The 144179-nt window shown below is 44.5% G+C and overlaps 1 protein-coding gene across 2 annotated transcripts; it reads left to right on the top strand.

Moving 5' to 3' along the window:
* The first annotated feature begins 15295 nt into the window (after nt 1–15295).
* On the top strand, nt 15296–117894 carry LOC147433125 (SMAD/FHA domain-containing protein). Of its 2 annotated transcripts, XM_086492809.1 has the most exons (6): nt 70534–70641; nt 71142–71232; nt 71419–71483; nt 71575–71635; nt 71744–71890; nt 72033–72073. In XM_086492809.1, the coding sequence occupies exons 1-6, from the start codon at nt 70534–70536 to the stop codon at nt 72071–72073; spliced, it is 513 nt and encodes a 170-aa protein (XP_086348935.1). The 2 variants fall into 2 exon arrangements, with proteins under 2 accessions (XP_086348934.1, XP_086348935.1); XM_086492808.1 differs by lacking the exons at nt 70534–70641; nt 71142–71232; nt 72033–72073 and adding exons at nt 15296–15656; nt 117581–117894.
* Nucleotides 117895–144179: the final 26285 nt, after the last annotated feature.

A 144179-nucleotide genomic window follows, 5' to 3' on the forward strand; every position in this document is an offset into this window, starting at 1 on the left:
GTGAATGGGATTTGATAGGTACGCTAGCATGTGAGAGGAATTTCGAGGAGTTAAAATGGCTGATACGTCTTTTGACCACGACTGATCCATACTTAGTAGAGAGTGTATCTCCCATTGCACAAGCCTACCCTTTTGAGCAAGATGACTATAGGCATCTAGTGACCTTCTTAGTAAACATGGGTACCTATGATGAAGAAGAAGATTTACATGACTACACGGATGGCACATATGGTCTCATGGTTGATGATTTTGTTTATCTCGACGATGAGGATAGGGGTTTAACCTTAGGGTTTCCCCCCAATCTCTACAATATCCTATTCCCTTGACTCTCTAGGGGGAGTGCAAATAATTAGGTTAGGGTTCCTTATGTTTTTTTGTTGTGTTCAATAAGTGTTGGTACCTTTTCCCACGAATGTGCCTCCTAGAGGTATTCTTTGTGTTTCCTAGTGTGTACAGGAGAGTGTTGCTATTGTTAGGATTTGGACCTTCATGGAATCTTTATCTCGACTCACTCTTCAAATCAAGTGCAATTATCAACGCAAACATGTGTTTCTTGTCCATTAGCATTGCCCCTTATCTGTTTTGCATCCATGTTAGTCTGATTTGATTGTGATTGGTAGCATAATATTCAGTGCCTTTGTTTAGGATCAAACATTAAATTCAATGTAATTTTTGTCATAATCACTTGTCTAGGTTTAAAAATCAAGCACTCTGACTAAGCTAGTTTGACCAAGCTAGGCGTTAGATATCTTCTCTTAATACCATGGAGAATGCCTTCCTAATAATCAATGGTTACTTAGGTTCTTAATCCGATTTAGGCAGCATTGTGTGAAATGTACTAGGGCTTTCTAGTGGGCTTAGTCCCTATTGACCTTTAGCTTAAGTATTATAAAGGGAGTTTACTAGTGTGATGAGCCTGAGGAGGGTAACAATGTTATATGACCCCCCAAAGTTACAAAATTAAAATGCTGAAAACAAACAAACAAAAAATCAAAGTACCACAATGTAAAATCTTAAGCTGGAAGAGAAACCTCAGCTTGATTTGATACTTCACTCACATGTATCACTATGGTACTAGAGCCCTAGAGGTTCCCAATGTGGGCGCTTTTCCTTGAAAAGCAAAAAATCCAAGGCATACAAAGTAAGCACACACATCAAAATTGAATCACTGTGAAAAGACTTTGGGCGCTCAAAGAAAAGGTAATCAGTTAGGCAATGATTTCATGAGAAATTCCTTTTATCGTAGCTTAACTACAAGTTCTTCTAGGTATAGCCTCTAGTCAGCCCTCGAACATGAAATACTTGGCTCTCGCAATTAAACAACTTGATTGACCAGAGAAAATTAAGAAGCTTACCCATGGTATTAATAGTCGATATTTAGTGCCTTTCAATCGTTAAATTAGCGACCTCGGACTTGTTTAATTTATCTTTACAACTGTTTATGCGTTTGATTATATTGCAATTTAATGTTTATTGCTGACAAATGGTTTAAAATTCTGTCACCAATCAAATTGTCTGCCTACAAGTGCATATGCTGTTTAATTGCTTATGAGAATGCAACTAATGTGCCAATGTTGTTTGATTTTGCAGTGACTGAAGGAGGCTAAGGAAATTCATCTCAAAAGCTGTTCTACCTCGACGAACGAGCTTCAACTCAATAGCTTCCGAGGACGGAATCTACATCAGGAAGGGGGGCATGTTAACCCTCACACACATTCCTATCACCTACGACGGACATTGTATTATTTATTTGGTAGAGTTAGGTACCGGGCTTGTCGGTCCAATAGGAAAAGGGTAAGAGTGATCGTTGATGAGAGGTGCACTCTAACTGGAACATTCAAGGGATTAGTTGGCTAAGCATGGGCGCCCAAGTGTGAATGGGGCGAGCTCATATAAAAGTCAACAAAACCTAAAATTCACTCATTCTCTAATTTGTGCAATTGAAGAGTGCTCTTGCTCCATCTCCATCTTCTTCTTCTTCATCTCTTGTGTGTGTGTATATGCGTGAGAGAGAGAGAGATAGTGCGATCGAGCATTGCGGCGGCACAACGACGGCGAGGTGGTTGAGCGCGGCGTAGCGGCGTCTCCCTCTTCTTCGCGGCGAGGAATCCTCCACGACAGGAAGCGTAGAGTGGTGAGTGACACACCAATGCCATCTTTGAGCTTACTAGTTTAGGCTTGTTGTATGCTTCGAGCCATTTGTGGCTCGCACACAGTGTATCGGCAAGTTCCTTGCATTGACACATGCGACATACGAGCACACCTTAGTCATTAGTCAATCTTGCTTAGCGGGTAGATGATCCCTTTTTACCCTACGACATCTTTCCAAGATGGATGACTAATCCATTCGGTGCTTGGGAGACATAGCTGCTACAAGCATGTTTGCTCTTTAGTCCATTTCATTCTTCCAAGTAGAGTGATGAGTTCTACTTGGTGTTTGAGAGACGTTGTCATCACAAACATGATTCTAAGTATGCATATTACTTAAATTTGTGCACAATAAAAAGAGAGAACTAGTCTTATAAGACAAAAACATTGATCATTCAAAAAATAATTTGTACATTCACTTACTTTAATGTAGCATTGTAAGCATTGACAAGGTTCATACTATCCTTAAGTTGTATTCCTTGCATCCATCTAGCATCTTCAAAAGGATAATTTTTGAACTTAATAAGATACCGTCAGATAATCTTACCATGTCGTAGTACCTTGTCTTCATGCCGAAGGATAGCTTTGGGTTGTAGCACCTCTTCTTGATCTTCAATTTCGGGAGGGGCTTCAATAATTGGTTCACTTGGTGGCTCTCCTTTGTAGGGCTTAAGTAGGCTCACATGAAAAGCATTGTGTATGAGCCGATGGTTGGGCAACTTGAGTTGATAAGCCATCTCATTGATGGGCTTCAACATTTGGAAAGGACCATAGTATCTTTGTGCTAGCTTAGCATAATACTTTTGATGGCTCATAGGATTTTTGCATGTCGTTTGTCTCAGTTGAGCCTTGGGAAACTTAAATAAGACCCAATCATTTTCTTTGAATGTTAAGGCCCTTCTGTGCTTGTCAGCAGTAGCTTTTTGCCTTTGTTGAGAGATGGATATAGTCTCCTTAATCTTTTGAGAAGATTCTTGTAGGTCACGGCTATACTCATCAGCAGCATTCCCTCAATGATTTCGGAAGGTGCTTTTTTCATAGAAGTATGTACAGTATTATTGTACGCATACTCTACAAGACATAAGTACTTTTTCCATTGTGAGCGTTGATCTACTTCAGTAACATAAGCCTTTAGTAGATCGAGTATCGTAAGATTGGCTATCTCACTTTGGCCATCCGTTTGTGGGTGATAGGTTGAAGAGAAATTCAATCTTGTTTCTAGATTTTCAAAGAGACCTTTCCAAAAATTACTTGTCATTCTAGGATCTCTATCTGACATGATGGATGTTGGCAATCCATGGTGTTTGAAAATCTGTGATATGAAGAGAGTTGCCATTTGATGTGCCTTAATAGTCTCTTTGACAGGAATAAAGTGTGCTTGCTTGCTAGACCTGTCGACTATTGTCCATATTCCCGTATTCCCATGGATAGACTTGGGTAATCCAAAGATAAAATCCATGGATATACTCTCCCATGGTGAATTTGGGATAGGCAATGGCTGGAGTAATCCAGGTTGCTTCCCTCTATCATACTTGGTCTTTTAGCATACCACACATTTTGAAACATAATCTTGTATGTCCACTTTCATGGTAGGCCAATAGAAATACGTCTCTACTCCTCGAAGAGTAGGTTGAATGCCTCTATGCCCCGCATAGGGAGGAGCATGGGATTCATACATGACTTTCTCACAACTTCTTGAACGATTTTTGCATATTTAGGATTCATTGGGTAGGGTCGTTGCTAAACTGGTTTAGCCATGCTATTCATGGGGATTGTGTGTTGCACCACGGAAGGTGGAACATCTTTCATATCATGATATGTCTAGGCAAATATATCCCTAAATACCTTGAGAAGTTCTTTAAGTACACACTCCTCAGTCTCTGTCAGATCTTGGGCAATGAAAACAGGTTTAGACTCTTCTCCTGGGTCTGCTAACTCTTTTTCCTTAACTGTCGATGGACCGTCATAGACTCCATTGCTCCCATAGATAGTCAGGTGCAGGGTGTAAGTCTGTGGGGTCCTGTTGTTCTGTGAACTGTGATTTCACTTCCGATTCCTTTTGTTGTTGAGCTAACTCTCGATTTTGTTGTCTCCTTATAGTACGGCTCAACTTTGGTTTCTCTGTAGCGTCTAGTTATGCCATGTCAATGGGTTGTGGACTACACCACATAACGCTTTGAAGGTATTCACCCCAGTTATCTACCAACTTTCGATGAGCATCACATGCCCCTATATAATTAAGCCATTATGCGGTAGATTTCTTTTCATTTATTCTAGCACGCACATTTGCTCGATATCGTCGCCTCTTATATCTCTTACTCTTCTTGTTTAATTCTCGATTACGCCCGACTTAGTGAAGAGTCACTAGATGAATCGCTTCTTGTGTCTCTTGCTCGCTTGGATAGATTGTCATCTAGGGTACCACTGGCCCCTGAATGGTTTGTCATCTAGGGTACCACTGGCCCCTGAATGGTTTGTCCCCACATTTGTACTAAGATTTAACTCAGATTCCTCGTCCTCAGAGTCAATTTCAATTGATGATTCTCATCCCAAATCGTGTGGGCTATAGTCTTGTGAGGCGCTACTGGTTCCAATGCCAGTCAAACTTTCATCTTGTAGGTTATCAAAAGCTATATGCATTGCTTCTAGCATATTTAAGGGTACAAGTGGTGATATTTCATCCCCCTCAGGTGTTACCTAGTTCGTCCCCCTATTTTCCCAAGTGTCTATGGTTGCTGCTAGGTGGACCGAATCCATATTGTCCGACTCAGTCATCCCAGGTAGTACATCCATATAAGGAGAATCTTTCCCAACATCAGTGTCCGCTTTACATGTGTAACAATACTGCAATGGGGCTGAGTGAACTGTGGTGTCAGATCTATGATCAATTATAAACGTGTTTCCTAGAGGATGTGCTCGACCAGTCACAAGATCCACTCAAATGACAAAATCTTGGAACTGCAAGTAGACATGGTTTTTAGACCAGTCATGCACCATTTTTGCTTCCCTCATGAAAGGACGTTCTAAGATTATCTCTGATGCCATAGTGTGTTTGGAGAAATCCATAACAATGAAGGTAATTCTTATTTTATGTCCAAAGACCTTGATCTTGAGATCTTCTAGCATCCCAATAGGTTTAACAATAGACCCATTGGCCATCTTCACTACTATGGTTGTGGTCGCAAGGTGAGGTCTTCCCATAGTTTCCCAACAACTTTTAGTCACAATGCGAACCCCAGCACCATCATCAAGGATTTCCCTCACAATTAATCCCTTAGTAGTGATTGGTATGGTCGCATTGGATTCATCACCCTCAAAGTATTGTCCCAACTTGTTAACAGCTATTTCTATAACAAGGTTCTCGTCTAGGTTGGGTTGTGAATCTAAGTGTTCCTCCTCTATTGGCATCTCCCTAGCTCCATCCATCTGTGCAAATTGTGGTAGCCCAAACTTCAGTTCTCCATTGAGGAAGGCTCAAAGAGCTGAGACTAGCTCAGGGTCTTTATATAGTTTGGACATGATGGTGGTTCTAACTTCTGAAGACATGAAATCCGTCAATTTGGTAATGTTTAACAGCACCTTTTGGACTTCAGTCCCTTGACGTGAGGAAGATGGGATCTCCATTTCTTCAATAGGATCAAGTAGTCCCTCTGTAAACATTCTTTCCATCAAGAAGTGAGTACGCCCACTTTCCCATGACTTTAAGTCACTTTCTTCTTGGATGACACTAGGTATGGCTAAAGGTCTATGGACTTGGTGAGGTTGTCGTTGCGTAGGGAACACGGTGTCTGTAATCTGGATCTGCCTAGGTGCTGGTTCTAGATCCCTTTGGGTATCTTCTACCAAACTCCTTAATTGCTTGACTCGCTCGATCTCCTCTGTAGGGTTTGGATAAGTTTCTATCTTCTTCTTGGATTCGTGCCATTGTGGCTCATGAAGATCTTCCTTGTTGGTTTCTATCTTAGTGGTTGTTTTGGTCTCCGTGGTTTCACCTGAATCAAAATATTCTTCAGCGTCGTTCATATATACGGGGTCGTCACCAGTCCCTATGTTGGTCTTTGAACTGGGGTCTGAGTTCGCTGCTTTTTGCGGTCTCTTCCTTCGTGTTTTCTTCTTTTTCTGAGATTGGGCAATTGATGATGTGTCTCTTTCCTCAAGAATATAATTTTGTTTTTGGAGGATCGATCGTGTGAGTACGTTTACTGGTACCACAGGTGTACTTGGTGATGGCTTCTCGGTAACTTCAATCAAGTTTAATGGCGTGATCTTCGGTGCATTTGGATTATTTGGACATTGGGCAATCAAATGATCTATGCCACATCGATTACACATGAGTATCGGCATTGTAGACGTGCTCGCTTGATTGGTTTGCATTAGTGTGGCATTCTTTTGTAGCGTAATAGGACACTCGGCTACACAATGTGGACCTCCACACTCATAGCATTGAAGAGGTGGTCTCTTAGTAGTGTAATTGATATTTTGGCCTCTTGCCACAAGAGCAGCTACTTGATATACAGGTTTGACTTGTCCCCAATAGTCCTCCATGTAGTATTGTGGAATTTCTTCAAGCACATCCATCCCATAGGCAATATTAGGATCTATATCTTCCTCACAGCCTTCCAAACAAGCAATAGATGACTCACAACCCACTTGATTCACAGAAGTGATTCTCGGATGTGGTGGTTGCGGTCCTAGCACTGGAGGTGGTAAGGGTGTTGTTTGAATAACATTTTGGGCTCTAGGGACCATGTGTTGTGATGTTTGTTCAAGAGGTGGGGCTGGCATCAATGTAGGCACTCGAGATGTGTATGTCCATGCTAAGGTTGGTCTATTGGCCATCGCACGCTTAAATATTATACAATCCTTAGCTTAATGACCATACCTTCCACATGCATTGCAATTCCCATTGAATTTTACTCTAAAAGTAGGGCATTCATGTAGACATGTAGTAGTGTTAGTGTGTATACGCGCTTCACCAGGGGCACTTTTCTCCCACTGGGTTTTTCCCCCTGGACATCCGGTGTGAAAGGACACCTTATCTCTTAGGGTTTCATATAAGCTTTGTAGCTCTGAGTTTGTATACACTATTATTCTAATAGAGAGAGAGAGACTACAGAGATCTTGTACACAAGCTCTGTGTCTTCTCCTTCTCCATCTTCTTCCTACTCTGAGTTGCTGTCTTCCTTCTGTTTCCTGTTTCATCATCTTCAACAATTCACTGGTACTATGTGGTCCATAGCATACTGAGCACCATTGTTGCTCCCTTCTTGGATACATATGATTGTTTTGTGGAGCACGATTGTCTCTAAGACTCTCTTGAATAGCCTTGGTGAGATCTGCTAAAGTCGTCTCAGATATCTTTGGCTCCTTAGCAATAGGCTTTAGGGTCATTGGCTGATGCCTTGATGCTTGCGAGCTAGTAGATTTAGGCTCAACAGACACTCTTTCTCCTTGAATCATTAAATTATCCTCCAATTGGATCGCATTGGTGGTGACTGCTTCCCAAGTGGTGATACCTCTAATGACTAGGCCATTGTAGATATCCTCATGTCGTAATCCCCTAATGATTCTATCAAGCAATTGATTATTGTTGAAGCGCTCATTTGGATTACAACGAGAATTCAAATGCTTCAAGCGACTAATAAAGTCTCTCACCGACTCTCCTTCCTCTCGTTGGGCTTTCTGGAGCTGAGAGGCTACACCCCAAAGTACTCCCTCTCATATGTATTCTTTCAAGGACAGTCTCCTAAGAGTAGGGTAAATCGTTTTTTCTTCCACCCTTAGGCTTCTATACCAATCCCCAGCCTTTCCACTTAAGGTTAGGCTTAAAGCATTACTCTTATGCAGGTCATTGTGTTCTCCTAGAGAATCGCATGTTTGTTCAAACAATTCGATATGCTTTCTCACATCCCCATCTCCACTAAATTTTTGTGTGAGCTTGGCTATTTGTACTGCCTTACTTCTAGGTTCTCTATGAGGCATGTTACGCATATTCTCAGCAATAGATCGACCAATAGCTTAAGTAAATGTTGCCAAGTCACCTAAGTGAGCAGGAACCGTGGGTGGAGGTGCTCCAGAGACTACATGTGGAGTAGGTATTGGCATCGGGCTTGGCGCATAGGAAGCCCTGGGGTTCCACGTTGGGTACGATGTTATGCCATGTGGTGGTCCATAGCTCATATGTGTGGCCCTAGGCATAGCAGACGTCGGATGTGACATGCTAATGCTAGCCGGTATAGTCCCATGGAAATAAGAGCTTGGGTGTTGTGGTGAAGCATAGGGAGTTGAAACAATGGGAGGGGTAGGAACTACATGAGTGCGAGGACCCATGGGTGTATACGATTGGTACACACTTGTAAGTAGTGCCTACAAACATTGAGCTACCATGTAGTGGTGCTTTACTAACAGATGAGGTCCATGGCGTGTTTCTCGGCATGCCCATCATTGGGGTAGGCATGGTAGCCGTGGTACCATCAAGGGAAAGATGAGCTAGACTTGGAAAGATAAAGCTATCACTTGTGGGCTCAGATTGCACCGAGACCCCTGGCGAAACAACGTATGGGGGATCCATCTGACTTACCGAGGGAGACTCCATTTGCGATAAGGTCGGTTGTTTAGCCTTTCTTGTATCCAAGAATCTCATGAGACCCGTTGAAGGCATGTTGATCCCCTTGTTCTGTCTCTCTAACTCAATGACCCTATGGATGACCTCACAAACTCTTTGTTGTTGATCCTCCATACTAGTAGCACCCATTGTGGATTGTAGGACATCTAACCAACCCACGTGATAGGTGTGACCTGTGTATAGGTCGGTCAAAGTTTTCGTTTGTAGTTCGTACTTCCAGTTCTCATTTAAGAACGCTCCATCTAGGATTGAGGTGCTAGGGGTGTCCTTTGAGCTAGATGCAATGTTGCTTTCTAGGGGTTGGCCTTAGCGGTTGCTAAGTCAGGAGCACTCGATTGCTCTCTTAGCAAGGATAGTGACATAAGGGCTTTTGCTTTTAACTCTCTTCGTTGCTCCGCCTTGCATAAGCTCTCGGCTTCCTTTTCCCTTGCCGCAATGATATATCGCTTTCTCTCTTAGCAAGGATAGTGACATAAGGGCTTTTTCTTTTAACTCTCTTCGTTGCTCCGCCTTGCATAAGCTCTCGGCTTCCTTTTCCCTAGCCGCAATGATATATCGCTCAACCTCTTGCACTTCGGCAAGGCTTCTACCATCGGGTAATATGACCTCGGAGGGGAATAGCTCTGAAGAGTCAAGAGGTGCAGTGAATGAAGTATTCACGTGCACATTCTCTAAGGGCATAGGGTCTATGTTGGTCATGAATGGAGAATTTACTTCCCCACCCCCCTCATACATCATTAGCTTCATGTTCGGAGCGAGTGGCTCTACTAAGGGTTTCTTTCAAGCGGCTAAGCACGCTAGACCCGGATCGTGGACCCATGGCATGCATGTCTTGACTTGAGCTATCGGGATTAGGCATTGGGAAACCCTCCATGACGTCGTAGTCAGAGGAAGAGTCACCAGCCACTATGTTCGGGTCTTGGTTTGAACTACCTTGGGTCCCCACTGAGGGCCCGGAACCTAAGGTAGGTGGCTATTGAGAACTCGCGTATTCGAAATTCTCTCTAGTTGCTCCGTCTCTAGCACACGACCAGAGCGCAGATGCATGTGCCTTTGGCACCCTACAAGTGTCGGCAAATAAAGGTTAACCGCTTACTTTTTTAGGAGTCCGTTTTCACTCGTTTTTTTAATAAGTTTTTAATGTTTTTTAATGATCGGATTTTTTGATTAAAGTGTGTGATAGCTCAAAACAAGCGTATCACTCAGAGTGTCGCGGTGTGCTTTACAGCACAACGTTCAGTCACCTGAAGCTCCGTTGGTCCTCAAAAAAGTCGATTTTTAGCTACGTGTGAAGCTAAAATTCGTAATTTTAAAGGGCGATGGATGCCTAAGCCTGAGCGTGAGCTTGGCCTTGGGTCTGGGCTTGGGCCTGGGAGATATTCCGATCCTGGTCCTACCTTTAAATTTTTTATTTTTTATTTTTTTAAAAAATTTAGTTTTTTATATTTTTTTTTGGATAAGGTCGCCGCCGCCTGCACGCGAGCACACACACACTCTACCTACCTACTTACAACTAATACACCTACTGTTACACACTAACACACTTCATTAGCTCTCACATATCTACTTCCTACTTACTATACATTACATTACACAAAACTAACAACCTTAATACTAACACCTTACATAGAGGAAACACAGTAACCTTTCAAAACTTCATTAACAAAAAAATACACAGTAGCAACACAAAATCCTTCTTCTCAACACACACACCTTCCTTCCCGACCTTTCCTACAATTGAAATTGCACCACAAAAGAAGCACAGAGTGCCATTTAAGCTTAGTGTATGGCATTCCCCGGCAACGGCGCCAAAAATGTGTGCGTATGTCGCATGTGTCAATGCAAAGAACTTGCCGATACACTGTGTGCGAGCCACAAATGGCTCCAAGCACACAACAAGCCTAAACTAGTAGGCTCAAAGATGGCGTTGGTGTGTCACTCACCGCTCTACGCTTCCTGTCATGGAGGATTCCTCGTCGCGAAGAAGAGGGAGATGCCGCTACGTCGTGCTCAACCACCTCGCTGCCGTCGTGCCGCCGCAATGCTCGATCGCACTCTCTCTCTCTCTCTCTCTCTCTCTCTCTCTCTCTCTCTCTCTTTCTCACGCATATACACACACACAAGAGATGAAGAAGAAGAAGATGGAGATGGAGCAAGACCACTCTTCAATTGCACAAATGAGAGAATGAGTGAATTTTAGGTTTAGTTGACTTTTATATGAGCTCGCCCTATTCACACTTGGGCGCCCATGCTTAGCCAACTAATCCCTTGAATGTTCCAGTTAGAGTGCGCCTCTCATCGGCGATCACTCTTACCCTTTTCCTATTGGATCGACAAGCCCGGTACCTGACTCTACCAAATAAACAATACAATGTCCGTCGTAGGTGATAGGAATGTGTGTGAGGGTTAACATAAGGCTTTATCTCTTCTACCTCATAGTCGAGGACGACTATGATTTCAAGAGAGAGGTAATGTCATAAAAATATAATATCTAACCAACCCAAATTATTTTCTCATATTAAACTGATCATTTAATGTAGGAGAATAGACGGGAGCAAGGGTTAGAATATAGACATGTGCTTTTGGGTCTATCTGGACACGGGGCCAATGGTAAAGGGGTCCAAATAAAAGATGATCTATGAAAGAGCAAGGTTAGCTAATGGAGCTTAAATATCTTAGGGTTAGCTTCATTAAAAACCTCCAAAGGTTGGTGTTAAAAGTCCTTTGACCTTAGGTAAGCTAGGGCTGACCTTGAGGTGGGAACCCAGCCCAAGCTTGAGGTGCTTGTCGTGCTTGATGACTAAGGTGCTTGAGGTGCTTGTCGTGCTTGATGACTAAGATGCTTGAGGTGATTGTCGTGCTTGCCAACTAGGGATCTTGAGGTGCTTGTCAGAACACGACCCAAGCTTGAGGTGCTTTGTCATGCTTGCTGACTAAGGTGCTTGAGGGTAATGTGTGAAAAAGTCAAATCCTATCCCTACAAGGAGGGGGCGAGCCCTACAAGAGGGGGGTAGAGAGAGAACACACCCACCCTCATACAAGGTAAGCTTGATACCAAGAAATCATTTGAGACACTTGTCAAGCTCCTCTTCATGTTGCCCTCATGGTGTGCCTAAAGCCTATTGGTTAGCCTCCCAAGGGGTCCAATGATAATTTAATAGATTTAATTAATTGTTTTTGCATTTCTCTCTCACAAAGGGGAAAGGGGGACACTTGTCCCAAGGCTAGCATGCTTGCTTGATATGCATTCTGCATGTGATTGGCCGGCAGGCTTGCGTGGGTCCAATGAGCTTCAAGCTTATGCTAGCAGAGGGGGTCGACCAAAGCAAGTAGGGGGACATGCTTGAGGGGTATACTCTCCCACACACACTCACACACAATCTCATTTGTGTGAAGTGCAAAGTGCAAGAGCTCCATCTCCTTCTCCAAGCTAGTAGAGAAGTTGAGAGCCTACACCAACACTCTTGCCTATGGAGTGCAAATCCAACCAAGAGCCATGCTTCAATGCATAAGCTTTCCATCTTCTCCATCTTCATTACAATGCTATTATGTATGCTAGCAAGAAGAGTGATGATAAGTGAGAAACTAATTCTTTCTCCTATGAAATGTTTCTTCTTCCTCTTCCCTACCCTCAGTACCTGCTAGCTCTCTCCACCTTTGAAGGTGTTTGAGGCTTGGGATAGTTAATGTTGTTTACAAAGTTCATGTTAGGCTCGTGCTATCTCTAATTTTCGCTACTCTCAAAGTTCATAGGCCATTTCCATTACATGTATGGCTACGTGTCAGACTAGGTGGGTGCTCGTTTGGTCAATCCGCTAACAACTGGCTATTGACTGCCAGCCATGTATGTGCTGATCGATTTTTGATCACTTTTCGGGCCAAATATATTTCGACAAAAAATAATATTCCAATTCCGATTAGTGTTTTTTCTCACGCACGATGGCTTCTCCTCATAAGAGGGTCCTTACAAATGTGAGTATCTAGAATAACATTACAAGGGTAAATCAGGCTCCATACTTAACATAGACTCACACTTGGATTTTTTAATGAGCCATCACACTCTTCTTAGAAATTTTTGTTGGGATTGGACCACTAGACGTCGTAACAGTGAGCACATCCTTGATTCGTTTTGTTTCAACCACCTTATTGGCTTGGGTGGCTGTCATCCTGTTTTTGGGCAAGGCTTGCTTTTGTGAATTGAAAGCCCACTTTGCCTACCACACATCCTTGACCAAATCTTCAACACTCTCAATCCCAAACTCCTCTAAATATGAATTATCAAATTTTAACCGAGCTTGACAACCAAATTCTGCTTTCTTAGTTTTCTACCAATCATGCCAGAATGCTGAAAATTTTCCAATGACAAACAAAACCTTTTTGCTTTGATGGTCTCTTCTTCAGGCAATTTGTTATAAGAAAAATATGGGATTGCTCTTGAATGATCCTTACCTTTGATAACACAATAGTCCTGATGTCTTCTTAACTTATGTCACCACGAGCCAAAAAAGATGGAGGTGACCTTTATAATTCACATTGGCATCCTAACTATCCATAAACCACTTAATATCAGCCTCATTCATCTACTTCATCTACACATTGATCCTAGGAGGAGTACTTTTTTCTCGAGGTATTCATCCAAGAGCTTTCAATGTAAATACTTGGCCTTGTGGTTGTGAAGTAGATGGTGTAGAATGAGTGTAGAATACACTTCCATTTCTTTTTTTAAAAAAACATGTTAGATCATTCTTGGAAAATACTCATAAGCAAAAAAATTATTTCAAAAAATCATGTATACAAAACATCATCTAGAGAACTATATGCTAGGTGTGATATTGATTAAGCCACACTAGGGAGTAGGCTCAAACTTAGTATATGGCCATGGGACTCTCCTCTTTCCTCACATGCGAGTACTTGCTAACCCGGCGGACTATTAATGCATGTGCCACACTAAGCATATGGCAATGAGGTGAGGTCTTTAGTGATGGCCAACTTGCATGATCCACACTAGGGAGTGGAGGCTAAAACTTAAAGTCGAGCCTAGTGCCCATCCCAATTTGTTAGCCTTCTCAAGGAGACATTCCCCCATGTGTGCTCTCTAGCTTGTGCTTCACTAGCACAATGGCAAGAGGCTAAGGGATAATTTTGAGCCTCTTTGCTCAGATACAAGTGCTTGCCACCCTAATGGAATATTTAAGCAAGTGCCACACCAAGCATATAATAGCGGGGGAAAGGTCTTAATTGATGGTTGCCCTATATGAGCCACACCAGGGAGTTGAGGCTCGAACTTAAGCTCGAGCTTGGTGTCCATCCCAATTGATGAGCCTTCTCAAAGAGACATGAGGTCCCCCCATGCGTGCTCTCTAGTATGTGCTTCACTAGCACACTGGTAGGGGATTGATGAGTTTGATCCTCTTTGCTCACATGCAAGTGCTTGCCACCTCGATGGAATAGTTATCAAAAGTGCCACACCAAGCATATAGCAGTGGGGTGAGGTCTTGATGAGGATCTTGATTGATGGCCACCTTGCATGAGCCACGCTAAGGAGCCGAGGCCCAAACTTAAGTTCAAACCTGGTGCCCATCCCACTTCATCAGCCTTCTTAAAGGGACATGAGATGAGATTCCCCATGTGTACTCTGCGACACATGCTTCACTAGGACTTTAGCAAGAGGCTAGGGGGCTCGCACATAAGTTCAAGCCTCTTTTCTCACATGTAAGTATTTGCCACCCTAGTGGACTATTTATGCAAGTGCCACACCAAACACACAACCTTTGGCATGAGGTCATAACTGATGCTCGAGTTGCACTGAAAGATTTCCCAAAGTGGTATAGCCATCTAGAGCCCAAAACCTTAAGGTGATGAAGGCCTATGGTGTATCCATTTTGAGTTTCTTACACGTTGGCAACATTGATCCATCATCCCCTCCTTGCTTGCCACTTTGCTAGCCAAGGAGTCTTACAACTTACAAATGCCAAGGCACTTTGCCAATAAAGTGCAAGGCATAATGCCTACCTCTAATTTTTGTAGAAAACCATGCAAGAATTCTAGCGGAAGACAATTCTTGAGAGTTCACCCATCCCAATACTATCATCATACATGTGCGCTTAATTAAAAGATCTAGCCATCTTGACTCTTGATATGTTTCACCTTGGACACACAACCTAAGTGGTGAATCCATACTTATGGGTCACTAATTAACTTGTATCTTTGCACTTTTGCAGCTATTAATTGTTTCGGTTATATATTCATATAGGTATCCAACATATTTGGGCATGTTCGTTGAATGTTGAGGAGTTGTGTATCTTACGCTTTACACACGTTTTCACATATGCAATGTTATCAGCCATGCTGTTGGGGTAGACCTTTAGCTTACAAAGAACAATCCCTAAAAAGCCAAGCATGCACCATGTCCACAATTGCTCCCAAGGGTTCCATGCTAGGCCAACAGCAGCATCAGCAACAATTACTCCTCTTGGAAAAAGTTGGACTAGCCTATATGTAACAAAAATGAGATCGCCATTTTAGCCGAGAGCCCTTGGCAATCCAAAGCTAAGGAGATTACTCCAAGTGGACTGACTATAGAGAAAGAGACGTTGATTCTGAGTAGCAGCAGCAGCAATGCAAGCCCTCTCTATGTCCTACGCTCCAGTTGCAGCTTTTGTAGTGCAACCAGCATCCCATGGCTGCGGAAGCTCTCCTGATGGAGTGTCCACATCTACCCTTGCCCTCGCAAGGCCTTCTGCTCTTCGTCTTCGCAGGACTCTGCCTTCGTCTAAGCAGTTAAACCCCATCAATGCTGTCTCTTACCGCAGTGCGTGTACGCTCCATGTCTTTGCAGCAGATGCTTCTATCAAGACAGAGAGATGGGTTCTCCAACCGATTGGTACGCTTGCTTCTCCACTCATTTTGATCATTTATTCAGCATTACCTTGCAGACAGACTAAATCCCTTCATTCAGTATACATTTGAGGGAAACACGTATAAAAAGAAGGAAATCAAAGCTTAGGATCCTTGAAACTGTTGAATTTTTTAGCAATACGTTGGGGTCACAATAAGATTCTTCTGAGCTCTTGGTTGTGGCAAGTAAACAAGTTTTATCTCACTCAGACCTTTGAACCATCTTGATGCAAAACATTTGTTAGAGATGACTGATTGATGAAACATTGTGTCTGAATTGGGATCATGCTGGTCAGACTCCATACAATTATATAACTGTATATTTTGCAGCACAGCTGTTGGGTGTACGTTAAAGCCTGTAAGATTTCATCATTCTTCTTGTCTTGACCTTGCAAGTTCTTTTGCTCTGGCATGGCAGGTTTGCTAGATAATGTTAGTTATTATGTTCAATAAGAGAAAAGACAAGAGTCAACAATTAAGCACCAACTTCAAATTGGAATATGATGATGGGAAGGTCTGCATAGGTTACAAAAGCAAGTTAGAGACAATAATCAGCTGTATATTTATTATTGATGATGCAGTTACGCAATATAAGTTTGTTGTAGGGAGAGGGTGCCCTAATTGAGGTATGAGTTGTGAGATTGAATAAAACCTGCCCTTTTTAAATGGGCAAGTGTGTGTAAGGTGCATAGCTTCTACAATTTAATTCCTCAGTCTAAGCCATTTTTGGGCTTTTATGTTTTCTGCACCAGTTACACATTTTTGCCCTACCTCAACCTAAGATTCTTTAAATAGAATGCTTAGGGTCTTGTAGTCATAGAGATTGTGTATTGAGAGCATCATTTGTAGAGCACTTGTGTTCTCTCTCTCTCTTGACAAAGACAGCCAAATTCTGAAAGTGCTCGAAACCGAAATCTATGAGTACCTATGCTTAGCTTATGTCACTACGATTCTAACGACTACTTGCAGGCAGAAAACAGACATCGTTTGATATACTTACGGCCATGAGTAGGGAGTAGCTCGTAGATGCGCGAGTGTGTATGCTTCGTTCCGCGAGGAATGCTTGGTGTTGTCGCATAGCTCTTGCCGAGGCTAGCGCGATGGTGCAGTTGGATCTACAATGTGATGAACGAGCGGGGAGTAGCGCCAGGATGAAGCTCACGCTCTCTCTCTTCCTCTCTCACACACAGTTGACGGCAGCTTAAAACTTATGATTATGATAAAGCCTGCAAACAGGAGACCAGATCGGATCATCGAGGACGGGGCTCAGGGGGAGTGGCAGTTCTATTTAGGGAGGAGTTGTAGCCACTTATACATATAGCACGCAAGGATGAACAGGCTAGGTACATGTGGGTGAGGCTCAGGGTAGATACCTCTACGTTGCTATTTGTTACTTTCCTCCTAGTAAGTCAGTATATGCATCACCTAAAGGACAATTCCCCTTTGCTATTTTGGATAATGACATATGGGAGTTTTCCAAGGATGGTGACATTATCATACTAGGGGATTTCAATATTAGGACTGCCTTCCACCAGACAATATGTTATGATACTTCCGAGGAGATGCTTAGGGAGCTGGACGTCACAGAGATGGGTCTATCCAGACTATCACAAGATGAGGAATACATTGAATATGGCAGACACCTTATAGATATGGGAACCGCACATAGATTGGTCATTGTGAATGGCTTACAAAGATTTTCGACAGCTGGAGGTTTTACTTGCTCTCCACACCGACATGGTGCCAGCACAGTGGATTATGTTATGGCCGAGCTAGGTCTCAATCCATTCTTTCAAGATTTCATGGTGGGTACTAGGCCAGTTGGAGTAGCAGTTGATCATGCTATCTTGTCTTTCACCCTGACCTTTCAGTTCAGCACAGCTCCATTAGGAAAGGTCCCCACATACACTCGGTATACCTTCATCAGGGAGACGGATTCTGTGTATATGGATGAGATATACAGGCAGCTATGCACCCAAGAGCTGGGACGGCCACTAGATGAACTCACTTAGATACTGACAGAGACGCTCCATGATGCAGCATCACAGGCATATCCATACAACCAGCCCACATGGAGACGATCTGGGAGCATGTCCCATAATAGTTGGTATAATGAGGAGTGTAGAGAGACGAGGATCAAATTACAGAGGGAAGTGCTCATGGGTATTATCACACATAGACAGTCACGGATTATTGTTCGCCGCCTAGTGCAATGAAAGAAAAGGGCTTATCTATCTCAGCTAGAGCGGGATCTGTATCAGTTATTTATAAGTAAGGACTTAGGCGAAGCATGGAGGCTATTCCACGAGCACTCCCCACCACTAGCGGTCACCCTCCACTGAGACATGGGGGGAATATGCCACATCTCTCTACACCGCATCAGGGCAACCACCTCTGCCGGACCCACTAGAGACATGCCCGGAGACATGTTCTTTCTTTACTGCCGAGTGGGTAAGGAAAGCCATTGACAGGATGAAGACAAGGAGAGTACATGATCATGATGGTCTGGTAGCAGAGCACTTCATCCATGCAAGGGATATGCTTGCAGAGCTCCTAGCTATGATGTTTAATCGAGCCATGTATGAAGGCTTCCCGGAGACTTGAAGTATGTCTATGATTGTGCCTATTTTCAAGTCAGGAGATCCCATGATTCTCGCGAATTATCGCACCATCATGGTTGGTCACACATTAGCTAGGTTATATGCATCCGTTCTTGAGCAGGAGCTGAGTAGATGGGCAAAGCGAGAGGGCATAAGAGCACCGGGGTAAGCAGGTTTTAGGAGAGGTTTCTCCACTCTTGACCAGATTCTGACACTCAGAGCTATTATTGAGGAGGGTAGACACCATGGCAAGAGGATTTATTGTAGCTTTGTGGATTTCCGCAAAGCTTTTGACACAGTGCCGAGAGCCAGACTTATACGCAAACTACAAGACATGGGTGTGTCTACAGAGCTGATATGGGGTATTTTGACTCTATATAGGACAGTGATGGGGTGGGTACGCACCACTGAGGGAATGTCTGACATGGTCCACTCCACTATTGGAGTAAAGCAGGGATGTCCCCTATCCCCGACTCTTTTTTGGAATGTATGTGGATGAGTTTTCGGACCATGTAGAGCGTCAGTGTAACATTTAATGGCCTAGTAACTTGTGTCTAGTGGAAAATAGCATGAACATAGTGAGCATTACATTAGAATAGATTCCTAATCAGAATAACAAGAGTGTTTGGGTGGAGAGAGCAACAAAAAGCATAACACCTAGTTAGATAGCATGAACAATACTTCAAAAGAGAGAAATTAAGCAATTGACAACAGTTGAGGACCGGATTTGCATGGAGCCGGTCCCCCCTCCAAAAGGCTTTGTCTTATGGTTTCTCCCATCAAGAGAGACATTTCACAATACAATTCTTTGTGTTCCTTCAATACTAGCTAGTGCAATGAAGATGGAAACTGCAAGCACTAAGCAAAACACTTATCAAACACAACATCAATTCCCTCACGGTCTCAGACCCAAGACCTCACACACCTTCGAAGATGGTGAGAGCTAGCGGGGTATGAGAGTAGATTGAGAGGAAGGAGTAGTGTTACGAGAAAGATGTACATCTCCTCACGTAATCACTCATATTAGCATAGCTTAGCTTAGTAATTAGCATGGTAGAGGAGATGAGCATGCATTGAAGCTTGGCTCTTGGTTGGATTTGCATCACAAAGCCAAGAGTTGTTGGCGTAGGCCTCCCTTCTCACAAGCTTGGAGTAGGTGATAAGCTTTCCATTAAATCTTGAGAAGGAGAGAGAGAGTCTTCTTACTCCACACAGACTAGTGTGAGTGTGTATGCAATAATGCCTTTGAAAAATTAGCCCCCTCTCTCTCTTGGTCGACCCCTCTTGCTATTTGCCCATGCTCACAAAATATTGATCCATGCCAGGCTTAGCCAATGAAATTTAAGCAGCATAAGTGATAGACTTTTGACGTGTGTCCCCCTTTCCCCTTTTGTGAGAGCTTTAGGTAACTAACTAATGCAACTAAACTCTCATTGGACCCCTTTGTCTCTTGGCCAATAGGAATCAGGCAAGCCATTGGGCTGCTGAATGCTCATTGGACCCCTTGGGAGACTGTCCAATAGTCTTGTAGAGAGCTTAATTCTTATTGTCTTTTTTATTAAGTGTTTTTAAATTAATTAAACTAGATTTACTCTAGCCTAATTCTCATTGGTCCACCTCCAAGGCCATCCAATAGGATTTGAGTACACCTTGTGGGCATCTGGGCTAGGGAGCTGACATGTGTCCCTCATTCCCTTTGTGTAAAGGGAGCTTGTGTGTGTGTGTGTGTGTCTCTCTCTCTCTCATCTCCTACAACTAGTGCTCGCCCCCTCCTATGTAGGATGCATGAAGACTTTTTGGGACACTCACAAAGCATCCAATTTCCCTAATGTTTGACCTTTGGACACATCCTTTGAATTTTGGAACCTTAACATTTTGGAAGTCTTAATGGGCTGAACCTTAGGGTCTTTTAAGCCCATTATTGTACATTGCTCTTTTGCAGATGGCCCCCCCTTTGGATCCCTATTTTCCCTCCTTTGGATCCCTACTGTGGCCGGTCTGTCAGCTTAACCAATATTCTAGCTTTTTCTCCCCTGGCACTCCCCATATTAAATGATTAGTTTAACATGAGAAAATCATTTAGGAGAATTAGATATTAGTTATTATGACATTAGTCCAGGTTCAACATTTTTTTTAAGTCACTTATAATAAAAGTGGGAAAACCCAAAACTCACTTATTGAGTTTTCCCAAAAAACGTGAGCTCTCTCTCTCTCTCTCTCTCTCTCTCTTTCTCTCTGCTTCGATCCCTAGCGCTTCCTCTCTGTTGCACTTCGCCTCCTGCTTCTTGCCCCACTCCTGCACTACATTGCGACGTGCACCTACCGGTACCTTCTGCTTTGCGCTTTCAATTGGTATAAGAGCCCTAGGGTTTCAAAACAGCTCTGCGCAGTTTGCTGGACAGCGAGTTAAAATTGCTCTCCCGCGATCAATTTCGCTTCCATCGCGAAGCCCCTTGCTTCCGAAGTTGAAAAGGTCACCAAAACAGCCCATAACAGCTCCAAACAGGCTGTTTTCAGGTCAAAACAGGTGATTTACAGGTTATAACAGGTCAAAACAGCCATACGCAGGTGTACCAAAGTTGTGGGATCACATGTATTGATGTTTGTCGCGACAAATTGAGTGAAAAGCTGAGTACAGGTGCTTGAAATTGCACTTTTCAGCTGAAATTTCAGATTTGGAAAGTTTCATGTAAAGAAATTGTGGTCTATCGTATGCAAAGTCTTGTGGTTGCTCCTATTTGCTGAAATTTTCAGCCTATTGCATCTCTCTTGTATACAAACTTGTGGTTGAATTAAAATGGCTTCTTCCTCTTCCACATCTGACACTAAAAGTTTGATGGAAATCAAACGGTTCAATGGTCAAGGCTTTGACCTCTGACAAGAACGTATGCAAGGTATCCTTTTCTTAAAGGATTGTGAAGATGCATTGGAAGAGAATAAGCCGCCAGGTTTGTTTGACGAAGAGTGGGCCAGGTTGAATAAGAAGGCTATGACCTACATCAAAATGGCTATCAATGATGACATTTTGGCAGACATCAAGCGTTTGGACTCTGCTTATGCAATATGGCAAAAGCTAAAGTCCAATTATGAAAACACTACACTTGTGAACCAGATGCATTTGATGCGAAAGTTGGTGAATATGCAGCTTGATGACTCGAAGTCAGCTTATGAGCATTTGAGTGCTTTTACAGGTGTGTTGAGTCAGTTGCAGGTCAATGGGCTTCAACAATTTGATGATAAGCTGAAAGCTTTTTTCTTGCTTGTGACATTGCCAGATACTTGGGAAACTTTGGTTGTCTCTTTGAGCAACAGTCTCACCCTCACGTATGACGGTGTGGGAGGGTTTATTCTCAATGAAGAGATTAGACACATGTCTAGTGGGGAAGGTGGCAGTTCTGCCTACTATGCAAGAGGTAGAAATCAAAAGCGTGATGCGGGCAACATAACTCAAAATAGAAGTAAGAGTAAGACAAAGGATAAGGATGTCACTTGTTATCAATGTGGCAAAAAGGGTCACAAGAAACCCGATTACAGGTATTTCAAGAAAGAGCAGGAAAGGAAGAAGGAAATGCAAGATAAGAAGAAGAAAGATGAGAAGAAAGGGGAAAAATCAGCAGGTGATTCCTCCAGGGATGTTGAGAATGCAAATGTATCCTCTAGTGTGGTCATTGAGGAGTTGTTAGACGTTGAGGAAATCTTGGTTGCGGCTTCATGCCCCTTAAATTTGGTGATAGCCAATGCAGAAGACATGCTTATCTCGAAGAAAGATGTCATTGAATGCATTGCTCAGTGCGAATGGCATTGCTCAGTGCTAATGATGGCCTATCCCAATCATGGATAGTGGATTCTGGTGCTTCATTCCATGTGACTCCATCTTTGGAGTGTTTTGCTACATATGTTGCAGGCAATTATGGCAAGGTGTACCTTGGTTATAATTTTGCTTGCAATATTGAGGGAATGGGTATTATGCGTTTGGCTCTTAACAATGGTCAAGAGCTTGTGTTGAATGATGTCAGGTTTGTACCAGGCATTAAGAAAAGATTGCTATCTGTTGGCCAGTTAGATGCACATGGTTATACTACCATCTTTGCTGGGGGTTCATGGAAGTTGCTTAAGGGCTCTATGCTTGTTGCAAAAGGATCTAAAAGAGGTACTTTGTATTATCTTCGATGCAAGGCTTTGCGTGGCAAGTTTCTTGCTGTTGCTGAAGTTGCTTCACACATGGAATTGTGGCATAAGAGACTTGGCCATATGAGCCAAAAGAGTATTGATGCGCTTTTCTCTCTGAAGAGAGTTGATGTAAAAGGCAAAAACTTAGATTTTTGTAACGATTGTCTTTATGGAAAGCAAAAGAAATCTTCTTATTACTCTGGTGTCTCTCGCAAAGCTAATCCTCTTGATCTTATTCACTCAGATGTATGCACTATGCCTGTTAAGTCTTATGGTGGTGCATTGTATTTTGTTACATTCATTGATGACTGTACTAGGAAAGGATGGGTACTTTGTTGAAAAGTAAGAGTGAGACTTTTAATGCTTTTAAGAAGTTTCATGCTTTTGTCACTACGCAAAAGAGTACTAAGCTTAAATGTCTCAGATCTGATAATGGAGGAGAGTATGTATCTGTTGAATTTCAGAGTTTTTGTGATGAAAATGGGATTAAAAGGGAGTTGACAGCCCCTTATAATCCGTCTTCTAATGGTGTGGCTGAGAGGATAATCGTACTTTATGCGAGAGAGTGCATTGCATGCTGTCCACCGCTAATGTTTCCCAAGAGTTTTGGGGGGAGGTATTGAAATCTGCAGTTCATATTTGCAATTGCTCTCCTAATGGTACGCTGAAAAATGACATTCCAGAGGAGGTTTGGTCTGGCAAACCTGCCTCTTATGATCATTTGAGAGTATTTGGCTGCGAAGCTTTTGTTCATGTACGCAATTACTTGAGAACAAAGCTTGATATGAAGTCCATTAAAGGAGTCTTCCTAGGTTATGGGGAAGAAGGTGAAATGGGCTATAGAGTGTGGTTACCACAGTTTAGAAATGTAATACGTAGCCGAGATGTAGTGTTCAATGAGGCAAAATTGTTTAAGAATGCTACAAAATCTGATGCTGATAAGAAAACAATTAGATTTCAGCCTTCTGTGCCACCCATTGATGTTGAAAAAGAGCCTCATGATGTATTACCGCAAGCTGAAATTGATAATCAGCCGATTAACCTTGAGCCATAAGAGGTAGGACATGATTTTGATGCTCCTAATGAGGATGGACAGCCACTTGAATTGGCTGAAAATGATTTTCAGCAGCATGATAGAGCTGAAAATGAGGTGTCTTATGATGTAGAACCGTTGCGTGAGAATGTAGATCATTGGGTATGCAGGTCAACTCGTTTGAGAAGGCAACTGCAGAGATTTAACCTCTCTTTGGATCATGTAATGTTGACAGATGAGGGTGAACCTCTGACATATAAAGAGACCAAATCATGTGAGTCAAGCAGTAAGTGTGGGAGCTTGCGATGCAGGAGGAAATGAAATCCTTGTATGCAAATGATACTTGGGATCTTGTGCCATTGCCTAAAGGGAGAAAGGCCCTTCCTAACAAATGGGTATACAAGATTAAGATAGTGGATGAAAAACCCAAGTACAAAGCAAGATTGGCTGCAAAAGGATATGCACAGGGAGAAAGGCTCTTCCTAACAAATGGGTATACAAGATTAAGATAGTGGATGAAAAACCCAAGTACAAAGCAAGATTGGTTGCAAAAGCATATGCACAGAAAGAAGGAATTGATTTTCAAGAATCTTTTCTCCTGTTGTAAAGCTTACAACTTTACGTGTCCTTTTTGCTCTCGTTGCGGTGCTTGATTTGGAATTGAATCAAATGGATGTAAAGACAACGTTTTTGCATGGTGACACTGAAGAGGACATATACATGAAACAACCTGAAGGTTTTGTAGTTCCTACACGTGAGGAACTTATATGCAAACTGAAAAGGGCTCTGTATGGTTTGAGACAATCATCACGACAGCGGTATAAGAAGTTTGACACTTTTATGCTGTCTCAAGGCTTTAAACGCAGCCGTGCAGATCATTGTTTGTATACGAAAAGGGATGAAGATGGTAATCCCGTCATACTTGTTCTCTATGTTGATGACATGCTGCTTGCCGGGAAACATAAGACTAGTCTTGATGCTCTGAAACGTAAGCTAAATTCAGCATTTGCTATGAAGGATTTGGGTGATGCAGAGCATATTTTCCGCATGCGTATTAAAAGAGATAGAAAGCTGAAATTGCTGTTTTTATCTCAAGAAAGGTACATTGCAAAAGTACTTGACAGATGTAATATGGCTGATGCTAAGTCTCTTGGGGTACCTTTATCACCATACACTGAGCTTAGCAAAACAGATTGCCCAAAGGATGAGGTGGCATTGAAAGCATGAAGGGAATCCCTTATGCATTTGGTTCTCTTATGTATGCTATGGTTGCCACTCGTCCCGACATTGCTTATGCAGTGGGCGATACATGTCGAATCCTGGCAAAGCGCATTGGAAAGCTGTCAAATGCATTCTGAGATATTTGAAAGGTACACAATCAAAGTGTCTCTGTTATGGCAAAAGTGACTTAAAGTTGCAGGGATATTGTGATGCAGACATGGCAGGTGACATGGATACCAGGAAATCTACCAGTGGATATGTATTTGCCATTGCTGGTGGTGCAGTCTCTTGGTGTTCTAGGTTACAGAAAATTGTGGCATTGAGTACTACTGAGGCTGAATATATTTCAGCCACACAGGCTTCAAAAGAGGCCATTTGGTTGGGCAGACTTGCAAAAGAACTTGGCATGCTTGCTCATACACCCGTGTTGGGTTGTGATAGTGAGAGTGCTGTCTATTTAGCCAAAAATGCCATGTTTCATGCGCGTACAAACACATAGATGTGTGGTAACTTCATACGGTATTGGAGGATTGTCTAAGATCCATACACAGGATAACCCTGCAGATGTTCTCACCAAGAGTCTTGCTAAGGCTCAACATAGCAGGGCAGCTTGCTGTTCACACCAATTTTGCACATAGAGATGCATAGATTTGAAGTTTTTGGTCTTCAGAACTTTTTTGTCTGCAAAAAATGCATATAATTTTTTAGGTTTGAAAGTATCCCTTTTGGAGTTTTGGTTTGGGAGATACAATATGTTTCTCGCAAAGTATTGATATGGTAGCTCGCAGTCAGTTTGGTGTAAAGTTGTGGAAGCTTGCTTGTTTGGTGGTGTATCTACACTTTAAAATTGTTGTTTTGAAGAATAATTTGGTGAATGGGGAAGCTCTTTTTCTCAAGTGCATTGGTTGGTGGGTGTCATCACTCCATGCCAGGGCAGGTGCTTCAAAGTTTCCATGGTGGTCTTTTGGGTGGGTGTGCTTGTAAATTCCCAAGGGATCACTTACCTTTGTGGTGTTATGGGAGTTTTTTTGATATAGCTTGTGGTGTGTCTTGATTGCTATTGGGAGACATTGCTATAAAGGTGTCCCTTGATCTTGTTTTCCCAGCAGTATTTTGGTGCCTGCCATGGAGGAATCACTTCAATTTACTTCAATTTATAGGTTTTTGAAGACATGGCATTTAGTTTTCCAAATTTTGATGAATAAGAATATGGAAGTGAAAAAGGTTTTATTGAGAAAATGGAGTTTTCTTGCCTTCTTACTAACAAGCAAGATCTAACGTTGGTGCTACAAATCTTCTACTTTTGTTTGAAGGGAGATGCTATGGAAGGCTAAAAAAGGAGTTGCAATTAGCCCAAAACCCTCAAGTTATGACCTATAAAATAGTAAGGCATGCTTTTCTTACACACTTTCAACATGTGAAAGACCCATAAATGATATGGCACCCCATTCAAAGCTTAGTACATGGTGAAAGCTAGACCATAGAAAACTTTGTGAAGGCATTCATTGCATTATGGACATAGTGGTGTACATATTTGGGAGCTAAAATTCCTCCAGCCATGTTAAAGAAGGACAGGTTTCTTGCAAGCTAGAGAAGAGGCCTATGCTTGAAGCTAGAGCTAAGGCAACCAAAGACCTTTGAAGAGGCGATTGAAATTGCAAAGCATAAAGAGTAGAAGGCAAAGTGTCTTAATTAACTTGGAATCAATGTGGAGCCAAAGGTTGAAGTGAAAGCTATAGAGAAACCAAGGGTCCTCATCAAGGAGCCGAGTTATGATCAAAACTTTCTCAAGATGTACAATGTTAGCGAGTTCGCCGCGACGGACGATGGAGCACAGCGAGAACACAGACCAACAAACTGTCAATCCGAGGACGTAGCTGACCCGATTAGGGCATGGAGGCAATCTCTGGGTTGTCAACCCTGAGCTAGACACAAACAACACTCTACAGTCACTAATCCTACCACAACACTACCATAAAGAAAAGAAACAAACAACGCATCCTACGAAACACTACAAGCTCGAAACAGTCTCAAATCATATGAGAATGACTCGAAATCGGAGGGCAAGACTCACAAGGACATATCCTATATGGCCAAACACCTAAACTCTAAAAACCATAACTGTAAGACCTCTTATCGCTGTCGCGATAGACTCAAAATAGCAATTTCCAAAGTGTCCGGAACTGATCTACAAAGACATCAACACGAAGAGCTTCTCGCGCTGATTCTAACGACTACTTGATCATTCAGATCGGATGTCGTTTGAGGTACTTACGACCAAATATAGCTCGTAGCAGGCGGGCTCGCGATGTGGTCCTCGGCTTGCATTGCTTGCGTTGACGTGGAGAGCTCCTCGATGCTAACACGCTCCTACTCTCATATCTGTAATGTGATTAGTGTGGGCGACGGTATGTGTGCGTGAAGCTCACTACTATGTGTTGCAGAACCCACGACTGTATATTATTTGAGATAACGTAATGTGTTTTTTACAAAGCCTTAGGTTTTAGCTTATATACCAAGCCTTCAAACCTAATGTCCGGTCAAATGACCTGAATTGTCCTTAGGCTTCTACAGAGCTTAATTACAAGAAACTAAGTTGGCTTTACTCATTATACAAGCATCTGCGGCCAAAATACAAGTGCCGATTTAAAATATGAGGTTTCCGTAAACATTACAACAGTGGCCGTAATGGCTCAAAATAATAATAACGGGATATTCGATGACGTCCATGAACTCGTATCTTCATGTTGCAGCATCCATCTTCATCTTCATTATTTCATCACCATCTTCATGTGGAATCTTTACAGAACCTTTGAGGAATCTCAATGGAATCTTTGTGGAAACGTTGTTGAAAGGGCGTCCTTTCAACACTCTCCCCCTCCGAATTCTTGTCGTCCCCGACAAGACCCTATGTCTTTGTTGGCCTTGACGAGTTCTTAATGTCTTGGTGTTGGTTGAAGTTGTTGTGGCAGACTCTTCTGTAGTTGGTCGCTTTGCGTGATGTTAAAGCTGCCTTGAAGTTATACCTGTAGTGTATTTGAAGCCTGGAACTCTCCCCCTCCGATTGGTTGTTGTATCTTGAATTGCATGAGGTTGTATCGACTTGTTGGTGCAATAGGTCGTTGTCATTGTAGCTCTAGTTTGCTTTTCCTGTGGTTGTTATCTGGAAGTCGTACCTGTAAGTTGACTTGAAGCTTTGTCAAGCTGTTTTTTTGCCTCTTCCTTTTGACTTGTCAGTAGATTTGTAATTAGTAGTGTGGGGATATCGTTGGTCTTCTTGTTTTTGTTGTTATAAAAAATAAAAGAGTAAAAGTAAAATGTAGCGTATGTACAAAATGAAGGTCTTAGATACCTGGATAAGACTAAAGGGAAAAACCCAGTGGGAAAAAATGTCTTTAGTCATAATTAAATGCGAGGCTATATGTACTTAGGTTCTGATGTTATAGAGTTATGCTGAGTTAAAGTACATATGGCCATATGGCTACTAGTATGGGCTTGATATACATGGATAAGTGTTAGTAGCTTGAAGTCAGAGTCATTGTTGTTGAGTAAAGGCTTATAAAACCTGTTTCTGCTTGGTCATCGTCATTTGTTTGTGTAAGTGCATGGGTGGAATAAAAAAGAGTGTGTAATGCATATGTCCAATGATGGGACATCTATATGCGTGCACAGAGTTATGCATGTTAAACAAGATGCGGTGCGAGAGAAGAGTATTGATGGGTTCTTCATGGAGTTAGTGTAGCGAGCAAAACATATAGCATGAGTGCTTCAAAAGCTTTCACTACTCACAAGACGGGTTTTTGCTGTCGAGGTTTCTCCACTCTTCCTCACTGTGTCAAGTGCGTGAGTGTGTTTTTTTTTTTTTGGGACTACTACGCCTTCTCCACCTTATATATTATATGGACTTTGACTCTTATGCTCACCTCTTCCAGCATGAGCGACATGACTTTATGTATGCTTAACTCTCCAGCTTGAGCTTATACTTATTAGCTAGACTCATAGACCACATAAAAATATTAACTTGAAGCTTGGGTCTGACACTTCGCTCATTTAGTGGCTCAGCTGCCCGACTCTAGACTCTTATGCCATGTAAGTTTAATGGCGACTTGGACTTACCTGATCGCGGCCTGAAATCCAATTCCATATGCCTTTGATGTTTAGGCCTTTCTCGTTAGTTTCTGTTTGAGATGCCATGTTGTCCAATACATTGGCATATATCTGCTCTTCATTCCTTGGTAGCAAATTGTGGTCGCTTGATGAGACAGGTATTGATGTTGAAGCAATGGTTGATGAAGTCTTCTTCTTCCAGAAAGTGTTATTCAAAACTGTGACCTCAGCATTTACCGTTGCTTTCTTTTTGTTGTTAAGAGGCTGTAAAGGAGTTGTGTATCTTTCTTGTTGTCGAGCCTCAATCGTGGATTTTGGAACCCACATTGTTCTTGTGCCTTGTGTGATCTCCTTTGCCACTTGCCTTGTTTCTTCTTTGACTTGATGGTACCTTGTCTTTAATTTCCAAATATGGCTGTTACTTTTGTAAAAGCTTTGCTCTTGTAGTAATTGACAAGGGATCCATCTATAGGTTGTAGTACTCTTGGGTGTAGCGGGTGGCTGCTCTTCATTTCTTGATGTTTTTTGCTTTTCCTTGGTGATTCCTTGATAAGCTACTACCTTAGGTAACCAGATTTGAAAGTTACCCTCATAGAATCCTTGTGCTTCGAGTAACTTGACTGGAATGAATCTTTGGATTTGCTTGGAGGTGATCTTCACTTGACTTTGTTGGGTAGTCTGGTAGAATTCTGATTTCATTACCCAGACTTGTCGTATGGTTTGTCCAGTGGAAGACCTTCTCTTTTGCTTTTTGTACCTGTCCTTTCTCTTGGTTGAGTTATGTGATTGACGTTGACGGCTTTGTTGATTCCTGACTGAGTGGTTGGCATGGGATGGATATCGCCAGGCTGTTATCTTGGGCTTGTTGACTCAAACATCTGAATTTCCTTTCTTGTAGCCTTGTGCAATAATTGACTCGCTTGATGTGATCCATCCTGTTACCTTTGCTTGTTGAGGTTGTTCCTGTGATGTATCCAAATTGGATCATTAACTTTAATCTGTGCCTTGGATACTAGCACTTGGTTGACCTGTTTTGACTTTCTTTGGAGACTTTCGGGCGATGGAAACTTCGGTTGATAGACTTTTTGCTTGGGTTTCCATTGTTTTATTGATGGTTTGGCTTTTGATGTAGAGGCTTTGTCTTGCACTTGCATTGGCTGTGCTAGAGACTGTGGGCTTACTTTAGCTTTTCCTTTTTCAATAGCCAAGAATCTTTGAACTGTTGTAGGCTTGCTTGTCGTGATGACCATTGTTGAAGATTCAGGCTCGTCTTCAAAGACTTGTGCCCATGGCTTGGACAAAATCAAGTGTGTTCCCATTTGTCGAGAATCTACCACCAAGAATTTTTCTTTGACATTCTGTGAGTGTAGCTGGAGAGTAGCTTCTGCAATCCCCATACTTATAACATCTACTTCAGGTGAGAGATTTACCTTTATCTGAATATCATAAAGCTTTGGCTTACCTAGAAGTAACCACATGTCATATGACATGACATTAGTCGTGGAATTTGTATCAATTTCTGTCATAAAATTCATCTTGACTCCGTCTTGTGCACTTAGCAAAAAGTTGATCTTCTTTGGTACTAGATTGCCTGTGTTCTCTTGAGTGACTTGAGCAATCTTTGGCGTGGACTCCTTGTCGTCTTCTTTATTGTTTGTTCACACTTGTGAGTTCATCTGTGTGTTCTAGCTCCTGCTTGACCACCATTTCCTCTGATATGTCTTTTGGAGAGACAAAATCAGCATTTGGTTCTTGTAGAGTCATAGGCTCTTCTTCCTCGACTTCAGTTGTTGAAATGTCACCAATAGTGTCTGAACTTCCTGTCACTTGCTGCACCTCTTCTTTGATTGATTCCAAGTCTTCATATTGCTCGTTTGTAGGCGCTGGACCTGAAGCATCTTCTTTGGATCTTAGCCCTTCTTCCTGCAACTTTGCTTTGTTGACTTGCGGCTCCTCCTTTATACTATGCATTCGAGTTGGACAGTTTGTAATCAAGTGTGTTATCGCACACTGATCGCAAAGAGCACCTATTTCTATATGACCAGTATTCGGGCTAGGTATCTGGTTTTGTGTTATCCCCATAGCTGATAACCCTGTTTTGAACTCATACTCAGATTCGTCATCTGTCTCACCCATAACCCTTAGCATGTAGTAGGGGACTATGTCATACCCATTCTCATCGCAAAATTTTGTTGGTGTGGTCTCATTAACAGAGACATCCAAAGTAGCCAATATCTGAGTCCACTCTAGCGGTTCTAACGCCTCTTCCGGAAAAGGTTCTCTTATGTAAGCATCATCTTCTAAGACCCTCTCTAAGGAATTCTCATTTCTTCCAAAGTCACTACACTCCGATGCTCCGCACATCCAGATTTCTTTCTTTTTGCCCATCCACGGATGGTCTGTTGATCCACTTTGTGTTGCAGAATCAAAATCTTCCACGGGCGTTCTAGTTACATCTTGGTAACTATGATTTCTCATATTTACACGTGTTGTGGTTTCAGCATGTCTCAAGTATAGATAATCATAACCCCAATCTTGTACCATCTTGAGTTGCCTCATGAATGGTCTTCCAAGGATGATTTCATAGTTATTTTTCTTGCCAAAGTCAACTATGGCAAAAGTATGCGCATACTCTATACCACAAGAAGACACCACTATCGCTTCTAGCAATCCCATGGGTCTTTCCACATGCCCATCAGCTAACTTCAATTTTATTCTGGTTGTTCTAAAGGCGGGGGCTTACCCCATTTCTCCCAAATTCGTTTTGTTGCTATGGCAATTCTTGCTTCGCTGTCAAGTATAGCTTTCGTTTCAATCCCATTGTACTCGACAGGCAAAGTGGCATTACCATCTTCTCCTTCACAATACTCTCCTACTTTGTTCAGAGGAACCGGTCTTACATTTGATCTAGGCTTCTCGATCTCATCTAGCTCTTTTTCCAGGAACCTTAACGGGCTTTTGATCCCAATTTTTTCCAAGCATTTTCCTATATCCGTCCACATACTTGGCCTGATTTTCAAAAGTTCTGCCAATGTAATTGTGCACTTCACTGGCGTGGATAGCAAGTCAGTCAAAATTTTTGTGTCCAATTCTTTTGTCCCTCCTAGCCTCTGTGATGGAACTCTCACAATTTCAGACTTTGACTCAAAATCTCCCATGTACTGTGGCAAAGTTCTTAACGGTGCAGGTCCACTGTCTTCGGAGGCTATCGATCCTACGTCACCATGATATGACCTCGTATCAACACTCATTTGTGGTCTATCTAATGTGATTTCAGGAAATGGTGCTGGTCAAGCATTCTCTTCTCTTTTTTGGGCATCTCGAACAGCCTTCCATAACTCCTCTGGCCACTGCTCCTCAACTATAGGAACATAGGGTGAGAAATACCTCATTGATTCATCTGTTGTATTTTGGACTACCCTCGAGTCTTGCGACCTTGGCAGTGATTCTTCCCTATGATCCACTTCTTCTCTAGGCAATTCGTCTACTTTAATGCTCTCGTCTGTGCACTGGGGAGGTGGTTCTAGCAATGCTTGAGCAGTTTCAATGAGCTGCTTACACATTTCTAGCCTCTGCTTCTCTAGTTCAGGATAAGGATGGGTCATCCATCTTTGTTCTAAGGTCTGTCTATTCGCCAATCTAGCCTCATAAGCCTGTAAAATCGCGTCTAAAGGATCATTCACTTTGTCCACTAGGACAGATCCTCCTGAACTAGCACTCTTGGGTGCTTCAGCTGGTTTAAGGGTTTTAGCTTCCCTTTGCTATGTCTGTTGCTCTTGAGTTGTTTCCAACTCAGTTGTAACAGCCTTTTCTTCTCCTTTTTTCCTTTCTAGTCTCGCTTTCATTCTAGTTCTTCTTGCTCGTCTAGAGTTTCTACGGCTTTTGGAACTCTTACTAGTCTCTCCATCTGTAGGCTTCTGCTCTTGCACTTTTGCTTGTGCTCTTGTGACAAGGTTTATTGGAGCAACTTGCTACTTTCATCTTCTTGTTGTTTAAGCACCTGTTCTTTTGCAATTGTTTCTTGCTCTGTTGTTATTGTCGTCTCTCCTTTTGTTGCGGCTCGTTCTTTCTCTGATTTGCTGGTAGAAGGAAAGGTAACATGTGGTTGCATTTTACCTTTCTTTCTTGGATGCTTAGGACAATCCAAAATCATATGTGTGATTGCACACTCATTACAATATACATTTATCATGATATCATGGTGTGGACAATCCTTAATCAAGTGATCACTACTACCACATCTGTCACATGGACGTATTGGTTGTTGTGGCAATACTTGATATTGACCTTGAAGTGGCCTCTGATCTACCACATATCTTTCTGTTTGAAGCTCATGACTCTCATATGCATTTCTAGTAGCTATGGGTCTTTCACTTAAGAACACTTGTTCCACTACAGGATGATATCTAGGAGGTTGAGACATAACATGCTCAAACCCTGGTGGAGTCTTAGGTCTATAGTCAGGACAATGTTGCGTCGGATGGTCCCCTCCACATGTCATGCACCTTTGTCGTTGAGGAATTCTATAGGTTGGTACTCTGTCAGAGTGGTTGATGCGTTGCATCACATTCTCTATGATTTGCTCCTCAACATTTACTTGGTTTTGTCCTAGATTCCCTCTTTGATCCTCAAGATCAGCAGTTTTCTTTTTCTCACTCGCATCATTCATCTTCTTCTGACCATCTTCATAGAATTTGCAATTGTCAACTAGGTCAACTGCCGCTTTGGTCACCTCCTCTAAGGTTTGGTATCTTTTCACGTATAGGTCCTTTTGGAGATTCTCATTCATAAGTCCTCTGATGAAGCATAGGATCTGACGTTCTGGCGTGGGTAATTCTTGGGTAGGACATCTAGCAACATATTGCTTGAAAGGCAGTATTGCATGTCGCAATGTTTCTGTTTCGCCTTGTTTAAATTCCTGAATCTTAAGAAGGGTGTTATGTTTTATGCCCCTCTTGGTGAATTCTTGAACAAATTCATCCAACATTTTCTCAATGGTTGTGAACTCTCTCCGGTTCAATAGTTCAAACCATGCTTGTGCATTGTCCTCCAATGTAAGTCCAAAACCCTCATACTGCGTGTGGAAGTCCTCTACTCGTTTTGCTCGTAGGACTTACTTGAAAGCCGAGACATGGGCGTATGGGTCTCCTATGCCATTGTACTTTCTATTTACCCATTTTCTTAGTTGAGATGGTCTTATACTTTGGGGTGCAAAGTATGGAACCATACTCCTCTCTGGTATCGTTTCATCTCTCGTTATCGCTCTAGGAGGAAATCCAGGTGGTGGTCCCCTCTTTGGAATTCTCTTAGAGGTTCCTGTGTTTGGTGGATGTATCTGAGGTCCTTCATTGACCAAATATCCACTCATCTCTAATTTGGTTCGCGGATTTGTGCTTTCTACAGCTCTATATTCTCGTCCATACTTGTCAACAAATAAAGATGTCCATTGTCGGTCGACCTCGTATGTATAGACATATAAGAGCTTGTACTCTGTCAGCTCATCTGGGTAAGGCTCTAAGCAACTGTAAAGGTTGAATTGATTTCCATTAATATACCTATATAGTCCTTCACTTTCATGGTTATACGTCCAAACTCTCTCCACAAAATTGGTCTTTATGTATTGTAGGTTTGGAAGATCTATTCTGAGCCGGTGCTCATCTATCCTTGCAATCTATGTGCTTGTATAAGCTGAGTTTGAGTCTGATGTAGACATGACTTCTAGGCTTAATAGCTCTAGCTTGCTGTAGTAATACCTCTCTCAGTGTGTTCAAGTGTTTTGGTCAAGGAAAATCCAAAACTATGTCCAAAACCGTGAGCGTTATCTCACAATTCTCTCAAATTGTCGGTTTTAGACACCCCTGACTTCCGGATGCATTTTGAGGCCTTAAACAACGTTTTTTCAAAACTGACCAAAATGTATGCCTTTGGCAACCATTTTGGTCAATTTACTCTTAAGATCTGTAGTGCTGCTCTCAAGCTACGTTTGATAAAAAAAGTTTTGGAATCGGAGTCTGTATGTGAAAGTTATGACCAAAACAGTGAGATATGATTTGGAAAGTTGCTCTATCTGATGTTTTTGCAAGTGGTCAGTTTGAGCCCAAAATTGGTGTGTGCACTCCTTAGGCAATGATAAACCCAGTGGTATACTTGGTTTCAAAAAATTTTCTCAAAATTTTTTCCTGACTTTTCTATCACGATAGGCTCACCAAGTATCCCTTGCAGATATCCAAATGCACTCAAACTTTGTGTACAAGGTATAATGGGCCTTCTGAACCCAAATATGAAGTCAGATTTGAATTTTGATTTTTCTACAGCGAATTTTTGAGTTTATCGCGATAGACTCACCAGAGTGTTACTTGGATACAATTGTTCAACTGTTTTTACAAATTTGAGTTCCCCCTTCTCTTGAGATACTACTCACCAAGTTTCAACCTATTTGGAATACTTTTCCTTTGTAACTTGCATCAAACAACAGTTTCTTTTCTGATCTTATAAAGTAATCCTCTTAGATGCACTTACAATACTCCAAATTTACTCAAAATTTAACCATAGGCTCACAACAACATGTAGAACAAGGCTCTAAGGCCAGTTTTCAAAAATTTCAATTTTTGTGAAAAAGCCTCAGTCTGTCGCGATAGACTCAGTAGATTCTTCAAGTTTGAAAATTTTCCAGATTTCTCTTCACCACTGTATTCCCTATATGCTATGGACACCTTGCTCACCAACTTTCACTTGTTTTGGACTTTTTCTTAGGTCTCTTAACTCCAACTCTAGAATTCTGAGTCTATCTGATCACTAGAAAATAGACTTAGGATGACTTCCCAATGTCCAAAATCCACCAAATTTTGTGTGTAACCTCCTGAGAGGCTAAACAAGCTATGCTCCAGAGGGTTTTGAAAGTTTCAATTTCTTTGGCCCTGCTTTGAGTCTATCGCGATAGACTCAGCAAGTACCCCTTTTATTGGTCAAACTTGAACTTTGACTATACCACTGTGTTCCAACACCTCTCCTTAGTCCTCCTACCAATTTTCAATTGGTTTGGACTTTTACTTTGTCAGTTAGACCAGATCTGGTGTTTTCTACAAGCTGAATCCTCTCAAATGGTCTTAGACCCACTTTCTGATGTCCAAATGACTTCAAAATTTTTATGTGTCCTTGATAGCACCTTTCCAAGCTATGCCACAGAGGTTTTTGAAAAATTAAGTTTCTATCACTGGGTTCTTAGTCTATCGCGATAGACTCACCCAGTATGCTAAAATGACATTTTTTTCAAATTTTCTCTTCACAGATGTGTTCCCTACCCTCTGTAGATCATGTATACCAAGTTTCACAAGGTTTGGAAATTTGGTCAAGTCTGATTCAAAACACCAGACTTGAGGTTTAGTGGTCAAGTAAGTGTCCAAGTACACTCAACTTTTGGGAGCAGCCTTGTATTGATGTGTTTTACCTGTGGTATGAGGGGTTTTGCCTGTTTGTGAGTCTATCTCCAATTCACCAGTCTATCGCGATAGACTGAGTAGAGAGCCACTGGGAAGTGATTTTTTTTCTCTGTTTTTGGACAGTTTGGTTCCCAATGCCCTTAGAAGCTTATCCCCAAAGTTTCATTCAATTTGGACTTCTTTTCCTTTGGATTCAAGCATTTCACAGTTCACTTCCTTACACTTAGAAAAAGCAAATTCCCACTTAGATGCACAAGCACTGATGCAAATGCTTTGAAATTTCACATACAAGCTCTAGAGCATATGCAAAACAAGGTCTTGAGGTCAAATCTTTTTTTTTGTTGAAAATTGCAGATTTGGTTTCAGTTTTTTTTTTTTGGTGGTTTTTTTTAGAGTTTTTTTTTTTTTTGGATTGGACCAAATCTGTGTTTTCCCCCTACCTTAAGGTCTCCAATGCAAAAACAAGCACTCAAATCGGCTTTCAAACGACCATTTTAGAGCACTTTTACCTTAATTAACACAATTCCGCCTTTTGTGTTTTCAAGCACATTTTCATGTCAAAATTGCTCTAGATTAACATCAGATGTCCTACACTACCTAAAGTCCTAATTTGGATGGTTGAATGGTTGTTTTTGCTTTCTGGTAAGCAAATAGCCTCCTGCTTACCTTTTGCGTTTTTCTTTGCGTTTTTTTTTTTTCTCTTTCAAGTTCTTCACAACCATAAGTCACAACCAAACACACCAACCATAAAACCTAATTTAAACACACAACAAAATAATATAACCTCCACCTCAACCTCATGGTGGACCACCTCGGCGAGACGCAGGCTCCCTGGCTATCCCTCAGTCAAGAGATCCGCTCTCTGACTTCCCACTAAGAAGGCAAATGGTGACAACACTTTAGAAAACTCTAGAGAAACGCTATACTATCAAACACGAGTGATGCGGTCTACTCTAGTTTAGGCGCTTTGTCCCTGGCAACGGCGCCAATGTTAGCGGGTTCACCGCGACGGACGATGGAGCACAGCGAGAACACAGACCAACAAACTGTCAATTTGAGGACGTAGCTGACCCGACTAGGGCATGGAGGCAATCTCTGGGTTGTCAACCCTGAGCTAGACACAAACAACACTCAACAGTCACTAATCCTACCACAACACTACCATAAAGCAAAGAAATAGACAACGCATCCTACAAAACACTACAAGCTCGAAACAGTCTCAAATCATATGAGAATGACTCGAAATCGGAGGGCAAGACTCACAAGGACATATCCTATATGGCGAAACACCTAAACTCTAAAAACCATAACTGTAAGACCTCTTATCGTTGTCGCGATAGACTCAAAACAGCAATTTCCAAAATGTCCGGAACTGATCTACAAAGACATCAACACGAAGAGCTTCTCGCCCTGATTCTAATGACTACTTGATCATTCAGATCGGATGTCGTTTGAGGTACTTACGACCAAATATAGCTCGTAGAGCAGGCGGGCTCGCGATGTGGTCCTCGGCTTGCATTGCTTGCGTTGACGTGGAGAGCTCCTCAATGCTAACACGCTCCTACTCTCATATCTGCAATGTGATTAGTGTGCGCGACGGTGTGTGTGCGTGAAGCTCACTACTGTGTGCTGCAGAACCCACGACTATATTATTTGAGATAACGTAATGTGTTTTTTACAAAGCCTTAGGTTTTAGCTTATATACCAAGCCTTCAAACCTAATGTCCGACCAAATGACCTGAATTGTCCCTAGGCTTCTACAGAGCTTAATTACAAGAAACTGAGTTGGCTTTACTCATTATACAAGCATCTGCGGCCAAAATACAAGTGCCGATTTAAAATATGAGGTTCCCGTAAACATTACAAAAGTGGCCGTAATGGCTCAAAATAATAATAACGGGATATTCGATGACGTCCATGAACTCGTATCTTCATGTTGCAGCATCCATCTTCATCTTCATTACTTCATCACCATCTTCATGTGGAATCTTTACACAATCTTTGAGGAATCTTAATAGAATCTTTGTTGAAACGTTGTTGAAAGGGCGTCCTTTCAACAATGTGAATGCTTTTTGCAAAGAGAAGCAAGAGGCTGTAGGTCTTATGAAGAATCTCATTATACATATGATGGGAGGTGGATGAGGTCAAAGGTGTGGCTATGGCAGTGGCTATGGAAGCAATGAGGGATTTACAAGTGGTAGAGGAAGAGACATAGCTAGAAGAGGAGATCTATGTTTCAATGTTACAATTATGGTGAATAGGGTCATAATATCCCTCAATGTGACAAACCAAAGAGAATGGTTGGTGATATGTTTCCTTTTCTTTCACATAATTCTTCTCGAGCTCAAGATTATGGTATTGAGATCAAAGGGAAATCAGGACTTAGTGGTTTTACAACTAACAAGAAGGGCAAGGGAAAGGTGGTAAGAAGGACAAGAACAAGGATGATTTAGGAGCTATGGTCCCCTATGGTCATGACTGTAGGTAAGAGGGTTACAAGATATCATGACATGAGTGATACAAGTCTAAACCATAAAAGAGGAAAACATGTTGAAATAGGCACAAGTAAAGAGAAGAAGAAGAGAAAACCCAAGCAACATTACAATACATCCAATTTTCCTTTGGGGATAAGGACAGCCAAATTATAGTTTAAGGGCTGATTTGGTGAGAAGAAAGGATGATGTAACATTTGGACAACTCGTGGATATGTGTCCTAAGTTAAAGAGGCAATGGAAATATGTGGTCAATCCTATGAAGACGGAACCTACTAGGGGGTTTGTGAGAGTCGTATGTTTGAATGAGCTAGATGATATGTGGATGCATAGCATAAGAGGAAGTGCAATGAAGAGGCTAATATTGATGGAGGTGCACAAAAAAAGTGTTATCACTAAAGCTTGTATATCAAAGTTGGGACTCAACATGGTAAATAATTCCGTATAAATCTTGCAAACCAATCAAGGGTGAAGGGTTTGGGAGTTATAAAGGACTTGGAGGTGGATGTATTTGATGTTGAAGTTCTGTTCAATTGTCATGTTATGCTGGTGTATTCCCTCTCATCCTTGGAAGACCATGGTTATAGGCAACAAAAGATGTATATGATTGGGGGCATGGTACCATCACTCTCTACAATAGAAGGGGTGATAAGAAGAGGTTTGACATTGCTAACAAGAAATCTTTGGATGCTAATTTTTGATTCGCTGCTGCTGTCTCGGTCCCATCCCCTGCGTTGCCTCGCCCCCCCCCCCCGCGCGCTGCATCCCCCTCGCTCCAGCCCCGCCCTGCGTTGCTTCTGCGCCCTCTCCCCTCCGCTCTAGCCCTTCCGCTAGCTGCCTCCTTGCCTGCCCGCCCACCCTCAGCCCTCGCTGCCCCCCCTTGCACTGCCGTTGTCCCTGTCCGCCCGCCCTCAGCCCCTGCTGCCCCTCAATCCACTGCCCGCTGCCCTCCCCCGCTGCCCCCTCCCCCGCTCGCTGTGCTGCCTATTTCGCCCTTTCGTTTTCTTTTTCGCACGCCGGGATTTCTCCTGTCGAGTGGCTCTGCAGTGCTAGTTCTTTGACAGTGCCTGCCGGGGTCCCTTTGCAGAAGATCTACTCTACCCACTCTCTCCCCGCCACAGCAGTAGACACAGATGGAGGCTCAAACTCCGCCACAGAAGGACTCCACTGAAGCCCCTTCGCCCGACCCCGCTGAGCCCACTATTCGACTTGCTCTAACACCTACAGAGCAAGCGAGCCTAGCCGCTGAGGTAGAGCCCCTGCAGGCGACTTCTGTCATCTGCAAGATCCTCGGTACCAGACCCAGCAGAGGAGAGCTGTGTGATCTTCTCCAGGCCTGCCTTCTCGCAGAGGTGGGCAAGATCTTGGACGTTCAAATCCTCGGACGAGGCTACTATCAGATCGAGTTCGAGACCCCCGAGATGGCGTCCAAGGTCATCGCCATGAGTCCATTGACCATCCGAGCAGCTCGAGCCCACTTCCGACAGTGGAGACATGGTTTTGACCCTGCTTCGGATGTTCTGGTAGATGAGGCAGACATCCCCATCTACGTCTGCTTTCCTGGTTTACGGAGGGAGTACCTACCACTTTTGTCCTGGAGACACCTTGCACGGTAGCCTCAGTAGCTGCCAAGGCGGCCGGCATTCCCTCAGTTCGTGTTCTGGTCAGGGACATTCACACTCTCTCGAAGGTCATTCTTCTGCCTTGAGTGAGTGGGGATTGGTTTCGACAGAGCGTGGAGTATTCGGGCCTCCCAAACCAGTGCTTCATTTGTCGATAGATGGGCCATCTTGCGAAGGCCTGTCCACGGAGGACATACACCACAGACTCAGCCCCAGCTTGCAAGGGCTGGCCAGCAACCACAGATAGAGACACAGAGCACACATGCAGAGCCACCTTCCGAGCCTGGGCCTCCAGCGAAGGAGGAATGGCAGCAGGTTCGTGGTCGACGACGGCAGGGGTCACAACGACAGCCTGGCACTTAGAGTGGTCCTCAGGCGCCTGCCCAGCAGCAGTGGGTTCCCACGGAGAACTGTTTCGGTCCTCTTGAGCAGGATGAGGTCCCTGCTCTAGCCCCCACCTCAGCTTCACCCTCGACAGGCCCTCCTCCCATAGAAACAGGGGACGGGGGGGGCACGGCCCATTTATGCGGGGACGGGACGGGGGACGCCAGGACGGAGACAGGGACCCATTTTTGGGACGTGGGGACGTCCTTCATAGGGGACGGGTCCCGAGACGCGGGTCCGTGGTGACACCGCCGGATGGGACGCAGGCAGGGGGTGGGATGCAGCCAACGGGGGGCGGGATATTCAAATTTCAAACATTGTTTAAGTGCCCACTTTTTGGGGGGTTTTTCAAATTTCAAAAGCACCCTTTTGGGAGGACTTTCAAATTTCAAAAATTCAAAGTTCAAACCCCCATTTTGGGGGGAGCTCTTTCTACTTAAGAGCACCCAACTTCCAAGCCTCAAGGCTCATAGCCTCATAGTATCTACTATCATACCCAAGCCTCAAGGCTCAAGGCCACTTCCTTGAAGTTCCCATTGAAGTTCCTCTCTCTCTCTCTCTCTCCCTCTGCCTCTCCCTCTCCCATCAAGCTTTTTCCTACTCCTCTTTCCTTCTCTTCAACCCTTCTCTAATATCTATCATCAATGGCATCTCAAGATGGATTCCAAGCTTCTCTAAGCCCTCCTCCTTCTCCTTCCTCCGGCCCCGCCACCGCTTCACAACCCCCTTCCTCCGCCGACTTCACATGGACATGGTGGAATGAGGTGATTGCTCCCAAGTCTGGTGTTGGAGGTGAAAGCAAGGCGTGGAAGTGCCGCCGTTGTGGCTACGAGCGCAATGGTTCCGTGAGGAAGTTGCGCGCTTCCTTCACGAAAAAGGACATCAAGTTCAATTTTGCCCGCAAACCAGCTCGGATGAGGAGAAGCAAAAGCTCCTAAACCTTGAGAAGACTCTTGTGGATATAAAAGAAGCCAAGAAGAATCGTACCAAGCGTCGCACGGTGAATCTGAGGGAGATGGCCACGGCGGCTTTCATCCGAGCATCGGCATCCCCTTCTTCGGCATCATTTTGTGCATCAACCGGCACCGACGGTGACTGCCCACCTCCACTCTCTACCAACCCTTCATCGTCATTTGTCCCTCATTTTCGTCCACCCAAGCGGCAAGCAACTCTTGGAGATAGTTGGAAACCGGCCTTGAAAGAGGAGGTAGATGTCGTTGTAGCAAGATTTTTCTACCACGACCATATTGCTTTCAATGCAGCGCGGTAAGCCAAGCCAAGCTTTAATCTTTAGTTTATACAATGTATATCACAAGTCTCATTTACACTTTTTTTTGACATAAAAGATCTCCATATTTTAAAGAAATGGCACGGAAGATCGGAGAGTTCGGACCCACATATGTCCCTCCCTCTTCGGAGAGCTTGCGCACCACTCTTCTTGACAGGGAGAAAATCATGGTGGAGGCGGCATGTGCATCCACAAGGGCTTCATGGAAGAAGAATGGGGTATCCCTCATTGTGGATGGGTGGAGTGATACCCGTCGCCGCTCCATTCATGGCGTGGTGGCATATTCTCGGGGGGAGATGTATTTCATTGACTCCCATGATGCATCGGGGACCGGGAAGAGTGCGCAAGTACTTGCATCGTAGTGGGCGCTTACCATTGAGAAGGTGGGAAAGCATGATGTCATTGCCATCGTCACCGATGGAGAAGATAGCAATCGTGCGCATCTCGCTTTGAGATGGGGAGTGCTCTTTGGTGGGAGGAGTTTGGGGCGGGATTGGGCGGTTTACAAGATTTGGCTATTTGCATTCTTAGCCAAGCATGCACTACGAGTTGCTTGGAGCAACTTTGGAGTGTGTATGCTCATGTAGCCTCAAAGAAGAGGAATCGTCTTGATGTGCAGAGAGCCAATGATCTCATATACGTCTCATCAAATTTGAAGATGCTTTCCAAGTCAGACCAAAGTGATGATTTCATGGAGTGGGCACTTGTTGAGGATGATCCTATCCTAGAGACACAGATAGATGTAGAGGTGCCAGAGGCAGAGATTGAGACAACACCACTTGAGGATGATTTTTTGGATCAAATGGACTATGCAGAGCCAGTTGACATTCAGTTGGCACTATGGGCCAACATGTAGAGTCTAGAGTCTAGACCTCTCGAGTCTCGAGTCTCGAGTCTTGACTCTTCACTCGAGTCCTTCCCTTTTTGACTCCCATTTATGCTAAACTCTACTTATCCACTCTTTACTTGTACATCATTATGTTTTGCCCCTTGGCGAGGATGATTGATGCTTGATCACCATGCCAATGGTGTACTGTGTCGCGCACGCCACACGCCCTTTGTTATATTTTGGTTTTATGTAATATGAATACAAAAACCACTTTTTCTTTGCAATCTTGTGCTCTCAGTGTTCACTATTGTCTCAGTATTAAATTTGCAAAGAATTAGTGTTTTTTAAAGCGCGTCCCCTGTCGCGTCCCCCGTTCCCTTTTTTTGCCACGTCCCCGTCCCCGGGACCCGCCACGTCCCCATGTGACTATGGCTCCTCCCCCAGAGTTCCCCTCCTCCTCATCATCCCCCCCCCCCGCCTCCTGCTCCCGCCGCCTCTCCCCCTCGCCCCTCTACCTCTGCCGCTCCCCCCTGCCCCTCTTCTCCCCCTTTTTCCCTTGCTCCTACACCCCCCCTCCCGCTCCAGTTTCACAGTCGACCCAGGGGGCAGGGCCATCTCCGGCTGCTAGGAGATCTCTTGGCAGCGCCTTTGCCACGAGTCGCTTGGCGAGAGAGGGACAGCCTTTCTTGCGACCCCCTCTACAGGTACAGACGTCTCCCTTTGCAGCAGTCTCTCGTGGTCTGACGAGCTTCGACATTCGGCGCCGATGGGACTTCTTTGACTACGATTTTACTCGTTTTCTCGACGACCCCTCAATAGAACATGAGGCAGCCTGCTTCAGGGTTCATGTTCTGTTCCTTGCAGCTAGGGGGATAGAGGCCCTGGACTCAGCGGTTGGCTTCTCTTTTCCCCTTTGCGGTAGAGACCAGACTGAGTGAACTCTCGACTCAGTGTTGAGTGGTTGCATACACAGGTCCTAGAGCTCTCTCACCACATGGGAGACCTAGGAGTCACTGCCATGCTCCAGACTTTGTGGCCATTGGCCAAGTTTGCGGTGACCCCTCCAGATACAACAGGATGTAGACACATTGTGGTTCACTTCTTTGCTGATACGTAGTGCTTGCCATGCTACGTACACATTCATGAGGACTCCTGGACAGAGGAGGCTGCTTTACGTACGGCTCGATCTACTTGGGCTTGGGCCAGGCATTCATTGCGGTCACGCCTATCTAGAGGACGCTCGGATGCGGATTACTCCCCATCCAAGCCAGCCTCGAAGATAGCACGTTTAGCTGCTGCAGCAGCATTTGTTCTCTCTCGCTCCCCATAAGGATCGTCTCATGGAACGTGTAGGGACTTGGTGGGCCCAGTTTCAGCGTCAAAGGGGCCGACTGCGTCAGGAGCTTCAGCGTTGCCTTGTGGGAGGAGAGATTGATATCCTTATGCTACAGGAGCATCATCTGTGTGAGAGCCGCATTAGACGTTGTGGTCAGCTCTTGCGTGGCCGATATGATACTTTTTGGTCAGCTGCTTTTAGACCTGGAGGCATCCAGGGTGGGGTATGTATGACTATTGCGGATTCTTTGCAGCAGGCCATTGTGGGTAGAGGGATTATTGTGCCAGGTAGGGCTTAGTGGATCACTATGTAGGTTCAGGGTTGCCGTGTGGGCTTCCTGATTATATATGCGCCCAATGTGGTGACTGCACGAGTAGAGTTTTGGTCTCAGATTGTTGAGTCTCTATCGTGGTGCATAGGGGGTGACTTCAACATGTTGGAGGATCCTTCTGACAGGATCCTTCTGACATGTTGGAGGATCCTTCTGACAGGATTGGTAGTAGCCATGCTACTGTGCACGGAGTTGAGGTGGCAGCTTGGGAGAGGTTTTGTATGACTCCGAGGGTCTCGGATGTGTGGCAGCACTCTGGTTTTGTGAGGCCACCAGACAGCCTGGCCTTCTCTCGTTCGGACCGCAGAGTGGGAGGAGTGAATCTATCGCGGATAGATCGCTTCTACACTAGTGACCATTTCAGTGACTTGGGTGGGACAGTTGGCATCCTGGCAGGGACTTCCTCCTCGGACCATGCACCAGTGATCCTGAAAGTGGCAGACAGACAGAGGAGGGGGAGCACGATGCTACGCATCCTTGAGAGGGTCTTGCTGGACTCTGCACTCAGAGAGCGAGTAGAGACTCTCTGGACAGAGAGCTTGGACATGCAGGATTCTCCTGTTGATAGAGTGGCCTCAGGAATAGCTTGTTTCTTTCTCTAGGAGTCTTTGGCATGCTTGGCTGCAGCGAGAGAGGAGCAGTAACGTCTCAGACGGGGCGTTGCTTCCTTGCAGAGGATGCAGGAGCAGCATCCAGGCAGTCCTTGGTTGGAGGAGCAGCTACAACAGGCACTCCAGGAGCTTGTTAGCACAGAGGAGCGACGCCATGAGGTTGCTTTCCATCGACAGGCATCTTAGTGGACTCAGATGGGTGACAGAGTGACTGGTGCTTTCTTCGAGGCAGTGGGACCTCGATATACGCATGCCAAGGTCAATCAGTTGAGGAGGCCCGACGGGTTAGCTGCTTCTGAGCTAGAGGACATGCGTGCAGTTGCTACAGACTTTTACGGTGAGTTATTGTCTGCAGAGCCTCAGTCAGAGCGTCAGGATGCATGCAGGGAGCATGTGTGGGCACAGATGCCTTGCCTTGTGATTGAGGAGATGCGTCAGAGGCTTGAGCTGCCACTTCAGCTTGAGGAGTTGCACACGGCTCTTAGTGCACTCCCCCGTGGTAGCTGTCTAGGTGAGGATGGCTTGACTCCCAGTTTTTTCATGGAGTACTGGGACTTACTTGGCCTAGATCTCTGTAGTGCTTTTCAGTAGATCTTGCACACAGGAGAGATGCCTGACAGCATGAGTGAGGGTCTGATCTACCTCATTCTCAAGGAGGGTGGCTCCTTGGATGAGATTCGACAGTGGCGCCCCATCACTATCCTCAACTCAGTCTACAAACTTCTTCCCAAGGCTCTGAGTTTGTGGCCACTTCCAAAGAGCCTCATACATGGGACTCAGACAAGTTTTGTCAAGGAGCGCAGTATCCTTGACAACATGTTTACTTTTTAGGAGGCTTCTGTCCTTGCGCGGCTCCGTGGTGAGGATCTGGTGATTCTTCTCGATTTTTAGAAGGCCTACAACAGAGTTGACTGGGACTTTCTAGAGGGCACTCTCGTAGGATGGGCTTCTCAGATGCTTGGATCAGAGGGGTGTTAGCTTTGTACAGACGGGCACACAGTCAAGTACTTTTGTCAGGAAGTAGAGGTGATCGTTTCATGCTCATACGTTCGGTCAGACAGGGCTGCCCTCTTGCCCCCTTCCTCTTTCTGTTCTATGTTGAGGCGATGAGCACATTTTTGGTGTCGCAGCAGGTTGGTTTACGGGGCTTAGCACTCCCTATTCGGGGGGATGAGCTACTGGACGCTGAGTTTGCTGACGACTCAGCCTTGTACTTGGATGGCCAGGAGGCCAACCTTCACAGGTGTGAGCAGGCTCTTGAGACCTTCTGTTGTGCATGTGGCGCACTGATCACTGATCATGTGGTGCATCTGTTGTGCATGTGCTTTCTCGGTTGGTAGTGCTCTTGTGCCCGATTGGATGCCAAGTGAGGGTTTCAGGTGGATTTCCCCCAGGGACTGCAGTTCGGTACTTGGGTTGTAGTTTGGACTTGTCTCCTGAGGAACAAATTGCTCCCCTCCTCCTGTCTATGAAGAGGAAGTTGTTACATTGGAGCTCCACACGATTTTCTTTGGCTGGCAGAGTTGTAGTGCCCGACTAGGTGCTGTTGGCTTCTATGTGGTACATTACTTCTTGCTGGATCTTCTCGAGTCTTGTATCAGCCAGGTAGAGCGGCTAATCAAGAATTTCCTTTGGTCAGGGCGAGACACACCGACAGCATGGGCCAAAGTGGCTTTGCAGTTCATCACTCTTCCTTGTTCACAGGGAGGGCTAGGGATCATAGACCCAGCATAGCAGAGCAGTCTGCAGAGCCCTTCTGGGAAAGTTCATCGTCCGAGGTATTCTTCTAGGTGAGGAGCCCTGGATGGAGTTCTTGTTACAACGGGTTCGTGCTAGGGTGCCTCAGGCAGGAGGCCCCTGGCTGCTGGAAACCTTCGACCAAATGGATCTTCACAGAGATGCGCAGAGTTGGTTTGAGCAGGAGACTGGAGGATCGCTTCACTGTGGGGTTGCTTCGATCTTGGGAGCACCTGCGGCGAGGCCTGGAGCAGCGTCAGCCTACTTGCATGGAGGAGCGCCCGCGATAGCCCCTTGTTTGGAACCCCATGGTTTGCACTCAGAGAGGTCACTTGGTTGGTAGTCGGCCTCATGTTTCCTGGGGTTCCATGGCAGTGGGTCCAGCACGCTCTTTAAGTGACTGGTTAGAGTTTCCAGGCTTGTCAGAGGAGCTACTGGGCTTTCAGCTTACAGGGCATAAAAGGGGTGTAGAGGATGTGCCAGGACATCTCAGAGGCAGTATCAGCTGAGTGGCTCACGCCTCTCGAGTCAGCAGCGCCCAGATGGATGGGAGCCTTCACGCGACTGGAGGTTCTCATCTCTGTTCGGGCTTGCTCAGAGACTGTTCCTTCCCTGTTTTTCAAGCTACATGGTGAGGGACGCTTACAGCGAGTTGCAGTAGAGGCCGCGCAGGTGGCAGAGTGTTGTTTTCAGAGGATCCAAGTGGTGGGTATGTGTGGGAGGACTTGTATCATCGATCCTGACCCAAACTGCTCTTGAGACTGGACATTTGAGACTGTGGGCTTGGGAGTGCTGTCCACTGGCACGAGTACAGTGGGATCCTAGAGAGTGGCTTTGGAGGGACCCCATCTCTTTTGCAGACCACCCAGGTGTCCCTTTCGACTGGGACGTCACATACTGGCAGAACAGAGAGAGGCTCGCCCTGTTGCAGCACCTCATTGGCAGGAGGAGGGTCTCACAGCTGAGTTCTTGGCAGCTTTTTGGGAGAGGTTGTGGGATTCCAGATAGCCGAGGCGAGTCATTTTGTTTTAGTGGCTGGTTGCACACAGAGGTACAGCAGTTGGGAGCTGGCTTGTGCATAGTGGTCTCTCGTCCGCATGCACAGCTTGTGACCATCTTGTGGAGAGTCAGCGTCACTGTCTTTGGGACTGTCCCTTGGCACAGCAGGTGTGGCTGCGTGTTCTTCGGCTGATGCCCGCTCTTTCCACGGCTCGGCAGTACACTTGGGGGGCAGCTGCTTGGTCCACTCTCACGGGCCCGGCACTTCAGTTTGAGCTATCATCCACCAGCAGGATGATAGTGATGCAGGGGGGGCGATCTACACTCCAGCTTTCCATAGAGCTTACTGCACAGGAGTGATGCAGTGAGAGAGAGGTGTGCTGGGAGCTCATCAGTGGCCTGACACTCTGGTCCATCTGGCGGGCCCGTTGCTTCCGCATCTTCGAGGCTCGCCCTGTACCACCAGCAGAGATTGTTCGGGACCTTTGGCTTGAGCTGATCCATACTCTCAGAGGACAGTTTGAGAGACTCCAGGGCAGTTCCAACCGCATGAGGGAGCGCAAAGAGGCTTTCCTTCAACTTTGGCGTCCTGGGCCATTTTTCACCATGGTCCAGGGTGTGCTCAGATGGCACTACCGTCCACCTGTGTGGCTCTTCCCCCCTCCCATCCCTTGATCTAGCGTCATTGTGCATATGTTGTTTTTTCATTGGGAGAGTCTCCCCAGCATGATTGTTGTAGTCTTCTCTTGTAGAGGAGGTTGTAGCCCCATGGGCAGTTTCATTAACTAATAGAAGGATCTTTTTCTTGGAAAAGAAAAAAACTTCAAAGCATACTCACAGCATCTTCTTCCTTGTGGCATATTGATTTAATCGTACCGTCTGCTTAAGACTTGCCATACTTCTCATTCACTAAATCTTCCCTGCATCGTCGTCCGGGTCACTCAGACAAGCGTCTTCTCTTAGAAGTGTTGAAGTTTGAAGAAAAACAGGATTATTCTTCAGACACTGAACCAGAGAGGGAAGATTGGGAAGCCGCGAAGCGGCTTTATTACAAGCTGCAAAGCAGCTTGTTGGAGGATGAAAGAGATTTCTACACTATTGCTTGTTGTCACAAAAATCGCAACAAATTAATCGACAACACATGCAAACCTCCATAAAAAATCCCTGAAGAAGTTATCACAGAATCAATCGACTACAATTGAAGAGAAGACTAGATAGAATCAATTTGGGATATGTCGAATGCCGAACACAGGTCAGGAATCAAAGATTATGGTAGTGTATTCGTCCAAGGAAATTGGGACCGATTCGTTTACTTATATGAAGAAGCTATCTACAATGGTCTCTAAGCAGAATCATTCCAGATAGTATTCCATCTCCTCTCAGTGCATATGAAAGTCCTTCAACCTTGAAGATGAACTAGAAATAGATGATTCTCAAATTGAAATCCCTCTGGTTTCATTGCAAATGAAAAAGGACGAGCCAATGGAAGAAGCATCCACAAGTGCCGCCCAAACTCCAGAAACTCTCCAATTTGTGCAAGGTATAAAAAAGCTAGGAGATATTACCTTCTACAACATAAGTAATCTAGATCTAGCATGATGAATCCTGGTTCTAGTATATATGCATAATTGGATTTATCAACAAATGTTATTTGGGCGGATGAGACAGCAGACTGCAGTAAATGGTTTTACTGGCATCCTCAAACGATGGTGGGAAATGTTCCCCCCCGAAGTCAAAAACTCTATTACGCGACCTGAAGGAAATGCCTCTCCTCTCTTGCTCCTAATTGAAAGTATCTATAAAGAGTTCATTGGGCATCGAGAAGATCAAGCAACATTGGCATTGCAGGCTTTTCATGAAGCTCAAATCTGTAATTTCTCCTCCATGTGGGATTTTTGTATTTATTGCAGAAATTTAATATATAAAGCAAGTAAATACAATTCAGGAGAAATCAAAGCAAAATTTGTTCATCATCCAATTGCTTAGGAAGGTTGGCTTCTTCAGAGATTTCTGATTTTGAATCAGAACGTGCATAGTTGACATAAAACCTCCTCCAGTGGTTCCATCTTGATGCTCTTTGTACTGCCACATTGGTGTTAATCCATTTGGCCTTATCTTTATCAGTTTGAGTTTTGAGAGGGTATTCTAAATCTAAAATAGTTTCTTTTTTTTTATAGGAATAATGGATAGAAGAGTTTACCTTTTCCTCTTAAGTAAGAAATGGTAGATCTTCTGCAGGAATACCATCAATATTGATAGCTGGAGATTCTAAGATATCTTGTCTCTTCTTTTACTGTAATAGAGACCTGTTTTTCGGTTTGAGACTCTTTACCTTTATTGGATGAAGAGCTTGGACATGATTCTCCTGACGAAGAAGTTGGATGTGATTACTTCATGAGAGGAGTTTTGCCAATTACCATGATATCCACCTTTGGTGGTTATTGCCAATTTAGCATTCGTTGGCCACCGGTAGTTGTGAAGACTCTCTACAAGATGGGTGGACCTTTTGTTGCTTAGACAGAGTTAAAATTCGTTAAGGCTCTGTATGTCTTCTTTGGATGGTAGATAACCTTTTGGTGTTGGTTCTTTAAATGTTTTTGGTGTTGTGCTTTTGGTAGCAAATTATCCCATGAAACTAGAGCAGGTGAGGTTGGAACTGGAGTTGGTGAGGCTAGTGGAGATAATGAGGTTGGTGGATATCTCTAAGCCCGCCGATAGAGAAAGCTTTCTCTCTTTCTTGTAGATCGGTTCCTATTGAAGTAGAGCTTGTTGCTTTTCAAGCAATTCTTCCCGTTGTCGTAATGATGTTTCTTTATGGATAAACTCTTTATATGATAGACCGGGGAGTTCTTGTGATGTGGAGGGAAGATCTTGGGGATATTCTATGGTTTCATCATTAGAACTAGGAGAGACTTCCGGGTGGTAGCTGATGGGTTGATCTGGCTTTGATTTTTCTTGAGACTAGATTGCTGATAAAGTGATGATCAAAGAATGGCTTATTCACCTGAATTTGTTTCATTTTCATTTTCTTGGCTAAAGCTAGAATAAGCATTCTTTCTAATGCCGGTGGCTTGGGTGTATTAGCTTCCTTCAGAGCAGCTTTTAATTGCTTCTGAAATGTAGTTACCTCATTGTAGCTTTTCTTAGAGAAGGCCTTTTTACCTTATCTTTCAGAGTCGGGGGAGAACTCTGAGTTGTTTGAATCTGAATCTTCAAACCTGTATTGTTGTTTCCTTTAGAAAACTTTTTTCATTGTTGAGGATTAAATGTAATAGGCATGAAATCTTCCAAGCTCATTACATTAAGGGCTATGGGACAATCCTTAAAACTTGAGTCTAAATTGTAGTTGCTGTTTGCTGATGAAGAAGACTTGCTTACAAACTGAGCAATGCTGAATTCGAAATCTGAGATATTTGAAGAGGATAGCTTTGAGTAGCTATAAACATCTTCTAGGATTATATTTTTAAATGCCACTGATTTTTTCTTCTTGGGACATTCAGAGGCCAAAGGACCTGTTTTGCCACAAATAAAGCATTTATTATTATTCTTTGAGGATGTGGATTTATTCGAAAAAATTGATGCTTGGGTCTTCGTTGAACTTCTCCTTTTTACTCTTCTTGGGATGCTTACACAAGCATTCCTTCTTTTTGTTGGCGCATCCAAAATCTTTGGAGTAGTAATTTTGTTTGTAGAACTTATTTGAAGGTTTTGAGTCCTTCAATTCCTTTTGTGCCTGCTTTTGAATACATAATTCCTTTATTACTATCTGTAAGGCTTGGATTATATCTCCAAGTGTAGTTGATTGGAGATCTAGATTTTGATTGTCCAATTTCTCAATAAGCAGCTTTGTAATGGCTTTTGTGCACAAATTCTGCTTTGATTTCTACAGAAGGGTATTTACCTACTTCATATATCAAATTTGTGCAGTAAATACCGAAATCCCAAATGGAGGAGAAGTTTCAGATTTGAGCTTCATGAAAAGCCTGTAATACCAATGTTGCATGATGTTCTCGATGCCCGATGAACTCTTTATAGATACTTTCAATTAGGAGCAAGAGAGGAGAGGCATTTCCTTCAGGTCGCATAATAAAGTTTTTGACTTCGGGAGGAAGCATTTCCCACCATCGTTTGAGAATGCCAGTAAAACCATTTACTGCAGCTTCTACTGCAGTCTACTGTCTCATGCGCCCAAATAACATCTGTTGATAAATCCAATTATGCATATATTCTAGAACACGATGATATCATCATGCTCTAGATTATCTATGTCGTAGAAGGTAATATCTCCTACCTTTTTAATACCTTGCACAAATTGGGGAGTTTTTTGAGTTTGGGCAGCACTTGTGGATGCTTCTTCCAATGGCTCGTCCTTTTCCATTTGCAATGGAACCAGAGGGTTTTCAATTTGAGAATCATCTATTTCTGGTTCATCTTCAAGGTTGAAAGGACTTTCATATGCACCGGGAGGAGATGAAATACTATTTGGAATGATTCTTGCTTGAAGACCATTGTAGATAGTTTCTTCATAAAAATAATCGAATTGGTCCCAATTTCCTTGGAAGAATACACTACCATAATCTTTGATTCCTGACCCGTGTTTGGCATTCGACATATCACTAATTGGTTCTATCGGGTCTTCTTCCCAATTGTAGTTGATTGATTCTGAGATAACTCCTTCAGGGTTTTTTGATGGAGGTTTTCCTGTGTTGTCGATTAATTTGTTGCGATTTTTGTGATAACAAGCAATAGTGTAGAGATCTCTTTCATCCTCCGACAAGTTGCTTTGCAGCTTGTAATAAAGCCGCTTCTATATATATATATGTGTGTGTGTGTGTGTGTGTGTGTGATTTGCTAATTATTTGATTCATTTGTAGATGAGCAATACACTAAGGTATCGCTTGTTCAGATACTTTGTAACATTACATGTATTACTTTTAAAGTATTCTTTGCAAGAGCAAGGGCATCTAACTATTTGAGAAGAGAATCAAGCTTCTGGCAATTTGATCTCGTAGCTTTTCCATTAAATGCATTAAAGAGATAGCCTTATATGATGTAAAATAACATGCTTTGTATTTAGCCTCTGGGAAAGATCAGTTTACTTCTTGCTCGTCTTGGGAGACGATTGAGATTGCAAATGTAAAGCAAATCGAATTTAGATCTTTGACCATCAATGCTTTTAGTCCAATGAACATTTGAATATCCAGAAAGTGAACCACAGATAGAGGAAGCGATTCCATGTGTCTCATCCGCAATTAGTTTGTGTGCTGTGTGGACAAGCTTCAGCTACTTAAAAGCCAAGGTTGTCAGAAAGATGGGTGATGGCCATGCTGACCTCATCACTGTAACCAAAATTGCTGCCTCCTCCTCACTTGCCGGCCAATGAGCCTCATTCTGATGCAATTCGTGGAGCCACCCGAAACCAACCACACCTAACTACCGAACCCTATCATTTGTGGCTTGAACATACCATCCAACCCCCTGTGGCTATAACGCTAGGATCACGAGGTGGTCACAATACCTCCCGGCAAGTGTCATCAATCCAACGGTTCCATTTAAGCATAGGTAACACAATGATCCTCCTTTCTCAACAAGAATCCAGGACCACCATCCAAATGTAAATGAGGGGTATATAGAAAAGTGGGAAAAGACAAGCTCCTGCAAGATCCACAACACATCACCAATTTTGGCCAAGAGGAGCTCCACTTGTCACCCAGAGGCCATGAATGGCTCGATAGCACATAACTCATCACCTTCCCAGGAGAATAGGTACAAGGGTATATATCACGTCCAACCATCTCAAGCAACACATCCACCTGAGAAGACCATGCAAACTCAATGCAAGTTAGAATCACCTTGTCTCCATTGGTGTACAGCAACATGGACTCTTCATTGTCCATCTCCAACATATTAAGTTGGTGCTAGGGTAGAGGAGAATGTCCACTGTAGACAGGTGCAAACCGGGCTCCAAGGCTTCAAGCAACCTCCCGTCAAAAGGGATCTCCAATTTCCTTAGCAAGGGCAGGTGCACCGGCTAAAATCGGTCCAAAATCAGTCCCCCTGGCTGAAATCTGCAAAGGTACTCGGGCACGAACCATCGCACTTGAATCACCTTGAATCTTCAAAATGCCCCAGATCTCGTCCAACTGCATGCTGAAAATTAGCAATACTCCTTGGTCAAAACCAGCTCAAAAACGCAGGTTCACAAAGGTTCTTTGCGATAAAAAGGCGGTAGAGATAGATCAGCCCCCGATACAAAAATGCCGTCCAAGGGTGCTCTTTGCGAAGAAAACACAACTAGAACTTGCGCTCTTGTTGGCTGGAAAAAAAACGCAGCCTAGGTCAAATTCCTTGTGGTCCGGATCCATTAGGGTCTGTCAAGCCTAGGGTTTGATATTGTTGGGGTGGTAAAGCCCAATGTGCCGCGCCTAAGTGTTGGGCGGCCGGAGACTACCGGGAACTAACACTGACGATTCATTCTACCTAAAAGAATAAGGACTCATAACCCTAACACTATTGTGTTTGGAGTCCACCCAAACCTATGTCTCCTCTCTTCTCCATTGCTGCACATACACACATGCTCTCGCACGCGCTCTTCAATTGGTATCAGAGCTTAGGACTGGGAGCACCATTGGAGCTCAGCAGGGAGGCAAGCGGAGAAGCAGCAAAAACTGCAACACGTTTTTACAGATCTATTTTGGCTTACCAAAACGTCTTCATTTAAGCAGATTCCCGCGATTCCTTACCGGTTTTTCGTCCTCTTCAACTTTGCAGAAGAAAGTCTTCATCAATTTTGAGATGCGTCACTCAGACTGCCTGTAGGTCGTGAAGTAGAAGCTGCAGATTTTTACAGATCTGTTTTGATATGTAAAAACAGCTTATTTCCAGTCCATTCCCGCGATCGCCAACCGTTTTCGCGTGGTCTATAACTTTGCAGAAGGAAGTTTCTGCAAATTTTGCACAGTTTGAGAGATATTCAGTTCAGACAACAGGGTGGTCTACGCTCGTCGGTTCTTCTGCGTACAGGTTTTCGTTGCAGACTCTTCCTGCAATGTTTGTCACATGCATATTTGATGTAAGGTCTTGAGAGTCTGTTATATCAGACAAACCGCCGCAGTGGTTACAGAAAAGGGTTTCTGTGGTTGATGTAAGATCTTATGCGGTTTATGTATTGTGATGGAAATATGCAAAGCCTATTGTTGAGGGTCGTGGTAAGGTTTTATTGAGCTGGGGGATTCTCAAATATGGAGATCCTTTCGGTGATACAGGTTTTGGAGTGAGCCCCCGACATCTCCATAGTTTCGGCATCGACATAGGATGTATGCTTATGCGGTTAGTGCAGTATTGGTGTGCATCTGTTGACCCGCCATTGTTGGCATTGCTGTCATCTTTATGTGTATGCCTTTGACAGTGTTTAGTTGGTCAGAGACACTCTTCTAGAGCTGGAGACATTGACAGTGACAATTCTTTGAGATTTTATCTTGCCGGTTTAGCCACTTTGATCAGCATTTAAGTCATTGTACACATTTGTTTTGGGTTCAGAAGTCAGTTTTGCAGGAGAGACTCTGCCCAAATTTTTCAGGTCTTCTATCTTCTTTAGTGGAGCGGATCTATCACTTTTGTTCCTTGTCGAGTGATGGCTTCATCATCGGAGAACTCTTTGTTCAATATTGAGAAGTTAGATGGCACTAACTTCCCATTTTGGAAGGAACAAATTTACAATGTCTTAGTACAGAAGAAGCAGATCCGGTCGATAAAGATGAAAGGGATAAAGCTTGAGGATATGGATGAGTGTGATTGGCAGGAGTTGGATGAGCTTGCCAGGTCCACCATCATGCTGACTTTGTCAAAGAATGTGTACTTCAATGTGAACATGGAAAAGACTAGTTATGAGCTGTGGAAGAAATTATGTGACCTGTATGAGAAGCAAAGTGCAACATCGCAGGTTTATTGGCTGAAAAAGTTAGTTGATTTGAAGATGGATGAGGGTACACCCATGTGCAACCATCTCAATGAGTTCAACACAATTTTCAGTCAGCTTTCTGCGCAGGGAGTCAATTTTGACAATTCGGTCAAAGCAATGTTCTTGCTAGTTATGCTGTCAGAAAGTTGGGATACTTTTCGCACAGCCATAAGTAACTCAGGACCTCCTGATGGTTTAACATGTGCTGATGTTGAGGGCAATTTGCTTACTGAAGAGGTTAGTAGGAAGAATCTTGATACTTCTCGTGTTACTAGCAATGCTCTCGTTGTTCGTGGTCGATCACAAGAAAAGGGAAAGCAGAATCAGAGAGGAAAATCTCGTAGCAAATCACGTGGCCGAAAAGACATTGAGTGCTATCATTGTTGCAAAAAGGGTCATATGAAGAAAGACTGTCGAAAGTGGAAACAAGAGAAAGGTAAAGACAAGAAGTCGGAAGAAGGCAAGACTAAGGAAAGTAGTATAAAGCTTGAAGAGATCAACAATGTTTTTGTTGAAGATTCTGATGGAGATATTTATCTCACATCTGCCATGGATTCAGCATTTTTGGTTGCCATTGGTGACTATGCTTTACAGGATTGGGTTATTGACTCAGGTGCATCGTTTCATGTGACTCCTCACAGAGAGTGGTTCAGTACATATGATGCAGCCTGTAAAGGTCGTGTTCGTCTTGGCAATGATTTTGCTTGCGACATAGTTGGTGTCGGCGATGTGCAACTGAAATTTCAGAATGGTTTTTCATTCATGCTCAAGAATGTGAGAGATGTGCCGAAGCTTACCAAAAGCTTGATTAGTACAGGACAATTGGATGACGCAGGATATTACTGCACATTTGGTGATAGTTCGTGGAAGATCACCAAAGGTTCTTTAGTGGTAGCACATGGTTCAGAGTCTCGGACCTTGTACATGCTACATGTATCCAATGTTAAAAACCATGTAATTTGTGTAACCGAGCAGCCAAGTGTTTCTTTGTGGCATCACCGGTTAGGACATATGTTTCAAAAGGGAATGAAAATCTTATCTCGTTTTGGTTATGTGCTTGGCTTCAATTTCTCAGACTTTTCAGTTTGTGAGCATTGTCTTTATGGTAACAAACACAATCACCACACAAAAGGGGAAGTACTCGAAAAAGTGAGCCATTAGAGTTAGTGAATAGTAATGTCTGTGGACCTATGCCTAACGTATCCATGGGAGGTTCATTGTACTTTGTTACATTCATTGATGACTTCTCAAGGAAAGTGTGGGTATATCCTCTCAGGAAGAAGGATGAAGTTCTTTCAAAATTTCAGAATTTTGTGGCATTAGTGGAGAATCAGTATGGCAAGAAAGTAAAGTGCTTGAGGTCAGACAATGGTGGTGAGTGTGTCACTAAAGCCTTTCAGAAGTTTTGTGATTCCAAAGGCATCAAAAGAGAGTTGACTGTTCCATATAACCCTCCACAAAATAGTGTTGCTGAGAGGATGAACCGTACCATACAAGAGAAGTTACGTAGCATGTTGTCTAATGCAGAGTTGCCTAATGGATTTTGGGCAGAAGCGTTAGCAACTGCTGACCATCTTATTAATAGATCTCCTAACAAGGCTTTAGATGAGAAGGTACCTGAAGAGCTTTGGTCTGGGACACCTTCTTACAAGCATCTTAGAGTCTTTGGCTGTGAAGCGTATTGCCATGTTCCAAAGGAGTTTCGAAGCAAGTTGGTTCCTAAGTCAAAGAAATGCATATTTCTTGGCTATGGCAATCCTGGCGAGATGGGATTTCGGTTATGGGATCCTGAAGCTAAAAAGATAGTTCGCAGTAATGACGTATATTTCAATGAAGAAAAGATGCATAAGAAGCTTGTGCATACAGTGGAGGTCAAAAAAGGAGAATTATCTTCCAAGAAGATGGAATTGTCCACAATAGGGCTGAAGTGCCTAATGTCAGACAACAAGTACAGAATCCTCCTGCAGTACAAGATGTTGCTGAGGGACAACCGGCTCAAGCAGTTATTAGAAGGTCTACAAGAGTTTCAAGGCCTCTTGATAGATTTACTCCCTCATTGGACTACATTATGTTGACAGATTGCGGAGAGCCTTCCTGCTATAAGGAAGCCATGTCAATGGATGACAAGGCAAAGTGGGAGAAAGCTATGCAATCAAAAATGGACTCGTTGCATAAGAATCAAACTTGGAAGCTAGTTTGGTTGCACAAGTAAAAAATTACACCTCATGATAATAAACCCAAGTACAAGGCACAACTTGTTGTTGAAGGATTTAAGTAGCAGCAGGGTATTGACTTTGATGAGATCTTTTCTCCGGTTGTCAAGATGACTACTCTGTGGTGTGTACTTGCGTTGGTTGCTAAAGACGACATGGAAGTTGACCAGATGGATGTCAAGACGGCGTTCTTGCATGGTGATCTTCAAGAAGAAGTTTATTTGCAACAGCTAGAAGGTTTTGTTGAGAAGGGCAACGAAGACTTAGTGTGTCAGTTAGAAAAGACTCTTTATGGTCTAAAACAGTCATCAAGGGAGTGGTATCGTAAATTCTACTCGTTCATGCTCTCTCAAGGCTACAAACGTAGCAATATGGACCATTGCCTCTACACTAAGCGAGCTAACGATGGTAGTTTGCCGATTTTGGTCGTGTATGTGGATGATATGTTAATTGCCGGGAAATGCAAAAGGATGAGATTTCAGCCTTGAAGTCAGAGTTACATGCAAACTTTGAAATGAAAGACATGGGTGAAGCAAGCCATATCCTTGGCATGCGCATTAAGCGCGACAGATGCAAGAAATTGGTCTATTTATCTCAATCTGAGTACATTGCTAAAGTGCTCAAGCGTTTCAATATGGAGAAGGGGAAGGCATTGAGTACTTCATTGCCTCCATATTCAAACTTTCTAAAAATGATTGTCCTAAGTCTGAAGAGTAAAAGCCTGAAATGGCACAAGTGTCTTATTCATCTGTAGTTGGGAGTTTGATGTATGCTATGATTGCTACACGTCCTAATATTTCTTTTGTAGTGGGAGTTGTTAGCAGATATATGTCAAATCCAGGCAAGAAACATTGGGAGGCAGTGAAAGGGGTTATGCGATATTTGAATGGTACAAAAGACATGTGCATTTGCTTTGGAAGAAAGGAAGGATGTGTAACTGGTTATGCGGATGCAGATTTGCAGGAGACTTGGACAAGAGAAGGTCCACTTCAGGCTATGTTTTTGAATTCATTGGAGGTGCAGTTTCATGGCGATCTCGTTTGCAAGATTGTGTTACCTTGTCTACTACAGAGGCTGAATATTTTGCAGCTTTAGAAGCTTGCAAGGAAGCTATATGGCTTGGTCGGCTGGTGGGAGACTTGGGAATCAATGTTGAGATGCATGTGTTACATTGTGATAGCCAAAGTGCTATACAATTGGCAAAGAATCTAGTGTTTCATGCAAAGACAAAGCATGTGGATGTGAAGTATCACTTCATTCGTGAGGTGCTTGAGAACAAGAGATTGCAGCTTGCCAAGATTCACACCACTGAAAACCCTGCTGATCTTCTAACAAAGGGCTTACCTTCAGAGCGGTTTGCACATTGTTGGGCACTCATGGGCATTGGGTAGATGATCATGGTCATTGTCTACCTGTATTGTATATATATATATATATATATATATATACATACATTGTCACCCCAGCTTAAAGGCACATTGTCCTTTAAGTGGGAGGTTGTTGGGGTGGTAAAGCCCAATGCGCCGCGCCTCAGTGTTGGGCGGCCGGAGACTACCGGGAACTATGTCACAAAGTGATGACGTGGCGGACAGCAGAAACCCTAATTTCTGCCAGAAACCCTAAAATTCCTGCAAACCCTAATTTTTGCCAAAAACCCTAAATTCCGGAAATCGCGGAGGCGGATTATTAATTTATTATTTTTTTTTGGGAAAATGATGAGCGACGCGAATTTTGCTTTTGCTTTTTTTTTATTAAAAAAAAAGAGAAAAGACTCTCTAAGAGAGAGAGAGAACTGATGCTTTTGATTTTAAAAGCTTTTGGGGCTCTGCTTTTGGGCATCCCTTGTAACCTTTAAATTAGTGGTGAGGGCCTCACTTCTCAGAGCATCTGGACGCAGAGTCTGAGAGTGAAACCCTAACCGCTCTCTTGTACTTTGATGATTGATTAATACAAAAAGAAATACCGAAAGGGGCGCCAGTCTTTGGGGCCAATATCTCTAGGCACGGAACTCCGCCGGGCCAGTGCAAATCTATTGTGATCTGTGAATTGTTTTGAAGTGGTTATTTGGTGCTGTCGCGGTTGATTCTTGACTTGGAGTGTCCAAGTTTGTTACAGTGGTATCAGAGCACGGCCGATTTCTCTTCTACGGGAAATCCGATCCCCGAATTTTTTTTCCGCGGCACCTATGGCTTCAGGCAATGATCAGTCGACTCCCTCTGCATCTGGAGATACGGGCTGGGATCACAACGAAGATTCAGGCAGAGAGTATGGCCCGCCTCGGCCTACTCAGGCGGAGCAAAGGGAGATGGAGCATCGTCAATTGATTGGTGATGCAACAAAGATGATGCTCAATTTTGCCAAGGACCCGAAGATGGCAAAATATATGAATCAGACCTCTTTGGAAGAGGTACAGACAGAGTGGCAGAGAACCACAACACCACTCCCGAAACCCGCTCTCAAGAAACCTTCTGCCTCCAAGAAATATACGGAGAAGGAACTGGAGAACGTGGTTGATGCACGGATTGCTCAGCTTTTCGACGTGCAAAAGAAAGGCAAAAAGCACGGCAAAAAGCAGAACAAAGGTACTGACTTCCCGGGATATTTGGGTCGTCAATCGACATTCGACAAAGCAAAGAAACGGAAGAAGCGTGTTCGATTTGAAGGAGTACCCAGTTCTTCTTCTTCTTCTTCTGACAGTTCTTCTAGCTCCTCGGATTAGAGCGAAGAAGACAGAAAAAAAGCAAAAAGCGAAGCAAGAAGCAACGCTTTGGAAAGGGCAAGAGAAAGGCAAAGAAGGCTAAATCTCGCCCAGAGACTCACAATTCTAGTGAGGACTCGTCTACAGACAGCTCAGGTTCCGATGACGGAAAGTTTTATGCGAACAAGAAGAATTTTTTTTTACAAAGCCAACCAGTATGACTTTCTCGAAGATAAAAGCAAGAAAGTCAGAGAGTTTAAGGAAGGTGGCCACTCGATCAAGTTTGATACTTTTCAGGCTACTCAGATGCTTCGAAGGCTTTGTCTTTTATACAACAGTTTGACATCGCTTTCGCGGGAGGACGCTATTCAGAGCACTCCAAGATTCGGAGAGCTGCCTCTTACTTTGAGGGGAATGCTCGTACTTGGTGGTCCACGCTTCTATTAAGCAAGACTGTGCCGGTTACATGGCTGAAATTCAAGAGGCTTTTTATTTCTTCTTGGTTGACTCAAGAGTTTGAGCGAGATATACGAGCTGCTTGGAACCATCTCCGGATGACCAAGAGCGATACAGTGAATTCTTATTGTGAAAGATTCTGGAGCTCTTTTCTACCCGCCTCTTCATTCAAGAAGATCTCGTTCAGAGAACAAATTGAGCGGTTTACCTTGGGTCTACCTACAGAGATCCGAGATCACTGCTTGGAACAGAAGTCAGCTTCTATTCAGGAGTTGATGAGTCATGCGAAGCGGGGCTTTGCCATTCACTCTGGCAGTCTGACCTACCCCACAGATGAGGCCATGACACAACGAGCCAAACAGACTTCTGGGAATGAAAGTAGAATGAAAAAGAGCAACCCAGAGAAAAAAAAAGGATGCACGACCCAAGCTTACTCCTGAGGAGAGAGCTCGCTTCATCAGAGAGGGGAAGTGCTTTGGATGCGGGAAACATGGACATATTTCCGCAAAGTGCCCTGATAAGGCACAGAAAGAACAGAATGATAAAGACGACGACAGGTCTGAGAGTTCGAGAGCAGCTGAGGAATGTGGTAGAAAAGGCAGATAGAAAAGCAGAACTGGTACCACATGGCGTGGGACTTGCACCGAATCAAATGAATGAAAGTACAAACTTTGCCGTTTTTTTTTGGGGCAAAGTGAAGGATCAAGAAGCTCTTTTGAAGGAATTGGCAACCTTCGTTTGCAATGACAGGGGTGTTCAGGGCACGTGAGTGACGTTCTACTCGGGATCCCTTGGTACCACAAGAACTACGCCGTGGTTGACTACCGGGCCGAGAAAGCGACTTTGATAAATGAAGGGCTTAGAGATTGTACTTGATGAACTTCAGTTTTCTTACTCATTCTTTTGGGAGAACTGAACCATGGATAAAAGTTGAATATGTTTTGACCTGAAGAAAAGAACGCCAAGATTTTTTTTCTCCACGCTCATGCCGATTGCTTTTGAGAGGGCCTGAAGATCATACCATTGATCTGATATCTGGAAGCACACCACCGAATCGGCCACCTTATTGTGTGAGCCGAGTACAGAATGAAAAGATTATGAACTCAGTGAAAGACCTCTTGGAAAAGGGTCTTGTCCAGCTTAGTACTTCACCGTATTGCTCTCCAGTGTTGTTGATTTTGAAGAAAGACAGATCTTGGAGAATGTGCATCGATTATAGCACTCTCAACGAAATCACCATCAAGAACAGATTTCCGATTCCTAGGATCGATGATATACTCGACAGGTTACAGGGATCCTCGTGCTTTAGCAGGATTGACTTGAAGAGTGGATATCATCAGATCAGGATAGCGCCAGGAGATGTCTACAAGACAGCTTTTCGGACGACTTTTGGGTTATTTGAGTTTTTGGTGATGCCTTTTGGCTTAACCAATGCTCCTGCGACATTTAACCGGATGATGGACAAGATTTTTCGAGAGTACAGGCTATTTGTTGGCACTTTCTTTGACGACATCATTGTTTTCTCGAAGAATGAGGCAGAACACAGAGATCATCTGCTTCAAGTCTTTTAGGCATTATGAGATCACACGCTAGTGATTAATGCAAAGAAAAGTGAATTTTTTTCCTACCATGGATACACTTTTTGGGACACATTGTGTCAGCAACACAACAGGAGTGCAAATGGACCCGGCCAAGATAGAGACTATCCGTGATTGGCCCGATTTGAGGAATGTCCATGAAGTTAGAAGCTTCTTGGGACTGTGTTCGTACTACAGGCGGTTCATACGAAAGTTTGCAGAGGTTGCTTCCCCTTTGCATATCTTGACACAGAAAGGAGTACCTTTTTCGTAGGGACCCACAGAGGTGACTGCCTTTCAGACATTGAAAGAGAAATTGACTACGGGACCTATTTTGACTTTGCCGGACTTGCAGAAGTCATTCGAAGTATATTGTGATGCTTGTGGTCGTAGTCTGAATGCGGTCTTGATGCAAGAAGGCCATGTCATAGCTTACGAGAGCCGTTTGTTCTCTAGGCCGGAGATGACAGCACAGATTTATGAGAAAGAGCTTTTGGCGGTTATCCATGCTCTTACTCAGTGGCGGCATTACCTACTCGGAGCGGATTTTATTGTCTTTACAGACCATCAGAGTTTGCGCTACTTCTTGTCACAGAAGCAGCTTTCGGAAAAGCAGATGCGGTGGGCGAACATCTTGTCACAGTTCCACTTCCAGATTGTCCATGTGCAGGGACAGAAGAATGTGGTGGCAGATGCTTTGTCTCGGAAATCGTTGGTTCTGGCTATTTCCGCGATAAATCATAGGAGCTTCGAGGATATGGTCGATGAGTATGCCACAGATACAGGTTTTGCAGATATTTTCACACGGATACGGGATGGGGAGACAGTAGCTGGATACACCCTTCGGGAAGGCTACTTGATGAAAAAGACTATGTTGTGCGTTACACAGCCGTTGAGGGAAAAGGTTATGACTGATTGCCACTGTCCACCTTTTACGGGTCACCGCGGCATTGCTACCACCATGAAAGGGGTAGAGAGAGATTTCTTTTGGCGGAGACTGAAGAAGGATGTGGAAGAGTTTGTGCGCAGTTGCTTGGTATGCCAGAAGGTCAAGTTTGACAGGCATAAAGCACAGGGATTGTTACAGCCTTTACCCATACCCACCCGCCCCTGGGAAAGTATTGAAATGGATTTCATTTTTTTTGATCTCCCGAGAATACAGAATGATCACGATGATTTTCCGATTACATGGCACGCCTGAGACGATTGTCTCCGACAGAGACCCCAGATTTATGAGTTTGTTTTGGAAGGCAATTTGGGAGAACATTGGCACGCGGTTGCAGTTCTCGTCATCGTTCCACTTGCAGACTGACGGGCAATCTGAGATTGCCAATTCAGTGATTTTAGATTTATTGAAGTCTTGTATCTCGCATCAGAAGACTCAATGGGAAAAGAACTTACCTTTGGTGGAATTTGCCTACAATAACACGATACACTCTTCGACGGGGAAGACGCCATGAGAGATTGTTGAAACTGCTGCGAAGGTTCCATCCTTCCTAAGCATGAAAGATTAGAAATTTGAAGCGGATGAATATTCGCGAGATTTGGATACGGCTTTTGCCAAGGTTCGCGAGACTTTACAGAAGTCTCAAGAACGGCAGAAAAAGGCAGCGGATCGCCATCGTCGCGACTGGAAACTGAAGGAGGATGATTGGGTGCTCTTACTTTTGAGAAGGCACGCCTAAGAAAGAAAAAGGGAAAGGAGAGGCTTTTTCCAAAGCTTAGTATGTGATACTACGGACCTTTCCAGATTACTGACAAGATAAATGATGTCTCCTTCCGATTGAAACTGCTAGATACTTGGAGGATTCATAATGCATTGCATGTGAGTCTCTTGAACCCTGTTAAGGGTGATGTGCCTGATGATGGGGAGCCTGATGAGCAACCCAAAGTGGAAGAAAACGAGGAGATCCTTGTTCCTGAACAGATTTTGGCACATAATGATACGAAGAAAGGTAAAGTCTGAAGGCGGTTCTTGGTTAAGTTCAAGAACTTTCCTGCATTTGATGCGAAGTGGATGGAGGAGGAGGACCTAGCAGATACTCCTCGGATTGTGAAACTTTACCTCGATGTTTTGGTTTAGCATAGTCTACTCCAAACGGAACCCAGAAACTCAGCTTGGCCGAAGATTTGGTGCAGTGGGATGGACAAGAGGGGAGTTACTCCACTCCTTTGTCAACAGATGCCTCGATTTTGATACTAAAGTCACTGATGTCTCTTTGAGCTTCAGGGATACTGAGAGCTGACAGTATTCTGCTGGATGACTTTATGAAATGGAATTCCTGATTATGATACTGATTTGTTCTTGACTTCTTGTGAGTGCAGGAACTGATAGCCGAAATGACTGCAGCATTTTGGTCTGATTGATCTCGAATAGACATGGTTGCAATAGGGGTTAGTCAATCGGACATCGATGAGGTCCCGATTGGACCTAGATGTGATTGCTAGCTACATTGCCGATAAATCATGGTCTAAGATCCGAATGAATGTTGAATGTCATGTGATGTCCTGTGATGTCTGGTGATGTCCTGTGATGTCGTGTGATGTGACTGTCGATTTTGTACATGTGCTAGATGTGTGTTCCTAGTACGTAGGTACTAACAGTCAGTGTCTGCTAAGACGGTTTATGGCTTTTGTCGGTTTTGCAGGCGTAATCGCGGTCGATTACAATGCTTTCAAGAGGGGGGTATGTCACAAAGTGATGACGTGGCGGACAGCAGAAACCCTAATTTCTGCCAGAAACCCTAAAATTCCTGCAAACCCTAATTTTTGCCAAAAACCCTAAATTCCGGAAATCGCGGAGGCGGATTATTAATTTTTTTTTTTTTTTTTTTTTTTTGGGAAAATGATGAGCGACGCGAATTTTGCTTTTGCTTTTTTTTTATTAAAAAAAAAGAGAAAAGACTCTCTAAGAGAGAGAGAGAACTGATGCTTTTGATTTTAAAAGCTTTTGGGGCTCTGCTTTTGGGCATCCCTTGTAACCTTTAAATTAGTGGTGAGGGCCTCACTTCTCAGAGCATCTGGACGCAGAGTCTGAGAGTGAAACCCTAACCGCTCTCTTGTACTTTGATGATTGATTAATACAAAAAGAAATACCGAAAGGGGCGCCAGTCTTTGGGGCCAATATCTCTAGGCACGGAACTCTGCCGGGCCAGTGCAAATCTATTGTGATCTGTGAATTGTTTTGAAGTGGTTATTTGGTGCTGTCGCGGTTGATTCTTGACTTGGAGTGTCCAAGTTTGTTACAAACTAACACTGACCATTCATTCTACATAAAAGAATAAGGACTCATAACCCTAACACTATTGTGTTTGGAGTCCACCCAAACCTGTGTCTCCTCTCTTCTCCATTGCTGCACACACACACACACACACACACACACACACACATGCTCTCGCACGCGCTCTTCAGATATCATGTCAAAGTGCAGCTAAAGACGTGGTGACAAGGGAACACGTGGTGGAGTGAGAGAACAAGGGGGGAGAGAGAGAGAGAGAGAGAGAGAGAGAGAGAGAGAGAGAGAGAGAGAGAGAGAGAGAGAGAGAGAGAGAGAGAGAGAGAGAGAGAGAGAGAGAGAGATGTCTGCAGATTATTTTGAGACATTGTTCACTGCTGATGTATGCACTACTGAGGTTTTACTTGCCCGTGAGCAGATCTGGCATCACATGCGACACCGTTGTACAGACAATATGACAGAGATCTTGTTGGCACCCTTCACACTTGTAGAGCTCCATACTGCTATAGAGTCTTGATCCATCCTCCTGTCCAGGAGAGATGGCCTCACTAGAGCTTTCTTTTTGACATATTGGGATGTATTGCATATACCACTGCTTCGCGGTTGTCAGGACATCTTTGCATCAGGATATATGCATCCGGATCTTTGTTCAGGTCTCATATCTCTTATTCCGAACGGGGGTGACACCACTCAGCTCCGATAGTGGAGACCTATTACCCTACTCCCTTCGGTCTATAAGATATTAGCGTTACTGATCAGCCATCGCTTGCGGCCGTTCTTACCAGATATTATTCATACTTCTCAGATAGGCTTTGTCATGGATCGATGCATCCTGGATAATATCTTCACTTTTTATGAGGCAGTAGAGTGGGCCAGATCATCTTCTGAGCCTCTCGCTTTTTTCATCCTTGACTTCGAGAAAGCATACGATCGTGTTGAGTAGGACTTTCTCGAAGGATCTTTAGCCAGGATGGGTTTCCCTTCGAGATGGATCTCATGCATTTCCGCTCTCTTCAGGACTGCTAGCAGTGCTATTACTATTGGTGGCCGTGTCAATCGCAGTTTTGCGCTTCCTCGATCTGTCTGTCAGGGATGTCCTCTAGCAGCATATTTGTATCTGTTTGTAGGAGAGACTATGTCTGACTTTCTTCGTGCTCAGAGACATGCATTTCGTGGCTTCACCATGCCAGTACCTACAGCTCTAGACCTTAGCGATCAGTAGTTTGCTGATGACACTATGCTCATGTTACGCTATTTGCTAGCTGCTCTTGATGCCATGCGGGAGGCCCTAGAGGTTTTTTGCATTGCTAGTGGTGCATGCATTAACTGACATAAATCCTATGGGTTACTGGTTGGCAGTGATGACATACCTACTTGGGGGGTAGCTGATGGTTTCACATGGCTGCAGTCGGGTCAGACATGCAGATATCTGGGCTTTCAGGTTGGATTCGATGTTACCTCACAGCAGCAGTTTGCACCCGTACTACAGTCTATTCGCAGGAAGCTATGCCATTGGTCTTCACACCATGTGTTGTTGGCTGGCCGTGCATTGGTCGCCAACCAGGTCATTCTGGCTACAGTATGGTATACGGCCTCTTGTTGGATGTTACATTCTGGTGTGATAGCTCAGCTCCGCCAACTAGTGCGGAACTTTTTATGGAGTGGCACAGATGGGACTACTGATACTCGTGCTCGAGTTCGCTGGTCCACGATTATTCGTCCTAGGTCAGAGGGAGGCCTTGGCATTATTGATCTAGAGTTACCGAGCCGTGCCCTTCTTACCAAGCTTATTGTTCGGGGTCTTTTTCTCGGCCAAGAACCTTGGAAGATGCTTCTTCAGGCCGCTCTTTGCACAGTGACTCCACGACTCGGCACTAGAGATGGTCATACTTGGCATACAGGGTATCGTTTTCTCTTTACGGATGCCCCATTGTCCATCACCACCCTCTCACCCTTCATCCGATCGCTCCTTCAGATTTGGGTTTCCATGCGTCGGGCTATCATACGCTCACCTCCCTCATGTCGTGAGGAGATTGAGCGCCAACCTCTCATTTGGAATGCTGCAGTTCTTGATTCTTCGGTTAATCCACCCCGTCAGCTTGGAGAGAGGACTCACATTGATTGGGCTGCTTGGGACACTGGCCCTGCTGCCTCTATGTGGTTGTTTCATGAGACACGTATGCTGGATGCTGATTTTGTGGCAGAACATTATGACATTGGTCGCGGGGTGACAGACAGACTGCTTGAGATTGATTCCGCCGTTCCTTCACAGTGGGATGCAGTCATGTGAGGCACGGTTCATATGCCTCCCCATTGTGGTTGGGAAGGCCTCTTTGCTCAGAGCACTCTCTTATTAGTTCGTTTAGACACCATGCTGTTCACAGTTGATACTGACCAGTCTCAGGGGATTCATGCTAGATTGACATATGATGCCACCTCTCTGCACCTTGTCTTCCCCGGCGCTCGATGGGAGGCCATCAGGGTAGTTGGCTCCCGCAGGAAGCGTCGTTGTGTTGACCCCCGTTTCGCTTCCGCTGATGCTGCACTTTGGAGGCTTTGGGTGTGGGAGGGTCGTGCCCTATCTCAGCTTTATTGGGACCCAGGAGAGTGGCATTGGCCTCACTCTGACCCCACCGGTGCACCTGTATCCTTCTTTGAGTACACTGTCAGGATTGGACGGTTAGCATTGATGACACAGCAACCAGAGCAGCCCACTCGTATGCGTTTCTGGTTACATTCAGGCCTCTCCCATGCCTATCTGCAGCAGTTTTGGTCCGCCATCTGGGATTTACATGCGGCTCGTCGTATTTCTTTTTTCATGTGGATGATTGCACATGCGGGACTTCCAGTTGGGACTTGGCTAGCGACTATGGGTCATGATCCGTTATGTACTCGCTGTCCTTTGCGACTACTTGAGTCACCTGCACACTGTCTTTGGTCATGCTCAACTTCCCATGTAGTGTGGCTTGCAGTTTGCTTTCTACTTAGCAGAGCAGGTGTTCAGCATGGATTTCTTACTTGGGGATCTGTCTCATGGTTGATGCCGATGCCCGGCCCGCATCTTTTCTACGAGGGCTCAGACACAGATCCAGCCTTTATGCTTACCTCGACTGGTTATCGGCGAGGGACTTTGGCTATGCTACCACAGATTGCTTGGCAGGGGGATTCTCAGACACGTGATGAAGTTTTTTCAGTCATCACTAGTATTACACTATGGAATGTTTGGAGAGCTCGTTGTCTCCACATTCTAAGTGCGGCTCCACAGCTCCTTCAGGATACCCTCACTGCCATTTGGCTGGACATCATTCACACCCTGATTTGGCAGTGGGATTCTTCCTCAGGTACATCTCGAGCAGCCGAGGCTCGCCGATTTGCCTTCCTTCGGCGTTGGGCCCGATCCCCACTCTTCTTCACACTTACAGGTGACCAGATTACGTGGCATTATGCCCTCCTCGGTGGTTTCTCCTCCACTCATCACACCGACCACCATGAGATTGTTCTAGTCGAGTTGTCACTATAGTGGCTCTCCTCCTTACATTCAGCTTGTACACCCCACGTGATAGGCTATTTTGGCATCCGCTGGGGATTATATTGTACTCAATAATATACAGCCCTTACTTTTTCCCAAAAAAGAGAGAGAGAGAGAGAGAGAGAGAGAGAGAGAGAGAGAGAGAGAGAGAGAGAGAGACTTGCGGGGGCAAACTCTGCTATCACAAGAGGGACTATAAGGGTCACAACTTAATTTCTACAAGAATCCCATCCCCCCCCCACCCCCCCCCAACCCCCCAATATAGGAAAGTAACAATAATACCCAACCCACATCTCAATAGCCTATGTCAAATAAATGGGAATCTGGGCTTATCTTGGATACATCTAGGTATATGTCAAATAAATGGGAATATGAAGAGTCAAAAACGTAAAAATAGGTCATATCAGACAAATATGGGAAAAATAACCCCATGATGCCTAGACTCTAGAAAACCCTTACAAGGCCGGGCATCGCCACAAAGAAGCCCTCACTCACAAGATCTAGATGGGAAAACCCAAGAGATAACCTCCAAAACTCTTAACAGCATTTGGGTTGGAGCTCTGCTCTCTCTACCAGACAGTTTGCTAAGAATATCTTTTTGCAGGCCCCATAGTTTCCTCCACTATCGTCGTGGAGTTAGGCTCCTAGCTTTGGATTATAGGACCCTTCTCCAGCAAGTAGATTGTCTTCTACAATGGCCGACACCTCCTTGATAACTCGAGTTCAGTGCTCTTGATGGTTTCTCCTCTTCATCTCACTCAACAGATTTCTTGGTGGTTCCATTTCAATGTGGAAATGTACGTAGTGTACGGCATGGTTAAGGTACGTACGGAACGTACTTCCGTATTGAACCACCTTTCAGGTACGTAATGGGTACGTACCATTTGTAAAAAAACCATATCATATTGAAATTAAGTTCACAAACCTTTCAAAACTTAGACTCACATACAAATTAACATTACAATGCACACACATGAGGAATGGAGAGGAGAACAAATGCTCAGAGAGAACGGGGGTCGCAAAGAGTACGCACAACGTAGGAAGAAAGAGTGGAAGGAGCATAGGGGAGAGTGGAGCTTACCTTTCTACATGGGAAAGTCTCAGGTAGAAGCCTCTATGTGACTGTCTGTGAAGGTCTTTGCACAAATCTGTTCTCTGGAAATCGTAACAGGTGCGCCCGAAAGTTTTAAGCCTTGGCACACACTTCAATAAAGCCTAGACCACACAAAAGGGCTCCCCAAAACTGTCCGCCGAAATCCGTACGCTCAGCATTGATTTCCCCCAAATTTTTTCAAGATGGCCGTATGGTACCATACTGTACGTACGTACGGTACCGTATGGTTGTACCGTACTGAATGGTTCCGTACGTACATATGGATGCAACCTTGTGCCATTTTGGGTGCCACATCATCATGTCATAGCCAGCTGGCTTCTTGGTGACTGCAGGGGTAATCCATGCTACTTGTTTTCGACTTATATGGTTGTATTGCCATTGGAAGCTTGGAAGTCCAATGTTTTCTCTGTTGGTTAAATGTTGTGCAAGTTGCATTTGTCTCTTGTTATTTATGCACTCAGCATAGCTTCAAGCATTTTCTCGTTTTTAGGTGCTTTCAAACTTCGTGTTTCCAGGTTTTCTTGGAGGACCCATTTGCCTCTATTTTGGTTGCGGGTTCCTTGTTTTGCCAGCCTCTGCAAGTAAATCTGTATCTGCATATGTACAAAGAAGTATTATCTTGATACGATGAATGAGTACATGCTTTTGTTCCATAGATCAAGTAATGACGGGAAGTATTTCACATATTCATCTAGCTAGCCTGGTCCTTAAAGCTTTACTGATTTGTGAGATATTTGTAGTCAAGTTTGCTAATTTGTATTTTGCAGGTGATGGGGATTGCAATCACCTTGATGAAGCTGTGCCACTCCCTGGAGCCATTGAGCTTGCAGCTGTGAGTGAAAAAATCACATTTTTTCTCTAAATGTGGTAGAATTTCATTTGTGTCCATAGATACCAGTAATAGTTGCATCTTTGAAGAGCAGGACGCAGCCACAGTAGGCCGTGTTCCGGAGAAGGCAGATATTGTTATCCCTATTGCTACAGGTATCAAGCAAGCTGCACATGACTGTTTACTTTGTGAAACCATCTTTGCCATTAGGAAACTCCAGTCTCCTTGTTTGGTCATTGGGTTTTTGGATGTTGTAAAAACAGTCTCAGGTCTTCATGCTCGACTTGAGAGAAAGGGGGCAACTCTTTTTGTAACAGATTTGGACAGCACCAACGGGACATACATCAATGATCGGCAAATACGGCCAGGAGCTGTAACTCCTGTGCCGCCTGGAAGCAGAGTAACATTTGGTCAGTGTAGTTTACGACTATGTTTCGCCACTCAGTCCCTTAATGTGCTGTTGAAAATTTTCAAGTATGTCTTAAGCTTTCACAGCATAGCATCAATAGTATCCATGTGAGGCTTTAAGTTAATCCGCTATTTGGTTAACAGTCCCTAACTTGAAAACTCAGAACTTGGAGATGAAGACTTGAAAAGTAATAGACTTCAGACTCAGATGAATCGATTAATTAGATTGATTTGTTGATTGATTGAACAATGGGATACAAGGGTTCCTTATAATGATTGCTGAAGGTTACATATCAATAGTCATGTCTTGATCATATAGAGACTTGCTCTTTAATGAAACATGGCAACCATTGTTGTGTAGAGCTCCATCCTTTCAATGAGTAGTCATGTTCCTTCAATGAAGAGTCACATCCTTTGATGAAATTTGCACCTTGTTGAGGACATGTCCCTGGACTGCTCACACTACCACCACTACCGCCGCTATCGCTACCATTGATGCTAATACTGCAACTACTAGGCCGCGAGTGTTGCTAAATTAGCTATAGCTTAAAGAGATATATTTCTAAATGAATTATTAGAATCAAGTAGATCCATAAGTGAGAGGGTTTTCTGGATGCGTCAGCAAAAGGATGATATAGAGCATCATAGACAAAACCTCTTTTGAGACTTCCGAATGTGGATATTCTTAGTGCGTCAATCTAGAGGAATGATGAATACATTGTGAGCAAGATATCTACTGAGCCACCAAGAATGGATATGTAGTGCGTCAATCTAGAGGAATGATGAAAACATTGCGAGCGGGATATCTACTGAGCCACCATGAACAGATACTTATGATGCCTCACTTTGGATGGGTGATTAGGGCATCAAGAAGAAGAATTTGACCTTCGGGAGTAGATATCTTTGATGCGTCATAGGATGGGTGATGAGAGTACCAAGCAGGGAAGTTTCCGTAGTTTGAGTAGATTGCCAACTCAGTTAGAGTTGCGTGCAAGAGGCAGCACTGAATGAAGTGGGTTCTCAATAGCTTTGAGGAAACACGGTTGCTTTCTGGAAAAGTAGGTGCTTTTCGGTGAAGGAGTCTATGTCAGCATTGCATCTAGGCATGTGAGGGCATCCAAGGGCGCTTGGAAAGTTTGTATGCAAGCATTGACCTAAAAATTAGATTTTTTAAGGTTTTACAGGTCTTTTGAAAGTCAAAAAGTCAATTGCTCCCATTTATGAAGAAGTGGGTAGCCCTTTGCCAACAAAAGCTGATCCAAATCTGGGCGCCCCCAAAAAGCTCTCCCTCTTCCCCTATTTCAGCAAATCGACTCTCTCTCTTTCCTTGTTTTTGTTGCTGGGAAAAGTTTTCTCTCTCTATCTCTCTCTCTCTCTCTCTCTCTCTGTGTGCGCGCGCGCCTCAGATCTCCTCCTAATTTCAGGGGCTTCCAGCACTTATAAAGCAACCCCTCTCTCATTCTCACCCACTTGTAGAAGGGGCCAGAGCACTCCCAAGCTGCTGCAGATTTTCAGCCTTGAAGAAGGTGTGACCGACCTTCCCCATGATTGCATCAAGTGTACCAGAGGTCAAGTAGAAGAGTTCCATTGTGAGGAAGATCCTCCGAAGATCAAATCCATCGCGACAAGTTGCCGTTTTCCTCTGTTTTCAGCCAATAAACGTCGTAGATGGGGCTGGTCTGCAAGAAGGATCTCTACAACGTGCCTTCCCCGCGTGTAGGATTGGAGGACCTTCCCCGCGTGTAGGATTGGAGGAGAAGGTTTTCTCTACTGAGTTGTCTTCCAAGGAGGTGCTTTTCGAGCTCCAAGACTTGACAAGGGATGGTTTCCTGTTTAGAGTGTTTGATATATGAGAGTTTGTTTGCAGGTGTTCTCCCCTCGCATTGGGGAGTAGGAGCAGAAGAAGGGAAATGCCCTACCACTCGGTTCATGTGCTTATATAGACTTCTCCCCAATCATTCAAGATACTCCTTTAGGGGGAGACCAGCCCATCTTCTGGTCCCTAGTACGGTGTCGATCTTCTTTCTCACTCTCTCTATCTCTCTTTTTCAAGTTGTCTTCACTCTTAAGTGATAAAGTGTATTTTATTTGAGTTTATTGAGTATTGTTTTTTTTTTCCCGAGAAAAAGATCCTTCTATTAGTTAATGAAAACTGCCCATAGGGCTACAACCTCCTCTGCAAGAGAGGGCTACAACAAGCATGATGGGGAGACTCTCCCAATGAAAAAACAGCATATATACAATGAGGCTAAATCAAGAGATGGGAGGTGGGAAGAGCCACACAGGTGGACATTAGTGCCATCCGAGACCCCCTGGACTATGGTGTAGAAAGGCCCAGGGCGCCAAAGTCGAAGGAAAGCCTCGTGGCGCTCCCGCATGCGGTCGGAGCTGCCCTGTAGTCCCTCAAGCTGTCCTCTAAGAGTATGGATCAGCTCTAGCCAAAAGTCACGAACAGTCTCAGCTGGTGGCACAGGGCGAGCCTCAAAGATGCGGAAACAACGGGCCCGCCAGATGAACCAAAGTGTAAGGCCACTGATGAGCTCCCAACACTCCTTTCTCTCACTGCACCACTCCTGTGAAGTAATCTTTGGAGTAGGCTGGAGTGTAGGACGTCCCCCCTGCATCACTATCATCCTGTTGGTGGACGATAGCTCATACTGAAGTGCCGGGCCCGTGAGGGTGGACCAAGCCGCTGCCCCCCAAGTGTACTGTCGAGCCGTGGAGAGAGCAGGCATCAGCCGAAGAACTCGTAGCCACACCTGCTGGGCCGAGGGACAGTCCCAAAGACAGTGACGCTGACTCTCCACCAAATGGTCACAAGCTGCACATGTGGCCGAGAGACCACTATGCACTAGCCGGCTCCCTACTGCTGTGGCTCTGTGTGCGACCAGCCCCACTGAAACAAGGTGACTCGCCTCGGCTGTCTGGATTCCCACAACCTCTCCCAAAAGTCTGCCAAGAACTCGACGGTGAGACCCTCCTCCTGCCAATGACGTGTTGCTAGTATGTGCCGTCCAAGCCGAACAGTGTACTGAAAGAAGGGGACTCCTGGGTGGTCTGCAGAAGAGAAGGGGTCCTTCCATAGCCACTCACCAGGATCCCACTGTACTCGTGCCAATGGACAGCACTCCCAAGCCCAAAGCCTCTAGTGGCCAGTCTCAAGAGCTGTTGGGTCAGGGTCTATGACGCAAGTCCTCCCACAGATGCCCACAACTCGGATCCTCTGAAACAACACTCTGCTACCTGCGGGCCTCTACTGCAACTCGCTGTAGTCGTCTCCCACCCTGAAGCTCGAAGAACAGGGTTGGGACAGTCTCTGAGCAGGCCCTGATTGAAATGAGAATCTCCAGTCGTGTGAAGGCTCCCATCCACCGGGGTGCTACTAGCTCGAGAGGCGTGAGCCACTTAGCTGGAGCTGACTCTGCGATGTCCTGACACATGCTCTGCACCCCTCTCATGCCCTGCAGCTGGAAACCCTGTACCTCCTCTGACAAACCTGTGAAATCTAGCCAGTCACCTAGAGAGCGCGCTAGACCTGTTGCCATGGGACCCTAGGAAACATGAGGTCGACTACCAACCAAGTGGCCTCTCTGAGTGCTAACCATGGGGTTCCAAATGAGGGGCTGCCGTAGGCGCTCCTCCGTGCACATCGGCTGTCGTTGCTCCAGGCCACGCTGTAGGAGCTCCCAAGAACGAAGCAAACTCACAGCGAAACGGTCCTCCAGTCTCCTGCTCAAACCAACTCGGCGCATCTCTGTAAAGATCCATCTGGTCGAAGGTTGCCAAGGGCCTCCTGACTGAGGCACCCTGGCACGAAGCCTCTGCAACAAGAACTCCTTCCAGGGCTCCTCACCTGGAAGAAGTCCTCTGACTATGAACTTCCCTAGAAGGGCTCTGCTCTGTTGTGCTGGATCAATGATCCCAAGCCCTCCCTAAGAACAAGGAAGCGTGATGACTGACCAAGCCACCTTGGCTCGGGCCATCTGAGTGTCACGTCCTGACCAAAGGAAGTTCCTGATCAGCCTCTCTACCTGGTTGATACAAAAACTCGAGAAGATCCAGCAGGAGGTGATGTACCACATAGTCGTCAACAGCACCTGGTTGGCAACTACTATTCTACCAGCCAGCGACAGACGTGCTGAGCTCCAATGTAACAGCTTTCTCTGATGGACAGGAGAAGAGGAGCAATCTGCTGCTCGGGAGAAAAGTCCAAACCAACCTGACAACCCAAGTATCGAACTGCCGTCCCTGGGGGAATCCACCTGAAACCCTCTCCTGGCATCCAATCTGGCATAGGAGCACTACCAACCGAGAAAGCCACTGTCTTTCTCCAGTTGATCAGTGCGCTCGATGCACCACAGAAGGTCTCCAAAGCCTGCTCACATCTGTGAAGATTGGCCTCCTGGCCATCTAAGTACAAGGCTGAGTCATCGGCAAACTCAGCGTCCAGTAACTCCTCTCCCCGAATAGGGAGTGCTAAGCCCCGAAGACCAACCTGCTGTGACACCAAAAATCTGCTCATCGCCTCCGCATATAACAGAAAGAGAAAGGGGGCAAGAGGGCAGCCCTGTCTGACCGAGCGTGTGAGCATGAAGCGCGCACCTCTCCCCCCTGCCAAAAGCACCTGACTATGAGCCTGTCTGTACAAAGCTGACACCCCTCTGATCCAAGCATCTGAGAAGCCCATCCTGCGAAGAGTGCCCTCTAGAAAGTCCCAGTCAACTCGGTCGTAGGCCTTCTCAAAATCGAGAAGAAGAATCACAAGGTCCTCACCACGGAGCTGTGCCAGGGTAGAAGCCTCCCAGAAAGTAAAGATGTTGTCAAGGATACTGCGTTCCTTGACAAAACCTGTTTGAGTCCCATGTATAAGGCTCTCTAGAAGTGGCTGAATCCTCAAACTCAGAGTCTTGGCAAGAATTTTGTAGGCTGAGTTGAGGATGGTGATAGGGCGCCATTGACGAATCTCATCCAAGGAGCCACCCTCCTTGGGAATGAGGTAGATCAGGCCCTCACTCATGCTGTCAGGCATCACTCCTGTGTGCAAAATGTACTGAAAAGCACTACAAAGATCTGGGCCAAGCAGGTCCCAGTACTCCAAGAAAAAGCTGAGAGTCAACCCATCCTCACCTGGACAGCTACCACGAGGAAGGGCCCTCAGAGCTGTGTGTAGCTCCTCAAGCTGAAGTCGCATCTCTAGCCTCTGTCGCATCTCCTCTGTCACAAGACATGGCATCTCTGCCCAAACTTGCTCCCTGCATGCATCTTGCCGCTCTGACTGAGGCTCAGCCGACAGTAACTCATGGTAGAAGTCAGTAGCGACTGCACGCATATCCTCGGGCTCACAAGCAACTGACCCATCGGGCCTCCTCAACTGACTGACCTTGGCATGCGAATGCCGAGGCCCCACTGTCTCAAAAAAAGCACTAGTCACTCTGTCACCCACCTGAGTCCACTGAGATGCCTGTCGGTGGAAGGCAAACTCATGACGCCTCTCCTCTGTGCTAGCAAGCTCCTGTCGAGCCTGGTGTAAGTGCTCCTCCAACCATGGACTGTCTGGATGCTGCTCCTGCATCCTCTGCAGTGAAGCAATGCCCCGTCTGAGACGCTGCTCCGCCTCTCTTGCTGCAGCCCGGCGAGCCAGAGACTCCTGAAGAAAAAAGTGGCTAAGTTGAGCTAGGCCTGCGGCCACTCTGTCTGCAGGTGAATCCTGTCTGTCCATACCCTCTGTCCAGAGAGCCTCTACCCTCTCTCTGAGTGCTGAGTCCACCAAGACCCTCTCTGGGATGCGGAGCATCGTGCTCCCATTCCTCTGTCTGTCTGCCACTGTGAGGATCACTGGTGCATGGTCCGAGAAGGAAGTCCCTGCCAGGATGCCCACTGAACACCCAAGTCACTGAAGTGGTCACTAGTGTAGAAGCGATCTATCCGCGATAGATTCACTCCTCCCACTCTGCGGTCCGATCTAGAGAAGGCAAGACTGTCTTGGGGCCTCACAAAACCTGAGTGCTGCCATGTATCCGAGACCCTCAAAGTCATACAAAACCTCTCCCAAGCAGCCAACTCGACTCCATGCACAGTAGCATGGCTGCCACCAATCCTATCAGAAGGGTCCTCCAACATGTTGAAGTCCCCTCCTATACACCAATGATAGGCCTGCGGCAAAGACTCAACAATCTGTGACCAAAACTCTGCACGAGCACTCGCCACATTGGGCGCATAGATGTTTAGGAAGCCCACAAGGCCACCCTGAACTTGCATAGTAATCCACTGAGCCCTGCTTGGCACAATAATCCCTCTGCCTACAATGGCCTGCTGCAATGAGTCCGCAATAGTCATACATACCCCTCCCTGGATGCCTCCAGGTCCAAAAGCAGCTGACCAAAAGGTATCATACCATCCACGCAAAATCTGATCACAACGCCGAATGTGGCTCTCACATAGATGGTGCTCCTGAAGCATAAGGAGATCAATCTCTCCTCCCACAAGGCAACGCTGAAGCTCCTGACGCAATCGGCCCCGCTGTCGCTGAAACTGGGGCCCACCTAGTCCCTGCACGTTCCATGAGACGATCCTCATGGGGAGCGAGAGAGAGCAGATGCTGCCGCAGCAGCAAGACAGGCTATCTTCAAGGCAGGCTTGGATGGGGAGTAATCCGCATCCGAGCGGCCTCTAGATAGGCGTGACTGCAGTGAGTGCCTAGCCCAAGCCCAAGCAGAGCGAGCTGTACGCAGCGCAACCTCCTCTATCCAGGAGTCCTCATGAATGTATACATAGCAAGGCAAACACTGCGTATCAACAAAGAAGTACACCACAATGTGTCTACATCCTTCGGAGTCTGGGGGTGTCACCGCAAACTTGGCCAATGGCCACAAAGTCTACAGCATATCTGTAACTCCAAGTTCTCCCATGTGGTGAGAGAACTCTAAAACGTGTGTATGCAACCATCCCACCACTGAGTCAAGGGACCACTCTGTCTCGGTCCTACCACAGAGGGGGAAGGAGAAACCAACTGTTGAGTCCAGGGCCTCTGTCCCCCTAGCGGCGAGGAACAAAACATGGACCCTGAAACAGGCTGCCTCATGGTCTGCTGCGGAGTCGCGGAGAAAACGAGTGAACCCGTAGTCGAAGAAGTCCCAGCGGCGTCTGATGTCAATGCTCGTCAGCCCACGAGGGATGGCTGCAAGGGAGGATGTCTGAATACGCAGAGGGGGCCGCAAGAAGGGCTGACCCTCTCGCGCTAGGCGACTCGTGGCAAAAGCGCTGCCAAGAGATCTCCTAGCCGCCAGAGAGGGACCAGTCGCCTGAGCCGATTGAGGAACTGGAGCAGGAGGAGGAGAGGGAGCTGGGGCGAGAGGAGGAGAAGAGGGGCGGGGTGGAGAGGCGACGGGAGCAGAAGGCGAAGAGGATGCAGGAGGGAACTCTGAGGGGGGTGCAGCTGTCGAGGGAGAAGCGGAGGTGGAGGTTGGCGTAGGGATCTCCTCCTCCTCAAGAGGACCAAAACGGTTCCGCGTGGGAACCCACTGCTGCTGAGTCGGCACCTGAGGGCCAGTCTGAGTGCCAGGCTGTCGCTGTGGCCCTTGGCGTCGGTGGCCACGGGCTTGCTGCCACCCCTCCTCCGCTGGAGCCCCAGGCTCGGAGGGTGGCTTTGCATCTGTACGCTGTGGCTGCGGGCCAGCCCTGGCAGGCTGGGGCTGAGGCTGTGGTGCAAGTCGCGGTCTCCTCCGTGGACAGGCCTTCGCTAGATGGCCCATCTGGCGGCAAATGAAGCACTGGTTCGGGAGGCCCGAGTGCTCCACACTCTGTCGAAACCAACCCCCACTCACCCGAGGTAGAGGGATAACCTTCGGGAGTGTGTGGGTATCTCTAACCAAAACTCGAACTGAGGGAATGCCAGCCGCCTTGGCAGCTACTGATGTTGCCGTGCGAGGTGTCTCCAGGACAGTCCCAATGGCGGAACCGATCCTGGAAAGAAGTGGTAGGTACTCCCTCCGTAAACCCGGAAAGCAGACTGAGATGGGGATGTCTGCCTCCTCTACTAGAACATCCGAAGCTGGGTCAAAACCATGTCTCCACTGTCGAAAATGGGCACGTGAGGCTCGGATGGCCAGTGGACTCATAGCTATGACCTTGGACGCCATCTCGGAGGACTCAAACTCGATCTGATAGTAGCCCCGTCCGAGAATCTGGACATCCAAAATCTTTCCCACCTCTACGAGAAGGCGGGCCTGGAGAAGGTCTCGCAGCTCTCCTCTGCTAGGTCGGGTGCGGTGCCGAGAATCTTGCAGATGACCGAAGTCGCCTGCAATCGCTCTACCTCGGCGGCAAGGCTCGCTTGCTCTGTAGGCGAGAGAGCAAGTCGAATGGTGGGCTCAGCGGGGTCGGGCGAGGGGGCTTCTGGCGAGTCCCTCTGTGGCGAAGCTGGAGCCTCCATCTATGTCTACTGCTGTGTCGTAAGAAGATGACGCTGGGAGGATGTTGCAATCCGGTGCAGAAAGCCCCAAGAATGAAACTGAATGGGCCGAGATGCAGGGCTGTCGGGGTGGAAACCAGGCGGGCGAGTAGACCGGGGGGGGGGGGGGGCAGCGGGCTGAGGCAAATGGGAGCGCTGGCGGCAGCAGGAGGGGGTGACTGGGGCGGCAGGGCAGCGCGGGGCAGGCAGCGGGCAGCAGAGGCGGGCAGGCAGGCAGCGCGGGGGCAAGCTGCGCTCAGGCAGGCAGGCAGCGAGGCAGCAAGGGCAGCGCTGGGGGGGGGGTGTGCGAAGCAGCAGCAGCGAGCTTGCCTTAGACAGTCAAAAACCTGTAACTTCTTAAGACCAATTTGTGTACGTTTATTGAATATTGTTATGCACTCTCCTTTGTGAAAGATAAAAGCAAGGTGTCCTCTCTTTTTTGTAAAGGATGACTTTGGGAAGATATGGGAAAGGTTAAAGCCATGACAAGTCAAAGAGAGAAGCAAGCATGAGGAGCTTCAGGACTCGCAAAGAAAACTCGCAGAGTTGTATGAATTTTTCTTTGTGCAAGAAATGGAGAAGACATGGGGAGAAGGCGAGAGGAGCACAATTTTCAAGGACCTAGAGGATCTGAGCAGTGGATACGCAAGATCATGAAGAACCCACAACCAAGCTAGACTCTCTTATCGCCATTCAAAGAAGCTTAAAAGAACTTTCTCTATCATCCTCGGTTTCATCTTACCTCTCTCTCTTTCAGAGTACTCATGATTATCAGGTCTAAAACCATAGTCAAGAAACCCACCACTCTTGGAAGGACGTGAAAAAGTAAAGACAGAACAAGTTTGATATTTTTTATGGAAGCATAGATGTCTCAAAAGGGATTTCTCTTTCATCCAACAGTTTGAAGTTGCTCTTGCCGAGGGCAATTTCTTAGAAGAGTCCAAATGAGGCATGTGAGCATGCACCTCAAGGGGACAACAAGTAATTGGTGGTATGTTAAAGTTTTACAGGGAACTCCAGAAAAGACGTGTTCAATTCAAGGCTGAGTTTTCCCAACAAATGTTTCCTCTACGGTTTGAGGAAGGCATTAGAGAAGAGTGGGGTTAGTTTTCCCAAGAGGATTATGAGAGAATCACGGATTATGTGGACATATATTGGTTCATTGTCGCCAAGTTGACTCCATTCATAAATCTTTCTGATGCAGGAAAGATGAAGAAGTTTCAAGTAGGACTTTTATCCCAATTGTGTAAAGGCTTGAAGATGTATCCGCAAGATACTTTGTAGCGGATGAAGTGAGCAATGAAAGTTAAAGATGTACACTCTAGTTTAATCTCCTTAGCGAGATAAGAAACATAAAGAATCCTTTTTGTTGCCTCCAATAGAATAATGTGCTGTCATTTTGGGAAAGCTTCGGAGTAATATGAATCACCCTACATCCAACGTTTTGTACAAGAGACCCTCAAATGCAAGTGAGAGGGAAAGTCTTTGATAGAAAGTCACATTTGTAGAAAATCTATATTATGTGTTTTCGCTTGCTTTTTTGCACACGGTGAGGATGTGTCTGACAAAGGATGTGTCTCACTCTTAAGTGTTAATGAGAGTTGAACTGAGTTTGCAAATTGTTGTTGGATGAATTGGTCTAATGAACCACCCATAAGATCATGGATTGATCTAGCATCCAATAATTCTATATCGGATTACCTAACCTATTGGGTAAGATAGTTTGAAGAGACCTTTTACAAACTCAAACACAAGGAAGCTTCAACTAGGCTTCAATAATTTAAGTCTAGAATCAAGACAAGTTTATAGAAGTTCAAAGCACTAAGTAAAGGACGAGAGGTCTTGTTCTCTTATGGACTTCTACCTTAAAGATTGTGACAACTCTCAATTTCTTTATGATCTGCCTCTCGAAGAGAGGGAAGGAGCAAGAGAAGGCTACGGCTAGTGCTCGATTGATTCCAGGATTGAAACCTAGTTAGCTTCAAGAGTGGAGTTGTTCTAAGATCACGGGATTATCAAGTTGAGAGCTCCAATTCTTGAGTTTGTGAGTAGGGAGGAAATCTCCAGAGTTTGATCAAGCTCATATATTGAGACAAAGCTCGGATATTTTTTTCACCCTCATTTACATGTAATGGACGAGTTTTGAAAGTTTGAAGATGCAAACTTGTACGACTTATTTTATGGGCAACTTAAATAATATTCTACTTTGAGTTCATTTATTTCTCTACAGCCAACCTTGTTGCCACAACAAGTGCAGTCACTTTTAGGCACGCGAGTCTCTATTTGAGATGTGTCGTACATTTACGCCTCTCTTACAAGAGCCGTAATGATGGTTGCTTTTTAATAATTGAGCCAACTATGTGGCTAGGCCATTAAGATAGCAAGTTATGGTTGAAGCATATGCTTTTCCATAGGCATGCCAAAGAAGCCTTCCGCGTACGGCATAAGCTTTTGAATGTTCTTCCTTTTGGCACACTCATAGAGTGGACATTGGGTATTATGTGTGCAAGTGTAAGATAGGCAAAATAGTTATGAAGACTTCAGACAATAAGTTTAATTTACTGTCTATAGGAAAAATGGTATGAATTTTATGTACCTTAATATTCGTCCGGAACATTACGTACCTTTACACCTTGATTGACCTTTGATAGATGTAGAGGGGCTCCTCTCTCTCTCTCTCTCTCTCTCTCTCTCTCTCTCTCTCTCTCTCTCTCTCTCTCTTTTGTATATGTACCCCACAGGCTCTTGATACCCACCTTTTACAACTCTAGTAGTGTTTCCATTTAGTTATTATCTTATAATTTTTAATTTTGTTACTTAAGGCTTCGTCTTAACAAAAGCTATTGCCTTGTTTGCTCTGACGATGTTTTTTTCAATCTTATTTGTATCTTAAGGAAATAAAACTGTTGGTACCATCCAAGAGTCAGGAAAGTTCGTTTTACATTTTATAGAAACCAGCTAAGTTATCAGCCCTATAAAAGCTGGTAATTTAGTTACGAAAGCAGATTAGGTGGATGGGTGACGAGGCTAAACTTGTTTAGGTACAATGAATATCGATAAAACCTAGAGGGAGATTCCACCGGGTGGGCATCAAACCATGTTTGGGGAGAAAATGAAGTTCCCCTTGTATGTTTTGTATCGCGGGACTACGCATCTATCTGTTGTGTGAAGTGAAGCGGCGACACTTGAAAAGGTATTGATTCTATTAGTCTTCACGGCAGATTGGTGGTATATAATGCATTGCCTAAGATGGAGCCCAGGTTATCCAGGTGGTTCCAACCAAGCCACGCAATATGTGACCGATGGTAAGAATTTGAGTACACCTGAGCACTTTGTTCTCGTTTCTTTCTTTTTTATCTCTCAGAGTCACCATGATATAACTCTTTGGTCTCATGGGTCATTTAGGCCTTTAGAAGACGTAAATATAACATTTCATTTCTGTAAGGTGCAGCGGAAGTGAATGTTGAACTTTGCTCAAGATGAGTGCTCCAAACTGTGCTCAAGGGTTCCTTTTACTTACGGGAGGGAGAGCCTTCCGTTCCTTTAGTGAGAGAGTGCAAATGATCACAAACAAAGTGAATGACATTGTGAATGAAGGTGCTGAGACTATGAGAGAGAGAGAGAGAGAGAGAGAGAGAGAGAGAAGAATATGACACCAGACGGTTGTCAAACCCTCCTCCAAGGGACCCCCTCTCTATGGGGAGAGAGGTCTGTGCTATTGATTGCACAAATCTGGTACAATGGTCCAGATGCAAATTGCAATGGACTTGCCAACGATGTCAACGTCAATGATGGCGACGACGAGACGGCTCAAATCTGAAAGCACTAGGGGCTGAAATCTGCAAATCTGCTAACTGCTGATTCCTGACACTGTGTCGACGAGGACGGCGATGGCAACGACGTGATGATGATGCTCTGAAAACGCAGATGCTCAAATTTGTCGACAGTGGGCTGAAACTGAAAACGCTGGCTGATCTAACCGTGCGGCAAGGATCTGCTGCGGGGAGGTGAGGTCTGCGAGGTTTGGGGCTGTACTTGCTGAAAACTGAAAACGCTGAAGTGCTTGGGCTGAACTATCACCAAAAACTGCAAAATGCCAGGCACTCTGCAAACTGGAAACGCCGAGGAACTGTAGCAAAAACGTTGATCTTTGATTTGCTGTCTGCTAACGCCAAGGCTGATCTGGTACTGCTGAAAACGCTAGGCTGGAATTGTAACCAAAACGCTATCTTGTTCTGCTATAGGCTGGAAACGCTAGGTAACATGCCGGTCTTGCTGAGAAGGTGCACTGCAAGTTGGTGGAACTTCCTCTGCCAGAAAGTGCTAGCGCTAGGTTTCTTATATATTAACTTAGCAAAATTGCCCTACCCAGTTTAGTTACTTATTAATAATAAGTGAAAAAATGGATAAAATAGGAAAACTGGGTTCTGTGCACTGTAAAATGCTCATGATGGGTACTGACTGGCATGCTGATGATTATGTTGTGTGCAACCAGAGGATATGCAACTACTCTTAAGTGCCTGGACATGCACGGCCCGCGCACAGGCTCACAAAGGTGCCAGAACACTTCCTAAGCTGACCCAAACCCTAGACCTGAGATAGCTTGTCCACATGTACATAGGGTTACATCCCCTCCTTTTTAAAGTGAGGTACTAGTACGGAACTGCATGGCTTCCTTGTAGTTCGCCAACAACTTAGGGTATCTTGCAAAGGACTCTTCGCCGGCCCACTCTGATGCATGGGTCGTGCGATACTTGAACTTCATTAAGGTCTGCAATGCTTGCTTCTTTGGGCCACGCCGAAAGCGACACAAAGTGATCTGTGGCTTCTTCAATGCTCCAACTTCGACTATGGTCGTGCGTCTATCGTCTTCAAGAATCTCCGAGGAGCAAAATTCTTGAAACCACTTCCAACACAAAATCATGAACATACCCATTGTGAGTTCCTAAATGACTGTGCATGCAATTGAGATGAACCAAGTGACGAAGTGCCAAACCGTTCACCAAACACACGAAAAAAGTGAGATCGAATCTTGACTTTTCGGCTTAATCCTATCAACTGTGGCAAATCACAATGAAAATGCCGATGCTTGATGGACAATCTTTCTTGTGCTCTCTCTGAGACTGTGTCATGCCAAGGAAGAGACATGGAATGAGGAAAATCATAATTTAAACCATCATCCTTACGAACAATCACATCTCTATCATGCAAAACATGTGTGTCGTGCTTTAGAGAAGAAAGGACTGAGAGAGCCTCCTTCTCCTTTTTCTTTTCAAGCTTTGCCTGCACATTAGAAATGAGAGGTAAAGAATGAACAACCTCCTCACCACAAATGATGATAGGGGAGTCACTTTTGGCATTTAGAGTGAGAGTATTGTCTGTCCAATCAATGAGAGGGTTATGCTCACGTAACCATCTAATGCCCAAAATAATATCACATCCACGACCTTGTAAAATGATGCTAAATTGTCACTTATTATATAGTTGATGAACTACTAATAAGAGGTGCATCGTATGCAGCTGTTACCTAGGCTTGGTACTAATGGTGCTGTATGAGAACACTCCCCAATGCCTACATGTTAGAGGGTTGGAGACTCCAAGCAATAAATCAATAGCAAGACACGAACAAAAACTTCAAACTCACTTAACTTTACGAGAGAGAGAGAGAGAGAGAGAGAGAGAGAGAGAGAGAGAGAGAGAGAGAGAGAGAGAGAGAGTCGACACGGCACGACCCAGTTCCGTGCCATGAAGCACTGACCCCAAAGACTGGCCCCCCTTTCGATATTTATTCAATATTGCTCACAACAAAGTACAACTATCGATGGTCCTCTGCTCTCAGACTCTACATCCAGATGCTCTGCAGAGTGAGAGGCCCAAGGGCTCTTTTAAACTTACATGGGATGTCTAAAAGCAGAGCCCCAAAAGCATCATTCAAAAAGGACTGTAACCCAAAAGCAACTATGCTCAAAAGCTCACGTAGAAACTCTCATTTCAGCATCCACGCGCCAAATGCGCAAATCCATACACCTACCACGTGGCTTCAACATCGCAAATGGCCCATACAGTCCTACCACGTGTCATCTCAGCGCGTTTTACGAACAGCTTGGCCATAGATCAAGATTTTGGTTCTTAGGAATTTAGGCTCGCGATCGGTGCTCAGAAGTTCTTTAAGCTGGTCGGCTCAGTTCTTTTGTCCACTCGGCCATTTCTCTTCCACTTGGTCATGCCACATCATCACTTTGTGACACTACACCTAGTAGACACTGGTTGTGCTCATGTGCAATTAGAGGGTATGCAACTACTCTAAAGTCCCTGTATATGCACATCCTACGTAGAGGCTCACAAGGGTGCCAGAACACTCCTTAGGCTGTCCTAAATCCTAGAAATAGGAGTTGTAGCTTGTCCACATGCACACAGGGTTAGATGTACACGTGACAGGCTATTTCCAATTGTAATCCATATCTCTATTAAAAAGGAAATGGAGTGCATTATTGCTTGATTTTCACACGGGAAGAATTACTGCAAAGAAAGAGTTTCTCTGGAGTCTTGATATAAAGCAATTGCAATTTATGGAAACGTAGAAGGACTGTTTCACTACAACTCTTCTTGATGAGCCACCTCCGAAATTTCCGGAACATTATATTGATTTCATACCAGATAGCTCTCCTCCTAAACAACCCCCCTATAAAGTAAGTCTTGCTTAGCAAGAGGAAACCCCCCTATAAAGTAAGTCTTGCTTAGCAAGAGGAAATTTTGAAGCACATCAATGAGCTTCTAGAGAAAGGTCTGGTACGGCCAAGTACTACTACTTACGGCTCTCCAATTCTACTTATGAATAAGAAAGATGGCACGTTTTGAAATGTGCATAGATTACCAATCTCTAAACAAGATCTGTCAGGTGACACATCCCAACCCTATGTGTCCGTGGACGAGCTATACCACAGCAGGGTTCAGTCAGTTCAGTCAAGTCTAGATTAGCAGTGATCTGGCACTTTTGTGAGTCTATTCGTAGACCGTGCATGCCCAGTCACTTAGCATAAATGCATATCCTCCGGTTGCACACAGCATGATCATCGGAATTCCCATCAGAATCCATAAGCATGAGTTAGGGGAATTTTTCAGTGCATTTAGCGTATTTTCCTATTTATTGGTTATTTTCACTTATTATTTTTAAGTGGCTTTCCAACAAAAGTAGGTAGGGCAATTTTGCTAAGTTAATATATAAGCAAACCCAAGTTAGCACTTTCTGGCAGAAGAGGCAGCAGGAGCTTCCCGCTCAACAAGCAACTTCTTAGCAGTACCCCCTCAGCCATCTAGCGTTTTTGTATCTTCACCCATCCCTGGCGTTTTTGCATCTACACCCCAGCCTTGGCGTTTCCTTCCACAGCAGGACATCGCCATCGACCTTCAGCACCCTAGCGTTAGCAGATTGTTGCCATCTCCAGGAATTCACCAGCTTCCCTAGCGTTTTCCCAAAACAGCCCAATCAGCGTTTTTGCATTACAGAGTCAGATCAGCCCAGCGTTTTTGGCTAGCAGTAGGAACCATCAGCGTTTTTGTTTTCAGCCTTAACCCGCAGCAGATACACGCAGTTTTCAGCCCCAAGTTGGTTGCAGATGTTCCCCCATTTTCAGCCATAAAAACGCAGCCAAAACAGTCATTTTCAGCCACCGAAACAGTCCCGAAATTCAGCGATTAGAAGATCACAGATTTCAGCGGTCAAGTCGCCGTCGTCATCACCGTCGTCGTCATCGGCATAGTCCCATTCCATCAGTCCATTGCATTCGCATTGTACACCTTTGTGCAGTCAAAGTAGACTACTCTTGCCGACGAGAGTGGGGCCTTCGGAGGAGGGTTTTACAACCTCTCGGTGTCGTATCTCTTCTCTCTCCTTCTCTCAGTCTCATGCACTTGCACGCACAATATCCACTCACTTTGTTCGTGATCATAGCACTCTCCCTAAGACGGAAAGCTCTCTCTTTCCCTAAGATCTAAAAGGAACCTTTAGCAATAAAGATCACTAGTTCTTGAGAAAATACAACATTCATTCTGGTGCACCTAACATTGGTATCAGAGCTTTGGAAGTGTTCTGCATTACTCAAGGAAAGAACCACAAGAATTTTTTTGCTTGTTGCAATCGCACGAACCCAAGTTTACTTGGGTGTGGCGATTCCTAATCGTGTTCTGTTGAAGAGTGACAGGAATCCCAAGAAAGAAGGGCTTCTCCAGCCTTCCCTTGTGTCTCTTTTCACTCATTGAGAGCGGACCGTGCACTTAGCGGCCGGCCAATCGACGTGAGGTGGGAAAAAGCAACCTTGGTGTGAGCGCAAGGCCGCCAAGGGGTGCGTCCGCAGAAAAGGGTAGAACTCGGGTGACGAGAAGATCCTTCTCCAACGCGATTTGCAAGCGAAAGAAAACCTCAAGAACCCCAAGACCCTCAAGACTCAAGAACCTCAAGAACCCAAGATTCTCACGAATCAAGGACCTCAAGAACCTCAAGACCCAAGTTTCTCGCGAGCTTAAGACCCCAAGATCATAGTGCATGGTCGTCACCCGAAGCGGGATGGATACTTCGCATACAGGTGATGAGCATGAGAGAGGCGACGAAGACTCGTCCCCACCCGGAGATGATTTCTTGAACCCGCCCCCTTCGCCATCTACGCCACCACGTGCACCAGACCCTATGGAGGCAATGGTCAAGCAGATGATGGCCATGATGGATAGACAGGAAGACAAGCGCCTTGCTTTAGAACGAGCGCCTTGCTCAGGACCGTGAGTGCGACGACAGAATTGCAAGAATGGCCGCAGACCAAGCAGCCAAGGACCGTGAGCGCGACGCGACAAAATTGCAAGAATGGCCGCAGACCAAGCAACCAAGAACCACGAGCGCGACGAAAGAAACGCAAGACTTACCGCACAACAAGAAGACAATCGACTTGCTCTCGAACGCGAGCGCGATGCACGAAATGAACGAAAAGCAGAAAAGGACGCCGAGCGTGAAGCTCAAAGGGAGCTTCGCAATCAAGAATTTATTGCCCAAATCCTAGCCTCAAAGATCGAACCACCCAAAGATCGTGGGAGTTCGTCAAGTGGCGCAAGCCATGACGCGGATTCCAACCATCCAGTGACAGAAAAGTTGACTTTCAGTAAGTATGACGGTAAGATGGATGCTACAGTTATTCATTCTTGGTTGCATCAATTTAATGCTTATTTTGCGACAACTAAGAAGACAGGAAATAGCAAAGTTTTGACGGCAGCTATGTACCTTGCCGGTGATGCCATCAATTGGTACCACGCATGGCAAGAAGCACAGCTAGCCGCGCACCTAGAGGCAGCCGACGATTTCACGCCCCTCTCTTTTAGTTGGGCTGATTTTCAAGACAAGCTCAAGGCGCGGTTTATGCCACCTCAGTACCTTGCACGATTGAAGGACGATTGGCGCGCTCTCAAGCAAAATGGTATGCCGGTTATGTCTTTCTCTAATCATGTTTTGCAGCTAGGTACCCAGCTACTCATGTCGGATGATGAGCGCAAAGAGGATTTTCTCTTTGGATTGGACGAATATATCAAGTACGATGTCGAGGTATTCGATCCAATCGATCTCAACAAGGCGGTAGCGATTGCTCTCGCACAAGAGATGAAGCACAACAAGGGAAAGCCTAAGGAGAACAAGACTTCCACAAGTACCTCGCAGACTTCTCAGAACCCTCAGAACGGTAAGATTGGTAAGAATGATAACTCTTCTAACCAATCTTCCAACAGTCTCTCATCAAAGAATTCTTCCAATGAATCTAAGGGTAAGGCTAACACAACTGCTAAACCTAAGCTTACTCCAGATGAAAAGGTAGCGCAAGGAATTGTAGGAGGTTACATCACTTCGGAAGAACAAAGCACGTATTCTAAAGAAGGTCGTTGTTTTCATTGTCACATTAAGGGTCACATAAAACGAACATGTCCTAAGCTTGAATCGAATGAATCTAAAGAACCCACAGCACCCACTACATCTGTCAATGCAATGAATGATAACACGATTGTGCCCACAGTTTCTCAGGACCCTCCCATTGATGATTCTCTCATTAAATGTTATGGTCGTATGTCGGGGCATCGTTTTGTCATATTGTTTGACCCAGGTAGTATACATGATGTGATCAGTTCCTCTCTTGTTGAGAGAGCCCGCCTCGAAGTTAGTTCGAGATCTCCTATCGAGGTCTCTGGCTTTCGTCCTGGTATGGATTCTCTCATCACGGAGGAGTGCCTTGATGTGTTGTTTGCAATTCAACAGACTGCCTTCACTAGAAGATTTGTTGTTTCTCCTCTCTCAGGATGTGATATGATTTTAGGCATGAAATGGTTTCGTAAACTGAACCCTCTCGTTGATTGGGAGGCTAGCACTTTAACTCTCAATGCCAAAAGTGATTCTCCTATTGTCTTTCATGGAGTGGATACTTCTCCTTCTTCATCTCTCATTGCTAATATGCAGGACAAGGTTGAAAGAATTCGAGATAAGGAGACTCTGTCTCTTTTTCTCCACAGCATGACACGCAGGATTTGCATGATTATGAGAAGCATGATGATTTGAATGATAATGATTTGTATGATGATTTGGATGAAAAAGACAAGCATGATGAATTGCATGAAGATGATGTGATTGTTCACATGGATGATGTGTTAGTGGATGCTTTTTCTAGCGAAGCTAACCTCGTTGTAGATTCGATCAATCACCGAGAATCGATCTTGGCTTTCGAGTCGAGGTCCATATATCCCCCACATGACGATTGGATAGATCCCGAAGAAGCGATCTTGGCTCTCGAGCCTTGGTCCAAAGAACCCTCACAGGAAGTATTGTGTGTTCGCATGATTGATACGCACACATTCTTCGAGTGTTTCATTCGTGAAGGTTTCCTGTATTTTAGTCAGCATCGTTATGTGATCCCTTTTCCTAGGCATGACATATTGTATGTTGAGCACGTTTCTCTCATGGATGAGCATGAATTTATGCGGATTGTTCATGAAAAGTTGAAAATTTTGCATGTCAGGAAGTCACATTCCATGTTTCTTCCTTGGCATGTCACAGTTTCCGAAAGAGCACATGATAGTATGAGCACCAAGCGTGGACACTTCCATAGTGATTTGCCACAGTTGATTGGTTTCGATCAAACAGAAAAGATTCGAGTGCATTGTTTGCATGTGTTTGATGAACGGGTTGTCACTGCGTCTCTATGTTCATCTACATTGCATACACAGTCTTTAGAGAAGACAAGATTTTTTTCCTTCACTTTACATGGAATGGGTATGTTCATGGTTTTGTGTTGGAGATGGTTTTAGGAATTTTCAGCCATGGAGATTCTTGAAGACGAAAGAAGCACGACTCTAGACGAAGTTGAAGCATCGAAGGAGCCACAGAAGACTTTGTGTCGCTTTCGGCGCAGCCCAAAGAAGCAAGCCTTGCAGACCTTTATGAAGTTCAAGTACCGCACGACCCACACATCAGAGTGGGCCGGCGAAGAGTCCCTTCCAGGATTCCGGATGCTGTTGGCGATCTCCCTCGACGCCATACAGTTCGATACCAGTACCTCACTTTGAAAAGGAGGGGATGTCACGTGACACATCCCAACCCTATGTGTTCGTGGACGAGCTATACCACAGCAGGGTTCAGTCAGTTCGGTCAAGTCTAGATTAGCAGTGATCTGGCACTTTTGTGAGTCTATTCGTAGACCGTGCATGCCCAGTTACTTAGCATAGATGCATATCCTCCGGTTGCACACAGCATGATCATCGGAATTCCCATCAGAATCCATTAGCATCAGTTAGGGGAATTTTTCAGTGCATTTAGCGTATTTTCCTATTTATTGGTTATTTTCACTTATTATTTTTAAGTGACTTTCCAACAAAAGTAGGTAGGGCAATTTTGCTAAGTTAATATATAAGCAAACCCAAGTTAGCACTTTCTGGCAGAAGAGGCAGCAAGAGCTTCCCGCTCAACAGGCAACTTCTCAGCGGTACCCCCTCAGCCATTTAGCGTTTTTGCATCTTCACCCATCCCTGGCGTTTTTGCATCTACACCCCAGCCCTGGCGTTTCCTTCCACAGCAGGACATCGCCATCGACCTTCAGCACCCTAGCGTTAGCAGATTGTTGCCATCGCCAGGAATTCACCAGCTTCCCTAGCGTTTTCCCAAAACAGCCCAATCAACGTTTTTGGATTATAGAGTCAGATCAGCCCAGCGTTTTTGGCTAGCAGCAGGAACCATCAGCGTTTTTGTTTTCAGCCTTAACCCGCAGCAGATACACGCAGTTTTCAGCCCTATGGACAGCAGTAGATCAGCCCCAAGTTGGTTGCAGATGTTCCCCCATTTTCAGCCATAAAAACGCAGCCAAAACAGTCATTTTCAGCCACCGAAACAGTCCCGAAATTCAGCGATTAGAAGATCACAGATTTCAGCCGTCAAGTCGCCGTCGTCATCACCGTCCTCGTCATCGGCATAGTCCCATTGCGTCAGTCCATTGCATTCGCATTGTACACCTTTGTGTAGACTACTCTCGCCGACGAGAGTGGGGCCTTCGGAGGAGGGTTTTACAACCTCTCGGTGTCGTATCTCTTCTCTCTCCTTCTCTCAGTCTCATTCACTTGCACGCACAATATCCACTCACTTTTTTCGTGATCATAGCACTCTCCCTTAGACGGAAAGCTCTCTCTTTCCCTAAGATCTAAAAGGAACCTTGAGCAATAAAGATCACTAATCTTGAGAAAATACAACATTCATTCCGCTGCACCTAACAAGATCACAATCAAAAATTGCTTTCCGATCCTCCGGATTGATGACATTCTTGATAAGGTACATGGTGCAAGCATCTTTAGTCGCATAAACTTAGAGAGTGGGTATCATGAGATACACAACTCCTGTTGCCACACCACTCTTTGACTTTATGAAATTTTGGTCATGAGATACACAAGTCCTAAAGATGTTCATAGGATTGCTTGCCGCACCACTTTTTGACTTTATGAAATTTTGGTCATGCCTTAGGGCTTAACACCACATTCAATTGAATGATGGATCGTATCTTCAATCCATATCGAGCCTTTATGGAAGTATTTTTCAATGACATATTAATCTTCTCTCAATCAGAAGAGGAACTTGGATATAGTGTTTCAAGAACTGCGTAAGCATGAGTTTTATATCAATGCAAAGAAAAGTGAGTTCTTTCTCATGGAGATTCACTACTTAGGCGGTATATCTCTTACAATATGGTGAGCATGGATCCAATAAAAACCCAAGTTGTACAAGATTGACCAACTCCCACCAAAAGGGGCACCGTAGTTTGGGGCCAGTGCTCTTTCGGGGTGAACTCCGCCGCTCCGTGTCTCCTATGCACTGTTTCTCTTTCAGCTCAATTGTTTTGAAGCATCTAAAATTTGTTGCATTTGTTCTTTTCCATTGGCACATGGTGCTCTCCCATTAGAGTGGTATCAATGTCAATGATAAGAACAGACTGAACAAACTTTAGACGCTTTAAAACAAATAAATGGAAAGAGATGCACGGCACATGAGACAGGTGTAAGAAATGAAGAGCAAAATAGGATCTTGTAGCAGGGAGAGTAGAGAGAGATACGATGCAAAGTAGATTAATGGCAAATCAAAAAATTTAGATTAGCACTATTGCAAATTGATGGCATCATCCACCCATGTGCTCTCTAAGTAGGATCTTGTAGCAAGGAGAGTAGAGAGAGATACGATGCAAAGTAGATTAGTAGCAAATCAAAAAATTTAGATTAGCACTATTGCAAAGTGATGGCATCATTCACCCATGTGCTCTCTCGGTAGAGCATAGATGGCATATAGACAACTAGAACAAGTAGGCAAGAATACAAGGGTTTGGCTACTCGTCAATATGGATATACAATGGTTCATGGGGAAGACCACCTTATATAGATGTAAAGGAGCCTCTATGGGCTGCCCTCATTCATGAGAGAAAGAGCCGTCCATGCACCCATGTGTAGCCGTCCATGTGTACCCATGTCCACCTAGAAGTAGACTATCGGTCGTAGAATGCTGCCCATTGACTGGCCAAAGACCACCGACCACTAGCCATTGGCCAACCGTTTCCTGATCTCTTTTCGGCCACGGTCGGGTCAAGGTTGGGCTCCTGGATTTTCTTCGTACCCATTAGTTCTTGAGTGGATTGCCACATCAATAGTTTGTGACACTCTCCAAATGCAGGAGAAGTCCGGGTCCTTTGGATACAAATCCGGAAATGATTCTAGATCTTGGTGATATACAAAATTGATTGCATTCACCCCGAGCCGTCTGTAGCCCTATTCTTCCTTACAATCCTATGAAGGATCTGGAAATGAAACATAGACAAGAAGTCTAGCCATCTCATCTACTTCACACATAATTTTCAATGTGTAAGAAATACCGCAGCTCTTTGATGATTGGTTAGCCTATCAAAGGTAGCTTGGGATCTTCTTCCTCGTTACATCATGGAGTGGTATTGCTATGTCAGGAAAGCCTGGGATGAATCTTTGATAATATAAACACAATCCTAGAAAGCTACATACATCATGTATAGTAGTGGGAGTTGGCCAATCTTATAGAACTTGGATTTTTGTTGGGACCCATGCTCACCGTATTGTGAGAGACTATATGGCCATTGTCACAAACTGCTGACGTGTCAAAGTCCCGAAGAATGGAGCCAACTTGCAGATGCCGGCCGAGGGGCCTACCATCTTATGGGGACCCCGTCGGATGGGGCCCCAAGTGACTAAAGGAAATAAAGCAAGACCCACACACACACGAGAAATTGCATGCTTGCTGAGGACGTGGTAGATTTTCGAAAATTACGTTGGCTGAGGACGTGGCAGGCTGTACGGATTTCCGTAAATTAAGCTGGCAGCTTTTGGCATTGCTTTTGGGACCAGAAGCTTTTGGGTTTGAAGGCTTTTCATGTAAACTGCTTTTCATAGGGCAAGGGCCTTTAAATATGTGCTCAGGGCTCATTATCTGGTATGCTTCCTAGAGAAGGAGCCGGTACTGTGTCGATACAATATAAAGAAATACCGAAAGGGGTGCCAAGATTTGGGGCCAATACTCTCTGGGGTGGAATTCCGCCACTCCGTGTCGCGTGTCGTCTCTCTTTCTCTCTCAGTTCAATTGTTATTGAAGTGCTAAAAGTGTGTTCAGTCTGTTCTTTTCTATTGGCACGTGGTGCCCGTCTTGTGACAGCCATGAGAAAAACTCTTTTGTCTTAGCATTGATATGTTGCAACTCATGCTTGCACAGTCCTTAAAACACCCTATCCAAGTACCTCTTCTGATCGAGAGAAGATTAGTACGTCATTGAAGTACACTTCCGTAAAGGCTTGGAAGATATGATCGATTTTTTTCAAGATTCTCTTAAGCATTCATAATGGAAGGGTCTCTCTCTCTCTCTCTCTCACACACACACACACACAATTATTCACTTTGCACATTGATATTATATTTACGCATATGATAGTTTAACATATTGTTGAAGCTTCAATATTTAAAAAATGGTGTAAAAGGAAGTCTATTTAATTTTTAAGTAATTGCTTCCATAAGTAATTGTCTTTTAGCTTCAAGCTCAACAAAGGATTTCCAAAATATGATAAGTTGATTAGAAGTATCAAACCCCTAAAAGCACACTGTTATGTCCCGTTGGGTTACCAATCTATTGGTAATTTCTTGTAAGGGCTATTATCTATGAGAAATGGCCACACCCATCTCCATTTTTATTCCACACATAGTTTAGAAGCTTAAACATTGCCTTCACTCCCATCCTCAGAAAACGCTGGTTGATCTAGACTGAATCTGTAAAACGCTAGTGACTCCAGGCTGATCTGAAAATGTCTGCTGATCTACTGCGACTGGTGGGAGAACCAGCGAGGAAATGTTACCGGGTAAAGGTTGATGCGATGAGGCTATGGGCTGATCTGAAGCGCTGGTTTTGATGACTGAAAACGCTGACCTTGATGGCTGAAAATGCTGATGCTTGAGAGCAAAAACACCAGCGTGCTTCTAGAGAAAACGCTAGAGAGCTTGCTAGTCTATGCTCTATCTGTCTTCTGCCTTTCCATGCGCCTTGGGTTTGCTTATATACCTCCCAACAATTGGGTCGAGCAGTGCAATAACTGCCCCCACGATTTGGAAATGATAATAATATGTCACTTATAAATAAGATGACTTATAAGAGGTGGTTCCCACGCGCGGGTGGAAATTGCATTCATGCGGTGGAAAGTGCTCATGCTTGATACTGGATCATGATGCTAATGCTATGGGTTGTGCAATCAAAGGGTATGCAACTACTCCAAGTGCCTGCGCGTGCACGGCCCGCGTAAAGGCTCACAAGGTTGCTAGAACACTTCCTAGGCTACCTAATCGCTAGACCAACAACTCTTGGGAAAGAACTCTTTGCTGGTCCACTCTCCTGCGTGGGTCTCGCGATCCTTGAACTTCAAGAAAGTCTGCAATGCTTGCTTCTTTGGGCCGCTCCGAAAGCGACATAGGATAATCTGCTGCGGCTCCAATGCCCTAACTTCATCTACGATCTCGGATCCTCCTCCTTCAAGAATCTCTACTGAGAAATATCCCTGAAATCACTTCAAACACAAAACCATAAACATATCCGTTCCTTGTCGAAAGACTGAAAAAGGACTATTCTTCCTAAATGACTGTGCATGAAATGCAGATGAACAAAGTGACGAACTGCCAAACCGCTCACCAAACACATGTCAAAAGTGTGATCTAATCTTGACTTTTGGACCTAAAGCTATCAACTGTGGCAAATCACAACGGAAATGCCAATGCTTGATGGACAATTGTGCTCCTGCTTTTTCTGTGGCTGTGTCATGCCAAGGAATAAACATGCAAAACCGGCCGACAAAACGGTCAATTGTGAAACATTGTGAATTCCTTGAAAGAAAACTTTCTTTATTTTCGAGAGGGTCTGCTCATTCATGAGTGAATCATGTGCATCGTGCAATACGGCATGCCTATGAGAAGGCAACACATAAAGACGGTGACGAAAATACAAGACCGTCACGAATGAGAAACTCGAACGATGTATACATCATGCGAACACAAAATACTTATTGAACGGGTTCTTTGGACCTCGACTCGAGACCCAAGATCGGTCCTGCGTATAACCAGCATGTACAACGTAGAGGGCGGTACTAATTTAATTACCTGTTAACTTTACATAGAGCATTGTGAAGAAAAGAGAACACAGTTGCGTCCAATGACTAGAATGTCAGTGCGCACATGAGACCAACACCCTGTAGGCCCCAAAAGTTGGCGTCCCTTTCGGTATTTCTTTATTCAATTAGCGGTTGACGATCCGTACGCTTAGACCAAACTCTCACAAAGCTGTCCAAACCTGGCGAGGGCGGAAAACGCAGGTTCCTTACCTGATTTCAGCAGCACAACGGCGCAAAAACCCCTGTAGGTCAAAAACACCTGTCTAGGATGGATTTCCTCGCAATTTGGGAGCTTTCTGGTGAGCTGTAACAGAATTTCAGCGTGCTGTAATTCTTTGTTTTTCTGTTGTCGGGTGCCCAAAACCCTGTACACGCATCCCAAGGCTCTCACGGAGCTCCCTTGGTGTTCCCTTGCAGTTTAGATGTGAAACCCTAAACCTGCAGAAAAACACAGCAGGTTGTAGATCGTCTTTAGCGGAGCGAACACGTCTATGCGTGTCCCAAGGGCTCCCGCAAGCAATGGGACAGTTCCCCTGTGAATTGGACGAGTTTTCACGCGAGAAAACTCTCCAAACTTGCAATCTTCCGCGATTGAGTTGTGCGTACCTGTGGGGGATTAGCAGTTAGCTAATCAAGTTCAAGTTCAGAAGGCTCTTGCCTTGGCAAACACGCATAAATCCCCAGAGGTGTACATATTCATCTGAGTAGCCCAACTAGTGGGGCATTACCATATGTGCCAAAGGGGGGAGAGAGATGCACGAGAGCAAATCATTGCGCTACATGAGACAGAGGAAAAAACAAGCTTTTCATTAAAGCTCTCAACCTGCACCCACTACTCACACACACACACACTGTAGGTCACTTAATGAACCAAAAATCAGCCCCAACCTCAAAATGGGCGGCCCCTCTTGCTGAGGTGTCCTGTAGATGCTCTTCTTTTGCCAATGACACACCCTACCCTTGAAATACTGCAAACGACCTTGCTTGCATGCCAATTATACATGCGGATATCTCTTGATATCACATATATTCTATGATGGGATCCAAGATATACATGCTTCCGGAAATGTAGTGTTTGACAATCAAACAATCCCACCACCTTGGCTACCACACATATATCAAGCATAAGAGTCTTCTAGTGTACTCTCAAGCACAAACTTCTCTAGCTAAATTCTGTATGGAAAGAGTAGATACAATTGCTTAACTACTCTCTTGAGCATCATGAACCGTGCTCTTGCCTTGCTTCAAAAAGGCTAGAGCACTTGCTACATCAAGTCACTGTGGAAGGCTTCAAGATACAATTGCAATAGCTGAGGTGAATCGACCAATTCAGACTCTTCCATCCGTTTGGCATCCAACGGTGGTGGATAGTTCTTGAACTTCACCAAAGAGCGTCTTGCAACCTTTCCTCTTAACCTTTCTTTCTTTATGTGCCAATATCTGTTCAAGAAAAAGAATCTCATCCAATTCTTCCACTTCGGGCTGTTCCTTATCAAGCATATTCTCTGGCACATCACCAACAAAAGGTGTTAGAAGACTGACACGAAAAGCCTTATGTATTTTCCAGCCTTCTGGTAGCTTCAACCTGTAAGCTACATCGTTGATCTTTTTTGAAATGTGAAAAGGATCATAATATCGCATACTGAGCTTAGGAAACAAACATTCCTTGCCTTTCCTTTTCCTTAACCAAGCCTTTTCAAAGCGCAAAAGCACCCAATCACTTTGTCTTCCTCTTTGTTTCATCCATATCTTGCACATACTCGTCTGCATCAAATATCTTGTCCTTAGTTTGCAAAATAGGCGGGACTTTCTTCCCTCCTTCCACTATCTCAAATGGTGCTTTACCTATTTACGTATGCACAGTGTTATTGTAAGCATATTCAACCTATGGGAGATGGTGTTCCCAAGTTGCCTTGTGCTCTGACACATAACATTTGAGCAGATCCAGGACAATAGAATTTACCTCTTCTGACTGTCCATCAGTTTGCGGACGAACGAAGAAGAGAACTTTAGCGTAGTGCCCATGTTCTCAAACAATGCCTTCGAGAAAAGACTCGTCATACGTGGATCCCTGTCATTGACAATTGACTGAGGCATCCTGTGATACTTAAAGACATTGCTCATGAATACCTTTGCCATGTGTTTTGGCTTTATGTTCTTCCTAACAGGAATGAAATGGGCCTGCTTACTGAACCTACAAATGATAGTCCAAATCCCATCATTGCCTGTTTGCGTTCTTGGAAGATCAAAGATAAAGTCCATCGCTATGCTTTCCCATGGCCTATGAGGGATCGGCAATGGCTGCAACAATCCCGATTGCTTTTGCCTGTCAAATTTGTTCTTTTGGCAAACTAAGCATAATCTCACAAATGTGTCAACATCTTGACGCAAAGCTGGCAAATAGAAGAATGCCTCAACCCCTTTCACTGTTGCATCAATTCCACGATGCCTAGCATAAGGTGGAGCATGACTTTTCATCAAAATCTTTGGCCGTAACTGTTTAGTAACACAACTTTCCATGCATCATGAGAAAGTCATTCTTAAGCATATAGTGCTCATGATGTTGCTCATCAACAAGCTGGCCATAGATCCTTGCAAAATCTTAATCTTTAGCATATTGTGTCTTCATTTCGTCTAGTTCACAATGGTACGGAATTGACACTGTTGGAATTTGGGGCTTTCGTGACAACGCATCAGCCACCACGTTCTTTTTCCCTTGCACATGCACAATCTAAAAATGGAACATTGGCAAGATGTTTGCCCATCGCATGTGTTTCTCAGACAACTTCGTTTGTGTGAGAAAATATCGCAAGGTTTGATGATCTGATGATCTGTTTGGACAACAAAATCAGCCCCTAGCAGATAGTGTTTCCAACTAGTGAGAGCACGAATTACTGCCAGCATTCTTTCTCATTAACTTGCAAGTTCCTTTCGGCCTTCAAAAGAATTATGCTCCCATATGCGACTACTCAACCATTCTCCATTAGAACAGCACCAAGACTATGGCCACATGCATCGGACTGAACCACAAAAAGTTTCGAAAGATCTGGCAGAATGATTACCGGATCTGAAATCAGCTTTTCTTTTGAGTGTTTGAAGGCTAAAATTTCCTTGGCTGTCCACTTGAAAGTAACTGCTTTCCCTTGCAATGCATGGAGTGGAGAAGCAATCTCAATGAAATTTTGGACGAACCTCCTGTAGTAGGAACATAAGCCTAGAAAGCTTCGAATGTCATGTACGGACTTCAAGTCTGGCCATGACCTAATTGCTTCCACTTTGGCAGTGTACCCCCATCCTTTGAAACAATGTGCCCAAGGAAGTGAATCTCTTCCAAAAAGAATTCACTCTTCTTCGCATTAATGAGTAGCCTGTTCTTACGTAACTCATTGAAAACTGCGGTCAAGTGATCCCTATGCTCCTCTTCGGACTTTGAGTAGACAATCATGTCATCAAAGAAGGTACCCACGAAGTTTCTATGTGGTCTAAAAATTCTGCCCATCATTCTATTAAACGTGGCAGGAGCATTTGTGAGACCAAATGGCATGACAAGAAACTCATAGAGACCAAATGTTGCCTTGAACGCAGTCTTATGGGCATCTTTTGACCTAATGCGTATCTGATGGTACCCACTCTTTAGGTCTATCCTTGTAAACAATTACGCTCCCTCAAGCTGATAAAAAATGTGATCTATCCTCGGTATGGAAAACCTGTTCATGATGGTATTTTTATTCAAGGTGCGATAGTCAATGCACATGCGCCATGAACCATCCTTCTGCACTAGGAGTACAGGCGAACAAAAAGGGGATGAACTGGGTTGAATCAGCCCCTTCTCTAAAAGCTTGTCGACCTGACTGATAATCTCTTTGTGCTAGGCTGCACTAACCCTGTATGGTGGTCTATTCGGTGGACTAGAACCTGGCACAAGATCTATGGTATGATCCTCAAGTCTCTCAGGAGCTAACTCCCTTGGCAAAGAGTTCGGAAAACAATCACTGAAACCACTCGAAAAAGTTGACCTGTCTTTATCTAAGGTAGACAAATTAGATACAACTTCAGTTACTTCTTTTGCAAAGATCAAGTACGTAGAAAGATGATTCTTTATTACAGATGAAATAGCAGAAGCAGAAACAATTGGAACAGACCAGCCTTTAAGCTTTACATCAAGGACATGAGTCTGTCCTCTGTGTGCAAGGGTAATCTTTTTGCTGTAAGTATCCACCATAGCATGCAACCTGTAACACCATGGGATACCCAATTACACATCACAGCCCTCAAGTGGCATAATAGCAAATTCTTCCGCGTCCACATCTTTGAATGTGCAAACGAAGCTTCCCCAAAATGGGAGTAACAGGCCCTGAATGACTTGGGCATGCCAAACCTGCTTTCCTTGTCATACCCATCTCCTCTGCACGAATACCCAACTTTGATGAAATTTGCACAGGCTCCTGGATCAAAGAAAACCAGCATTGTGTGGTCTCTAACTTTGCCCCAAGCTCTGCATCGTTTCGTGGCATCTATGTTTGTCTGGTCTCTAACTTTACCCCAAGCTCTGCACAGTTTCGTGGCATCTATGTTTGGCTGGTCCCAACCAAATCTGGGACAAGTCTTGCGCTCGGCTTTGGCTTCTTCCCTTTATGGTCCGACTTGTCATCCTTATCCTGTGACTTCTTTTGTGGGCATTCATTTGCAAAATGTCCTTCCTCTTCACGAATGTAGCATTTCTTGGCCTCCCTAAGAGCTTTCCTTTCTTCAAAGATTTTGCTAGAAAAATGCCTTTTTTGTCCTTGTCCTCGTCTCGAAGAAGATTTAGACTGCTTCTTGGACGTATCAGCTTCTTCAGTGGAGGGCTTTTTTGTAAGAGGCGCAAAAGGCTTTGCTGCAACATTGCCCTTGGCTAAAAATTGTTTGCCCTGGGACCCTTTCTTGTGGCTATTAAATCCATCGAAATCTCCCTTCGATAGATTACTGGCCACTCTTGCATTCTCAATCAATTGGAACATTTTGATGACAATAGTCTTTGTGCAATAGTCCTTGATTTTCTTGGGCAATTCGCAACAGTACTTGTCAATCTATTCTAACAATGACACAAACCTGTAAGAGGTGATTGGCAACAGTGTGTCCCAAAAGTGTTTATTATCCTCTTTCATTCAACTCGTGCCATTCTGTCATCACGTTCTCTTCAAAAGTGTTTGTCAGCCATGCAGGCGCAAAAAGCTGTTTGAATTGGACCCATGTTGTTGGAGCTTGACGTTGGTTCAACAATGCGGTCCACCATTGAAGCACAATCCCTTTCAAGAAAGTGGCAACCTTGCATATCTTCAAAGATTCTGTGAAGTTTCCTCCATCATAAGCTGCATCGAATTGCTGTATGAAGATCAAAGCCTTCAGTTGATCCTCAGTTCCCCTAAAAATATCAAACTTCACTCCCTGTCCACCTTCCTTGTAATCCTTAGGTTGACTCAAAGGAGTCACATTGTCATAAACAGGTGCCCGCAAAAGTGGTGCTCCACGATTGTCCATTCCAACACTCACATCGCCTGTTTTACCTATTATATCTGCATTTTGGGCGTATGGTTTCGAAAAACAAGCCATACCAAATTGTGTCCCAGGCACTCTAAATTGACCATAGGCACTTTGAAAACCTGGTTGGACACTCATGTTCACGTACATACGGTTACCCATGCCTGTTTGCATTGTCCCGAACACATTCCCTGGCATATAACCTGTGGAATGTCCAGCCATAGCTTGAAACACTGAACCACCTCCAAATTAACCAGGATAAGTAATAGGTAATGGAAGGGTCTGACGCATAGCTTGTTCATCACTCCCTTGATCATTCACGAACGGTTCTTGTCCAGCTAAAGCAAGTTGCTTTGGATCATTGGACACCACTAGTTGCTCAACCAGATGGGCTTTCCCTTGAGCATCACGAGTCCTCTGCGCATTGGAAATCTCCTTTTCCTACAACGGCTTAGTCATGCCCTGTGTAGGAGATTGAAAACCTTGTGTCTGAGCTTGAAATTCTTGTGTAGGAGCCTGTAAGAACTCTAGCATCCTTGGGTTGCTAGCCAACCGCTGAAACATGTCCATGCAGCAACGCAGTTGAGCTCTAAACAACCTGTCCTCGTCTTGAAGAGTTGAAGGAACTTTCTCTATGCCATGTGAGGAAGATCCCTCTTCAGGTACTTGGTCTCTCTTCTCTGCCATAACGACAAGCTCTGTGTTGCTTTCACCCACAACAATCCACGCTGCACTTTTAAGAAAAGTGACTATCCCGTCGATGGAACCATATAACCGGCATGTACAACGTAGAGGGCGGTACTAATTCAATTACCTGTTAACTTTACACAGAGCACTGTGAAGAAAAGAGAACACAGTTGCGTTCAACGACTAGAATGTCGCTGCACACGAGATCAACACCGTGTAGGCCCCAAAAGTTGGCGCCCGCCCCTTTCGGTATTTCTTTATTCAATTAACAGTTGACGATCCGTACACTTAGACCAAACTCTCACAAAGCTGTCCAAACCTGGTGAGGGCTGAAAACGCAGGTTTCTGACCTGATTTCCGCAGCACAACGGCGTAAAAATCCCTGTAGGTAAAAAACACCTGTCTAGGACGGATTCCCTCGCAATTTGGTGAGCTTTAACAGAATTTCAGGGTGCTGTAATTCTCTGTTTTTCTGTTGTTGGGTGCCCAAAACCTTGTACACGTATCCCACGGCTCTCACAGAGCTCCCCTGCAGTTTAGATGCGAAACCCTAAATTTGCAGAAAAACGCAGCAGGCTGTAATTCTCTGTTTCGGATCGTTTTTAGCGGAGCGAATGCGCCTATGCATGTCCCAAGGGCTCCCGCACGTAATGGGACAGTTCCCCCATGAATTGAACAAGTTTTCACGCGAGAAAACTCTCCAAGCTCGCAATCTTCCATGCTGAACTGTGCGTACCTATGGGGGATTAGCAGTTAGCTAATCCGGTTCCTGGTTAGAAGGCTCTTGCCTTGGCAAACGCGCATAAACCCCCAGAACTGTACATATTCATCTAAGTATCCCAACTAGCGGGGCATTACCATATGTGCCAAAGGGGAGAGAGAAAGCAAGCTTTCCATTACAGCTATCAACCTGCACCCACTACTCACACACACACACTGTAGGTCACTTAAACCCCTCTTGCTGAGGTGTAATGCTCAAGGGTTTCGGGAAAACAAGTAAAGATAAAATAAAGAAAAAATATGTAATACATATTTAGAGAAGGCAACAGGAAAAATACACCTCTTGGTGACACTGCGTGACTGATCATACTTGCAATGAGGTTAGCTGTACTAGAAACACAATCATCCAAACCACCAAATTGCTCACAAGATTGGACCATCTAGCTTGACGATCACCCCAAGGTGTACTTGGTATAGACTAGAGCAACATGAAGGCTTGATGATCTTGACGAACAATCACATCTCTATCATGCAAACAATGCTTGTCGTGCTTCAGAGAAGAAATGACAGCAAGAGAGTTCTTTTCATGCAATGACTCATGCTTTTCTAGACTATGGGTCTGTGTGCTGAGAGAGATTGTGATACTGTGTGTTTTATCCTCTTTCAAAACATGAGAGTGAGAGATTAATGGCAAAGAAGGAATTTTTGTGTCACAGCGAACCACAAGAGGTGCTCCTTCAAGTGTGAGAGCGAGAGTGTTTTCTTTCCAATCAATGCACGGCAGCCTCAGTAGCTACCAAGGCGGCCGGCATTCCCTCAGTTCGCGTTCTGGTTAGGGACACTCACACTCACCCGAAGGTCATTCTTCTGCCTGGGTCAGTGGGGGTTGGTTTAGACAGAGCATGGAGTATTCGGGCCTCCCGAACCAGTGCTTCATTTGTTGACATATGGGCCATCTTGCGAAGGCCTGTCAACGGAGGAGGCCTCGACCTACACCACAGACTCAACCCAAGCCTGCAAGGGCTGGCCAGCAGCCACAAGCAGAGACATAGAGCACACATGCAGAGCCACCCTCTGAGCCTGGGGCTTTAGCGGAGGAGGGATGGCAGTAGGTTCGTGGTCGACGACGGGAGGGGCCACAGCGACAGCCTGGCACTTAGAGTGGTCCTCAAGTGCCTACCCAACAGCAGTGGGTTCCCATGGGGAACCGTTTCGGTCCTCTTGAGCAGGATGAGGTCCCTGCTCCAGCCCGCACCTCAACTTCATCCTCGACAGCCCCTCCTCCTCATCATCCCCCCCCCCCCGCCTCTTCCCCTCTACCTCTGCCGCTCCCCCCCGCCCCTCTTCTCCGCCTCTTCCCCCTGCTCCTACATCCCCCCCTCCCGCTCCAGTTCCACAGTCGACCCAGGGGACAGGGCCATCTCCGACTGCTAGGAGATCTCTTTGTAGCGCCTTTGCCACGAGTCGCTTGGCGAGAGAGGGACAGGCTTTCTTGTGACCCCCTCTACAGGTACAGACGTCTCCCTTTGCAACAGTCCCTCGTGGTCTGACGAGCTTCGACATTCGGCGCCGATGGGACTTCTTTGACTACGACTTTACACGTTTTCTCGGCGACCCCTCAGCAAACCATGAGGCAGCCTGCTTCTGGGTTCATGTTCTATTCCTTGCAGCTAGGGGGATAGAGGCCTTGAACTCAACGGTTGGCTTCTCTTTTCCCCTTTGTGGCAGGGACCAGACTGAGTGGACTCTCGACTCAGTGTTGGAGTGGTTGCATACACAGGTCCTAGTGTTCTCTCACCACATGGGAGACCTAGGAATCACAGACATGCTTCAGACTTTGTGGCCATTGGCCAAGTTTGCGGTGACCCCTCCAGATACAGTAGGATGGAGACACGTTGTGGTTCACTTCTTTGCTAACACGCAGTGCTTGCCATGCTATGTACACATTCATGAGGACTCTTGGACAGAGGAGTTTGCTTTACGTACGGCTCGCTCTACTTGGGCTTGGGCCAAGCACTCGTTGCAGTCACGCGTATCTAGAGGACACTTGGATGCGGATTACTCCCCATCCAAGCCAGCCTCGAAGTAGCACGTTTAGCTGCTGCGGCAGCATCTGTTCTCTCTCGTGCCCCATGAGGATCGTCTCATGGACCGTGCAGGGACTTGGTGGGCCCCAATTTCAGCATCAGCGGGGCCGACTGCGTCAGGAGCTTCAGCGCTGCCTTGTGGGAGGAGAGATTGATCTCCTTATGCTACAGGAGCATCATCTGTGTGAGAGCCATATTAGACGTTGTGGTCAGCTCTTGCGTGGGCGATATGATACTTTTTGGTAAGCTGCTTTTGGACCTGGAGGCATCTAGGGTGGGGTATGTATAACTATTGCGGATTCTTTGCAGCAGGCCATTGTGGGTAGAGGGATTATTGTGCCAGGCAGGGTTCAGTGGATCACTATGCAGGTTTAGGGTTGCCTTGTGGGCTTCCTGAACATATGCGCCCAATGTGGCGAGTGCACGAGTAGAGTTTTGGTCACAGATTGTTGAGTCTCTGCCGCCGCAGGCAGAACATTGGTGCATAGGGGGTGACTTCAACATGTTGGAGGACCCTTCTGACAGGATTGGTGGTAGCCATGCTATTGTGCAGGGAGTTGAGGTGGCAGCTTGGGAGAGGTTTTGTATGACTCTGAGGGTCTTGGATGGGTGGCAGCACTCTAGTTTTGTGAGGCCCCCTGACAGCCTGGCCTTCTCTCGTTCAAACCGGAGAGTGGGAGGAGTGAATCTATCGCAGATAGATCTCTTCTACACTAGTGACCATTTCAGTGACTTGGGTGGGACAGTTGGCATTTTGGCAGGGACTTCCTTCTCGGACCATGCACCAATGATCCTCACAGCGGCAGACAGACAGAGGAGGGGGAGCACGATGCTATGCATCCCTGAGAGGGTCTTGCTGGACTCTGCACTCAGAGAGTGAGAAGAGGCTCTCTAGAGAGAGAGAGCTTGGACATGGAGGATTCTCCTGCTGACAGAGTGGCCTCAGGACTAGCTCAGATTAGTCGTTTCTTTCTCCAGGAGTCTTTGGCTCGCCTTGCTGCAGCGAGAGAGGAGGGGCAGCGTCTCAGACGGGGCGTTGCTTCCTTGAAGAGGATGCAGGAGCAGCATCCAGACAGTCCTTGGTTGGAGGAGCAGCTACAGCAGGCTCGCTAGGAGTTTGTAGCACAGAGGAGCAGTGCCATGAGTTTGCTTTCCATCGCCGACAGGCATCTCAGTGGACTCAGGTGGGTGACAGAGTGACTGGTGCTTTCTTCGAGGCAGTGGGACCTCGGCATACGCATGCCAAGGTCAATCAGTTGAGGAGGCCCGACGGGTTAGTTGCTTCTGAGCCAGAGGACATGCTTGCAGTTGCTACTGACTTTTACCATGAGTTACTATCTACAGAGCCTCAGTCAGAGCGTCAGGATGCATGCATGGAGCAGGTGTGGGCACAGATGCCTTGCCTTGTGACTGAGGAGATGCGTCAGAGGTTTGAGCTGCCTCTTAAGCTTGAGGAGTTGCACACGGCTCTTAGTGCACTCCCCTGTGGTAGCTGTCTAGGTGAGGATGGCTTGACTCCCAGTTTTTTCATGGAGTACTGGGACTTGCTTGGCCTAGATCTCTGTAGTGCTTTTCAGTACATCTTGCAAACAGGAGAGATGCCTGACAGCATGAGTGAGGGTCTGATCTACCTCATTCCCAAGGAGGGTGGCTCCTTGGATGAGATTCGACAGTGGCGCCCCATCACTATCCTCAACTCAGCCTACAAAATTCTTGCCAAGGCTCTGAGTTTGTGGATCCATCCACTTCTAGAGAGCCTTATACATGGGACTCAGACAGGTTTTGTCAAGGAGCGCAGTATCCTTGACAACATCTTTACTTTTTGGGAGGCTTCTACCCTTGCGCGGCTCCGTGGTGAGTATCTGGTGATTCTTCTTCTCGATTTTGAGAAGGCCTACAACAGAGTTGACTGGGACTTTCTAGAGGGCACTCTACGTAGGATGGGCTTCTCATATGCTTGGATCAGAGGGGTGTCAGCTTTGTGTAGACGGGCACTCAGTCAGGTACTTTTTTCAGGAGGTAGAGGTGATCGTTTCATGCTCACATGTTCGGTCAGACAGGGCTGCCCTCTTGCCCCCTTCCTCTTTCTGTTCTATGCTGAGGCGATGAGCAGGTTTTTGGTGTCGCTGCAGGTTGGTTTACGGGGCTTAGCACTCCCTAGTCGGGGAGATGAGCTACTGGTAGCTGAGTTTGATGATGACTCAGCCTTGTACTTGGATGGCCAGGAAGCCAACCTTCACAGGTGTGAGCAAGCTCTTGAGACCTTCTGTTGTGCATCTAGCGCACTAATCAACTGGAGAAAGACAATGGCTTTCTCGGTTGGTAGTGCTCCTGTGCCCGACTTGATGCCAGGCGAGGGTTTCAGGTGGATTCCCCCAGGGACTGCAGTTCGGTACTTGGGCTGTCAGGTTGGTTTGGACTTGTCTCTCGAGCAGCAAATTGCTCCCCTATCTATCAGGAGGAAGTTGTTACATTGGAGCTCCGCACGACTTTCTTTGGCTGGCAGAGTTGTATGGCCAACCAGGTGTTGTTGGCTACTATGTGGTACATCACTTCTTGTTGTATCTTCTCGAGTTCTTGTATCAACCAGGTAGAGCGGCTGATTAGGAATTTCCTTTGGTCAAGGCGAGACACTCTGACAGCCCGGGCCAAATTGGCTTGGCAAGTCATCATTCTTCCTTGTTCCTAGGGAGGGCTTGGGATCATAGACCCAGCACAGCAGAGCAGAGCCCTTCTTGGGAAGTTCATCGTCCGAGGTCTTTTTCCAGATGAGGAGCCATGGAAGGAGTTCTTGTTACAGCGGCTTTGTGCTAGGGTGCCTCAGGCAGGAGGCCCCTGGTAGCCTTCGACCAGATGGATCTTCACAGAGATGCATAGAGTTGGTCTGAGCAGGAGATTGGAGGATCGCTTCGTTGTGGGGTTGCTACGATCTTGGGAGCACTTGCGGCGACGCCTGGAGCAGCGTCAGCGTACTTGCACGGAGGAGCACCTGCCCCTTGTCTGGAACCCCATGGTTAGCACTCAGAGAGGTCACTTGGTTGGTAGTCAGCGTCATGTTTCCTGGGGTTCCATGGCAGCGGGTCCACCACGCTCTTTAGGTGATTGTTTACAGTTTTCAAGCTTGTCAGAGGAGCTACAGGGCTTTCAGCTACAAGGCATGAGAGGGGTGCAGAGCATGTGCCAGCACATCTCAGAGGTAGTACCAGCTGAGTGGCTCACCCCTCTCGAGTCAGCAGTGCCCAGATGGATGGGAGCCTTCACGCGACTGGAGGTTCTCATCTCTGTTTAGGCTTGCTCAGAGACTGTTCCCTCCCTGTTTTTCGAGCTACAGGGTCAGAGACGCTTACAGCGAGTTGCAGTAGAGGCCCCGCAGGTGGTAGAATGCTGTTTTCAGAGGATCCGAGTGGTGGGCATCTGTGGGAGGACTTGTGCCATCGATCCTGACCAAGCTGCTCTTGCGACTGGACACTAGAGACTGTGGGCTTGGGAGTGCTGTCCACTGGCACGAGTACAATGGGATCTTGGAGAGTGGCTCTGGAGGGACCCCTTCTCTTCTACAGACCACCCAGGTGTCCCTTTCTTTGAGTACACTGTTCGACTGGGACGTCACATACGGGCAGCAGAGAGAGAGGCTCGCCCTCTGCAACACCTCATTGGCAGGAGGAGGGTCTCACAGTTGAGTTCTTGGCAGCTTTTTGGGAGAGGTTGTGGGACTCCAGACTGCCGAGGCGAGTCACTTTGTTTCAGTGGCTGGTTGCACACAGAGCTACAGCAGTTGGGAGCTGGCTGGTGCATAGTGGCCTCTCGTCCGCATGCACAACTTGTGACCATCTTGTGGAGAGTCAGCGTCACTGTCTTTGGGACTGTCCCTTGGCACAGCAGGTGTGGCTTCGTGTTCTTTGGCTGATGCCCGCTCTCTCCACGGCTCGGCAATACACTTGGGGGGCAATTGCTTGGTCCACTCTCACGGGCCCGGCACTTCAATTTGAGCTATCATCCACTAGCAGGATGATAGTGATGCAGGGGGGGCGACCTACACTCTAGCCTGCCATAGAGCTTACTCCACAGGAGTGGTGCAGTGAGAGAGAGAGGTGTGTTGGGAGCTCATCAGTGGCCTGACACTCTGGTTCACTTGGCGGGCCCGTTGCTTCCGCATCTTTGAGGCTCGCCCTGTACCACCAGCAGAGACTGTTCGGGATCTTTGGCTTGAGCTGGTTCATATTCTCAGAGACAGTTCGAGAGACTCCAGGGCATCTCCGACCGTATGCGGGAGTGCAGAGAGGCTTTTCTTCGACTTTAGCGTCCTGGGCCATTTTTCACCATGGTCCAAGGTGTGCTCCGATGGCACTACCGTCCACCTGTGTGGCTCTTCCCTCCTCCCATCCCGTGATCTAGCCTCATTGTACATATGCTGTTTTTTCATTGGGAGAGTCTCCCCAGCATGATTGTTGTAGTCCTCTCTTGTAGAGGAGGTTGTAGCGCTATGGGCAGTTTCATTAAGTAATAGAAGGATCTTTTTCTCGGAAAAAAAAAACCACTTGATGCCAAAAATCAAATTACACCTTTGAGAGGAGAAACCACAAATTTATGACGAAAACCGACATTTTGAACTAACACTGTCACATAAGGACATTCATGCATGAAAGAAGAGTGCATGCCAAGAGAAAATCGAGAGATCACAATAGGGTTTATGGGGAGAGCTTCTAGATGTGTGCTCTTTACAAGAGAGTCACTAATCACATCATGCATACTACCAGAATCAAACAAGATCACAATGCGTTGACCATGCACATGACCATGACACTGCATGAGAGATTCATCGATATGATCAAGAGAATCTTGGGACACATTAGTTTTCTCACAGATTGCATTATTAGACGATGTGGATTCTGTGGGTTCATTAGGTGTGTTGTAACAAACTTGGAGACGCCAAGTCTAGATTCTACTGCGACACAAAAGAGATTCACTTCAAAACAGTTCCCAAAAGACGACACGGCCCAGCGTAGTTCCGTGTGAAGAGGTATTGGCCCCAAAGACTGGTGCACCTTTCGGTATTTCTTTTTATATTAATCTCTGTCCAGATGCTCTGAGTAATGAGGCCCAAAAGACCTATTTATTGTTACAAGGGTTGCCCCAAAAGCAGAGCCCCAAAGTTTAACTCAAAAGGTTATTAAACTCAAAAGCTTTGCTCCAAAATCTCCAACTCAAAATTAAAGCATATTGCCCAAAAACTGGCCAGCGTAATTTCCTGAAGCGGAGCGTCCGTACTACTGTCTGTACGGCCTGCCACGTCAGCATGTCAGTGCGTTCTGCGGGATTCCCTACGCTGTTACCATGTCAGCATGTAATCCATTGACAAAGGAGCGGAGTGACTCCCCTCTTGTGCAAACCCACTGCACTAGATTCATCCATGTTGAAATCGGGGTTCTATCGGAGTAGACTATGCCAAACTGAATGCTTCAAGGTAAAGTTCCAAATCTAGGGAGTATTTGCTAGGTCCTCCTCCTCCATCCACTTCGCATCCAATGTAGGATAGTTCTTGAACTTAACCAAGAACCTCTTTAATCAAATGATGATATCTGCTTTTCAAATCAATCCTGCTTAAACAAGAGGATCCTTGTAATTGGTCAAGAATATCATCGATCCTTGAAATCGGAAATCTGTTCTTGATGTTGATTTTATTGAGAGCTCTGTAATCAATGCACATTCTCCAAGATCTGTCTTTCTTTAAAATCAACAACACCGGAGAGCAGTAGCGTGAAGTACTCGGCTGGATAAGACCCTTTTCCAGAAGGTCTTTCACTTGGTTCATAATCTCTTCATTCTAGGCTTGGCTAACACGGTAAGGTGGCCGGTTCGGTGGTGTGCTTCCAGGTAGCCGATCAATGGTATGATCCTCAGGTCGATATGGAGGCAACTCGCCTGGCAGACCCTCAAAGAAGCAATCGGCATGAGTGTGGAGAAAATCTTAGCGTTCTCTATCAAGTTCAGACATGTTCGTTCTGTGTTCATCATTTAACTCTTTCAAGTAGATTGAGTAAACAAAGATATCGGATTTTATTAATTTGGAAATGGCCGAAGCCGATACAATAGGGACAGACTCGCCCTTCAGTTTTACATCAAGTACAACTTTTCGACCCTTTTTATTTGTCAACGTTGCTTTTTTTGCCCGATAATCGACCACGGCGTTGTTCTTATGGTACCAAGGGACTCCTAGGAGGACGTCACAACCTTCCAAGGGCATTACGTAAAAGTCTTCGTACCCCAAATACCCCTGACAATGCAACTGTCACAAACTGTTGACGTGTCAAAGCCTAAAGAATGGAGCCAACTTGCAGATGTTGGCCGAGGGGCCTAAACCCTAAGAAGAACAAGGAAATAAAAGAAATTGCGTAGCTGCTAATGATGTGGCAGATTTTCAGAAATTATGTTGGTTGATGATGTGGCAGGCTGTACGGATTTCCGCGTTTTGCGTTGGCAGCTTTTTGGCTTTGCTTTTGGACCAAACGCTTTTGAGTTTGAAGGCTTTTTACTGTAAACTGCTTTTGGGGCCTAGGGCCTTCAAATATGAGGTTAGGACTCATTCTCTGGCATGCTTCTTGGAGAAGGTGCAGAGTCTGGAGTATTGGCTTGTACTGTGTTGATGCAATATAAAGAAATACTGAAAGGGGCGCCAAGGTTTGGGGCCAATACTAGTGGGTGGAATTCCGCCACCGCGTGTTGCGTGTCGCCTCTCTCTTTCAGTTCAGTTGTTAATGAAGTGCTAAAAGTCTGTTCAGTCTGTTCTTTTCTATTGGCACGTGGTGCCCGTATTGTGACAGTGGTATCAAAGCATCAGGCGTGTGCTTTTCTAAAAGCATACCGGTCCTACAAAAGAGCAGACAGAGCTATTGGAATTTTATTTGAGGTATCTTCGGCCTCCGACACCGGACTTATCAGCCACTCCCACCCTTACTTTATCGCGCATCGGGCGCGCTCCCGTGTTCATCGTTGTGTCATACACGGCATAAGCCATAAAGAACCCAAGACCTAGAATTCATGGCTTCAGCAAAATATTTGCAGTTTCTGCTCAACGAACTTCACGACATTCTTTCGCGGAATCCTCAGCAGAATCTTCCGATGTTGCAAAGTTTTCAACAATTTTTGAACATGTTACCTCCTTCGATGCCCCAAGGTGGTACCTCCTCCTCCGACATCAAAAAGTACGAGAGCTTCCAACCGGCAACCTTCTCAGCCGTCTGTTTCGATCGGGGGAGTTTTTAGGAATATGGTGCAGCCATCTGACCCTGATCCAGTGCAACCGCCTTTGCCACCGCTATTGCCCCCACCTCCACCACCACCATCGCCACCTGGCTACAATGGTTGGAGCCCATATGGATACCCTTATTATCCATACCCGGGATATGCGCCTAACCAACCCAAAGATTTCAAAGATAGCGGCACGACAGTCAAAGTTTTTCACTTTTTCCGAGGTGAAAGATCGCAAGAAAGCATTGCAGTTCCTACAGCAATTCGACAACATCTATGCTTTAAGGAACTATACAGAAGAATCCAAGATTTCTCGAGCAGCGGGATTTCTTAAAGATAATGCTATGCAATGATGGAGTTCAATCGCAACACAACCGCATGCTCCAAGGACCTGGCAAGCTTTCAAGACAGTTTTTGCACGTAGTTACATGACTTCTACGTTTGAAGTCCGGATTTTGGCAGAGGGCCAACTTGAAAATGCTTGCCACCGAAACCATGGACGAATATAACCAAAGGTTTCTCAACGTGTACCTTCCGGTGTCCTTTAGATCTGTTCCCTTGGAAGCCCAATGCGAGCGATACCCTGTGCTGGTGGTTGGTCTCTTGGCTCCCTCGATCCAAAGAAATCTGTGATTTGTCTCTGCGGATGTTGTACTCCATGTCTCCCCAACAGACTGTCTCTATGTCGGTGTAGCTCAAGTAGATATAAGCCAAGGCATCTCTGGTCCTGATACCTCATGACTCTATCCAGGGGTCCAAAACCCTCCCTGAATAAGCAATGGAAGCACCCTCGTATCTCATAATACACAGTGCAGTGGCATATGTAGTGTAGCTCTGTCTCTGGCTCTCTGCCGCATAGTTGACATATCCTAGACTCTGGTGGTATCCCTCTGAATCTACCCGTCTCAATCTCCAGTTGGTGTGAGGATGTGCGAATCTGACCAATAGCACATCGCAGACCATGAGATAAATGAGTGTCCATGTAGTTCGGACGAGTCACAAACCCATCCCCTAAAAGTTGGAGAAGGTGCTCTTTGTAGAAAGCCATCTTCGTGCCCAACTCCTGTATCGGCTCTACCCGTGTCCTCCTGGTGTCCAACTGTAAAAGAGAGAGAGAGAGAGAGAGAGAGAGAGAGAGAGAGAGAGAGAGAGAGAGAGAAATGAAGTGAAATGAAATGTTATATTAACATCAAAATGGCCAAAATGACCTATGAGACCAAATTGTTACAAAATTGTGAATCTGATACCATGTCTAGGTACAAAAAGACTAGAACAAAAATACTACTACTACTCGAATCCATCTTCATCTGCACTCTGGATGTCTCAAGAGTATGGCTCGAATCCTTTGCTGTAGTCTCCGTCTGTGCTGTGTAGCCCCTCTCCTCAATCGTGGCCGTCTGGATCTCTGTAGCTCCAGTGCTCGGTCGATGAGAGTGCCGGTAGTGGTCGAATGAGTGTGGGCTGAGCTCTGCAGTGATGGCTGCTCCTCTGGCTGTCCCATATCTAGTGAAAAGAAATCTGTAATTCGTCTCTGGGACTGTCTCTCTCTAGCTCTCCCCAGTAAAGTGTCTCTATATCTATGTAACTCAAGTAGATACAGCCCAAGACATCTCTGATCCTCATAACTCATGACCCTAGAGAAAGGACCGAAACCCTCTCTGAGTAAGCAGTGGAAACAGCCCCGAATCTCATAGTACACTGTGCAATGACATACGTAATGTAGCTCTGTCTCTGGCTCTAGCTGGCATAAGCGGCATATCATGTTGTTTGCTGGTATCCCTCTGAATCTACCAGTCTCAATCTCCAACTGATGTGAGGATGTGCGTATCTGACCAATGGCATACCGTAAACCATGAGACATATGTGTATCCATGTAGCTGGGTCGAATCACAAACCCATCTCCTGTGAGGTGGAGAAGATGCTCTCTATAGAAAGCCATCTTCGTGTCCAACTCCTGTGGCGGCTCTATCCATGTCCTTCTGGTATCCAGCTGGATCAAGTCCTGACGAATGAGTCTAGTAATCTCCACCCGTGTAAGAGACATCGAGGGTGCCTGAAGAGAGTACTGGAAAGGGGGCAGCCTGTCCATGGTGGAGAGAGAGAGAGAGAGAGAGAGAGAGAGAGAGAGAGAGAGAAGAGACGACACTAGCTAGGGTCCCAAACCCCCCTCCAAAGGTCCCCCTCTCTATTGCTAGAGAGGTATTTGCTTTCTTTAGATTGCACAAAGTCTGGTACAATGCTTCTAGATCCTGTGGTACTTGATGACGATGGTGTCAACGATGACGATGATGATTGTGACGCTGACGACAATGGTGTCGTCATCAAGGTCGGGATCTGTGAGTCTAATGGCTGAAATCTAAAAACTCTAGGCTTGCTGATAGGATCCGAATCATGCAGCGAGGCTAAGGGCTGTCCCCGAGGGTATCATGTACGGCTAGGAATTGCAAAAATGCTGACTGTTAGGGCTGAAAACAGAAAACGCTGGCTGATCTAGACTGAATCTGCAAAACAGTAGCGACTCCAGGCTGACCTGAAACCGTTTGCTGATCTACTGCGACTGGTGGGAGAACCGGCGAGGATCTGCTACCGGGTAAGGGTTGATGCGATGAGGCTATGGGCTGATCTGAAGCTCTGGTCTTGATGGCTGAAAATGCTAGAGAGCCTGCTGGTCTGTGATCTGTCTGTCCTCTGCCCTTTCCATGTGCCCTGGGTCTGCTTATATACCTTCGAGCAACTGGGTCGAGCAGTGCAATAACAGCCCCCATGATTTGGAAATGCTAATAATAAGTCACTTATTAATAAGATGACTTATAAGAGGTGGTTCCCACTCTCGGTCGGAAATTGGATTCATGCGGTGGAAGGTGCTCATGCTTGGTACTGGATCATGATGCTAATGCTATGGGTTGTGCAATCAGAGGGTATGCAGCTACAGTGCCTGGACATACACGGCCCGTGTACAGGCTCACAAGGTTGCTAGTACACTTCCTAGGCTACCTAAACCCTTGAAGTAGGAACAGCTTGTCCACATGCACATAGGGTTAGATGTGCACGTGACACTTCTTGTGGCCCAAGTGCTAGGTTGGTTTAACCGATGTCCTGATGTCTTACATTGACTAATACTTCGTTAGCCATTAGTTCAAAAGTATATAAGATATTCATATGTGGATTTTGATGCATGCATAAACAATTTGGGCTTGCCATAGTAGGAAGAGAGATGCGTGTTTAATGAGTTTGAAAACTCATGAAAGATATATATTAGGCTCTCTCACGCTCATTGTAATTTTCCAATATTGCTACGATACACCTTCACGTTTTGTGATTATGCAAACTTTTACAAATTTGCGAAAGCTTGTGAAACTCACGATCTTCTCATGTAAACCTCACATTAAGAAAAACCTATGTTTTTCAAGGAAAGGGAGAAGCAGAAATTTTTGCTTTGGCACTGTAATGCAAGAGATACTTACTGGCACACGGAGCAGCATACAAGTGGAGAGGACCTAAGAAGAGGGTTCATCATCCTACCACTAGAATAAAGCATTTGCTCCAATGTAGCATTGCAGACCATCTCTTTCATGTGAGGAGCTAGAACAAGTTTTTTTAGTTTGTTAATAATTGGTGGATTTGTTTCTCTTTTCCTCTTGCTCTCAAGCGGCATTTTGTAATTTGTAAACTTCATAATTTAGGTACATTTTTCCTTTTCCTCTTGCTCTCAATCGGCATTTTGTAATTTCACCATCAACAAAGAAGCTCATCTTCTATTTGTTACAGGGGATGATCACTTGGCTGCATTCAAGTTCGCTAAGGTGGAGGAAAGCACAGCTTGACAAGATTACTTCCAAGAAGATTGTACCAAGGAAAGAACAAGTCCTTCAGATTCTTGAAATCCATTGTACCTCTAGTACAGAAGCTAATATCTTATTCATTTGTTCCAAATGGAGCTGATTTTGGTAACATTCCAATTGACGGGTCCCTTTCGAACTTTGTCGAAATTGTATTTTTGTGATTAGTCCTGACTTTTTGTGTGTAAAGAGCTGATCTTTGTTTGGACCCCTTTGTTTAGTGGCAATATTCGTTTCTCGTCATCCGATGTACCAAGAAACATTTCATGTGTTGTCGTTTCGTCTTTTCGAAGCGTTTTGGAAGATGCCAGACGAAACACACATCCAGTGTACCAAGAAACATTTCGTGTGTTTTGTCGTTTTGTCTTTTCGAGGTGTTTTGTTTGGAAATGCCAAGACGAAACACAATACAAAACACACATGTTTCTAGAGGTTATAAGAAAGCTCATGTTTAGGAGTCTAGTAGGTGGATACATCCTATTTACATGGTCAGACAAGTGGTAAAATATATGTTGCACACCATACATACACTATATGATGAATTTCGAACTCTGAAAACTATACCTTTTTTCTTGAACCCGAGAATCGCATTTCGTTTCGAGTCTGTTTCAAAATGTTTCAATGTGACACTATCGTCGTCAGCACCCCTTTCATTGTACAAATTCACCTCTTTGTTGTCTATCATCTGCTCAACAGACACAGCTAAGTGCATTGGGTGAGATGCCATTGTGCAACACGTGGCCATTCGCACGCTGGTTTGATATTCAGAAAAAAAAACTGTTTGTTCTTTACACACTCACTCATCCACCTTAACCACCAGGTTACAGCCCTGTTGGCTCCCATCTGTATGTTGACACAAATTGATGTGCAAAAAGTATTTAGCAAGTGTAGTGCATCACTTTGCATGGTATAAAAAATGATGTGCAAAAGGTACTTTGCATATGTGTAGTGACCATTTGAGGTATCAATTGATACCTTCACATTAAACTTGTGGTGAGTGGGCTCATAAGAGCCCTCAATGTGACAAGCTGGGTCCAAAAATTGGGCATTGCTTCTAGATGGACGGATTTGGCATATGACTGCTAACTCGTTTGGAAACTCATGATGAAAGTATTAACCCATTTTACATTGTGAATGCTTTATATGCATCCTTCTTTTATTCTTAACCTTTTGAAATCATGAACTTTTTACTCTCTGCCTTCATGAAATAGGCTCACATCTTACATGTATGATCCCCCCCCCCCCCCCCCCCCCCCCCCTCTCTCGCATGGATCAGGGCAGCTGATGTGCTTTCAAGTTCCATAGTGCCATCAGCACTCCACACCTAACCTAGTTTATTTAATCTACATACTTATTGCTAAACCACTTCTTGTGATCTTTGACACTTTTAGATCAACATACCTGCCCTTCCATCAAGTGCCTCTTTAGTGTCAGTTTTTGTTCCATTATGAAGTGTAGTTTGTGATTGATTTTGGCTATGGCTTGTGATGATTGTGACTCGCATAATGAATAGGTCTACAATAATTCTAGCATCCTACAACATTGTTGTTATCCTTCGCCAACATCTATCTAAACGTCTAAAGCTCACTCTTATGTATTTCATGTTTTCTTCCTCTTTGGTGACATGCCCCATTTGACATTAGTCGATTTTGGTTATCATGTCGATATCCACATGTTCTCTATGGAGCTCATCTTTGAGATCCCCTCTAGCCTCTTATAGAATCGAATAGAAAAGACATGTATGCTTCAAATACTTTAGTGTATTGCATCCTAGCAAGTTTATTTCCTTTGTAATCATTTTTTAGCGCTTGCGTAGGACACGTGTTTAGTACATAAGTGGCACACATGATGGCCTCGCCAAAAAGAGTGTGGCAAAGCTTGACTTTTGGCTATACATTCTGCTGTTTTCGTAAGTGACATTTTCTTCCTTTCAGCAACACCATTTTGTTGAGGCATATAAGGCACTATACATTGGTGTTTTATCCCACAACTAGCCAAAAATGCATTAAATTCATGAGACATATACTCCCCCTCTCGATCGAAATGGAGGGTGCCCATAGTACGTTTCGAGACATTTTTAGCCATAGTCAGAAATTGTTTGAAGCACATAAATACTTCGGATTTCGCTTTAAGCGGAAATACCCATGCATGCTTGGAGTAATCATCAATGAAAGTCACGAAGTAAAGGTAATTGCCCAAGGACGGAGTTTGCTTGGATCCACAAACATCACTATGCACAAGCTGCAACCTGCATGTGGGCCTAACTGAACCATCCTTTGGAAACTTAGAATATTTTATCTTACCCGAAATATAGCTTTCACAGACGTGTTTGACAGGTGCTTCAAGAGGTGGCAAAGAAGCAACTATATCAGATTTCTGCAAACGCAATAAATTGGCAAAATTCAGATGATCAAAACGTGCATGTCAAAGTTTTGCGTTTGAAATGGCCTTTAAATTCAAAACAGCATTTCCAAAATTTTGTCCACACTTGTCATATAAAGTGAGCTTATACAACCCATGTTAAAAAATGCCAAATGCAACAATTTCATCATCAAAACTGAGATCATGTACTATACATATGTCATCCACAAATTTGACTACAAGACCAAGTCTAGCAAGTAGAGATACAGACAAAAGATTCTTCTTGATCCCAAGTACATAAAGGGCATCAACAAGTGTGAAAGAACTGCCATTTGTAGCAGTAAGCACAATCTTTCCAACTCCTTGAACTCGATAAGAGGCATTGTTGGCACAAGTGACTGAATTCTCGTGAGGGACAGACTCAAGAGAGGTGAAGAAATCATGATGTGAGGTAATGTGCGCTGTAGCACCACTATCAAAATACCACACATGTGAATCTGTAGCAACTCACATGCATGCATCATGGACATTAGGATTATAGGTACACTACACTAAAAGCCCCTTCTGCATCAACATCAGCATCATAGTCTCTTTAACACTAGCTGCATTTGTAGTGGAACTAGCATTTGCAGTGAATCTTACCAAACTTTTGCTAGTACTTGGAGACTCATGATCCAAGGAAATCCTAAAGTTGTCAAGTTTGATGTATTGTGCACATTGTTGTTGTAAGAGTCACTTTTCAGAAAAAATACGACTAGATTACATGCAGTTGAAGAGGCTTTTATTGATGCTCAAAGAAAGGATGGTAACAGCAATGCAACCACTTCTTATGGTTCTTCTACGAGTGAAAAATCACAAGTTCCAAATGCTTCTGCTAGCAACAATTCGCAGTCGGATGCTTTGCACATGTGCATGCACACTATGTAAAATAAGGGCTAAAGTTTAGTCTTCATTTTTTTAAACAAAAAGACAAGAGGGGAAAAAATTAGGGGAGGGGAGAGGTAAGCACTATCATACACACTAGCTCACGTGACCCCTCTACGGTGGGTCTCGCTCGCTCTTACCAACGGTACAATGGTTGAGGACCTCTTGCACTCTTTCCCTCCATGTTTGCTTGTGTAGCAGATATTATTGCTTTCTTGGCATTGATTTATTGATTGCATCTAGAGAGATGCCCTCACTTGGCATTCGCCAAAAAACAACCAGAGCTTCTTGGCCAAGTTGTGCATATCCCCTAACCAGTACACTCCAAGAGGCAACATCCCAAATAGGAAGTAGCACTTGTTGTCTCTCTTGGCTTATCCTCATCACTCTCCGCTCTGGGAGGGTCATTGTCAACTATCAATGGCAACCTCGGCTCTGCACCAATCTGTATGCACTCAACATTTGATCTAGAAACTTGGAAGTAGTTGTCTATATCATATTCTAATCTTCTCAATAACTCAAGGTAATTGCCCTCCTTGCCCTATGTTAGAGAGAGAGAGAGAGAGAGAGATGCCAGCCTTCGAGAGAAGCAACGTCAGCTACCAATGGCATCCTCGACCCTGCCCCAACTTGTGCACTCAGCATTTGGTCTAGAAACTTGGAAGTAGTTGTTTGTACCGTATTTTAATATTCTCAAACAAAGAATGCTGAGAATGTGGATGTGGAGGAGTTGAAGGAACGGGAGCGACGTTCCAAGAACATTGTTACTCGTGGAATTCTCTAAGAGAAGTTAGAGACATCTCTTCTCTTGCCATTGTTATTGAAAGCCACTTTGGCATGTCCAGAGTTATGGTCTATGGAGCACATAGAGTGGGTAAGCAAGAAGCTCCGTACTCGGGAGAACTGCCAATTATATACTGGATGAGACCAAACAAAAGATTATCCTTGATAATATTTGGATCTATTTGAACAATACAAAATGTTTTGTATGTGAAGATCGCACTATTAAGCAACAAAATATGTGTTGCAAAGCATATAGAAACGGAATAAGAAAAAGAAGGAGATCTCTCACGAAGAAAATGTGTCCAAGGAGGAGGCAGGGGGTTGGTATTGAGGCGGTCCGAGGCGGGCAACAAGAAGAGCGGCCTCTAAACACCCTTCGAGGCTCCCGTGCTGCTCAATTGGGGCTGGGACAAGCACAATCAGAGACAACAACAACCCACAGCCAGAAACCAAACAAGAAAAGGGGCACCACCTAGTTGTATATGCGAACTAGGACACACGTGATATCTCCTTGTACTCAAACGCACAAAGAGAGGGGAACGCAAGATAGCCACACACACCAAACACAAACATTCACCACGCCAGAGAGAGGTAAAGAGCACAAATCAACTTGAGCAACTCAGTCTTAGCCTTAAAGACTAGATGCACACAAAGCTTGATGAGAAATAGAGAGACCACACAAAACTTGACTTTGTTGCCAATACACAAATTGTCTTAGGGTCACGGGAGCCCTCTCACCAAGCACCCTCTTACAATTGACCTTTTAGGCAATCAATTCAACAAGCCCTCAAACCACCAAGCATGAAATGGCACAACAAACTTCAAGGACAATATAACTTCAACCACCTGATTAGCCAACTTATCAAGTCAATTTGGAGAGAAGAGTCGTAGTTGCAGCATACAATTGTACCCAAAACTATAAATCTTATTTATGCACAAGAGTAGGCTACAAGTGTGGTGAAGAGTATGGCATACACTCCACTCCTCTAGATGGCATAACTAACTTCAAGCTTCTCCATGCACCTATGTGTAATGATGGAATAGAGCACTCACGATGCACACACTCTACACAACTAGGCTTGAAGAGTGGTGTGTTATGTGTGATCATGTGATTTACAAGGGAGAGAAGGGCTCTATTTATATGTTTTAGAAGCTCCGATTTGGATTAGGCCTAATCAAGTTTATTTGAAGGAATAAAAGATTATGCATATTTTTATTTTTTTAATGAGGGTGGGTCTCTCTTGTCCTTTGAGTCACATGGATGTGGGCTCAAGGGAAGAGAATTATTGAGGATGAAAGGAGAGAGGGATTGAGTAAATAATTTGGGAGGGCCTACTCTAGTAGAGGGTGCATTTTACAATAAGGTTAGTGGTTAGTAGTTAGTAATTATCACTAAAAAATATTTACAAAATCATTCACCAAATGGTGAGATATATGATGAGAAAACTTAGAGAAGGGATGAGCTTGTAAGAGAGGTTGAAGCTTTGACATTCACATCTTTACAGCACCGGAAGAAAAAGCGGTCAGCATGGCGAAGTAGCGCGTGTCGATGAAGCTATGTTATCTTCAAACCTTGGAAAATTCATGATAAAAGCATTCATTTGCAGAGGTTATCCTTGGATTTTGAAGTTCTTTACAAATCTCAAGAGAGTATGGTAATATGGACATATATGTAGAGAGAAAGGGGGACACATAGGGTGTAGAAATGGAGGATGAAGGCTATGGAGGTGTGAGAGATGTGGCAATGGTGAAGAGGGTGAATTAGGACATGGGAGTTGCAGGTTTGGGAGTGGGAAGGAGAGGGAGGAGTGTGTGTGAAAGAGGAAAATGATAAAGTGGAAGAGGGAGTGTGGTTGCATAGCATGGGCAAACTGGGGTCCACGAATAAAATCATAGCTCACAGCTCGTAGCTCAAAAAAATATGAAAAAATTTGAGGTAAAAGTTCAGCTCACGAGCTACAACTTTTGTTTGTATCACCTTTTCAAATTCGGGGAGCATGTGATCTTTAAAAATTCAGCAAAACCGACTGTTTTTTCCACTACACAAGGTCCTTGTGAGGTCCTTCTTTGGATGATTCTTTTGAATACCTCCAAGAGTGAGCCCCCCATGGTGCATGCATGCATTCCACATACCCTTGACCTTATTTGGTAGGTCTATAATTGAAGATATTGTTGAGATCATGATATAAATGAATAGTACAACTAAGGAAATCAAATATTGAGGGGTCTAAAAAAAATATGTACATGTCAAATATAAATAATTTAGGTGGAAAAAATATAAAGGGGTCAAAATAAATCTCTCTCATTATAAGTCTACCATTAAAATATGAATATTTTTTGTGGTCTAATTTATGGGAGTAATAGAGAATAGATGTAGGAAGGAAAAAATTACAATAGTGAAAAAATATACACATAAATAGAACTAGTTTTTTTGGATTTTTGTTGGGATGGAGTTACACCAAAAATAAGAGAAGTTTGCATGAAATTATTTTTATATGGAATAAAGAGTATGCAAAATGGTAAGAAAAAATATGGTAATGGTGAGTCAATGTACATAGCATAAATAACACACACCTAAGTATAAATATTTAAATATATACCAAAAATAATTATGAAAAATCCTTATATTTAGGCCCTATATACAATGAAATATTTACACACAAATGGGCCATAATATACTTATTTTTTTTATTTTTTTGGCTCAACTAGCCCAGTGACTAGCTAATTGAGGGTTTTTAAGAAAATATGGAAAAAGTCCCCTAACTCACACATGCCTATGTACAGTGAAATGGTAGGGATAACCAAAATGTTTGAGTAATTTGATAGGGTGAGGTAGCTTACTATGGCAATTATGGAAAGCAGAAAAACGGCTATCAGTATTAATGAACTAACAAACAAAGCCGATGTTGTACTTCTTGTTGAAACTTGGGAGCTACTCAAGGATTAACGGCTTGGAGGATTACAATATACATTCATTGATGTGGTCAAAAAATCTCAAGCAACGAAGAAGGCAATGAGGGATAGCATGTATGGTTAAGAAAGGATTGGAAGATTTTGTATCAATTGTGAAAGATGACAAGTAAAAATTGTTATATATGGCTCAAAATTATGACACCAAAAAAGAGCACCCATTTTTGTAGCCAGTTGCTACATTCCTCATATGATTTTCTCTTTTATGCTTGCATGGATAGAAATGAATCATTTTTTATTTAGAAGATTCAAGGGCGAAGGTGATGTTATTGTCTTTGGGGATATAAATGCTCGCACAAAAACATTACAACATGATAACAATTTGATATGCCATATATTTCAACTGAGTTGGAGGAAGTTCACTTGTATGATCGTACTTCAATGGATGAGAAAGAGCCAGATCGCTATGGAAAGTTACTTTTACACATATGTAATAGCACAGGTATGCTCATTGCCAATGGTATATCTTTGTGGAGTGAAATCAATGGATTTACATGTAGAAAACATAATGGGGATAGTGTGATTGACTATATGCTACTCTCTGAAGCCATTATGTATTGCATAAAGAGTTTTATGTTTGGCCAATGGATCCCGGAATCAGACCATAGGACCTTATGTATTGACCTTGCATGTGGAGAAGCAACTAAACATGATAATCTTAGGCAAAGGGAAGAGAAGTTATCACTATGTATTTATTTCAAAGAGACACCAGTATACATTAGAATGATTGAGCAAAAGTTATGGATAACAAAGCTCTAATATGATGCACCATTGAAAACTCAATGGAAAGCTTTCAAGAAAGTTATTTGTTCTTGTGACACGAAAAATGCTTTGCCATGAAGCATGCCCATGGTATCAACAAAGATAGATCACGCAAAAGGTGGTTTGATAAAGAATGTCGCGATGCTCAAAAGTCCTTGATAAATCTTGATGCAACGATGGACAAAGATAACTATCAAAGTCATTTGCATACATACAAGGCATTGATTTAAAAGAAGAAAAGAATATGGGAAGTAAAGCAACATTTTTTTCAAGTTCAAGAAAAGCTATGTGCATGTGGAAGATTTTGGAGAAACTTGAGGGGCAAGCTAGTTGAGAATTTTGGTAACTTGAGTCTTGTGGATATGTTCACACATTATACTATATGAGCAACCAAATGCTGAAAAAAATACCATTTCATGATTCAATCCCATGTATGCCATCTTTTTTTTTACTATCGACGATGTATGCGGTGGGCTTGAAAAGTTGGCCACTCGCAAAGCGGGAGATCTTCAAAGTATCAAGCCGGAGATTATTAAATAGACAAGAGATTTTATACATGAGTGGATGTGTGATATGGGATATGTTCAACCTTGCACTTCAACATGGTATACCTTATGATTGGAGTACTAATTGGGTCAAGCATTTGCACAAAGGAGGGGATGTAAAGAATGTAAATAACTATCAGACTATAATTATTGGCTCTCTTATGGGCAACGTTTTTTGGGTACATTATGGAGATGAAGTTGAGTGATTGGGTTGAAGAGAATGACAAGCGTCCAAAGGGACAAGCGGGTTTTTGTCGATGACATAGCGTCATTGATCATCTTGTCACTCTTTGTGTTCTCATGGAGAAAAGTCGATTGAAGACAAGCGATTGTATTGTTGTTTTGTGGACTTTAAGAAAGCTTTTGATATGATTCCACGTAACAATTTGTTCCAAGTGGCAATTGAGTTTATGCTTGCGGTTTCTCGAATCTATAAGAAGGTGATGTGTCAATTACGCATGGGAAGAGGAATTTCAAAAACTTTTGCAAGCACTCTTTGGTCTATGCATCGATCAATTGGAACAAATGGTACTTGACTTTATGCAAGAAGAAGACATTTAAGAGGTCGCTATTTGCAATGAAGTAATCATGATTTTCTTGTATGCGGATGATGTAGTGCTTCTAGCACACACTTTAGAATATGCACAAAAGCTTATGGTTTTCCTTGAGAACTTTTGCTTGCATAGTGGGCTGAGTGTGAATGAATCCAAAACAAAGGTTATGCTTGTGAAAACTAATTATAAGGAGACACCATGCATTGTGTACAACAATGAGACACTTGAAGTTGTTGATAGCTTTAAGTACCTTGGCCTTGAGGTTCTGGCCAATCACAAGTGGCATGAATGTGCTATGCATCGTTTGGAAGCGGGAAAGAGAGCATACTATGCATTTGAGAACATGTGTAATGCGGGAAACATCAAGTGTTGGGTTCTCAAAAAGTATTGTTTTGACACATTGGTGACACTGGTTTTTCTTTATGGAGTTGAGGTGTGAGGTGGAAGCATCTCAAAGTCTACTTGAAAAGAGTTTGAGAATGTCCAAAAGCATTTTCTTACAAGCTTTCTCCAAGTTAAGACACAAACACCATATATGCTCCTACTTCTTGAGTTGGGAACTCTTTCAATTGAGGTTATGGGCATGGAAAGTGTTGCGGAATACATGATAAGGATGCATCAAAACCCCTCACATCAACTTCCTACAATTGCATAGGAAGCAAAAGTTCAAAAGACGCAGCACTAGAATTATCTTAAACACACCGCCTCTCTTTCTCTCTCTCAAACACATTTCCCTCCCTCTTGAGAAACAAAGCTTGAGTTCAAAACTCGTCAAATAGATCTTTGAGGTCTCTTGGGATTGCTCCTACGACATTAAAACTCTCTCTCTCTCTCTCTCTCTCTCTCTCTCTCTCTCTCTCTCTCTCTCTCTCTCTCTCTCACATGCACACATCTAGAAACCAACCCATTTTCTTGTAAATGGAGCCAATCAGCAATATCAACAACAAGCAAAAGAAGTTGGTAAAATTAAACAAGGCATGGTCTATGCATTGGTTATGCAACCTCTATGTAAACCTCATGTCAGCATTGGGTCTAGCACCAAGGTATTGGGAGCATTTCCACTAGGTCACCATGGTGTTGTCACATTCCATAGGTACTAGAAACCCAATTTTGATAATATTAGGTTTTTCAATCCCCTATAACGTGTGTAATGCATAACATTCAAACTGCCCTAGTTTTTTCCTTTTCCAAACCCCACTTTTTGATATCCTTACAAAAGTGCCAAAGACAATCAAATTCAAAGTGGATTTTTTTAGCACTATGCAGAGTTGGGAAAATCAGCTTACAATCGTGCCGCTTAGAAACTCATAAATCCCGCGCAAGAGGAAGAGGAAAAGGAAAAGGAAAACTCCCACCAAGATTTTAAGAAAAATAGTAAAAATTATCTCTAAAAGAATTATAAAAAGGAATTGTATATGGTTGCAAAAATGATTTTTCCCGAACATTGGACTATGTTTTGGGACTAAGTTAAATTTTGGTGCGAGGAGGAATAAACCAAGTCTAACAAGCTTACTTAGGGTACAACCCCAAAAGGAGTCCACCTAACCTGGCAATGTTATGATCTCTCTCCGTGTTGGATGGTATCAGGTGGCAAGGTGCTCATTGAAAAGCTCTTGTCGAAGAGAATCGGCATGAAAGGAGAAACTTTAGCTATGAAGCGCAACAGAAACGTAAGCATGAAAAAAAATTTGTGTGTCAAAATTGGGGTCAAGAGAGAAGATGAGTCATGCATCCAATGACGTATAGGACTGCAACACGTTAATGTTGAACTAGCTGCTTCTCGTTGATGAATGTCCCCGCACTGGTCGCTAAATTGTGTTATATAATGGGGGAAGGGGGGTGTCTGGCCTGCTTTTGGGCGCCTGCATTTTATTCAGGGTTTTACCCTAGCTGATGTCTAAAGGTGAAGGGCATTGCTCTCAATGTTCCGAAGAGAGTAGAAATGGGTATAATCTCTCTCTCTCTCTCTCTCTCTCTCTCTCTCTCTCTCTCTCTCTCTCTCTCTCTCTCTCTCTCTCTCTCTCTCTCTCTCTCTCTCTCTCTCTCTCTCTCTCTCTCTCTCTCTCTCTCTCTCTCTCTCTCTCTCTCTCTCTCTCAGGTCTCTTGGGATAGTTTCCTACGATGTTAAAACTCTCTTCTTCTCGGGGGTGTGTGTGTGTGTGGGTGTGGGTGTGTGTGTGCATGCTAATAAAAAGAGGAAAATGGTATAGCCTTTCTATCACCCAAGTGCGGTAGATTGGTTATTCCATTTCCCTCTTGAATAACAAGTCTTGAGTTCAACTCCTCATTGGCTAGATCTTTAAGGTCTCTTGGAATAGTTCCCTACGACGTTAAAACTCTCTTCTTCTTCTTCTGCTTCTTCTTCTTCTTCTTCTTCTTCTTCTCTCTCTCTCTCTCTCTCTCTCTCTCTCTCTCTCTCTCTCTCTCTCTCTTCGGCATATTTTATGGGACCTCCCCAGGGAGAGATATGCCCTTGAGTCATCCCGATAGCTAGCACTACAAGGGGACATAGCATGTTGGTATGGTAGATGACATCATGGTTTCAATCACATGGGTTCAACATGGATAGGCTGGCTCCGTTCCAGTACTCCTTGGATGCACCCTCCCTTTCTCTCACACAAAGAGAAATCACTAGACTTATATGTCAGGATTTGATTCAACTAGATACCAGAAGCACATGGGTTCATTAGGTACAAGAGTTGGCACAAAGATGGCTTTCTATATAGAGAATCTCCACCAAGTAATAGATGATGGATATTTGATCAAGCCGGCCTATATGGAAACTCATTTATCCTATGGGATACGATGTGCTATTGGTCATATACGCACATCATCTCATCAGCTAGAGATTGAGACTGACAGATTTAGGAGAGTACCAGTAGAAGCCATGATATGCCAGTTGGTTGTGTCATATAGAGGCAGAGACAAAGTTACTCACATTTGTCATTGTCTGATATACTATGAGATACAACACCGCTTTCACTATCTATTTAGAGAGGGATTTGGCTAGAGTCATGAGATATCAGGATCAGAGTTGCCTCGGGTTGTTTTGGCTAGAGCTGCACAGACACAAGGAGAGTCTCTTTAAGAGGAGACCAAGAAATGGGATACATTCATAGATGGAGATCACTGACTTATTTAGAGCAGGGACTCAACAACCAGATGAGCATGCTTCATAGCATACTTCAGAGCCCACTTCTACCAAAGGAATATTAGTGGACAGAGCCACTCATTAGGAAAATTTTGGACTCAAAAATGGGCCTTGTAAGAATTGTTGATGTGGCATAGCTTTCAAAAAGTGGGGATCGGTAATTTTTTTGCAAATAAGATCCAAACTTGTCAGAGGTTGGATATTTAGAATCTACTCTTCAAATGCTATCTATTGATATATAGCATGCATGTATCGGACATTGCCTTCATGTAGATCTAGAAAAAGGTGATTTTAGATTACCGTAACGGTAACAAAACCTGGCTGATTGAAAAAAGATGGCATAACTTTCATAGAAGTCATCCAAACTTTTCGGACCTTGGCTCTTTAGAATCCATTTTTCAAGAACTTTCCGATGATAGGTCATATCATGGGGTTCTAAGCAATATTTAGAGGAGTCTACCGGGTTGCTTTCTTTTGTACAACTTTGATGATGTGGCACTCTTAAAAGGCCCAAAAATGAGTTCAAAATTTTCCTGATGAAGCTCGGGAGAGCTAGACGTCCACGTCTACGGGGGCGACCACAACACCAACGGAGGCTCCATCAAAGAATCAAGACTATTCTAGCACGACATGGGAGATGCCCGGTATGACTATTTACAGAGGTGGACATTGACAAAGCTCTTCAGTGATCCATGCAATACTTTCTCGAACAACGCCCAATGCCAGGCATCCTCAGGCATGGATGATGATGATGATGATTTTAGTCTTGCAACTTATTTTTTCACTTTACTACATTTTATTTTTGTATCCAGACATTGGATTAGATCCGCAAGGATTATATCAGTTTGGTCTCATAGGTCACTTTGGCCTTTTTGAAGATGTTTAATATAACATTTCATCTCTCTCTCTCTCTCTCTCTCTCTCTCTCTCTCTCTCTCTCTCTCTCTCTCTCTCTCTCTCTCTCTCTCTCTCTCTGTGTGTGTGTGTGTGTGTGTGTGTGTGTGGTGTGTGTGTGTGTGTGTGTGTGTGTGTGTGTGTGTGTGTGTGTGTGTGTGTGTGTGTGTGTGTGTGACACACACACACACACACACACACACCATAAAAGCTTTTCTCGTCACAATATTCTTTACTTCTAGATGGTTCTCTTCATTTGCCTTACAAACTGGCTGCTTGCAATATTGCAAAAAATTAAACAAGTCAATGTAAGGACCTCATTGGTATAATGCTCATAATAATATATTTTGTTTGAAGCATGTAAATATTTTTTATAAATGGTTTTCACAATTTTGTGATGAAACTTTGTCACTATCTCATCGCCTCAAAGGCACCTTTTGCTAGTGTGTGTTTCTTTGCACATGCTAATGTAGGAATTTGAGAAAGCGATGAATTACCATGCCACAACAAATTTGTCCCTCCTTGGGCTTAAAGATTCTTCTGATTCTGTCTCGTTTTGTGTCTTGAAGTTAGGGAATTACTGACATCAAGATCTGAGAAACCTTACACCATCTCCCTCTATCTGGTCTACTCATGTCATAGTCATATCTCTCTATGATGTACTCTCGGGTCAGTGTATTGGTGCTCAGGTCATCTATAGGCTCGCCCAATTTGAGAGAGAGAGAGAGAGAGAGAGAGAGAGAGAGAGAGAGAGAGAGAGAGAGAGAGAGAGAGAGAGATGAAATGTTATATTAATCGTCTTCAAAAGGCCAAAATGACTTATGAAACCAATTGATACAATCGTGGTGGATCTAATACAATGTCTAGGTACAAAATAAAATGAAGTAAAATAAAAGCTAAAATGGACATTAATGTCTGAGGATGTCTGACATCGGGTCGATAAAGAGTATTGTCAATCACTGTCTTCATTGGTAAATAGTCGTCTCCCCATGCAGTGCTAGAATAGTCTTGATTCTCTTATGAAATCTCCGTTGATGTCATGGCAGCCCTCATAGATGTGGGTGTCTAGCTCTCCCAGGCTCAATGGCTTTGAAATGGAGAGAGAGAGAGAGAGAGAGAGAGAGAGAGAGAGAGAGAGAGAGAGAGAGAGAGAGAGAGAGAGAGAGATATTAACGTCTTTGAAAGGCCAAAATAACCTATGAGACCAAAATGATACAATTGGTGAATCTAATACCATTTATGAGTACGGAAAGTACAAAGAACTAACACTAAAACACTAAGGGAATGAATTTGAAGCTGATTCGGAATTGAAACGAGATAGAGGGGAGGGGGGGGGGGGGGGGGAGGGGGGGTTGGTGGGTTCAAATGAAATCTCTCATCGGTTGCTGTCGAATCTCATCAACATCCTCCATGGTTAGTACTCTGGTTGGGCGTCTTGCATGTCGAACTAGAGTGATTTGTATCTTCTGTTGCAATCTTCATCGATGGTGGGAGACCCCTCGAGGTCGTGGGCGTCTGGATCTACCTAGCTCAATGGCTCGGTCAATCAACGTGCCTTTAGTGTGGGTGGGCTCTGAGATCTGTTGTGATGATTGCTCCGTTGGCTCTCCCTTGGCTGGTGTAAAGAAATCTGTGATTCATCTCTGAGACTCTCTCTCCCCTTATGTCCTCAGCAAGCTCTCCCTAAGTCTGTGCAGCTCTAGCACAAACAATCAGAGACATTTCTGATCCTCGTATCTCATGACTATAGAAAATGGTCTAAAACCCTCTCTAAACAGACAGTGGAAGCGGCCGCGTATCTCATAGTACGTCGGGCAATGACGTGTGTAGTGCAGCTCTGTCTCTGGCTCTAAGTTACATAGGTGACATATCCTGGCCCCTACTGGTACCCCTCAAAATCGGCTAGTCTCAATCTAGAGCTGATGTGAGGATGTATGTATCTCCCCAATAGCGCATCGTATCCCATGAGATAAGTGTGTATACATGTATGCAGGCCTAGTCACAAAACCGTCCTCCATGATTTAGAGAAGATGCTCTCTGTAGAAGGCCATCTTCGTGCCCAACTCCTGTGTCGGGTGTATCCATGTGCTCCTGGTATCTAGTTGAATTAGATCCTGGCGTATGAGTCTGGTGATCTATGTCTGTGTGAGAGACAGGAAGGGTGCATCCATGGAGTATTGAAACGAAGGCAATCTATCCATGTTGAAACCATGTGACTTAAACCATGATGTCATCTGTCCATACCAACATGTTGTATCGCCTTGTAGCACTAGTTGTCGAGATGACTCCAGGGCAAACCAAGCATATCTGTCCCTCGCTGTCCCTAGGGAGATCCCATAAACTGTGTATAAAGGATATTGATCTAGTCAATGCCTCAACCACAAGGGGTGTGTGTGTGTGTGTGTGTGTGTGTGTGTGGGGGGGGGGGGGGGGGGGGGGGGGGGGGGGGGGGGGGGGCTCGGCTCGGATAATCTCATGCGACACTGAGGCCTTAGCCCGAATCATCCGAGAAATCATAGAGACCAAAGGCCTCTCCATATTTCTTCATCCATATGTGTTACCAGATATCCCATGATGGTCTATTGAGGGTCCCCATACTTGAACTCTGTAGAGCATAGCTGAAGTCACTAGAGTGTCAAAAAGCTAGATCTTTGTTTGCGGTTCCTGAAACTGAACCTACGAACACATCCTCTCTAGTCCTCCTAAGGCTGCATATGCTCTCGTCAGTCTAGTATTTGATGCTCTCCTCGGTGAAAACACCGGTCCACCGAAGACTACCCCAAGATAGGTATATGCATCTGTGTACTCCATAATCTATTGGCATACGTAAATGTGGCATTAGGAAATTTCGGAGGTCATTTCGAGGGCCGTCTAAGAAAATGTATTTTTCACACACTCTCTCTAGAAAATATGGCGAATAATAGAGGCGGGTCTGTCATGGTAAAAGTTCAAAAAGTGTACTTTAAGTAGATTCTTTACCCTTCTGAACATTCGTCCGTAATGATTGAGGGATAATATTTTTTTCAGTTGCATTGAATGAACCTCGTCAACATGGAGGGAATGAGGCTAACATGGAGGGATGAAACCGCAGCCGCCTATTCACTTTTCATTAAACCTGCACCTTTGGCTAATGGAGCACTCCTCAAATGGCACAAATGTTACGCAGAAACGAGCCAAATATCACCTTCACATTGATTTGGACAACGAGTACCAACCATTAATTAAGTGGAGTAAAGCAAACACACATATACCTCCCGCATCCATAAACACGCTCAGAGCTCAGGGAGCTAAACACATAGATATCTGGACAAGAGGCTCTCTCTATCCTAAGAATCCAATGACTAATGCGTCTCCACCATTTGTCAATCCTACAAGCTTATTGACCTTTGCTGGTGATGGAGAAAAGGGCCTTCTGGGTTATTGTAAATCTCTTACAAGGGAAGCTGAAACTTATAAGGGTATTCTCCAAGCTCAACAATGTGAGATTGTTCGTCTTTCACATTTGCATTCTACAGATTAGGTTACCATTTTGCAACACAAAACAGAGGTACAGGAACTGAAAGGAAAGGTACGAAGTTGTCAAATGAAGGACACCATCTTGGGTGGTCGTATCCGAAAGAAGAAATGGCGCAATCTTGAAACATTGCAAGTTGCATCCGGAGGTCTCAAGGAAAGAATCCGAGCATTAAGGTGATGCTTCTTGGTTGACTAAATAGTCCTAGTTAAGTAAATTTTTTGTTTTTCTAGTTATGCATTGTTTTCATGTGCCTAAAAGAGATTCAATCTATCCTGACAAGGAAAACATTGACCCCAAAGCAATATAGGAAAGAGATTGAAGCCACTTATAAGTAGAAGCCTTGTAGCAGATATAGTACATGACAAAAAGTTTAAGGTCCTATAGCAAAATGTAGTGGACTGCTTTATTTCAGAGAACTCAGTGCCTGCAAAAGAGATACAAGGTACACTTGATTCACTTGGTGGAAGCAAAAGAGGATATTCGGCTATACAGAAATCTGTCTCATCCATCTTTGTTAATAAGGGAATAAAATCCAAACTTTTACCATCAGCCTCAAGTGTTTGGAAAGAGAGGCTTCAGCTGAACGACGCACAAGGATAATATCTTGGACATCCATTTCATATTAAAGCAACTTACAGTGGCCATGGAGCAAACATGGCATATGATGAGTTCAATAATATTTTTATGGACCTACAGATGTTGCAGAAGAGAATGGTGGAGTTTTACAACATCACATTTGAAGAGTCACGAGGGGTATTACATTTTGTGTTGAAACTGGATGAGTGTGAACTTGTTAAAGACAAGAAGCTAAAGTGTGTTACTATTACTTTAATGAATAGAGCCCTCTCAAAGTGTCCCAATGATGATCCTTTGTATTTTAGTGTTCAATCAGAATCTAACATATGGTGGCTTGGTGCTTTTGAGGTAAGCAAGATTCTCAACTGATCTCAAATGTTCACATCTACTTAAGTCTCATTTATTTTGTGTTCCAGGTAAAGAAAGAAGATTATGAGATTCTATATTGGGTGTTCCATCAAACTAATGTTCCGGAGGTGATTGATCGACAGACTAACTAGGGAGAGGTACTACATCTAGATGGAAGGGAAGACTTTCAAGTTTAGTGGCATCTTACAGGTGACCTCAAAACATTAAAGTGCATGTATAATTGTGGAATGGGTGCAATGGAAAAATCGTCGTGTTTGTTCTGCATGGAGCCTGCAAAGGTCATGGACCCAAAGTGGTGGCGAAAAGCTCCAACACGTCACATTGAGGACCCTGTTTTTCGACCGGTTTTGAAAATGCCACTTGTGAATGTCCACATATGTACAATGCATGCCCTTTGTAGAATTGTGGATAAATTGGTCTACTTATATATCGGGTTTGCTTGGAAAATCAAGAACTCAGCAGAGCGACAGATGGCCCTGCAGTGCTTAGAATTGGTACTGTCGGATATGGGGCTTCATGGTGGCAATGTGAAAATCCAGCGGGATGAAAAGAGATCAACTGCTGAGAAGTATGTCCCATGCAAATCATCCATCGGTGGGGTGAAGGCACAGAGGTTTTTATCTAAACCCCAAGGAATACGAGATCCGAAGCTAACAAAACATGGAAAAATATATAACACATCTTATGTTAGCAAGGTAGAGTATCAGAGCTGGAAAAAGCTACATATTGCAGTCAAAGATCAAGAACCAACTACTCATAACGCGAAGGCTGAGGTTTGGCGATCAATAGACATGCTATTTTTGATGTGCGACAAAGATGACTGGTCACAAGGTGATACGAACAAGTTCAAGGAGAATCTCAACCTTCTCAAGAAATCATTCAAGACAGCATGGACAGACACCCAGATTACTCACTACATGGTATTATTGTGTATTTGATTCTCTTTTATGTGTAACTATGTGAGTGTAAAACATTCTAAGTAATCTGTTTTCATATCCAGCACATCATTTTCAATCATTTACCATATTTTATACAAAAGTATGGGAACCCGACAATATGGAATACCCAAGGGATGGAAAAGTCTCATTACATGGCCAGAAATGCGTATTTCAGGCACACATGACATGGTGGCTCTCGAATCAAGGCTAACAGTTTGAGAGAACTATTTGAATGGTTCTATCGTAGAATCATTCATCGAATGCAGGCAAAAGAAGTCTTGGCCTTTTCAGCAACAGCACAAGCCATCAGACATTTACAACAAAAAAAAATTAAAAGATCAATGGCATACAACAACTCCGATGCTCGTGAAGGTCAACGAAGGTGGAGAGAGACAATGGTGTATGTGAACCACAAGTGGAGAAAGATAATCTGAGTGGATGACATTGTACAAAATTTATATATTTCTGTAATACGTTATCTTATACATTTGCTATGTGAAGTGTATCAAGATTTTGAAGGTTCAATTTTGTTTTTTGGCACATCACCCTTGTAACGAATCATGAGATGTTTTCCATACTCTAAAAGTTCATCCAGGTTTTGTCTGCCAAGGGCTAGTGCCATTGCTACATAAGTGTAGTAATACGCTGCCCGACCACCTGTATAGCCCGGGCGGTAACCAAAAAAATCTCTGCCAAACACTTTGTCCACAAGAATGACTTTATCTGCACTTTTGGGCAGCACGGGTCCACCCAAGAAGCGTGATAGTGTCTTTAATGTGTAAGTTGCTATTGTACCCTCTTGTGACATTCCATTGTGAAAAACTATTATCGGCGACTCGCAAAGCTTTGAAAGGTACTGTGCTAGGGCCGCATCCCTTCCACGATACTCTCGAGTCCGTCGTCGACAGAAGTCATCCTTGTCAGCAATCCAAGACTACACATATCATGTCTTAGTAAGTGACACACACACACACACACACACACACACACAGAGAGTGTTAACATGCAGCTCTCATCCTGCAAAAAGAGGTTTTCCTTCCACACAGGTCCACAGATGTAGTTGACTTCTGACCTGAATGGTTAAACCAATCCTCCACTTCTTTGTGACTTGTTGATGGTCTTAAGCTTTGTCTTATTGCTTGGAAGGTGGCTTCATCCGGTAGTGTCTCCTTGTATTTTTCAAATTTCTCAAAGCAACTTCGGAGGCATTCCATTGGATTGCTGGATGTTTCCATTGCCTCATCATCGCTACTATCCTCTAAAACAAATCCACTCCTCTCCTCTTGGATTCTGGAAATGATAGCCAAGGAGAAGTCCTCCCTTAAATAAAAGATGCTTTGCACATCATGTAAAAAGATATAGGTCCTATCTCCAATCCTGAACTCAGGCACAGCAGGCAACATTATCTGAGCATGCTTCTCAGTGAAGTTACTGACATCCAGGGGTAGTTTGATTTCTATTGTTTTCATAGAGAGCATCTTACTTCTTTGAACTTCAATTGTCTCAACCTCAAGGTTGACTGTATCTTCAACCTCCTTGACTTCTTGTATGTGTGCTGTCTCCTCGCATTCTTCGTCTGGTGTTGCATCCTAATCCTCTATCACCTCATCAGGATTCTGCATGAGGAATCCAAACAGGTTGTTCAGGTAAATCATAAAGCCAAAGGATTCCTGAATAAGTTTGCACTGTTTTTGGTGCAAAGGGCAAGCTGAATGTCGGCAAGCAGGTGGTAATTCCCTATACTTCTCCAGTCCCTGTCCTTTTCCACAGCAGTCATTTAAATGAATGACAGTCATAATGGGCAGAACAACCCTTCCCTTCCTGCACCATCAGTTCAAATTGATCTTTGTAGGGCTACAAGAATTCACTCTGCTGAGCTAGAAGGTCTTCAATATCAAATTTTGGATTAAACATAGAATGAACTAGATCATATTTGTCCCCAGCACCACACAATGCTGCAAAATCAAACAGACTCTCATCAGTTACAGTTGGCTCTTCCAGAGAAGGCACATCCTCTTTGGCTTTACCTTTACTTGCACAAGGACTGCTTTCTGGGAGATCTGCATCATCTGAGAAGTCTATAGTCCTCTTTCTTGTATTTTTGTTGACAAGTACTGTAGAGGGTGAGGGACCCTTGTAGGGTGAGGGATACTCTTGGCCTGCCGACCTCTCTGACTCATCTTCACAAATTGACTCTTCTTGATCAAAGTCCTGAGAAAAGTCAACTGTAGTTCTTTTGGCAAAAACGCTAAGCAACTGAGCCTGTAAAGGTTGGAATCCTGGGACAAGCTCTGGGTCCGATTTTAGTCTCTTCTGCCTACTGGACCTTAATCCTATTCATCAGGAAACAATGTCAAGTCTTTGCTCTCTCTCTCCTCTCTCTCTCTCTCTCTCTCTCTCTCTCTCTCTCTCTCTCTCTCTCTTCTCTCTCTTCTCTCTCTCTCTCTCTCTCTCTCTCTCTCTCTCTCTCTCTCTCTCTCTCTCTCTCTCTCTCTCAACAGTACTAAAGGCGCATGTAGTGAGTTGCAAAGAGTACTTGGTTGTCTCTGCGCGCCTTTAGTACACACACACACAGAGAGAGAGAGAGAGAGAGAGAGAGAGAGAGAGAGAGAGAGAGAATGTGTCTGTGTGTGTGTATCTGTGTCTGTCTGTGTGTATTTGTGTGTGTGTGTGTGTGTTCAACAGCAGTATGGGTTTTTGTTTGTTTCCACACACACACACACACACACACTGCTAGCTATTGTTAGAAATAGAGAGAGATAGAGTGAAGAGATGACCTTTTGTTGGTGGAGTTTGTAGAACATCCATGGGAGCCGTTTGCTCCATTGCGCTCTCTTCTCTTTCTCTCTCTCTCTCTCTCTCTCTCTCTCTCTCTCTCTCTCTCTCTCTCTCTCTCTCTCCATCTAGACAGTATAACGGTAACCCCCGGCGGCACCTCACATGGTGATTAAAATAGAATCTAGTGTGCATGATGCCGCACGTTCGGTCATTTAATACGGCCGGATACATTAGTACATGACACTTAAAAGGCATGAGAGAGAAAGAGAGACCCGAGAGAGTCAAAGAGAGTGAGAGAAAGAGAAACTGAGCGTGCATCTGCGTCTCTGATAGTAAGAAGGTGAAAAAGAGAGTAGGCTTGGCGTCTCCTACCAAGGTTTGGCCCTCTCTCTCTCTCTCTCTCTCTCTCTCTCTCTCTCTCTCTCTCTCTCTCTCTCTCTCTCTCTCTCTCTCTCTCTCTCTCTCTATCTATCTATCTATCTATCTATCTTTCTAAAAGGTCGCCCTGTGCCTCTCTCTCTCTCTCTATCACCCTCTCTCTTTCTCAAAGGTCTCTCTCTCTCTCTCTCTCTCTCTCTCTCTCTCTCTCTCTCTCTCTCTCTCTCTCTCTCTGATTCTTTTTCTCTCTCTCTTTCTCTCACAAGAAATTTCATATCTCTCTCTCTCTCTTACACATACACAGACACACATACAACACACACACACTCACTCACTCACTCACTCACACACAGAACCTCTGTGTGTGTGTGTGTGTGTGTGTGTGTGTGTGTGTGTGTGTGTGTGTGTGTGTGTGTGTGTACTAAAGGCGCGCGGAGATAGCCACCTACGATTTGGATGTCTCTAAGCGTGCCTTTAGTACTGTGGAGAGGCAAGGAGAATGAGTGAGAGAGAGGGAGAGTGTGTGTGTGTGTGTGTGTGTGTGTGTGTGTGTGTGTGTGTGTGTGTGAGTGTGTGTGTGTGTGTGTTTTGGTCTGCTTTGGAGAGAGAGAGAGAGAGAGAGAGAGAGAGAGAGAGAGAGTCTTTGTGTGTGTGTGTGTGTTATAGAGAGAGGGAGGAATAGTGGAGACAGGGGGGAAGGGGGGGGGGGGAGAGAGAGAGAGAGAGAGAGAGAGAAAGAGAGAGTCTTTCTGTTTCCTTTTCACTAACGGCACGCGGAGGTATATTTTGGGGTCAAAAAAATCTTTCACACGCGCCGTTAGTAATGGGATAAGTTTTGGTGAGAGACAGGGAGAGTTTTGGAGAGAGAGAGAGAGAGAGAGAGAGAGAGAGAGAGAGAGAGAGAGAGAGAGAGAGAGAGAGAGAGAGAGAGAGAGAGAGAGAGAGAGACACTCTTCTATTTTTATACAGTGGAATGGCTAGAACAAAGGCCACTGCAAGGAAGGTGGGCAAGGGACCAAGGTTAGCAGCTAAGGCAAGTAGCAGATCTGCAACCCCAAAGAAGAGACCTGGAAAACCAAGTTAAATTTTGAAAGGTCCAAGGATGAAGAAGTTACAGAGCTGCATGGGACTTTTCAGAGAAATCAAGAAGGCACAAAAATGTGTTGATTTATGCATACCAAAGCTGCCCTTTCAGAGGATGCTGAGGTCCATTTGTGAAGAAGCTACCTGGGGCACTAAAAGGTGGAAAGTGGTTGCACTGATGGCTCTACAGGAAGCAGCAGAGGACTTCCTGCTTGAGTACTTCAGTGACATGACCATTGTAGCAGCCCATGCCCACAGGGTGACTGTAATGGACAAAGATTGCGAGACACTAAAAAGGATAAGGTGGAGGTATGACAAACTTCTGGTCCCCAATGTCTGTAGGGATAAGAAAATGAGGGAAATTTTGCTATACCCCCCTGACCTATTGCCACAAGTCAAAGTTGTAGATGTCACACATAATGTTAATACAAGGGCAAGGGCAGAGACTATTGCTGCCAAACATAAAACATAAGGGAAGCAGAACTTAAGGAGAAAACAAAATTAGCAGTGGAGTCCCAGAGGCAAAGAGAATGCAATGTGACCCTATCCATAGATGCAAGCAACAAAGATTCTCTACTTTCAATGAAGGATGGTTTGCTTGCAGAGATACCATTTATAGATGGAGCTAGAAAGCTGGCTCTGGATACAGTGGACATTAATATATTGCTAGATCCAGATGCTCAGATATCAGATACAATTATCTATATTTGTCTTAAGTAAGTTTTAATATTTTGCTAACTTTGAAAACTCAAATGATAGGTGTACTAACTCAGGTACACTCCCTGCAGTTTGATCAAAAGTCAACTTCCACCGCACACCCACACGGAGGTGTTTCTTCTTGATCCACAAATGTCAGTGATTATTAGACAAAAGAACAGTCCTTCTGTCACATTCGAGAGTTGGTTTCTCCATTGTGCTATGCTGGAAGTAATTGTCATCATCTTTCCTTATGAGAACAACCATCACTAGAGTCTCATATGCCTTGATGTTGAGCAACCAGCAGTGTGGGTGTTCAATTCAATAAAAGGAACCCACCCTGAAATTAGGGTGTAAGTGTTATGTATCAGAAAGTGTTTCTTATAGATATCCATGTCAATTTGAAAGCCTCAAGCTAAGATCCTGATACTCCTTTGTGCAGTTGTATAAAGAGATTATTGCTTGCTTATGGCAAGCTATGTGGAAGGTATGAACTATACAAGGCCCCAATCAAAGATGTGCCTGTACCAAATCAAACCGATGCAACTCTTTGCGGCTAGAGATGTCTTCTCCATGCAGAATATGTCCTGCAAAGCTACTTTGCATTAAAACCTTTCATGACTAAGGTAACCATTTGGAAATGCATTCAGTCAGTTTTGGTTTTCTTTATACAAGACTTCTCACCATGTGGTCTTTCAATTTTGCAGAGTGCTGTGCAAAACTACACATATGATTATTTGCAAAGATATCGGGCAAGTCTAATACAACACCTGCTCACTATGTCGAACCCCAGCGAAGTTGAAGATAGCTGCTTGGACGACCGCACAATTGATATGAAAATACATGACGAGCCACCACGACAAGCCCCTGCATCAGATACAGTGGAATCACAACGGGCCGAGGGGGTCATACCAGCCAAAGATGAAAGATCCAAGGATGAAGAAAGGTCAAATATGGCTATGCAAGGTGCTAGTGTACAAGCAGAGGGGCTTATGGAGGAGACAATGAAAGAGGCAAGTAGGCCAGTGGAGGAGCCAAAAGAGCCCATGGAGGAAACCCTGGATGAGGCAAGGATGGATGAGGAAAGCAGGCCTATGGATGAGGCAATCCTGCCAATGGAGGATCCCCAAAAGGATATGGATGATGCAATCCGGCCAATGGAGGGAGAGAAAAAGACCTTGGAGGAAACCCTGAATCAGGCAGAAAGAGCCATGGGGGAGACCCTTGATGAAGATGAGAACGATGACTACGACGATGAAGCTAAAGCAGAGGATAGCAACAACGACAACAACACTATAGAGACCCAGTATGGACCCTTGCTACCTATAGATACGGTTGTTCCGGTAATGTCTATTCAAGTATGGCAAAATATGTTCAGCTTCTAACTACTTATATGTACTTGCCAACTTTTACAGAGGTTGATTATCTTGGACATCAATGGATTTCTGCTGATGCGCGTGCCTCTGGGTATAGCAGACCCCTTCGAGGATTTGCAAACATTTCGAATGGGTACTTGTCGAGTTGTGGTTCGTCCAGGAACCAAAGAATTTATTCAGTTTCTTCTTCCGCGCTTCAGAGTTGCCGTATGGTCTTCAATGCAAAGGCAAAACTTGTCGCCACTAGTTACAATAGTTTGCAATGTATGCGGTGCTGATACGTCAGATTTTTCCTTTTTGTATGATCAGAGAAAATGCGTTACCGTCGAGGGCCACTACCACCCTAAAAAACCACACTTACCTCTTTTGTACAAACCGTTCAGCGAAATCGATGTACCCTTTGATGCAAGTAATATACTACTGATTGATGATACTCCTGAAAAGGGAGACCTAAATCCACCAGGAACAACTCTCTCACCACCCTCTTTTGAGGAGCATACCTTTGATTTCTACCTTGAAGACATTTTGATTCCATACTTACAAAAATTGTATCTCAGTCCATTGTTCACGGACGAGTTTGTACTTTCTAATGAATTAAGATGACTCTTCTATCATGTCTTTGTCTTGCCTAACATTGAGAGAGAGAGAGAGAGAGAGAGAGAGAGAGAGAGAGAGAGAGAGAGAGAGAGAGATGTGGCAATGGCTAAAGAAATGTATTTCAAGAACACTTATATTCACAGACTACAATTGACAAATGAGCTCAAAAAAACTTCATGTATTGAAAGTCATTCGTATACACTTGGGTTCACAAGAATCTCTATTACATTGACACTATTTCAACCCGACCATCCAACTCTTTGCACAAAATATCTTTTTCCCACGCCGCATCAGCTTACGGCCAGCTAGGAAAAAGGAAAAATCTGAAACGTCCCTGTCCATTGACTCTTCAATTATGTCGTGCCGCAACTGCAGAAGACTGCATAGCTCCCTTATTGTAACCACCAACATTAGGCCATGCTCTTTATCAAACACTTCCACATCCACAAAAGGATTATCTTCAAAACCTGCAGAAACCTGGTCCATAGGAATGTACTTACCTCTGAGCATTTTTGATCGCATATACCAAAAGGAGACTAACATTGATTGGCTTGCAATCATGTACTTGACAACTAGAGTGTCAAACGCAACCTCGCACTGTATGCCAATCTCTTCCTTTACATACCATCCTCTGTCAAGAAGTTTGTCACAGGATGACTGCTGAAATGACTTGCACATGAACATAGTTTTCGTAACACGTATATTGTAGTTTTGAAATAACTCTATGAATAGTGCAGCAAGACAAAAGTTTGCAATTCTAACCAGTTTGGTGGGAATAGAGCTACGTAGAGACCTCTGTATATCCTTGTAGAGCTTACTTCGCATTGCCTCCGCCATTGTTTCCTCGGGAACTGGCCAGTCCACAGTGTTCCAGTCGGTTGGTAGAGGCACTTTCACCAACATGCCATTCTTATTCCCTGGGCAGAGTTGGTAGAAGTGGTCATAGAAAAATATTCCTTCATCGGCCAGGCTTTTGTTGGTTCTCCCTGAATACTGTAGAGAACTAATGTGGGCATGAATGATAAGGAAGAGGCTTATTATGCACTCCACAGGCTCCCATTGCTCATAAGAAGAGGGATAAACATCTGCAAAATATATCACAAGAGTTAAACTAAGAGTATCAATAAGTGAAAATGACAAATCTAATGTAGTTGAGATGTGAAGAATGGAGCCATTGCTCATAAGAAGAGGGATAAACGTTGCAAAATATATAAGAAAAGTTAAAATGAGAGTATCAATAAGTGAAATGACAAATCAAATGCACTTGACATGTGAA

This window comes from Adiantum capillus-veneris, chromosome 20 (assembly GCF_014529385.1).
Source record: "Adiantum capillus-veneris isolate H3 chromosome 20, ASM1452938v2, whole genome shotgun sequence".
In the NCBI taxonomy this organism is placed as follows: Eukaryota; Viridiplantae; Streptophyta; class Polypodiopsida; order Polypodiales; family Pteridaceae; genus Adiantum; species Adiantum capillus-veneris.

Bases quoted from the DNA above. Each gene is read 5' to 3' on its own strand.
- LOC147433125 (XM_086492808.1), top strand. From the start codon at position 15,392: ATGCAAGCCCTCTCTATGTCCTACGCTCCAGTTGCAGCTTTTGTAGTG. The intron at 15,657-71,418 runs GTACGCTTGCTT...TGTATTTTGCAG, and splicing joins ATGGGTTCTCCAACCGATTG to GTGATGGGGATTGCAATCAC. The intron at 71,636-71,743 runs GTATCAAGCAAG...TTGTAAAAACAG, and splicing joins TGTTATCCCTATTGCTACAG to TCTCAGGTCTTCATGCTCGA.